Genomic DNA, 144,179 nt, shown 5'->3' on the forward strand with positions numbered 1-144,179 from the left:
TCTAAATGGAAGGGCCATCTCAGGAGAAGCGTGCTAAGACTTGTCAAGGGTTTCAGTGAACAATCTGAGTACAGTAAAAGATGCAATAAAAGATACTGTGATGCTATCACAGTGTAAGATGGTGTAAACTTTTTACGGGGAGAAGGGAGAAGGCAGAAATAATGGAAATGGATATATTTCCATTCCCTAAGGACCTCTGTTAATGCCAGACTGTCTGCCATTTCGGTTCAGAGGCTATATTTACGTTCAGATATGGACAACTGAGAGGACTCAGGTCAACATCGCAAACCTAGTTAGATTCTTAGATTTGTCATTAAGCCTAAAACCAGATAAGTTTTGTGTGGTTTAAATTCACCGGGTTGTGGGATTTTGTTACAAAAGTTTCCTGAAGCTCTAGTTATATGGTGGCATGCACCAATTAAGGTAGCTTCTCCTCTTGCTGACATAATGAAATGAAAGCAGCAGAAGCAGGTGTCCAATCTAATCACTTGCCTCATTGTTATAACTCAGCACCTTAAAACTCTGCAAAGCTAGCTTACATATAAACTTCATAGCATTCTGCATTCTTCTGGTCCTGTAATTTCTGTTTGTTAATGAACAGATAAATGGACTTGCTGCCGACACACTGCAACAGGGAACCATAAATCTGTGGCAGGCAGTGCTTTAAGAGTGGAACTGGCCCAAGTATTTCCTGGCATTGAAAAGCAAAAATATTTTTCTTCTATTCTTTATTTATGATTTATTATTCATTTAAACATACCCTATTTGCTTCACTGTCAGTGCAATGAAATGATGATTAATTCAATGATGGGAAACGCCCAATGTGTTTATCCTGAGACACTAGAAAACATTCTAGTTCAAAACACTTTTAAAAGTCTTTCCTTTCTTCTAATTTATTAATCAAAATGGCTTTGTCATCACTGCATTACAGTAGGGAAACACATTTATTAAACAGTGCCTTATAATGTCTTAATCCCTTGTTTCCCTGTGAATATATCCCTTAAATTTACTCTCAAACCATTGACTTTCCCGGATTGTTCTTTCAGTGTGGTTTCTATTTTTATATGTAATGAACTGGCCAATGCGAATTATACTATTTTCCTCTACCTGTTGGAGTCAGACCCTCTCAGCTGTGATTCATAGGCTACATATTGTTTTGGAGATTCTCCTTTATCTCAAGTGGCAGATGCCTGTGATTTGGGGGTTTGATCCAACTTGGCAAAACTCCCATTGACCTCAGTGGTGCAAGATCAGATTCCTGAAGCAGGGGCATCTGAATCCTTGCCCAGCTATCACGATGAATTTTCAAGTGGTCAAGGTGTCCAGTATAGGCAGAACCATAAAGACCTACGAAGCTACTGACTTCTTTGTATTATTCTGCACCTACAGGATGAAGTACTTACATACTTAGAAACAGGGCTTTCTGAATTAATTAGTTGTAGTTAATTTGTCTGATTTATAATTTTAGCCTTTGTTCTCTTTGTGAATTATATGTGAGCAGGTAGTAATTTTTACAAATGTCTTTATTTGTAGTTTTATCTAATTTTAGCCTGGAGTTTGTCCATTCACTATTTGTTGAATTTTCCCAGCTCTATTTATAAAGTTAAAAGTTAAAAATAAAGACATGGTAAAACATTTTCAGTATTTCTGTTCTGCACTGTTCTTTCTGGTTTATGATTTATTTTTCACTAATGATTTTATGCTGTCAAAGTAGTACAATAGGAATGGAATTGGTTTCAGAAGGTGCCCAACAATTCTAGTCTCAGGTAATACAGAACTTTCAAAATCATTAGAAAAGAATGAGCCTCCTTTATTATTAAGAATTTTAAAATCATAAGACTGATTTTATGGAACCACTGCAGAATATATTAACTGTAGGGGATGAAATGAAACACTCCCGACCATCCAGTGGTCTCTGCTATTACTGTTGTCAGTGCTGCGTGATGTCCTCTGTCTCTGGCTGCTGTAATATTTTTATCAGGCCACAGAGTTTATACAATCCAGCAACCACAGTTAAGTCCTGAAATCTGTTTATCAATAAGGTTTTTTGTTTTTGTTGGTGGTTGTTTTTAATAAATATTGTATTGTTATATTTGAGTATGGAATTTCAATGCAATCTGCAGTTATAGCAATGATTTATAAATCATGGCTAAGTACACTAATGCTATGTACAGAGTTCAGTTTTGTGGGTTTACATCTCAGCCGAAGGCCTGATTCAGAGAAGTGCTTATACCTGTGTCTAACTTTAAGTATGTGAGTAATCCCCATTGAAGTCACACCTAAACTTGTGCTTCCATACCTTGCTGAATGAGGGCCTAACCTAACACATCAATTCTGTTAAATCTTATAACCAATAATGAGCGGCTATAAACATCTACAATCAGTTAAATACTATAAGCACTACATTGTTTTTTTTTTTCCCAATAAAGTTTATATATCCAGACTTCCTCTTTTGATGCAGTGCCCTTTGATCAAAATCAATGGAAAGAATCACATTGATTTCAGTGAGATTTGGAGCAGGACTTTGAGGAATTTGAATCACTTAAAATTATATAACCGTCAAGGTGTCTAGCTAAGATTTGCTGATGTTGATAGTGTCCCATGTATTCTTTAAATGGTACCGTGGGGAGGAGTTTTATTTTCTTCTCCTTCAATACCTGGCTGCTGTAGCAGAAACTTTTGTGAGAGGAAGTACTTCCTTATTAGATTTTCTCAAAACAATGGGTTAGATAGGACCCAGAGAGGACCACCTCAGTTTAAGGGTGACTTTGTGGCAATATAGAGCCAACACAGAGGCTTTTACACTGCCCACTCTCCCTGCTGTTGGCATAGTGAAAAAAAGGGACGAGACCAGGATGCCACTATACCATGCCAATCCTAGGCTGTGTTTCTGACCACAATGATTATTAAAGGCCAGTGTGATTTAGAATAGGCTTTAAGCTGCTGTAACACAGTGCAGGTGATCCACCACACACAGAGTGGTGCCAGAGTTCAGGGATTGAAAGGAGACCTGTAAACCACTTTAGCACATATATTCTTGCCTTTCACAGCATGCATTTTAGTCATATCCAAAGATATAGCCTAATGCATTTGTAATTTATTTAAACTATCTTTCCATTTTTCATGGGTTTCTGAATTAAGTTTTTTCAGAAGTCTTTGTTGCATTCTGAGAATCTTGTAACTGATGAGGTATTATTTGTCAAAAGACAAACATAAATGGCTGCCAGCAGTCATGAAGTCTAGCATAGAGCGATCCTATGATGCTGGTAACAGGATTATATGGATTTATTGTTTACTCTCTTTAATATTATACTCTACATTGATTTGTTTTGAAAGGCTGGACGTTTCAGCAACACTAAGCACTTATAGTGTTGGAAGAGTGTTGAAGTACAATGGTGTTTAGCTTTTAACTTTTATTACTTTGTTTTTAAATTTCCAAGAAATCTGTCAGGCTGCCATTTTGTGAGGAAGAGTTGATGCCGCACATTAACAGAATTACACGGCCTCTTGGATTCCCTCCTAGGCACTTTGCTTTTGTTCTTTCTTGGGGTTGGGGTTGTTTGTTTTATTTTAAAATAAAAGTCATTGAGACTGAAAATGTATATGGCTGCTTTCTTCTGCATGGAAAAAACATAACAAGAGACTTTTCTCTTTTTCTTTCTCTTTTTTACTTTTTCTGAAAGCTGCTCTGAGAATTTTAGAAGTTGTTTTCTTTTTCTGAAGCACTAGTTGTCTTGCCAACACTCCGGAGATGATATTTCTCCTCTACTTTGTTAATCATAGGCTTTTAGGAAAGGAGCTTTTAGTGGCACCCAAGGGGAACTGTTCACTGTCAATTTGAAAGTTTACTATTACTCTACTTGACCAACTTACAATGGATGGTGGATGCATGTGGAGTGAAAATCCTAACCAGGGATAAATACATCTTCAGCACTTATAGGCTTTTGACTGTTTTGAACTAGGTTGGGACTCCATCTAAAATAAATAAGCCTCAGCAGTTCATAAATATTTGATATTGGTCACTCAGATCAAACTTCCCCAGGAAATGGTTCATCTGGAAAATAAAAGCCCTCAGAAACTCTGGTTTGTCCTTGATGTCACTTTCTCCTGATTCTTCTCTCATTGTATCTTTCCCCCATTTTTTAAATAACTTACATTGTGTTTGCCCTTTTTTATTATTAGCATTCAAATATTTTGTGCCTACTTTCCACATCAGGCAATGACGGCCTATATGCAATAATCTATTATTTGTTTACAGTATTTCAGATAACACTTTTAAAGTTAAGAAAATTATTTCCTGATTTTTTTTTCACTTTGTTAGCATTCTTCAAAACTTAATAAAATTTCATTCTTAACACAGAAACAAAAACTTCTTCTCTACCACAATGGTGATAATTTTGGCATGCAGTAGACAGCCCATGAGGAACCACTCTGAAACCACCAATTTACTTCACATAGCCCATGAAAAGATGGGTGAAATCTTCTCCCTACTGAAGTCAGTGGGACCAGGATTTCACCCAACAGCCATTATTAATGACCTGTGAAAGCCTTTCAATCCCAGAGGTTCTGGAACAGTTTTTATAGTGGGGGTGCTGAAAATAGAAACCATGTATTTGGTTGTTATTACTACTTCAAGACAGGAGATGCTGCCACACCCCCAGAGCCCCTAGTTTCAGCACCCCTGTTCTATCCTATTGACAACCTTCTGAGCCACCCTGTCATATATTTTATTTTTTACACAAAACTGACTTGTAATCTTGACTGAACTAATTTATTTAATGGCTTTTGGCGATTCATAGATTCTGAGGTCAGAAGGAACCATTTTGATAATCTAATCTGACCTCCTGTATAACACAGGCCATAGAATTTCCCCAAAATAATTCCTAGATTATATCTTTTAGAAAGGTTTCAGAGTAGCAGCCGTATTAGTCTGTATTTGCAAAAAGAAAAGGAGTACTCGTGGCACCTTAGAGACAAACAAATTTATTTGAACATAAGCTTTCGTGAGCGACAGCTCACTTCATCGAATGTATTCAGTGGAAAATACAGTGGGGAGATTTATATACATAGAGAACATGAAACAATGGGTGGTACCATACACACTATAATGAGAGTGATCACTTAAGGTGAGCTATTACCAGCAGGAGGGGAGGGGGGACCTTTTGTAGTGATACTCAAGGTGGGCCATTTCCAGCAGTTGACAAGAACGTCTGAGGAACAGTGGGAGGTGGGGGGTGGGAATAAACATGGGGAAATAGTTTTACTTTGTGTAATGACCCATCCACTCCTAGTCTTTATTCAAGCCTAAGTTAATTGTATCCAATTTGCAAATTAATTCCAATTCAGCAGTCTCTCGTTGGAGTCTGGATTTGAAGTTTTTTTGTTGAAGAATTGCAACTTTTAGGTCTGTAATCGAGTGACCAAGGAGATTGAAGTGTTCTCAGACTGGTTTTTGAATTTTATAATTATTAACATCTGATTTGTGTCCGTTTATTCTTTTACGTAGAGACTGTCCAGTTTGGCCAATGGCAGAGGGCCCATTGCTGGCACATGATGGCATATATTGCATTGGTAGATGTGCAGGTCAACGAGCCTCTGATAGTGTGGCTGATGTGATTAGGCCCTATGATGATGTCCCCTGAATAGATATGTGGACACAGTTGGCAACAGGCTTTGTTGCAAGTATAGGTTCCTGGGTTAGTGGTTCTGTTGTGTGGTGTGTGGTTGCTGGTGAGTATTTGCTTCAGGTTGGGGGGCTGTCTGTAAGCAAGGACTGGCCTGTCTCCCAGGATCTGTGAGAGTGATGGGTCATCCTTCAGGATAGGCTGTAGATCCTTGATGTGTTGGAGAGGTTTTAGTTGGGGGCTGAAGGTGATGGCTAGTGGTGTTCTGTTTGTTTCTTTGTTGTGCCTGTTCTGTAGTTGGTGACTTCTGGGTACTCTTCTGGCTCTTTCAATCTGTTTCTTCACTTCCGCAGGTGGGTATTGTAGTTGTTAGAATGCTTGATAGAGATCTTGTAGGTGTTTGTCTCTGTCTGAGGGGTTGGAGCAAATGCGGTTGTATCGTAGAGCTTGGCTGTAGACAAGGGAGTGTGTGGTGTGGTCTGGATGAAAGCTGGAGGCATGCAGATAAGTATAGCGGTCAGTAGGTTTCTGGTATAGGGTGGAGTTTATGTGACCATCGCTTATTAGCATCCTAGTGTCCAGAAAGTGGATCTCTTGTGTGGACTGGTCCAGACTGAGATTGATGGTGGGATGGAAATTGTTGAAATCGTGGTGGAATTCCTCAAGGGCTTCTTTTCCATGGGTCCAGATGATGAAGATGTCATCAATGTAGCGCAAGTAGAGTAGGGGCATTAGGGGATGAGAGCTGAGGAAGTGTTGTTCTAAGTCAGCCATAAAAATGTTGGCATACTGTGGGGCCATGCGGGTACCCATAGCAGTGCCGCTGATTTGAAGGTATACATTGTCCCCAAATGTGAAATAGTTATGGGTGAGGACAAAGTCACAAAGTTCAGCCACCAGGTTTGTTGCGACATTATCGGGGATACTGTTTCTGACGGCTTGCAGTCAATCTTTGTGTGGAATTTGGTGTAGAGGGCTTCTACATCCATAGTGGCCAGGATGGTGTTTTCAGGAAGATCACCGATGGATTGTAGTTTCCTCAGGAAGTCAGTGGTGTCTCAAAGATAGCTGGGGGTGCTGGTAGCGTAGGGCCTGAGGAAGGAGTCTACATAGCCAGACAATCCTGCTGTCAGGGTGCCAGTGCCTGAGATGATGGGGCGTCCAGGATTTCCAGGTTTATGGATCTTGGGTAGCAGATAGAATACCCCAGGTCGGAGTTCCAGGGGTGTGTCTGTGCGGATTTGTTCTTGTGCTTTTTCAGGGAGTTTCTTGAGCATTGGTCAAACTGGACAGTCTTTCGTAAAAGAATAAATGGTCACAAATCAGACATCAAGAATTATAACATTCAAAAACCAGTCAGAGAACACTTCAATCTCCTTGGTCACTCAATTACAGACCTAAAAGTTGCAATTCTTCAACAAAAAGCTTCAAAAACAGACTCCAATGAGAGACTGCTGAATTGGAATTAATTTGCAAATTGGATACAATTAACTTAGGCTTGAATAAAGACTGGGAGTGGATGGGTCATTACACAAAGTAAAACTATTTCCCCATGTTTATTCCCCTTCCACCCCACACTGTTCCTCAGACGTTCTTGTCAACTGCTGGAAATGGCCCACCTTGATTTTCACTACAAAAGTTCCCCTTCCCCCCCGCTCTCCTGCTGGTAATAGCTCATCTTAAGTGATCACTCTTGTTATAGTGTGTATGGTAACACCCATTGTTTCATGTTCTCTATGTATATAAATCTCCCCACTGTATTTTCCACTGAATGCATCCGATGAAGTGAGCTGTAGCTCATGAAAGCTTATGTTCAAATAAATTTGTTAGTCTCTAAGGTGCCACAAGTACTCCTTATCTTTTAGAAAAACATCCACTCTTCATTTAAAAGTTGTCAGTGATGAAGAATATACCACAAGCTTTGGTAAATTGTTCCAGTGGTTAATTACTATCATTGTTAAAAACGTCCACCTTATTTCCAGGATGAATTTGTCTAGTTTCAGTTTTCAGCAATTCAATCCTTTTATACCTTTCTCTGCTAGACTGAAGAGCCCATTTGTAAATATTTGTTCCCATGTAGATATTTATACATTGTAATCAAGTCATCCCTTATCCTTTTCTTTTTTAAGCTAAATAGATTGTGCTCCTTCAGTCTATCACTGTAAGGAAGGTGTTCAAATCCTTGAATCATTTTCATGGCTCTTCTCTGAACCCTCTCCAATTTATCAACATCCTTGATTTGTGGGCACCAGAACTGGAGATAGTGTCCCAGCAGTGGTTGTACCAGTACCAAACAGGGAGGTAAAATAGCATCTCTCCTCCTACTCTAGATTCTCCTGTATTTTTAGAAGAATTTTTAGATCTCATTTCTTTTCTTTTCTTTCTTTTAATTTTAAACCACAGGCAGATTTTAATGTTGGACTTCACAGCAGATACGGTCTAGCTGTTTCATCACTGAATATTCAGGGTTTTGATGTTAAAATCTATGCTAAATGTTATTTCCCTCACAAGTGTTGATATGCACAAACATTGCTTTTCTATTTAAAATGAATTTCCTATTGATAACAGCTGGTCATTTTCCTAGTTCCAACATTTTTCATACAAAATGGGAAGTGATCTCTAAAATCCTGCCTAGAAGCACTGGAGCAGAGCAAATTTTGGTCTGAAAGAAAATAAGGCATTAAGGGTGTTCAAAATTTTTCCATTGGATCTGTTTTTGATGGAAAACATGGGGTTTTGACTAAACAATTTTTTTTGGTGAAAGTATTTGATTTCTACACATAATTTCAATTTTTTGTTGAAAAAACAAACACCCCAAAATTGAAAATTTGGTTTGGAAATGCTGCTGCAGTGACTCAAGAAAGTTGTAATTCAGGTTCCTCATATCCGCATTCTTCTCTGTGAATTGGCGTCCCCAGCTGGACTACAACTCCCATGATGCACCACAGTGACTCAGCTGGTGAATCGTAAGAAATGCTAGGGCACCTGGCTGATAGAGGAACTGGGTCCTGGTTACAATGGAGACTTGAGGCGCCTGAACTATGACTTCCATGAGGCACTATGGCTGTATTTCCAAATCAGTATTTTTCTGGTTTAAACCAAAAGTTTTTGGCCAACATATTTAGTTTATAGCCAAAAATGTCTGGCTTTGGATTATGTTGCCAAAAAGTAAAGTAAAATAAAATAAATGCCAGAAGTAAAAAGTTAAAACTACCCAAAGGGTTTTCTTGGTTTGTTTGTTTTTTGCCAAAAAGTAAACTAACTAACTAAATAAAATAAAAGTAACCCAAAACATTTTCCAACCAGATCAGAAAAATAGTTAATATTGATGGTCTGAATATGAAAAAGCACTATTACTTACTCAGTTTTTCACACACCTATTTTTACAAATAACTATAGTATATGGTAAATCAGTAAATTGACAGACTGGATTATGTAATACTATTTATTGTTAACTTTTTATTTGTAAATTCACCTCTGTGATTAACATGAAACGTTTTTGTAGATTCTAAACCCCTTCCATAAAAGATGAAAAATGAAGTCAGTCAGGATACTGAACATGTGCAAGTACATTATCCACTGGAAAAAAATCCCTGGTCTAGCTGAACAGGAGTCCTACTGGGATTTCAATAGCACACTTGTTTTTATATTTAAGCAGTTTAATAGATTTGGCAGCTTAATAAAATCCATTTCACTCTGAATCTTATAAACCTCCCACTTCTTCTGTTGTGTATGATGTAGCTCACACTCTCTTCACATAGAGGGCAGTTTATACCTCTGTATTGCAGTTTCACACGCCATTTACATCAGCCTTTCCCCAGACAGACAAAACGGAGTATAGTCCAAAACATTATAATAACATTTGTCTCTGTTGTTGACGAGGGCCAGCACATATTAATTTGTCATTTGCTGTGTATTTATCAACCAGATTGCTGACTATTGCCATACCGAGGCTGTTAAAAGCCTTTATTAAAACTGCTGCAGCTGAAGTCTAATGGCTTTCACTGTATGGATGATGTTGTTATAAATGTATGTATATAGATATGTGAAATGCTATAACTATATATGTATATATAATAGTGTACATAGACCATAGTAATAGTGTTTCTCAAATCAGTAGCTACCAAAATATGAATTCAGAAATCCAGCACAGTGAACATTTTTGTACCTATTATGGCAAGAGATATTTTCTTTCTTCTGCTGCAGTGCAAGCCCTGAAATATCTTTAATGAAACAGTATTACTGGTGGAACTGGTACAATAGTAGCTGGTAATTACCATGGCAATCATAATTTTTAAGTATTTCATTGCCCATAATCTTTATGGTGCAGCATCAGTTGAAGGAAATTTAGTACAAGTCAGGCAAGCTGACAGTCCTAACAAACATTTGCATACTCTCTTTAACGGACTCCACCTAAAAAAAGAGTGAAAATACGGATTTGGGCAAGAGACAGGGCAGGAGTGGGGCCTACAGGGAAGAGATGGGGCAGAGGTGGGGCCTATGGGGAAGAGGCCAGGCGTGGGGAGGATCCAGCACTCCTGCTGGAGTGTCCGGTATTTAAATATTACAAATTTGGCAACCCTAATATGCAGCCATTGTAACATACAAGGTAGCACCTTCATTTTAAAGGCTAATCCTCTCAGACAGAGACAACAACTAATATCATCATCTTGCCAAATCTCCCTGAATCCTACATAATAGGGCAGGAATATTGCAGTTTTATCTATGAGTTGAATAGAATAGGTTGCTGTACTATCTTATTGCTGGATGGGCCCTGCTCACCTATCAAGAAAGCAGAGGGAGAAACTTGTGTTCCTAAGTGTGGGTAATTATTCTCTTTTAGATGTAACAGAAGGGCTATGTAGCCTGAAAACAGAGCTGTCCCCTGGGGGAAGAGCAGGCAACCCCGGAATTGTTTTAGAAGAATACGGCAAGAGTGAAAATAATAAAAATGGTGAGTGTGAGAGTGATCACTGAACTGTGCCATAGAATAACTCTTGAAGTGGCCAGGCAGAGACAATTAGGCAGAAAGCAGCATGCAGCTCAGAGAACCTATCCCCTAAACCATACCTCCTAAAATGGAATATTTACTATTTATTTAGTTGGGAGATCAAAATCTGGAGGCATGTTCCAGATCAGTAGTAATTATCTTATTCATTACTATTACTTGCTGTTACTCCATAGAGTCCTTTGATAAAAGAAATCAGAAATCACAACTCATCAAAGGTTTTTGTGTGATCCACTATGGGGTGGCATGTCCCCGCTCTGGCTCCTACATTTAGGGCCAGCCAAGGGGCTCCGTGCGCTGCCGCCATAGCTCCCATTGACCACAGTTCCTGGCCAATGGGAGCTGCAGGGACGGTGCCTGCAGATGGGACAGCGTGTAGAGCCACCTGGTTGCACTGCTGCATAGGACCCAGAGTGGGGACATGCCGCTGCTTCCAGGAGCTGCTTGAGGTAAGCGCTGCCCTAAGCCTGCACCCCTGAACCACTCCCGAGCCCTGAGCCCTTGCCCCAGCCCTGATCCCCCTCCTCCCCTCTGAACCCCTCAGTCTTTTCCCAGAGCACGCTCCTACACCCCCAAACCCCTCATCCGCAGCCCCACCCCAGAGTCTGCAACCCCAACTGGAGCCCTCATTTCCCCCTGCATCCCAATCCCCTGCCCCAGCCCAGAGCCCCAGCCCTCACTCCAAACCCCTCAACCCAGAGCCCCCTCCTGCATCCCAAATCCCTCATCCCCAGCTCCACCCCAGAGCCTGCACCCCCAGCTGGAGCCATCACTATCCATGCACTCTAACCCCCTACCCCACCCCGATCCCCCTCTCACTCTACAAACCCCTTGATCCCATCCCAAAGCAACCTCCTGTACCCCAATGCTCATTCCCAGCCCCACCCCAGAGCCTGTAGCCCCAGCCGGAGCCCTCACACACACCCCACACTCCAACCCCCCTGCCCCAGTCTGGAGCCCCCTCCTGTACCCTGATCTCCTCATTTCTGGCCCCACCCCAGAGCCTGAACCCCCAGCCAGAGTCCTCACCCCCTCCTTCATCCCAACCCCAATTTTGTGAGCATTCATGGCCTGCCATATAATTTCCATACCCAGATGTGGCCCTCAGGCCAAAAACTTTACCCACCCCCATATGCCCATAAGCTTTTTTCATCCACAAACTCCTGGTTTGAAATTCACAAAACGTAGGATATCAGCAAGAGTATACAGATCCTGTAACCTCTAAATTACTGCTTTAAACCCAGCCTGTATAGCTAATGTCTGAAAGCCGCCATCATCATCTAATGACCGTTTTGTGGTTTATGGTATCTGAAATGAACTGGTGTTCACAGTCTGGTGGAGATATGATTACAACACAAATACCAAACAAATAAACAATGCCACAGTTGCCATCCTTATTGCTATCCTCACTAAAGGGACCAAGGATTGGAGGGGGGGGGGAAGAGAAAAGAGAGTTACTTTATTTCACTTGAGGTTATCCTTCTAGGTCACAACTGAGGTGCATTGGAGGGTTGTTACGCTGAACTTATTTTCTGAATAGAGAAATTTAGTCTCTAAGACTGTCAACCAAGCATCTTGCAGAAGCATTAAGTTCAACTTTAAGATATATTAGGAAATACAATGCCAGTGAAAAAATAACAATCTAAGAAAGTCTGTGCAGCATCAGGTCAAAGTGAAGGTGATACTGGATATTGTTCTGAATTACATTCAGTTTTTAATTGAAAGCATAGAGCAATGGATGCTTTTAGCTGGCTTTCTAAAGTACCTTGCACACATGGTTCTGTATAAATAATCATTTTTGATTAAGGAAAGACTCCTCCAGCTTCACAGATAGAGAGCCAGCAGATAAGTCCATCTAGATCTTCACTATTAAACACTCCGGCAGACAGGCCAGCTGTCATTACAAATTGAAATGGCAGTGATTCTAATGATTAGAGCTGATCAAAACCTCTTCATTGTTGATAATATTTGTTGTAAATGTTTGCAGGTTTTGTTGTGCAAATCCTTCTGAACTCTTCTTTTTTTTTTTTTTTTTTTTTTTTGCTATTGAACCATCTCTATTGCTGATAAACACTGGTATTAGTTAACTGCACCCGACAATGAAGTAAATGTGTACTTGCCTTCAGCTACTGTACAATGCTTTACAGTTATTTAGACCAGAGAAAAACATTGGCATGAAAGATTATCCTACCTGAATGCTATGCTGTGGGTTGTTTTTTAAAGTCAGCATTTGGCCAACATTTGGAATATCTTTCCAAAGTCTGTTCTGAAAACTCTTTAAGTTCTCTTGGAGATTTGGGCTCCAGTTGAGCAAAGTCCATGAGCATGTGTCTTATGTTACTCCAGGGAAGAGCCTTATTTTAAGTAAGGGAGTAGTCACACTGACTTCAGTAGGATGCCTATGTCTAGTAAAGAACATGCTTAATATCTTTCTTAATAGGACACTTGGTAAGTAACAAACAACAAGAATGACACTACAATCTTCCTCATGATTTTGTATTTCCTTTTTCATCTATGAGAGAAATAATTTATCTTGTTGCAGCAATCATTCTGGAGTAACAATAGTTTGACTACTGGACCACGGTTCGGGAAATTGACAGGTAAGATCACTCTGCTGCCTGCTTGCAGGTGTTTTAGAGATAGCTCTGAGTAATAGGTATATTGACTCTGAGTCATGTGAAATCTGCCAGCAAATATACCCTTTAGCTAGAAATTTCTCATTTTAGACTAACATGTTCTTTTCCTTCCTTTCTGGCCTGTGTATTGCTAATTGAAAGTATCAGCAATGAATCCTACAGACTGCATAGTATTAAGGGCCTGATCCTTAGCCAGTTTGGGAGACATATGCCTCATGCAATAAGTAGTAGAACAGCATTAAAGTTTCTAAAAATATAGCCGATAATTGTCTAAAACACAAAAGGTACTACAGTCAACGTGAGATAACTTTCTTTTGGATCTTATTATGATGGATAAAGATAAATTAATCACTAAATTGGATGTTGATGGGACCATAGGGACCAATTATAATAATCTAATTACATTAATATGAGCAAACAGAGGGCAAACCCAATCAGTAATATATGTATTTGATGCTTCAGAAGGATTAAATAACCCGAACTGAGCAAAATTATGAGCAAAATTGTTTGGGAGGAAAAATTTAGACAGAAAAATGTGAATGATAATTGGGCTCAAGTTTTCTTGAAAGGTTTTCAAACTATTGCCAACCCCCTTTGAATTCTGGATTTATTTTTTCTTAAACAAATCCCACAGTAAGGGAGTTCTGTGTACTTTGGGATTTTGTAATAAAATGCTTCCTAGTTACCGCAAGGTAGAGCTTGCTGTGGGGGACTGTAGGCACACATGCCCTTCTCAGCCAATCGTAGCCTGACTTTATGTTGGGCTATGGCTGATTGCCCTCTGGGGCCTAAGGAGCACCAGTATTAGTCAGCAGTGGCTAGGCAGACTCCCACGACTCTCTTAATGATTGGAAGGGCCCCCCGGCATTTCATGCTCTCTTGTCTATGCGTTGCCCACCCAGCCTTGTGCTGGATCAGAGGAATCACATTTTACATCTGATTATGTAAACTGCTCAAGTGTTCTGTTAATTATTATGTTTGCTGCATTGCATTCCCTGCCCTCTCACCCCTCTGTATCAGGAAGATGATATTGCACTTGATCATATGGATGTTATTCTTGTCATGTATTGAAGTTCATAAGTTTTGGTTGGCAAGGTAGTTCTGGCAGGAGAAATTTGACAATTAAATTGGGAGATGGGGGATTACAGTGCTCTACAACTGCTGTAGTTTTCCTTGGAGCCACATTAGATCCCTAGGGAGGATGTTAGCAGGCTTATGTCTAATTCAGTGGGCTGGCCCTTAATAGGTTGTATGGCATATGGATCTAATAGACGAAGGTCTTCAGTGTTCCCTGATTAAGTAAGTAAGTAAACCAGTTTATTCATGTCTGAATATCAGTGACATCATAGTAGCATTTTTTGTATCCTTCATGATCCATCACTAATTTTGAGCACTTAGCAGCTGGCCTGCCAATGATCTGCCACACACCATCCATCTGTCTCTTTGCTGGTTGTCCTCTGCTATGGTGACCCACCGCCATTCCTTCTGCGATAATTTTCTCAAGGTTATTTCCGTCTTTATGCCTAATGTAATCAAAGTACAGAAATTTGCTTCTGTTGATTTCTGACATCGGGGTCTGCTTCTCTCTAATCATATTTCTAATATAGGCATTTGTTTTTTTTTCCATCCAGGAGAAACATAAGAGTCTTTGCCAGCACCACATTTGTTCTTTGGAACATCCTCCTTGGTTGAATCCACATAATTCAGTTTGTCTGCTGCCTCTGCAGTTTGTCTGTTAATTGTGATGTCAGCTTGCATCCAGTTTTTGTTAGTTTGTCAGTGTACATCTCGTTTCCATTGCATTCACTCCATATTCCTCACTAGCTGTTTTTACAGAGTCCAGTATTTATTTCAATTCATCGGTGGTTGTAGCAAAGAGTGTTGTGTCATCAGCATATCTCAGGTTGGTTAAGAGGTGTCCACCATTGGAAATCCCAGTGTCTTCCGCTTTGTCAAGACCTTCTGAGGCTTATCTCATAATAAATTCTGTGTATATGTTAAAGAGGGTTGGGGACAAAATACACCCTTGTCTCATACCCTACTCTGTGGAAAACCACTCACTGTCACCTTCTGCTGTTCTCACCATAGTCTATTTGTTGTGGTGGGGACCTGTGATGAACCTGTGATTAGAAGCTTTCGAAACCGATGTCTGCCAGTATCCTCCAAAGGCAGTCATGTCAGATGCTATAAAACAGTTTTGAGTAGTCAGTAAAGCACAACGAAGCATTGTCTGCATTTTTCAGTTGTGTGACAGGTATTCACAATTTGGTCACGCATCCCTCGACCTTCTCTGAAATGAAATTATTGCGGTGATAGTTTTGCTTCTATCCTTCATATTATGCGATCCTGGATTATGTGGAGTAGACCTTTTCTTGCACAATAGACTCTATTATATCTCTTTCCTATGGTAAAGGCAGAAAAATTGCCTTCATCCAGTCTTTTGGACAATTTCTAGCCATCCATATATCATTATTAATATTCCACATAAGATCAGTACTCCATTCATCAATCACTTTTAACAATTCTGCAGACATTATTTACCTCTTGTGCTTTCCCAGACTTCGTTTTCATAATAGCGTGCACCACTTCCTCTTGCCCAATATATGGGTACAGCTCGGTACCCTCTTTTCTGTCATTCTGTATTATGAGTGTCTCTGGGGAGGCATGGTAACATCTCCACCTCCATTTAATATCATCACCTTCAGTGACCTGTTATTATGTTTAGTCAATGGGAAAACCTCCTGGTAAGAAGTCTAACCACTGTGAATATATATATTTTGTTTTATTGCTTTCTTTATAATTCTCAGGTTCCATATATATTTGCCCTTATATATTTGTTTTTTTCTTCTCTAGTTTGCCTTTGAATCTGTCTGTTCAGTCCTTATATTGTGTCCTACATTCTTCTGTGTCCAAGCCATTCTCTTTCACTTTGTGTCATTTTTCCATCACCTCAGACACCTTCTCAATTAACCATGGTGCAGTAAAGAATTATTATTACATTAAGAGGCAGTCACAGCTGATCTCCCAATCATAGGTCATTTTTTTCCCAACTGGTAATTAAGGGACTGATATTATGGCAGGATACATGATGCTTTAATCCAAAGTTCATTTACATATAATATGTATGCATTCCCTGATGAGTATATTTTTGAACAGAAATATGAAATAGTAAGAACAAAGAAGAACTTACCATTCCTTTAGCCCACAAACACATTCAGAACTCCAGAAATCAGCTTTGTATGAGTTTCCAGTCAGATTATCTACTGTATAACTGCAAGCAAGACAATATGTTTTTCGTCTAGTTGCAACATGTTGAATGCTTTCATGCTATGACCAGATGCTAAGGCTATCAATCAAATAAATCTGGTCAGGTGTACCAAATGTCAATCAAAATTACATCTGAACTCATATTGATGGATCTGTATTCGTCCTTCTACACAAAAAAATTCATATTCAGTTTTCTTACTTGACTATGATGAAAGGTTTCTTCAAAGAAACCTCTACCTACAAAACAAAATGATTTTATTTCTAGTATAGGATCTAAACTATTTTCCCTATAAAGATATATAAATAAGGGAGGAATTATGAAATATTAATATATCATTTTAAATTGGATTTTGGAAAGCTAGTTCAGTCCTTTTATCTTAAATGAAGCAGAAAAGTGTTTGGGGTATTGTCCTAATCATCTGATTGTCCCACCTTCTGAACGGGAAGAATCTGAACTCATGGGATAGATTATTCTTTGTTCAGTGTACATAGGCTCATCACATTTTTAACTGTATTTTTATTTGACAATGTGCACTAAAGCTGGCCAAAATATTTTGACTAATAGTTTTTCATTAAAAAAACACAATTTTTGAGTTCTGAAAAATTAGAGTCCTTGTTTGTCAAATTTGACAAAATGTTTCAAGGGGGGGGGGAAGGAGAGAGTTTAACTCTTTCAAAACTTTTTTAAACCATTTTGTTTCAAAATATTTTGAAACAGTGGTTTGATCTCGCATTTAGCCAATTTAAAAAAAAAACCACCCAAAAAGGGTGAAAAACACTCCAAACAGCTGATTCAAACCAGAAATTTAAAAAAAAGAGAATAATAATCTTTTGCATTAACTCTGAACATTCTGCCTTGATTCAAGATGAACTTTTTTGAGTTTTTGTTTTGCTAGAAAACTTTCAGGAAAAAAATATTTCAGTTCAGATCAAACCGGATTTTTTCAGATTTTTTATTTTGGCCACCAGTCAGAAAAATCCAATACTCGCTCAACCCATATATGTACATGCTGCATATTAATGCTTTGAACAAGGATTACCATAAAATCTTAGTTACTGTGGCACCAGCAGCTTAAGAAACTATTCTTCAGTGCTTGCAGATACTTCAGTTACAATGCAAAAGGCCCTTTAAAATATCTAGGTTAGACTGAATACAGATGGAAACCCAGGAGATCACTTCCTATTCTGTTATCAATTCAAACTACAGAATAGAGGGCACATTGTCATTATGTTGGGTCCTGAAACTATTTTGAATACATATATGCAACATAAAGTTTGATGAAGGATTATGTTATAATACAATTGTTTTTTAAATAATCAGTGTAACATAATGGAAAATAATATCAACTTACTTGGATTTCTGTAGACTCGATAGCAGTGTATATGTCATCTTTTCTTTGACTTACAGCAGAGATGTCTGAATATTGTTAAGCATTTTCCACAAATATGTGTTAGAATTCATAAATGAAATTGCTTTGATTGTGTTCATGCTCTTGTGTTTGTTTTCTACAAATAGTCTAGCAAATGAGTTTACTGGAGGGAGAAAACACATTTTAAATGACTATTACAAAATATGCATGTAAAGCAATTTTTAAATGTATAATTTCATTTGTACTAGAAAGCTGGTTCTAAGAGTTATTCAGATCCAATCAGGGAACAGAAAAATACTGCGTGAACTGTGTCTCTGTTCAAGACAGTTAGAATTTCAAATATTGAATGCTCATAATGGACAGCATGTGAGCTCCAAATCAAGAATTATTCACTGAAATTATGTAGTGAATAATTCTGAACATTAAATACATTAAAGAAAATTGCACTCTATTCACAGACAATTTGTGACCAGATCAATTATTTGTTTAAAATTATTAGCACAGCTCTAATCTATAGTAAACTAATCTTCAGATTCAACACAATTTAGCAATTCACATTTACAACACAACCTGAAGACTCAAAGCTGTACTTACAAAGTTGTCTTATTTTGACGTTTTCACTCACTTTGAAATTCAGTAGGTATCCTCTGAATTAAAGCCATTTTTACCTGACTTTAATTGATATTTTATTCTATTTGAGTATTCGCACTGAAACCAAGTAGATCTGAGAATTACACTTAATTCAGGCATATGGATCTACTTAACATGGTTTTACACTAAATTTGTACAGTGCTTGATCTTCCTACTATAAAATGGCACTACTTTTTTGTCACCAGCACATTCATGGCTTACAGCTGACTGCTTTTATAGTTTTTAATTAAAGTCTGAAGTGGAAAGTGTCTATTAATCAGTGTGCGAAGCCAGTCATAAGAAAGAGGTTGTACAAAACCTGCATTAGATGGATTGCAGTTACATCACTTTTCCCACCTTTGTCTTCATGATGGAGAGAAACTCATTCAAGTTAATTATATCATAGTGGGAGGTCTGGAAGTCAGAGCCTATTTTGACAAGTGTGCTAGATTACTAAGGACCTACAAATGTATTTGCAAACTGAAAGTTTTATTAGTCTTTCATTGCTTTTCACAAAATTATTCAAGAGTCACTCTTATAGTATGTGGGTGAAATGTTATACATGAAGTTCTTTTCCTGTTAGAACAATAGCTAACCTTCTACGTTATTTTGCAATCTTCCTAAATATGTAATTTTAAAATGGCAGGGATCTGGGTACAAATTCCTAAATTTATAGAATGTGAACGTCTGTCAAAAAATTACTCAACAATATATTCTAATGTTTTTCTACTGACTTCAGAGCAATAAGTGTTGAGTCCTTTTTGAAAAAGTTAACCATGCTGTTCAAAAAAGAACTAGATAAATTAATGGATAGGTCCATCAATGGCTATTAGCCAGGATGGGCAGGGATGATGTCCCTAGCCTCAGTTTGTCAGAACCTAGAAATGGGATGGATCACTTCATGATTACCTGTTCTGTTCATTCCCTCTGGGGCATCTGGCATTGGTCACTGTTGAAGACAGGATACTGGGCTAGATGGACCTTTGGTTCTTATGTTTTTATGCTGTCTAATTTTACTTTTACTTTCTCTCCCCCTGCTTCTCTTCACATACTTTTCTCTTATTTCCCTTTACATCGTTTGATTTGAATGGTGCTCCTCCTTCTACTGCTTCCTTGATCCTTGGTTCCCTTCTCTTTTGGCCATACTTCTCGCTGCCTCACTCCCTTCTCCATTGTTCTTCTAAACATTCCTCTCACAATGGTGGCTGGCAGCTCCAGTCCCTGTTAAATTAGGTCTTTGATGGTAGCTCCTGTTTTTTCTGTCTTTGCATTAGACTGGTTCCTCCTTGCTTCCGGCTGCTTTTACAGGCTATCAGGATTTGTCTTCACAATGAAAGAAGCAGCTGGAAAAATGGAGAAGGTCAGCACCATGTGACTGAGCTCTCTGTAGACCACCAGCCAGTGCCTCATAGACCACAGTTTGCAAATGGCTGTACATGTAAGATGTATTTATTTAGGGAAGTCTTTTGGCCTGTGTTATACAGGAAGTCAGACTCAATAATCACAGTGATCTCTTCTGGCCTGCTGAACAAGACGAGGTGTTATCACCATATCTATTTCCTTACATAACTTCGAGTTTTCACATACTCAGTTTTAAATCTAAGCCAGAGCATGTGTATTCCATGTAAGATTGGTAAGATGGTTTAATTGTGCTGTATATGTAATGATATTTTTGGCCTTAATTTGTCTGGCATGAAAGTAAAAGCTGACTTGACTCTTTCACTTGAAGGTTGTTTTTTTTTTTTTTAAACTATGCACACACATGTATTGTAAAGAAAAACAAGACCTTACATTTTGCTGCTAATAATTCACCATACTTTATTTTTCCACTGCCAAAACACATCAAACCAATTTCCTCTTAAGGATTCTGGGTAGAGTAGGCCAAAAAGCATCTTGTATAGCAGTTAGTACTATAATTAGAACCATCACTAGAGGACCACCAAAACACTATGTGTGCATATGACTATAGTATAACAGATACATGGTATTTCACTTGATGTTGTTCTGCTTGTCATAGAAGATGAATCCTCTACTAATTAATTCTCCAGAGCTTGTAAATATTGGATAATTACACCACAATTATATGCATTCTAATACCTTCATTATGTAAACTGCCTGTAATTTTTGTTAGTATCATTCTGTGACCTGAGATCATTGGTACAAATCCCAATCCCAATTTATCAAACCCAGCCCAGCATCACCTTTTTTTACATTTTTGTTTCAAAAGGCCAGCTTTGGCTTTTGTACTGGGGAAGAAAGAGATTGATTGGGCAGAAAACAAAATAGACGTGTTCTCCCGTCTCCTTTATGTGCTTCAAAATTCTCATTAAATGATCTTACAGTAATGGGAGAATATGTCCCAAATCTTTTGTGTGTGTGTGTGTGTGTGTGTGTGTGTGTGTGTGTGTGTGTGTGTGTTAAAATGACTCTGGTCTTCAAGGCCCACATCTTCAAAGGCCATTAGGTGCCTAATAAATATGTCATTTCATGCTCTGGAATAATTTGGCTTGCAGATCCCTGATACTATCACTTTAGACTGAGGCAACTGGCAGTTAGTCTTCTTTGACCATAAGTACCAGGGAAATTATGTCTTTACTCATATGAGAGACTAGTTTTAAATATATTTATCATAAAATAAAATAAATCAATCAATGTAATAGTGGTAACTTTTGTTCAAGTTCCATCTTACTATAACAATAGGTTGTGTGTGAAAAGTGAGTCAGCAATAACTGTTAGTACTCAGAATTTAGGAACAATATACCTCCACGAAGAATCTGATTTGGAACTTGTGTAACTATCTGGGTGTTCGAAGTTCCAATTACATTTCAAAAGAGAAAACTAAAACTTCATTATATAAAAATGGCTAGGTCCCAAATGACAAAAAAAGGGAGGGAGGCAGGGGGAATTTCAGAAAAAAGTCCTGGTGACACCTGGCTTTCCATGAATGAGAAATATTTGCTCAGGTGCAAAAGGAATATTTTTTTAATTGGATGCCATAAAGGATGAAAGTTTGTTAAATACTATACAGGACTGGTAATAATTTAATTAAACCTAATTCTTGATGAAAGATCTTTAGGAAACTAAAGGCCAGAAACATTCAATTATGCAATTTTCTAACAAATCAATCTGTGCCAAGCCTTTCTATTATACAAAGCCACTAAATCTAGAATTTCATATCTGAAGGTCACAGGGACCTTGAGCATGGGTGGCGGGTATCAAAGGCCGGGCAGCCTAAGCCTCCTCTAGCCCAAGACGTGGTCCCATCCATGTTCCTCCCAACAGGTCCTGCGTCCCTTGCCCTCTCTCCTGAAGCTGGTGGGCGCTCGGCTCCAGTCAGCGGCCTGGGGCTGTGGCTGCCCTGGGCGACTCGGGCCAGCCTGGGGGTTGGGCCAGAAGGTCGGACTGGCACTGGGGTCAGCGGCTTGGCCTGGCACTCAGCGGCAAGCGGCGGATGGGGGGAGGATCGGGCTCCTCCAGTGGGAGTGGGGGGGGGCAGAAGGGGCAGGGCCGGCAGGTTAGCTGCCCCAAAATGAGGGTTCACCCACTGCCCATGACTTTGAGACAGAGAGGACAAGCCCAACCTCAGTTTGGTAGTCAGGAACATGACTCAAAGAAAAGAGTAGGAAGGGGCCTGAGTCTCTTTCTTACTTGCCTTGAGTGGGGATAGTATCAGAGAAATGCTTTTCCTGAGAAAGGACTCATGTAGGTGAGATTATTTTATCTAAAATACTTTAAGATGCATATTTTCATCACTATTCTTGTCAGACACTGAACTTGTTTTAATATGAGGAAAGCCTGAGAGAGAGAATCAAAAAGTAGGTGCCTTCTGTGTTTAAACTTGTTTACTTTCATTGTTTCTGTTGTAAACCTTCTTAACACTAAGGGGCACATTATGATTTGCCCTTTTGGGTCGGGGGGGGGAGGGTGGTTGGACATGCACAAAAAGCCTCTCCGTCCTCGTGTAACCCGTGCAAGGGTAGATTTCAGTGAACAGCATGGAGAAGGAAGGCAGCAGCAGTTATGCAGGGAAAGTACCTTTGGGGATAGCTTGGCGTACAGCTTTGGATATGTTTGTAGTGTCTCAGAGACTGAGAATTTTGCACAGGCTAGGGCTCTTATGAAAGGTTATCATCAAGATAACTCCTGTTTTTTTTCTACCATAGAAAGGCAACTGTACTGGCAGCTCAAGAGGGACTTGTGGGTTGCACCTTTTCAAGTAGTTGTGGTCTGTATCTGCCTGTTATCCATTGTGTACTTCAAGCAGGCATCTAGTGTAGAAGGTGCTATAGTGTCTGACAAGTGAATAATGTGTCTCTTCAGGGAACTCTGAGAGGCTTAAAACAAGCACATGCCGCCATGCAAGCATGCCATGGCCAGTAACAGGGCAAAAGTTTGTGAGGCCAGGGGAAAGTGGATGTTTTCAATGTCCATGCTGCATAGAGCAACCAGGGACAATCTTTCAGCAGAACACAAGCCATTTTTTGTTGTCTACAGACCTTTTTGACATAAAGGGGCCCTTCCACCTTGTTTTTTTTAATTGACTAGTTACAAAAGAAAAACATTTTCTGTTAGAGAAGCCTTATAAACATTTTGTCTTAATATTTTTTTAAATTTACTTTAAAAGTTGCATAAGTGTTTTCTCTCCTTCCCTGTTCACTTCTATAACAACCTTTTCAGCAAAGGAGAATTTGACTACACAGTGGGAAAAGTGAAACCTGCTTCTTTCAGTTAGGATCATTGTAGGTGTAATATGTAACTATACCGTGGTGCTGGAACAATTTTTATAGAGGGGGTGCTGAAGGCGGAAACCATGTATTTGGGTTGTTATTACTACTTAAAGCCCGCACCTCTGACTATACACGCTATAGTTTACAGTATACACACCACACTTTCAGGCAGAAGCAGAGTGTACAGGCTCTCAGTGTCTCTTTAAGTTCTCAAGTTATCAGGAAAGGGTAAGTGAGACTAGCTTCTGTGCAGCAGAGAGCACATTTACTAGCAACAGCTCTCCTTTTCTGTTTTCCACACATGACCTGTTGTGGAAAATCACTTTGTTCTCTGAAACATCTGTGGTACATTACTGGGGAGAATAGTGATGTATTATCGGTTTATATATCGATTTGCTATTAGTTTATACTATGTGAGTTTGGTGCCTAGGGATTAGCCAACAAAACTTTGGAACACACAGTGGGACAAATCCAGCCACTTCTTTTGTATATATGGAATTCCCTTTTCAAGGGGAACAAGGATCTCCCAGCACAAAATCAAAGTATTAATCCCATTACCAAAGCAGCAATCTAACTCTAGCTCATTCATATGAAGGAGTGGCTAAGCTCTGTGATACTAGCACCAGTGCTAGAAATGGTAGTCATATGTGGGATGTCCAGCACTGAGGGTTGTTTTCTTCTATGTTTGTTTTTTTCTTGTTCTGTAATGATTTCCTCCTCTGTAATCTGGTGACTGGCATTTGTGTATTGTACAGATCAGAACCAGTACTTATTTGGTATAAGAGCTGAGTGAATGCTGCAGAAAAAGTAGTCACAATATGTAGTCCAAATATAACCTCTCATCTCCTCTTTAGTGATATTTATGAGCCCTTTTATTAGCTTTCTTTGAGCATCCAAACAAAAAAGATTTTGTTTGTAAAAATGTGTGTGTAAAGAGAAATGGTGGGGAATCATGCAGGAATATATTTTTGCCAAAAGTGTTTATGAAGCCAACGTGAAAGCTCAAGCTCAAGGGAATTGGTTCTGGAAGTAGCATCTTACCTGGGAGCCGGGTGAGGTGCAGATGTTTGGAAAGTATAAAAGTGGTTTCTCCTTCCTTTGCTGCTTCTGTGTCCTAGTTGCTGCAGGATTTTGTTTGTTTTCTGTACTGGTGGGTTATGGTTACTAACTCTCTCAAGCCACCTTGGGCACACACTCACAGCTTGAGAAACATTGAACTAGACCACACTACCCCTCACACTGTTCAATTGTACCTTTTGGCCCTGTCTACATGATGGAAGTTTTCTGATAATTTGGCACCATTGTCATTGTTGGCTCAGCTCCATGAGCCCATCTGAGCATGGTCACTTGAGAAAGATCTCAAAATACAGTTGTTGAGAGAGAATAATTTTTAAAAGACCAAAACTACAATGAGCAGAAGGGGGAAGCGCTAGAAAAAAAATGTTCCATTTGGATGTTGGTGAAGGGTGGAATGGGAACTGAAAAGTGAGATAAAAGTAGAAAGTTGAACTAGAACACTTCACTGCAGTAACCTATTTGATTATCAGAGAAGCAACTGCTGTACTTTTTATAAAAAATCCCACCCCATTTTGCATGCATTCTGTGTTTCTTAGCTTGTTTGGGGAAATTCAATAGATCAAACGTTGCCCTTTGTGTACTTTCTATTATTTCAGCTGGACCAGGTTCAATTGTTTTTTTGCATCCTACATTTTGAATTCTTTTTTTTTGTTTTGTAATTTTTTAAATAGCTAGCACACTTCAAATTCATTCAGCCACTATGCTGGTAGGGAAATTATGTATCTTTACCTTGGCATGACATAGAGGCAACTTCTTCTTCAGATGTCCTTAACAATCATGGACTTTTTGCCAGTCACAGTTGAAGAACAGATTGACAAGTATTGCATTTTTCTTTATTAGTTTTCCTATTATGAAAACTTAAGCTTGTCACCTCTTTCAAAATATATAAGGAGTCCATTTTCCCAGTATGCTGTGCTCCAATTCCCATTGACTTGAGTTATGCATAAGCCATGGGTTGCACATTCTTCAGAGAGTCATCAGTGTTAACTTGATAAGGATGATAATCTAAGCACAACAGGCTATTTGTTTCTGTTTCAGCATTGTTCTCATGTTGTTCCATAAGCCCCATAGTCAACTCAAAATAAATAATTCAAATTGATGCATATTAATGGCATCAGATTGTTATAGTAACATACACACACCATTAGCAGCATCAGATGGTCATATGTCAAAGGTATGATGAATAATTATCACTTTTGTAGTAAGACAGTCCTGTCCTCTGGTGTCCATGCCTTATCATGGCAGGACAGCTTGCATGCTCTAACGATCCCCAGAGTCTGTATCGGTGGGGGCTTTTTGTTCCTGGTAGGTTCAACCAAGCCAGATTGGTCTGGTGGGAAGGGGCCAGACAAAACAGGAACCCTGGTCCTCCAGGTTGGGGGTTAGGCACAGGGCTAACCACCCTGTTCCATAAAAAACAAAATATGTTATGGAAACAGCAATGGAGAAATTGACCATTACTGTGTGTGATGGCCTTCAGGAGTCAATGACCCGTATGACTGTGAGTGGTGAAAGCCTAAAGAAAGCCACTGGCATGGAGACTGAAGTGCTCAACCCCAAGACAAAAACCAAAATTGGTTTTTGGAATGTACAGAGAATGTACGAAGCAGGAAAGCTCGCACAGTGGAGATGAGATGCTACAGCTTACACATTCTGGGTGCCAGTGAGAGCAGATGGATAGGATCAGGAAGATTAACAAGAGCCTCAGGAGAAACTTTGCTGTTTTCTGGATGGGATGATGGACAACACCATGAGGGTGTTGCCATCCTTTTGAAGAAGGGAGTGGACCATTCCCTACTTGAATGGAAATCCATCAGCAGCAGACTTATGAGAGCCAGACTGAAAGGAAAACATAATAATATGACCCTGATTCAGTGTTATGCTCTGACAAATGTCAGTGATGAAGATGTAAAGGACATATTCTACCTTACACTACTGGCAGAGTTAGAGAGAGTACTATGCCAGGACCTACTGCCATGGGAAACCTGAATGCCAAGGTCGGTAAGGACAACATAAACAACGACAGAGCAATGGGAAAACATGGGTGTGGCACTATGAATGAAAACAGAGAAAGGCTTGTTGATTTCTGTAATATAAATGTCCTAGTCATCGGTGGAACCCTATTTAAACATTGTGAAATTCACAAGCTGACATGATGTTCTCCAAGTGGCAGAGATAAGAACCAGATTAACCATATCATGATCAATGGCAAATGGTGATGCTCACTGACAGATGTGAAAGTGAGAAGGGTTGCAGATGTTGGCAGCAACCACCACCTTGTGACAGCATCCATCAAGCTAAAACTGAGAAGTGTGGGTCCACCAAACAAGGGACATAGATGTTATGATACTGACAAGCTAAAGTCCCTTGAAATACAGAAACCCTTCATTCCGCAGTTAAAGAACAGGTTTCAAGCACTTGCAGATCTTGATGAAGAGGAGGGGAATGCAGATGAGGAGATCAACAAGAAGTGTGACAAGTAACAGCAATTTATAAACAGAGCAGTGAAGCCTGTCTAGACTACAGGCATAAGAGAAGGAAGGAGTGGATTACACCCAGCACATGGAATGCCATAGAAACCAGACAAGCTCTGAAGAAAAAAGTTTTAGACACAAAATCCCAGAAGCTAAAGGACAAATACCACAAGCAAGGCACACCAAGAGGTCAAACGCTTTGTGAGAGGGGACAAATGGCATTATATTGATAATCTGGCAACACAAGCAGAGGATGCAGCTGCTCGTGGTGAACAAGGAACCATCTACAAAATGCCGCAGCTTATCAGTGGTAAATGGCAGACACCAACAAACACACCCATCAGGAACAAATAAGGACACCTACTAACAACCAAAAAATAACAAGAAATGCGCTGGACAGAGCATTTCAAAGAATTGCTGAAAGGAGCCACCTAAAGAGGAAGCAAACACCAAGGAGGCAAAAGAAGATCTTGATATCAGCACAGACACCCCAACTAAGAAAGAGATCATTCAAGCCATCAAATCCTTAAAAAATGGGAAAGCTCCTGACAGGGATAACTTGAATGCAGAATTGTTCAAGGTAAATCCTAAATTAGAAGCATCTATCCTGGCCCCTCTATTTACATCAGTCTGGGAAAGAGAAGAAGTGCCAGATGAGTGGACCAATGGGGTTATACTGAAGATACCAAAGAAAGGAACTCTCAGTGATTATAATAACTGGCATGGTATCACACTTTTATCTGTGCCAAGCAAAGTATTGTGTAAGATCATACTCCAGCGTATTTCAGAGGCAGTTGATGGCGTTCTCAGAAAAGAGAAATCTGATTTTCAGAAAGGACGTGGATGCACATACCAGATCTTCACTCTACGAAACATAATAGAACAGTGTTTAGAATGGCAACGGCAACTCTACATAAATTTCATAGACTTTGAGAAGGCTTTTGATAGCATTCACAGGATCAGTCTATGGCTCATTCTGTGAGCATATGGAATTCCTTTTTGTATAGTCATCAAAAGCTTCTATTTCAATTTTACATGAAGTGTTGATCACAGTGAGCTCAGTTTTGAAGTCAAAACAGGAGTACATCAGGATGTGTCATGCCTACAGCATTGCCATCGACTGGATAATGCAGTGCACAACAGAAGTCATGCCAAGAGGCTTTAAATGAACACTCTGCTCATCCCTTGTAGACCTGGACTTCACAGACGATGTCGCTCTCCTATCACATACTTAATACCATATACAAGAAAAAACAACTCAACTCAATGCATTCAGCCAGCAAGTTGGACTGAAAATCAACCGCAGTAAGACAGATATCATGACCTTTAATATTGCCTCACCATCACCAATACAGATAGAGGATTATGTTCTCACCAATGTAGAAACATTCACATACTTGGGCAGCACCTTCAGCCAGGATGGTGGAACAAGCCAGGAAAATCCGGAACAAAATAATAAAGCAAGGAACACCTTTAGGAGCTTAAACACCATCTGGAAACCATCAAAATACAACACCAAACCAAACTCAAGATTTATCAGAGCTGTGTACTTTCAACACTACTTTATAGTGCAGAATGCTGGGGAATGAGAAAGTGTGACATGTCCAAACTGTCTTCATTCCATACAACCTGCCTCAGAAAAGTCCTCTGTATTTTTTGGCCAAGAGCAATCTCAAACCAAGATCTACTGACACAGTGCAGCCAAGAGGATCTGAGCACCATCATTGCCAAGAGGCGTTGGAGATGGATCGGTCATGTGCTTTGGATGGAAACGGATTCAATCACCAAAGTAGCAATAAGATGGACACCTGAAGGCAAGTGAAAATGAGGCCACCCAAAATCAACATGGCGAAGAGCTGTGGAAGCCAACCTGAAAAACCTGGGGCACAGCTGGGGAACCACTGAAAGACTTGCCAGAAACAGATAGGAGTGGAGGAGCTTCATCACTGTCCGAAATGCCAGAGACATAATAGGAATGTGATGATGATGTAAGACAATCAGGCCTCCATTTACCCTTCTCATTCCTCAAGAAGTCTTTGAAATTATAGAGGCTCCGTGAAGTTGTTGAGAGTCATATTTCCTTAAGAGTGAGCCTCATGGACGATGGGTCCCTGAAACCTTTATAATAGTATATAAAGTTAAGTGTATGTATAATTGTTTGCAGGAGCAGAGCCTAACATCAAATGATAAGGATCTAGATTGTCACTTCTTTATTCTTAAATTTACATGTAAATACCATACTGTACATGGTGTATGATTAATCCATATGGAACCCGAAGTAATATTTTTTCTTTCTCCACTGCCACATTAGGACTCTGATAGAAAATAACCTGGACTATGTAATGGCCTCATTCCAGACTCTGTTAGATTAATATTCAATTTAATGTTTTGGGTATTAGCCATTGTAATTAATCATATTGTAACTGAACAGAGATACCTACTACTTAGTCCCTTTGCATTATGTAGATTTTTTTTTATAGTGAAGGGCTGAGCAACTGATTAATTAAGTCAAACACTTTTGGGTCTCTTCTTTCATTGATGTGCAGAGGACTTACATGCATAACTCAGGTTAGCATTTAAGGGAAGATCCTTAAGTTAACCACCTGGGCTTTGATGGGAGAGATAAGGCCTTTCTTCCATGGTTCGATAAATCACTCTTTCTCAGAAGATTGTCACTATTATTATTTATTATTATATTCAATTTTACATAAACAAAATATGATGGGACCTACAGTGTAATTCTAATCAGGAAATCAGTATGAATATTAATTTTCTTGTGTGGAAACATACTGCATTTGTTGAGCAGGTAATTGTAAGTAGCCTAGATTGAGTGTTAAAATCTGAACAACAATAATTACTATGGTAATGTACTTGTTGGATTTTCTTTAGGCAGACACTGCTGTGCATACGCTTAATAAAGGCCCATTATCACAAACTCTAATGCATATGAACAGTCCCATCCACTGCAGTATAAGGAGACTACTCCCATGAGTAGCCACTACTTACATGTCAGACAGCAGTATCTGAACCTAAATAATCTGCAAGGTGAATTGTGAATCTAAATTAACTGGAGCCCAGTTCTAATTTCCTTACTCACCAAAAAAATCCCTTGAAGTCAAAGGCAGTTTTGAGTGCATAATGATCACTGTATTGTATGCTTACAATGGGGTCACTTGTTTCTTCTTTTGGTATTCTTCTGCTGTAGTTCTGTTTCTTTTAGTGTGAAGTTCTCGATCCATTGAAGTCAGTGGGGGCTTTGTCAATGTCTTCAGTGGGGCCAGGATTTCACCCATAATTGTTGTCTAACTCTTCCTGCTTTTAGCTCTTAACTGCAGTCTATTATCTGCTAAATTTGAACCAAGATTCTCCACTTATCCCATTCTCAGTGTTTTCTTCTTAATCTCTGCAGTCTATTTGCCTGCTTATATTTCCTGTGTTTGTGGCCATTTGTTTAAGGATATTTTGTAGTGAAAGCTGTCCATTTATTTCTCTGTGGCTCCATTTTCACCAGGGTTTGGATGGTATACCTTGGGTTTTGTTAGAAAGACAAGGTGGGTGAAGTAATATCTTTTACTGGACCAACTTCTCTTGGCGAGAGAGAGACACTTTCAAGCTACACAGTGCTCTTCATCTGGTCTGAGAAAGGTATTCAGTGTCACTAAATAAAGGGTGGAACTAAACTAAATAAAAGGTGGAACAGATTGTTTAGCATAGGTAGTTAAGACATATTCTAAGAGACCATTCAACGTAATGTGGCCGATTAAGGAGAAGTAGGTTTTGTTGTCCTTTCTCGGCATGGCGGACTATATTTTGACTTGTTCATGGTGGCATTAGTAATTTTCTGTTTTTTTTTTCTTAACCATTTAAGTTTTAACTGACTGGTTCATTGGATAAATAAACTTGAGTTTTGAAATTCATCACAAAACCTATTTTAAAATAATAATACTAAAAATATAAACCGCAGAGAGATATATTTAAGCACCTTGGCATTTATGTAGCCAACTGACAGTACATACCCTTTTTTTAAAGCCTGGCCTTTAATTATGTACACACTATTTTGTAAATGCTATCAACGTCAATCAGTGTTAGTCTATCCTCCCAGTGCTACTTGTATATGATCGCTGGCCACTGGATTCACATTGTTGTGAATATTGAGAAACCTTCTCCAGTCTGCTTTTGGCTGTCCCTCATCCCATAGGAACAGCATAGAGACAGATAGTGTGGAGGATCCCTTGTCTGGCAGGTCTTGCTGTGCCCCACTACTGCAGGACTGAAGTGGTGCAGGATGTCTTCCTTACCTTGGTGAATTTCATCTTTTTATGTGGGTTGAGATCAGGATTCTGCTGGATACAAATGCCTGCCAAATGTGATGACCTGTGTATAGAATGCATGTAAATTAGTGATTTATACATAGCAGCTATTCCCAAGCAATATATAGCCATGGTCATAATCACGAGTTTCTTCTGTACCATTGCTTATGATACAAAAACATAAGAACACAGCTAAAGAATAGCTGCCTAACATTCATGCCCTTAACATTATTCTGTTATATGGCTCGTTACTGAGGATGTACATGTGTGTGATGTTGGAAATATTCTTGCAAATAATACATTCATTACCACAACAGTTTCATTTTCTGATTGTGTGCAATATATTTTGGTGATATTTTAGAGACAAGTGTCTTTCTTTAATGAAAATGCACAAATGAGATATCATAAGCCGTTAAACAAAAGTGATTATTATGCAAAGTGAAACAAATGTCTTGGTATTGAAGGTGTACATTTGTGAATCATGAATTGCTTGGGGGATTCTTGGAATGCAGTAACAAATGGTAAAACATGTAAGAAGGAAAAAGCTTAGCATTTTTTAAAAGATGGATTTCAATAATTATCCTAAGCAATGGCTGACTCTCATAGAATATCAGAGTTGGAAGAGACCTCAGGAGGTCATCTAGTCCAACTCCCAGACTCTAGACTCTATTCCTCTTTTTTTTTCCAACATGCACTCCAGATACTCATTTTGCAAAATGTTGACATTTCTCATGAATCTAGAAGTTCTGATGTGCATTAACACTCTCAAAATGTTTTTTTGTACTTTCCACAGGTCAGAGAATGTCCGCTCACTTCTTTAATATACTAATAACAGCCTACACTCTAGTTGCCAGCTGGTACAGAACTGCGTTTCTCATGGTAATTTCTTTTTATGCTTTGGAGTTTTTTTAACTATTGACTTTCATGACTGTCACTCCTTACCTAAAATAAATGTTTGCATAAAGTAGCTTTAAATGATGAACATTTTTGTCCCTAAATGCTTCAATATATATTTCTGTGTTTTCTCCTGGCATGTTATCTTCCTCTTAGTCACACATTTATGAAAACAGGAACTGAATATAAATTGGTCCTTTTCAATTTGACATATTAAAGAAGAGCAGTAAGAATTCAGCTTCCCTCACACACGCCAAAGAAAGTTTTTGTCACCCTCGTTTTCAGCAAGTAAATGCATTAGCCTGGTAGATTTCCCTTGCCAACCTCATCACAGCTGTGGACAGAAGACAGCAAAAGAAGGAACAAAACCCCTTGATGATGATCTTCAAAATGATAAATTCTCTCCCTGTCTCCGCTTCTCCTCTTGACTAGCATAAGTGGAGCGAAGCTAAAACTAGACATGGTTAGGGAAAGATCAAGCAGGGAAGAGTATTGGGCTCCCCAGTCCCATGAAAATAAGTCTGCCTGAAGTTCAAGGTGTGCAGGATTTGAGAGTCTGCTAAATGTGCCTGAATTGGGTGAGAGTGATGGCTGCTCTTTTCTTCAAACTCAAACAGATTTTCTCACAACAGATAAGAGTGAGTCAATCAGAATTATCTTCCATGTACTTCCTGGTCACACACTGAACCCAACTCCCCCCTCAACTGGGAGCTTTAAGAACAGCTGCTAGCAAGGAAGGCATGGGAGCACAGTAGGGGATCAATCACCTATTTCTTTGCCACCAATTTGTCATATAGACCTGATGAGATCACTCATAAGTGGACTTCAGAAAAAAGCATGCTCTTCCCCCGCCTGTCCTTCCTCCCTTCGTACATGCTCCTTTCATTACCTCCCTCACCTACTTGTGAGCAGAATAACTACACTATTATTGAGAGAGATTAAAATTATCAAACAAATGCCTGTAAAAATGATGCAAAGGAGGGATCTTTTCACAGAGGCCAGGCCATGGGAGAAGTATACCATTGGCTGCTTCACATTGTACTGCCAGCAAAAGCACAATCCTCCTCACACCACTCACATACCATAGGAAGGGAGTATGGGGGAGGAACTGAGGTGGCAGGCAAAGATTTTGGGGGCTATAGGACAATGTAGGGTGGATAGACAGACAGGTACTGAGGAGAGCCAGTGTGTTTGTGTAGAGGAGAGGTAGGAACTGAGTTGGTACTAAAGGAAAGAGATAAGTCCGGGGGCGGGGGAGGGGGTGACTAGGGATCAAGAAAGATGAGAAGAGACATAAGCAGAAGACTAATGAAAAGAGAAAGAACCAGGATACTGGAAAATGAAACATTGGTGGAGCAAAAGGAAATTGGGAGAGACCATACCAGAGAGAGGGGAATGGAGAAATAATAGTACTGATGGTGACAGTAGACAGAGGCAGACAGGCTGGCTCAGAAAGAGCTCTTCTCCCTCAGCCATGAAACTGTTACTTGAATAGATAAGTAGAAGAGCGGCTATGGACAGGTGGCATGGATATCAAGAGAGCTGGGAGGGAAATAAGGAATGGATGGAAGGAGGGGGTGAGGTCAAAGAAAAGTAGAAATGTGAGGTTGGGAGGAGGCAGAGAGTGGAAATGTGGAGAAAGCAGGAAAGGGGGTTCTCTAGGGAAAGGAAAAAGGTTGGAAGACCCAAGAGGGGGAATAGGCAGAAAGGAGACGAAAGGAGGCCAAAAAGGAAAAAACAAAATGGATAGAAATCCCAGGAATGATTTTCAGCATGGGTTCTGGGAAGGTGAAGTTTAGGAGAGAGCTAGGAAGAGGAATAAAAGTTGATGGATATTTCATACGAACAACAAGAAAATATTGTTTGACAAGACAGACGAAGACAAAGAAAGAGAATGAAATGGAGGGGGAAGAGATGTGCGAGCTGGGAAGGATGGATGGAAATAGATGCAGAGAGGCTGAAGAGAAAAAGAAAGTAATTAAGCAGAGGAAACAAGAGGACTGATAGTAGGGATGGAGACAGACTGAAAGTAGGGAAAGAAAGTGGGGAAAATAACAGAAAAGAAAATAAGCGAGGAGAGAAGGGAGAAAGCAATCTGAAGGTGGGGGGGAGTCCTCCCTAACACTACCCTAAGTTTAATATCCTTCAATTTTGCTTCTCCCCCACACCCCACACACACTTTAATTTCAGCCTTTATTATGGGGATTGTCTGCAATCAGCTGGTTAAACACTGTCTAGGTTTCAGCAGGGAGAGAGTTAAAGATCACAGCAACATGCCCTTAGTACTGGTCTTGTTGAGCAGCCTAGCAAAGCCAGGCAAACTGTCATGAATTAATCCATTTCCCCTGCACCTTATAAGAGTGTGCTGCAGAGGGGAATAGGGACTGAATTTTACACCCACTGCCCATATGTTGATAGGAACCAATTCATTATGTGTTTTCACTGAAGCACAGTACCTGTCTCTTCACCCTACATTGTTCTGTGGCCCTCAAACAAACTTGTGAGTACCATAAAAGAATTAATAATAATTATATTTTGAAGAGAACCTAATTCAATTCCAGTGGTGGATATTTACGAGTAGCCTTTCTTAAATCAGTCTCTAAACGTGAATTTTTAAAATTCATTTGGATTGAAAATTAGATGCACCAAATCTCAGAAGTTTGTTGATAATAATTATTGGACTAACTTATAAAAATCAAAGTAGAAGCTTTCAAAAATTGCATTATCTTCATCAGCCCATGGGGATAGTATGAAACTGAATAAATGATATGGTGGTAAGCTATTGATTCAGTTCTTATAAATTAATTAAGGCCAACAAGAAAGGGGTGAATGAACAAGCATCTGTGAGACTTTTGGTTTGTTTCCAGCTCTCAAACACTAGTAGAGCTGGGAATTAGCTGGGAGTTGGAAATAGGATCAGACACTTCATAGACACTTTACCATTGTGTTTTTCCCCAAACTATGGACTAGAGAAGTAGGGTGTTAAAAATGGCCTATAAAGCTGTTTTTGATTTTTTTTGAACCTCTCATATATTAACATTTATGTTTTTAAGTCATCATAATAACTTTAAAAATCAAATCAAAAAGTAAAACAGCTTTTTGCATCTGTGTTTTATTTAGGTTCAAGCCTAATCCCTGCCCCCCTTCTATTTACACACAACTCACACTAACCCAGGAGCTACAGGGTCTGAGCCCGAGCCAAGCCATGATCTTGGGTCCAAACCCTATTGTTTTGCAGTGTATATGTAGACCTCCAACTTGGATCCTGTGAGTCCTCCAAAAAGTATACCACAATCCCATGGGCCAACTTTCCTTTGTCCTCTCTATCCCAAGAATTTCCAGTCGACTGCATGTGTCAAGGTTCCTCCCCCACTCTGAACTCTAGGGTACAGATGTGGGGACCTGCATGAAAGACCCCCTAAACTTATTCTTACCAGCTTATGTTAAAAACTTCCTCAAGGTACAAACTTTGCCTTGTCCTTGAACCCTATGCTACCACCACCAAGCGTGATAAACAAAGAACAGGGAAAGAGCCCACTTGGAGACGTCTTCCCCCAAAATATCCCCCCAAGCCCTACACCCCCTTTCCTGGGAAAGGCTTGGTAACAATCATCACCAATTTGCATCGGTGAACACAGACCCAAACCCTTGCATCTTAAGAACAATGAAAAATCAATCAGGTTCTTAAAAGAAGAATTTTAATTAACGAAAAAGTAAAGGAATCACCTCTGTAAAATCAGGATGGTAAATACCTTACAGGGTAATCAGATTCAAAACATAGAGAATCCCTCAGGCAAAACCTTAAGTTACAAAAAGACAGAAAACCAGGAATATATATTCCCTTCAGCACAACTTATTTTACCAACCATTTAAACAAAAGGAAATCTAACGCATTTCTAGCTAGATTACTTACTAAAAAGTTCTAATACTCCATTCCTGTTCTGTTCCTGGCAAAAGCATCACACAGACAGACAGACCCTTTGTTCTACCCCCTCCCCCTCCAGCTTTGAAAGTATCTTGTCTCCTCATTGGTCATTTTGGTCAGATGCCAGCGAGGTTATCTTAGCTTCTTAACCCTTTACAGGTGAAAGGGTTTTGCCTCTGGCCAGGAGGGATTTTATAGTTCTGTATACAGAAAGGTGGTTACCCTTCCCTTTATTTTTATGACAGCATGGAAAAGGGAAGCAATCCTCCTTGGCATACAGCAGCAGCTCAGTGAGTCAGTATTAACCCTTCCATTGTCTTCTGACTCCTGAGCTGTAAACTCATCATCCGAGAGCCTTCTGTGTTTGCAAAGGAAACTGAACAGAGTAAGCCTTTTGCAAAGTATGCTGCTTCATGGTTATGGGAGTACAGCCTGATTTAGGTAGCTGTCTGGTGCAAGGCCAGCAAAACTAGACTTTAGTAAGAGTACCAGGAATGACCACACATACCAGCAAATCGCAAAGAAGCTGGCAGCTTTACAAATGTACTGGACCGGTGACCAGAGCAGGGTTGGATTAAATCGCTCGAGAGTAAATACTGGAAAACCAGGAACCAGAACTGTACATGGGGCAACTGGCTGACATCAAGTCCATTTTATGAGGTGTTTGACCAAGTGCTGGGCACTATGCCTAGCCTGAAGCCAACCATGGTGCATGATGACCTGGTCAGCTGGGATGGACACAGAATCCAGCAAAGGGACTGATGGGAGCTAGCAGCAGGCACAGAGTGGGGATAATGAATTCCCTCTGTTGCTAATATTAATTCCAGAGCAGGCTTTGGACAGGAGCAGCAGCCAGCACATTCTGGGTCCATACTCAGAGAAGCTGTTTGATTCTCCCCATTTCACCCCCCACCCCAAAGAAACAACCCACTGCAGAGCCTGCAGCAGACACAGATAGGGCAGAAGCCACCCCTGAGTCTGATAATGTTTTTTTTTAATGTTTATTAAGCCGTAATGGGAGGGATTTCTGCTCTATGAACCAATGCAAAAATTATGATAAGCCAGGGCTAGAAGCATGTATCTGCTGATGATGGATTGTATGCCAGCAGCAGTTTGGCATTCCACCTCCCTTTCCCCACCACCACCATGTGGTGTTCAAAATGGCAACGGGGAAATGCAAACAGTAAAGAATTCCTTTAAAGTGAATTTTTACTGGAAAGGCACAGATTTTTGCTAGGTCCATTCCTGTTTCTTACGAAAATAATAGCCTTACATTGCCAGGCCTGTAAATATGCCACTCTGTAACCATTCTACAGTCTATCAAGCTGCCTGGAAACAGTGAACTGAGTGGGGCTGGAGGAGTTGGAAATGTGTTCCATTTATAAATCTAGTCCACTTCAGTTTGAGTAGCCCACGCAGTCCATAGGTGACAAAATAGAACTGGGGTTTGAAATTTTGTCCAGAAATGTGCTGGGGTGGGGTGGAGGAAGGCTGTGGAATACTGTGTGTTTGCATGCAGCCATAAAAGGATAAAATATGTGGAAGGTAACACAACATTCTGTTGATTCCTTCATGAATTCTGGACCAACCCCAGGTGCTGATAGCTGCAAGTTTTTCCTGAAGCAGGAACTCCAGATAGGTACTTACATTTTGGGGAAAGGCATATTGTCCAGGGCCAGCTTGGTAGCTGACCAACCACGCCACTCATATATGTTCCGTTCTATATATGTGAATACTTCTGTGGCATAAACTGAAGGTTTTCCATCAGCAGCTTGGAATAGTATCTCCTTTTGCCAGTCAGGCACCACAAGGACTGATATCTCCTCCAAAATGGCCTTATCACTCCCCTGCCCCACAACTAAAATAGTTCTGCAATTTTTAGAAAACAAAAAGCAGCTTTGCATTTTTAACTTACCATTGTGTCTACATTTTTTTTTTTCTGCTGTGGTTAATGAACCTGTGTCCAGGGAGCTTCTGGGGTCTGAAACATCCTTCTCACAGTATAATGAAGTTCAGTTATTAAAAGTAACATTTCATGTCCTTGAAATTCCACAAGGATTTTTTTCTGTGCTCCTGCAGTGAGCTACTTGAGACAATAACGTTGTGTCTTATCCTGATCCAGGCCCCTCGATGTCTACTGGCTGCAGTACCTCCACAGATCACCCACACCACAGCAGAAACCTGAGCCAATGTCCCTTCATGGACTCTTCCAAGAACAGGCATTTCCAGGAGGAACTTATGGTTGAAGTTCCAGACAGGGCCAACAAGCAGGTCCAGTGCTAAAAACTGAGGGATTTGCAGCGAGCGGAATGTGAATATATGTGTGGTCACTACCCTTGGTCTTTATGTGTTCCTAGAGACTCTAACACTAAAACAAGTAGCAGAAGTGACTTTCACTCCGGTAAGCTTGAAACTGTAGCTGCCAGAGCCAAATCCATGGTGGTGTAATACCACATTACAAAATTCACTTTAAATAAAATAAAAGACTACAGTAGACACCCCAATGGCATTTCAATCTGCCAAACATACATTCAACAACTATTCTGAACCTGCTGAGAGTGGTAATTAAACCATTTTTTTGCAGGACCTCTGAAATCATGGTATGGTTTCAAAAGCCAAGGCAAAAGCAGATATGCGGGGGGTGTGGGGGTCTAACGGTGGGGTCAGTAACGCCATTTATGACTATATCAATGTGGTGGGAATAGTGTCCCAGCCTGTCCAAGAATGTAGACTCCTGATGGGAAAAAATCTTGAACTTTCATGAACTTTCCCAATGCATCATGAACTTTCCCAGTGCAACACACATTGATGTTCATAAATCACCCTCTGTGGTCCACGAGGAGCTGCATAACAATGGAGCAGTACCCTTTGTGTTTTATGTACTCACATGCTATTGAGAATGCCAAACAATGGGTATGAGTCTCATCAATGGCCCCAGCATGGTTTGGAAATCTCATTCTCTCACAGCTAGCAATTATTCTGGACTATTTTTATGCTGATCACTTTGGAGTAAACCAAACACCTGATTGCCTCAGAAACCTCTGCCACCACTGTATCCACAGTCAACTTTCCAACCCTAAATTGGTTGGCAATGGACCTGTAGCATTCTGGGGTAGCCAGCTTCCAGATGGCCATGGCAACCTTCTTATGGACCAGCGAGAGTGGCCTCATGCATGTGTCTTTATGCTGGAGGGTCAGAACAAGCTTCTCTCAAAGCTTCAGATATGTAGCTTTCTTCATGCAAAAGTTCTGGACTCACTGCTGGTCCTCCCAGATCTGCATAATGATGTGATCCCACCTGTCTGTGCTTGTGGCCCTGCTCCAGCTATTCTACATAGGAGGCAGCAGCTATCATGAGCAGCATCAGCCAGTTCAAGTCTGCCATGCCTGGGTCATATCCTCCTCTGCTTTCTCCTGCTGTGTCATAAGCTGTGTCAGGTGTACTTTGGTGGGTCAGAAAACACTGCCAAAATGTCCAGCAGCATCTCACACAAACTCTGCTGTTTCTTGACACGGGCATGAAAGCACAAGCAAGAGAATTCTTCAAAAGTAGCATCCTCCATGGTTCTGGCTCTGGTAGCTGGGAGCACATCCACCAAAATGACGGTTCAGCGGGATGTGTTGGTGGTCCGTTCAAACTTCCTGAAATGTGCAGGTTGGGAAGTCAAGTTTTCCCACAGTGCACCACGTTCAAAAGGCTAGATTGGCCACATTTTAGGAGAGTGTTAGGGAGTCTGGAGTATAGTTGGTTTGACTCAGGTTTGTGTGCTGAAGTGTGAATGCCAGAGCCCCAGGTTCAACCCAGGTTAGAAAATTCTTAACGCGAGTTAACAATCAGTGTAGATTCTCAAACCCTGGATTCTCTAACCCAGGGTCAGCTGGCTCAAGTCCCACTAATGCCAGGCTTACATTGCAGCATAGACATATGCTCTGTTTTCTGTGAAATAGTGATGTCACAAACCCTTTGGACATACTAATCAATTAACTTTAATCTGAACTCTAGCTAGCCAGCGAGATTTTCCCCTCCTACGCTTACTGTGATATCACAGGGCCCTGGCTTTTAGAGCCATGCAATAACTCATACTATGATGTAATTTTTTTTAAAAAATAAGTGATTAGCTGCTTTGGTTGCAGAGGAGAGCTTGAAAGTGTGAAATGAGTGTAACTGATATAGCAATGTTTGTGTCTGCAGAGAGTATGAAATGATACCTTTGAGTTGCATATGACGTGTCCAGCTCATCTCCATGGGAAGTTAACAATCAAGACCCACCTCTCTGGTGAGTCCTGCTAACACCAGTTCAGGAGAGGATTGAATGTGTGGCAGGAGGAGAATGCAGTTGGTCCAGATCACCCAAGAGATGCACTCCCACTGCTGGGATAAGTACTGGGAGGGAAGGATTTGGACCTGCTGCCCAACCTGGTTCTTTGGGGGTTGGGGAGATGCAATCTACTACCTCACTAGCTGCCACTCTTGAGGGGAGAGGAAAGAGGTGTCCACCATTACCACTCCTAATGAGGGGAGAAGGGCCACAAGGCAAGGCCACAAGTGGGCTCCAGGCAGGAATACTGGAGTAATTTGTATAGTGGGAGTGCTGAGAGCCATTGAACCAAACTGTAAACCCTGTATATAATGGAAACCACTTCAAGCCAGGGAGTGTTGCAGCACCCCCAGCATCCCTAGTTCTGGCACCTATGGCTCCAGGTAAGTCTAGGTGGGAGAAAATGTATAAAACATCAAAGGGATATACTGGAACACATCTATATTTCTTATATAATAGCTGCATGGTTCATACTTCGCTGAAGAAATAGTACTGAAAAAATCTTTAGATTCTGGTGGAGATGTGGAGCTTGGGTGTTGTCTGTTTTTAGAGATGGATATAGGAAAGTGACTCTCATGTGCTGTGCACAAATGGAGTAACTAATCTTGAAATATAAATGGCTTATTACCATCTCACTTTAGGACCTGACTGTTTCTTAGTTCTAGGGTACTTTGGTCTTAAAATTTTGGACTCTTGTAACAGTGGCTATGGGTCTGCCATGAGGGTAGTGGCAAAATTCTCCTATTGATTTTAATCCAAAAATTTTCACTTCTTATTTTAAGCACAGCACAAATCCATTGTTCAAAGAAAGATGTGGGTTACTTTCCTTAGTACCTTCTAGGAGTCCAATCAGTCTTAGATTTTTTCCCCTATAGTTCTCACGTTCTTCCAATTTGTCAGCCAGTAGCTTTATTTGCTCTACCATTTGGTATCTTGATTATCTGTCTCTGTTCGTTTAACATCGAGGACACTGATCCATCCTTCCCTCAGACAGCTTCTTGTACTTCTGAAATTGTAGTGTTCATCTTTTCTTATTTGTTGTCTATTTTAGCTTCCAGCTGGGCAAATTTTGACTCCAAAATCATTGTAGGGTTAATGTTAATTTCTATGACAATTTTCCTGGCCATTTGGGAAGTAAGGTTCATTCTCAATTGCCTCTGATTCTTGTGGCACATTTATTTTCTTGATCTTCATTGTAAAATTGTTTGGGGATTTTTGCATGGTATCACTAATGTTTGCCCAAATTCAGACAACGACATGTTCACATCCTAGCCAAAGGGAAAATATAACACTCTAATCCCAAGAAGGAGGGGAATGCAGTAGACAGAATGGTCTTTTCTGCCTCTAATTTTCATGAATCTCTCAGTTGTTTTACAAGAGCATTATTTTTACAAGTGAAACAATGGCTTCTGGCTAGCGCAAACCATTACGACATTGTATTACAAAGTTGTACCCACCTGCTTTGATCCCTAGGAAATCTATTCTTTATACAGACCCACTTTTCACAGAATTTCAGCAAAAGAAACATGGGACTTCTGATGTTAATAATATGGAATTAGGAGTAATTCAGTTAATTGGTTCCAGTCTACTGCAATGTTTAACAAACTCAGATATAAATAGGCTAATCTTTGAAAATTAGCCTATTAATTTCTGGTTAAAAATAAAAAAAATATATATTATATCAGTGGTGCTCAAAGTATGTCCTGGGGCACTAACAGCTCAGCACCTTTTTACTCTCAGCTCACTCAACTGTTTTGTAAACTTGGTTTGAATTGAACAAAAGAAGGCTCTTTACAGACTTCTTAAGAACTATTATGGCAGATGGTTCCCATGAATGGTTTAAAACAATCAGTGTTATAGCAGCTAATAAAGTGGTGCTCTCCTTCAACATGTTTTTTGTGTTTATAGCTATAGATACAGCATGAACAAATACAATTATAAATACAAATGTTAAATATGTGTGTAAAGCATATTATCATTCAATAAGAATTGGTGGTAATGAGCAGCAAACTGATTTGAAACATATAATCAGTTTTAGGTTGATGTATAAGATAATTTAATTTCAGATAGGTGTTTATAAATGTATTGTTACCTGGAGTAATTCACATAGGCTTTTATGTAAACTAGCAGTTTCCACCTTAAAATTCGCTATTGTCACTTCCAGTTATTTCAGTTCCATATTGTATCTATTGTGTCATGTAGACCTACTTGCTCTGAATATGGTAAGCCACAAGATGTAATTGTGGCCCCACTGAAGTTTTGTCATTTATTTCATTAAGACCAAGATTTCATCTACAGTACTTAAAGCATGGACTGCTACCTGGAACTCTGACTGAATTATCATCCCTATTCTTCTTACCAGTGGTGCTAATGAGAGACATTTTAGGAAAATATCCTAGCATAGACACAGCTATATATTGGGGCAGTAGGGAATATATACAGTTTTAACGGAATAGTTGGAACAATAGAACTCTTGGAAGAAAATTCATTAGAAGTAAAGATTTTGGTCCAGATTCTAAGCTGTTGTAAATCAGGATAGCCCCGTTGAAGGGGCCAGAATTTCCCCTGCTCCCTTAGGGATCCATCTGCCCATCCAAAACAGGGAGAAGTGTAGGAGGCATGAGGGGAAAGAGAGGGGCTGATCCAATGAAGCTACACTTTCCTCTCTGATCTCTGTGACAGGATTAAAGAGCAGTGAATAGTGATGCCAGCAGCCTTCTATCTGCAGTGGGATGGAGGGAGAGAAAGGCAAACACCTGTGGAAGTGGCTACCTCTGACCTTTCCCCTTGTCTCTCTATGGCATGGTTCATCTGTGGGCAACTGAAGGGAGAAGAGTGCCCCCACCCCCTACTGATGAACAGTGGAGCTTGAGGTGCTTGTGTTACCAGATGTGCCCGTTACTTTGGAATATGCTCATCTATTAGGGTTACTCTTCTGGGGAGGGCCAGGGTTCTGTAATTCTATTCATGTGTTGCTTGTGTCACTTGCGTGTTCATATGGAGCTCTACTTCTCCTTTCTGCATTACTCAAGGGTTTACTCTTTAGGCTAGACAATAGGAGCTGATCACTCTTGGCTATGGGTGGTGTTTTCTTCCAGGGAGCTCACAATGCAATTAGGCTGCTTCAGTATTTTGGATATCAATCAAGGATTCATTACTGGAATTGGTCTGATAACTGCTGAGCAGGGTGTGTGCAGGCGTAGGTTCATTTACATCTGGAGCAGAGATCCCTCATGATGCAGTGCTTACCTGCTTTTCTGGTCCCAGAGTTCAGTGCAGTTCTCTGTTCTCCATTCTGTATGCTAATGGAGATGTCTCCCTGTCCCATCTTTCATGCAGATGAGGCTAGGGGAGTAGCCTCCGTTCTCCATTCTGTATGCTAATGGAGATGCCTTAATCTTGTCACTCTTGTCAGGAGGGGTCTAGGTGTGTCTCCCAATGCTCTTCACTGCTCTCTGCAAGTCTTTTCTCTAATCAGTTTTGGTTCAAGCAGAGACTGATTGGGTGGGGGTGTCTTTCATGAGTCAGACTGGCTAGATACTGCACCCTGGTTCCCCAAGAACACAGAGCTGACTGGTATCACTTGATCCTGACCATATTCTCTCCAGACAGACTGCTGGTGCCCCTTCTTGTCAGCTCTTAGGCACCAATCCAGCTGAACACTTCAACATGTGCTTAACTGAAAAAATGTGAGCAGCTCCATTGAAATCTATGGTATTACTCATCTGCTTTAAGTTAAGCATGCACACAAGTGCTTTGCTAGATCTAGTTCTTAAAAAGCTGCTCTACTCAGCAGCTTGGCTGCCTCCCATTCTGCTTTCATGAAGGAGCTTCAGGGAGATTCTTCTGGACATAAAAACAACAAGGAGTCTGGTGGCACCTTAAAGACTAACAGATTTATTTGGGCATAAGCTTTTGTGAGTAAAAAACCACTTCTTCAGATGCATGGAGTGAAAATTACAGATGCAGGCATTATATAATGACACATGAAGAGAAGGGAGTTACCTCACAAGTGGAGAACCAGTGTTGACAGGGCCAATTCGATCAGGGTGAATGTAGTCCACTCCCAATAATAGGTGAGGAGGTGTCAATTCCAGGAGAGGCAAAGCTGCTTTTGTAATGAGCCAGCCACTTTCAGTCCCTATTCAAGCCCAAATTAATGGTGTTAAATTTGCAAATGAATTTTAGTTCTGCTGTTTCTCTTTGAAGTCTGATTCTGAAGGCTTTTTTTTTGTTCCAGTACAGCTACTTTTAAATCGATTATAGATTGTCCAGGAAGATTGAAGTGTTCTTCTACTAGCTTTTGTATGTTACCGTTCCTGATGTCTGATTTGTGTCCATTTATCCTTTTACTTAGGAACTGTCCGGTTTGGCCAATGTACATGGCAGAGGGGCATTGCTGGCACATGATGGCATATATCACATTAGTAGACGTGCGGGTGAATGAGCCTCTGATGGTGTGGCGGATGTGGTTGGGTCCTCTGATGGTATTGCTAGAATAGATATGGGGACAGAGTAGGCAACGAGGTAGAGGGATTGGTTCCGGAGTTCGTGTTTCTGTGGTGTGGTGTGTAGTTGCCGGTGAGTATTTGCTTCAGGTTGGGGGGCTGTCTGTAAGCAAGGACTGGCCTCCTCCTAAGGTCTGTGAGAGTGATGGATTGTTTTCCAGGTTCGGTTGTAGATTGTTGATAATGTGCTGGAAAGGTTTTAGCGGGGGGCTGTACGTGATGGCCAGTGGTGGTCTGTTATTTTCCTTGTTGGGCCTGTCCTGTAGTAGGTGATTTCTAGGTACCCATCTCGCTCTGTCAATCTGTTTCCTCACTTTCCCTGGTGGGTATTGTAGTTTTAAGAATGCTTGATAAAGATCTTGTAGGTGTTTGTCTCTGTCTGAGGGATTGGAGCAAATTTGGTTGTATCTTAGGGCTTGGCTGTAGACAATGGATCGTGTGATGTGTCCTGGATGGAAGCTGGAAGCATGTAGGTAAGTATAGCGGTTAGTAGGTTTCCAGTATAGGGTGATGTTTATGTGACCATCACTTATTTGCACTGTCGTGTCCAGGAAGTGAATCTCTTGCATGGACTGGTCCAGGCTGAGGTTGATGGTGGGGTAGAAATTGTTGAAATCCAGGTGGAATTCTTCAAGGGCCTCCTTCCTATGGGTCCATATGATGAAGATGTCATCAGTGTAGTGGAAGTAGAGAAGGGGCGCTAGGGGACGAGAGCTGAGGAAGCATTGTTCTAAAAAGTGTTCAGCCATAAAAGTGTTGGCATACTGTGGGGCCAAGCAGGTATCCATAGCAGTGCCACTGACTTCAAGGTATAAGTTGTCCCAAATCTGAAATGGTTATGGGTGAGGACAAAGTCACAAAGCTCAGTCACCAGGTGTGCTGTGGTCTCATCAGAGATACTGTTCTTGACAGCTTGTAGTCCATCCTCATGTGAAATATTGGCGTAAAGAGCTTCTACATCCATGGTGGCCAGGATGGTGTTTTCAGGAAGATCACCAATGCATTATAGTTTCCTCGGGAAGTCAGTGGTGTCTGAAAGACAGCTCGGAGTGCTGGTAGCATAAGGTCTGAGGAGAGAGTCCAAACAGCCAGATAATCCTGCTGTAAGAGTGCTGATGACTGAGATGATGGGGCATCCAGGGTTTTCAGGTTTATGGATCTTAGGACATGTTGTCAGTTGAGCTGGCTGGAAAATAGAAATCCTTTCCTGAGGAAAATTTCACATTTTGGAGAAACAAAAATCCTCCTGAATTGGGATTGAAAGACAAAAATGGTAAATTTTTCACAGGAAGATATTTTAAAAAAATCCATTAAAAAAACAGAAACCAAATTTTTCAGCTTGCCAGCTAGCTACTACAAGGCTCCAGTCTGTCTCCCTGGCTCTCCCTCCCTGATTCCCTCCTCAGCAGAGTTGCCAGAGAGTGATACTTCCAGAGCGTTCCAGGTCAGCAGTGAGAGAGTTATCATTTTGGTTCTCCTGATAAAAAAATTGAGTTGTTTTTGCACAGGGGCATTTTTCATTGGAAAATCATTCTGATGGGAAGTTGCCAACCAACTCTGCTCATCAGCAAGGGAAGAGTCTTATTTCCAGGAAGAGAGAAGCCTAGGTTCTTTGACCTCCAGAAATAATTAAATACAAATAGATAGACATGTTTTGTACCGCCACCCATCATTACAGTACCTGAGCGCGACCCACAAAAAATTATTAGCAATTAGAACTGGTCAATTTTTTTTTAATGGAAAAAGCTGTTTTGATTAAACTGAGTTTCTTTGCAAAAGAAAAAAAAATCAAAATGATTTTTTTTTAAATTGGTGAATTTTGGAATTATTTGGTTTTGTTCTTATTCAGCACAAAAATGTTTCAAAACTGTCAAAATTTCCCAGAAGATAACAATTCTGAGTTTCAACCAGCTCTGTTAGTATAGTAAAGTCCCTGGTTGATTTCAGGGCATCTCTGGCTCATCATTTGTTTGTAGACTGGGAATTGGTCAGAAGGAGGTGGCAATGTTGTCAGTTTGGGGCTATAATTGATCCTTCCCTTCATTTTTTGCAACCAACAGCTGGAGAATCTAGCAACATTTTGTTTGAATTTACTGACTTTTGATTTAAATTGTGTAGTCTCAACATTGGATTAATACAGTTCTTATTCCATGTCCATTCCATAAAGGGGAATAGAGTGGCAGTCTCTGCTATTATGGGCCCTGTGCTGTGTAAGTAGATGAATATCTGCTCTGGGTGCTTTGCTCCTGTTGGGGTGGGAATGACGTCATTGGATAAAAGACACTGGATGTGGTTTAATTAGACTGCAACTTTATTCCTAAATATCAGGCAGTACCTGACAGATAAGTGTACAGTGCTGGTAATTCCCGGGGGATGGGAGGTTTGCTGTCATCCCTCCCCCTTTGCCCATCCTGGTCTCCAGCCAACCTGCTGCTGAGACCTTGCCACCCCCTCTTTGAATGAGGGTTAAGAGGGGCTATAAAACAGGTGGGAGGATTGGCTCCCTGATGTACCAGTCATAGGAGTTCCAACCCCTCCCCTCTGTTTGTACTTCTTTAAATAATACCTCCTTTAAATCTTTTAGTAATCCATTTGATCTGATCATCATCTCTCTTTCTTACAGGGTACCTGCCCTGGACATCCGCCCCACACTTACATAATGAGTTGTGACATCAAAGCCTAACCCTATTTTCATATTTGCCTCAACTAAGCCCCATCTTGCTGTGGGGAAGGCGAACCCCACCCTTCCACCTCACCTTAGCTAATCTGGTGGACAGGGAAAAATTCTTCCCAGGCCCCCAAGAAAGGAGCAACTAGCACACTACCCACAGCGGATCCTGACAAAACCTGATATTTCTCCACTTCCATGGGTGGGAGATAAAAGAGGGTTTTTCCTGCACCAACCTGGATCTAAACAATCCCCCTCTCTTCTGGTCACCTGGGGGCGGGGATGGGTCAGCTATACTGTGCTGGTCTGAAGCTGCTGCAGCAAGTCACTCTCTGGCTATTTGGCCTTAAAGGGGCCACACACCTTTTCCTACAACCCAGACAGCAGCTCACACTGCTTAATATGAGGTGAGGTCATTTCCAGTTTCTATTCCCCAACTCTCACTTATATTCCCTGAGCAAAGCCTATTGAATTCGACTTTGAATAGGAGCTAGGATTTGTCCATTTCAATTCTCATAATCTTTTATGATTTGACTATGTAGACACTGAAAAGGGAAGTATTCAGCAAATTGACTCAAATTACAGGGTCAGTCAGTAGAGAGTGAGTTACTGTCTTGATAATGTTGTGTACAGTATTTTGTGCATTATCGTGTAACCCTTCTGCCCGTCAGAGTTGGCAGCAACACGGGCCGGGTTCAATATCTAGGGGATCCATTCCAATAACACAATGCAAACTGGCTCGAGCCCCCACCCAGGGACCTGGGTCAAATATATACCACCCCTGCTGGGCGCCTCCAAGAGGCAATACTTCCCCGCTCGCAAGCACATAGTCTGAGTGTAGCAAAAAGCCTTTTAATAACAGAGAGAAACAATGTGACATTATGCTGGGGAAACACCACCAACAGGATTCATTACACAACCCATGAGCAAAAAACCCACCCCAAGCAAATTGGGGCATGTCCTTTCCCTTTTGTTTTTGAGTCCAGAAACCCCAAATCACCCAAAGTCCCAAAAGTCCAATGACCCAAAAGTCTCTGTCCCTGGTCAGGGCAGCCTCAGAGTTCAAAAATTTATCTACAGAGCTTTACCTCCCAACCTGGGTGGAGATGGGGGCTGAGGTAAGAGGCACCTTACATGATCTGAAGCTGACTGCCCCACAGCTCCATAGGCCTTCGCTCCGCTCTGCCAGCCACCCCACAAACTGCTTCGCTCAGCGGCCCACACGCAGCTCCCGCCATCCCATGAACTGCTCTGCGTCCCACCAGCAGCTCCCACTGTCCTATGAACTGCTCCACCAGCCTGTCCACAAGGCACTCCAGCTGTCCTGCAAACTCCTCCACAATATATCTTCAGGCTCCCCCGCTACTTAACACAATGCTCAGTGATTTCAGCTCTTAGTCAGTTCAGCTCTTTGGTGAATTCAGCTTGTAGTAGGGGAGCCTCAGTGCTGGTGCACTATTAGCCCAAAGTGAGCTCAGCAGCCTGTAACTAAACTTCTAATGAAATCAAAATTAGCTCTGATATTCCACAGTGGAGAGAGGAGGAAGTGCAATTAGCATGTAAGGCCCTCACCAAGGGGCTCACACCACCAACTATTAATACTTGTCCCCAGCCTCTCTCCATTCACAGAATTTTGGAACCCATGACCCTTGCCTAGCGAGTGCTACTTAGTTGATGGTGAGTCCCTCCATCATAACAAAAGGCCAAATACAGTTCCAAGCACAGTTCCCATAATCAGGGTAATAACAATTTATTCTTCCTGCCCCAATAACAGAGACACTGTGGATCCCACAGCAGCCAAAGTGACCATTTGGGCAGCTATGGCCTCACTCTGTGCCTATGCAAATGAGATCAGCCCCTGAAGTTCTTTTCCACAACTTGCCACACCTCACCACCAGATGTCAGGGTGGAGCTCATCCTGACACTGCTTACAATTGTAAATATCTGTGTACAGTATAGACAAGAATGGTGCTGTTGCAGCATGACAGTATTGATTATGTGTGTGTAGTTAGAATAGATGGAATTTTCTATTATATATCCACTGTAAAAATCCCCATAAAATATTACTTTGTGTCAATACTAACCAGTTTTCAAACTCAAGTTATCTCTTGGCTATTTTGATTTGGAAATATCCAAAAGGCCTCTCTCCTCCTACTTGGGATTTGTAGACTAAATCTTGTAAAATGTAATTTTTAAAATTGAAACAGTTTTTGAGTTTGAAAGCAAAGAAATAATCCTAAACTCATATTTTTTTTAATCTATTGGCATTTACTTAAAAATAGTTGAATGAAATTTAGCCAAATTGAATTAAAAATAATGTATTCCTGATCAGAAATCCTGGAGGTGAAGTTTCAGCCTGTCATTATCTTGTTGTTGAATTATGCACTTCTAATATTTCGGCTTTAATGGAAATGTTGACAGCCTTAACTGCGGCACAACCGGGGGGGCGGGGGGGGCACGGAGGGGGCTCTAAAATAAATTAAATCAAATAATCATCAAAAGAATGAGAAATGTCTTGTTCTAAATCTTATTTACCAAGTGACATTACAGGCTGTGACTAAAATACAATGTTGTAGAAGTCCTAATAATGAATGTTAATCTCACACACACACACAGTCTCTGGCATTAATTTTATTACACATAGATTCTGAAGAACTGTAAGCCTCTCTAAAGCTATTGATCTGCAGACTTTCTGAAATTAAACTGCCAGGTATCACTGTGTTCTTGATATGTTATTGATTTTCTTCAGAATGCTTTGGAGAAATGTGACAGATCTGCAGTACGACTAGAAAGGGCTCAGTTTTCTTTAGTAGATAACTTAATTATACAACCATAACATTGACCATAATATTTTTGCTTCCCTCCCCCGTTCATAAAAACTTTAAGTAGTAGGTTTATTAGGGCCCCCATAAAATTAACACCTCCTTCCCCTGAATGATCAAATATTCATTGGCCTGATTTTTCAAAGGTACTGAGTCCCTATTGTAACAGAGTTCTCAGCTCTTGCTTCAGGGCAGCTTTAAGTTCCCTTTGTGTCACTGAAGATGTAAAAAGGTAACAGAAAGAGAGACCAAAGATCTGCCCCTTCTCTTCATTCTTAAGTTCCTTCAAAGCGTGTGGACGTCTGGGCCTGGAGACTTGTAACCTTTTAATTGATTATTTATTCTACCACTTTTGGTTTTGACACCACAATTTCTAACCCGGCTTCATCTTCATTATCTGAAAGAATAGGTATAGGATACATATCTCTTCAATGTCTTCTGTGCTGAAGGCTGGAAAATATATATATAGTGTGTGTATGTGTCCGAATATATTTATCTTTATTTCAGTAACGAACAAAGGCCCCAGTTAGGATCAGGGACCTATTGTGCTGAGCGCTATATAGACACATGGGAAAACATGTTCCTTGCCCTGAATAGCTTGCAACTTAATTTGAAACAGTGTGTAGCAAGTTAGTACACTAAACAACAGGGAATGGGAAGAGAGGTCAAGGACACTGATAACAGGATTTTATAGTTTCATAGGTTAGCTATTGTAAAAATGATGGAAATAAATCATTTGAAAGTTTGAGGGAAGGGGTTGTTTGGTTATTTTTGTTGTTGTTTTGTGTTGTTTGTTTGTTTTGTTTATCGAATCCTAATTTAAAATTTATTGATAAAATCAGCTATCTCAACATCCTCTCAATCTAGCCATCATTTGTTAGCGGATTCCTTACAGGCTTCACAGCCAGGGCTTCTCTGCATGTCCTTATCCTCCTTAATTGGCTCTTTTATTCCGTAAATCATCCTGCAGGTACATTGGTTCTCTTGCAGGCTCCCTGCTTCTGAAATAATTAAATAATTTTGTGTTCTTTGTTTTTACATCTTCAATTATTTGCTCTTCAAAATCCCTCTTAGCCTTTCTAACTTCCATCTTACATTTTACTTGTAGTTTGTGTTCCTTTCGGTTAACTTCATTTGAAGTACATTTCAATTTCTTGAAGAATACCTGGTTGGCTGAATAAATAAATAAACTATTTCCCCACTGTTCTTTTCGTGTGTAGAGGTACCTTAAACATATGCCTTCTGTAATTCTATGGTTTGCTTAAATAGCCTCCATGCTGAGCCTATGGTTTTAATTTCCTTTAAACCATCCTCCTTACTTTTTTAAAGTCCCCTTTTCAAAAGTTTAATACAACATTGGTGGCTGCTGGTGCTAGCCCTCCCACAAGGATGTTGAACTTTTATATTTTGAATTTGGTTCATTTGTAATTACATAGTGAAACCACTGCTGTATGTTACTCAGGACAATGAGTGTAGCCTCTCCTCCTGCGTGATCTAGAACTAGCAGCAACAACGAGCATTCAAAAAAGGTGTCAGAAAATTGCATCTCAAATCTTGTCTCAGTGTGACATATGACCTGTTTGTGTATGAGCAGATGAAGACACCTGTCACTGTTCATTGTTAGATGTAGCTGAATCAGTGATCTCTCTTAATGATGTGCACTCAATTTCAGTTTGATCTGGAAGCTGGTAGTACATTGTTACTTTTATAATAACAATGACAATGACAAACCTTAGCCTCCAATGCTACTTGTCAGCTAATGGTATTCTAGGCTCTTCTCAGTCACGGTTCAGGTCAGAACATGGTACAAAGACAGCACGTGTTGATGATCCTTTTTTGCCCATTGAGAAGGGAACTACATCCATCCTCATCCCTGCTATATCTCTCTGGCATTCTGTACCACTGAACACCAAATGCTCCTATTCCACTTCTAAGAAACTGGAGACTGAAAGTAGGGAGTTGTGATTAGTGAGTTGTCCTCTGCTGCAACAATTCTTATCGTCTCAGATGGCTCTGTCCTAGTCTCTATCCAGTTAGATGTCAAGAGTTGAAATGCCCCCAAAATGCACTGGTAATACCCAGCTCTACATCTCTATTATGACAGATGTAATCTCTTCCAATGCCAGCAGAGATCTGCACCTGGAAGAAGAATATCTGGCTAAAGCTGGATCCTGGCAAAGTATGCTTCTAGGAAGAGAGAAATATGTCAAAGAATTCCTTTTCTTCATAATGTCCCTTTGTATCCTGCCTCTTGATTGTAACATTGTTTTGCAGCTTTGGGTTCTCAGTGTTCAGCATATTGAAATAACACAGCTGGAAAAAGGCTACTTCAACCTGTTTTGCCACCTGTGAGTAATATGATTTTCCTAAACTCATGCTGATAAAGTCTTTCTATCACACTGCACCTAAAAGTATACTGCATATATGAATGTTTAGCTATATGTACCATGTTGTGTGTTATATTTTCTGTCAATTTCACTTTGAGTCTCCCTTAATATGTCATTTCCTTTTTTATTTTTGTTTTTTATTTATTTCTAGCTCCATTGATTTGGTTCTGTCTTTGGTAACGATCAAAATGCATAGTAGATTTTATCTAATTCAGTGCAATAGTGTATTTCGTCTCCAGGAAAACTCTTATTTGTGAAATAATTGATGTTACTGGTGTAATTGCAATGAAGAGGAGACAGTAATAATTGATGTTACTGGTGTAATTGCAATGAAGAGGAGACTGGTCTAAGGAAAAATTAGCACAGATTGTAGTTATTTTACAATAATGGGAGAAAACATACATTTTCCACACTAAACATATTCACAGGCAAAGGATTAATTGAAATCCAAAGTGATTAGTGCAGCAAATATATGGAGAGCATTAGCTTTTGAAAGTTGGTGTAACTGCTTCATTTTCTTTCTGCAAGTGTCTCTATTTTATCACACTTCATTGTCATAACTGTTGGTTAGGTCTCAAAATCTGTTGTTTTCAATATCAGCATGTCAGCAAACTTATCACAGTCTGAAGGATACTATACTTATCCTGTGATTAAAAATTCTAACATAGTTGAATAAATTACTGTATTTTGATGGAAAAAATTAAATCCACATGGTTAATACTTATAATCCATCCTTCAAAAGACTATTATTTTGAGACTGAATAACAGCTTTATCTGTTTTATAAGCATTTATTTGGTATCACTGCCTCCAAAAGTGCTTTTATTTTGCAGACCAATTTCAAGCTATGTCAAAAGCGCAATTTCTTTTGGGTTGTTAGGTAAGTTATATGCAGGTATTTGATGATACAGTTACAGAGTGCTGCACTTTCAAATAAGAGAATCATGTACAACAATGAAATACACTTGAGCCTTTATGTTTAAAGCATCTGTATTCCTAAATGTATAATGAAGACTGTGATATTTCAATTTCTGGAGGTGGCATACACTGAACTGTTTTTCAGCATTCACTGTGGTTTAGCACACGTCACAGACACACATATTGTTAGTGCTCATTCAGATAGAAATACCTAAAGGGAAGCCTGCCTAAGTGAACAGAAATTGGCTTAAGTAAATCTGCCTAAACTGATCCCATGATTTTCATAAGAATGCAACATTATTATCCCAAGAGCCCACCCCTACTCCCTGTCTCCCAGATAGGGAAATATAAGATATTTTTATGGATAACAGAGCTGCATTCACGGAAAGTTTTGACACCGTAGAACAAAGATTAAACTGTGCCCCGGAACCAACTCAATATCCACTGCCCACACTTACGAATAAATTTGAAAAACATACTACTATTGAGAAAACTAGAAATTGAAACAGAATTTGTAGTATATGTGGCTGTCAGACTTTGATTCTTTTGTTCTCCATGTACTGCAGATTTCCATTTCAAAGAACTCTGTATGTTTGCAAAGACTGAAGCCATTTTTACTCAGCTTTGCTGCAGCCTGTTATAAAGGCGACCTCCACACTGTGCTTTCTCATAGAGACTTTCATTGTTCTATTTTGTTGATGTTTTAGCTAATCTAAAATAAGACATTTTTGACTGACCATCTGTTTTTCTCTTTGTGGATGGAAGCATAAGAGTAATGAATTGGCAATACTAAGATGGTACTGAGGCAGAACTCATAAACTTTCCACCAGAATAGATTTATACAAAATAAGTCTAGTCAAAACACTTCCCAGCCATGTGGTATGATAACCCTTGAATTTGTTTGCAAATTTCAAGCACTTTACCTCTCTTTTGAAATAATAGGTTTTAAATTGTTGTTAATATTTCCCTGTGTCACATGTGATGGTGATGTCTAGCTGATAACTCAAACATGAGATAAACTGTATTTATTATGTGCCTTTGATCCTCCCTTCACCTGCACTGTATCCATTAATCTCGCCTCTAGTACTATAAACATTCCAAACTTCTATTCTGTTTCAGACTGCTATCATTAAAAAATAAATCCCCCTTTTCCCTAAATGTGGTACTTCCCCCTTTCTCCGAAAGTACTTTGGTCCATTGCCTCCTTCCCTGTACAATATAATATAGACAATTGCTGCATCTGAGTCTGCCACATCTCTTATGTATCTGGACAGGAGTGTGGGTGATCATGCCTAACAGTTAGATCTGGGCACATGGAACTAGAGCTGCAGTCAGGGTCAGGTCCCAAGCCAAAGGACAGAACCAGAGAAAGAGTTAGGAGTCAAGCCAGGGGTCAAAGATGGAGGCAGGGGCACAGCGTAGTAGCAGGGACTGGGAGCAGATGGGATGTTGGGGTAAGGAGGAAGGAATCAGGAGTCAGACAAGTAGGCAGGGATTCACCTACTTGCTGAGACAAATTCTTGCGTGTGTTTCTGGCTTAAGTAGTGCATCTCAGCCAATTGGTGGGGCAGAACGTCTCCCCCAACCAGGAGTTTTGTGGGTGGGGTTCTTTGTGATCTGGAGCTTTACTAGCACCTTCTCTACCAGTTGGGGTGAGCTGCTGGGGAGGGGTTATGGTCTGAGCACTATTTCGGGATCCACAGACCTGGCTTTGAGGTGCATGATACCTCACATCATCCTCTGTCCCAGGGCACCCTCTGGCTTGCAGTGCATTGGGTTTTCCAGGGTATTTTTTGTGGAAGGCTTTTACCTGGTCAGGAGCATGGACATTCTTCACCAGTTCCCAGGAGTGTTCTTGAAGGCCAGACCTTTTCCAACTCATGAGATATCAGAGTCAACCCCAACTGATTCTGATATCAAGGTCTCGTGGGGTATATACACTCACCTTGGTCTTGAACATTTACCAGTGCAGCAGGGTGGTTGGGAGCACTGAGGGAATAGGCCCTGAATGTGAGGTTTCAGGAGTGATATATGACAAACTGGGTGTATTTGGAAAGCACAGGGTAAGTTAAAAGTCACTGGGTTAATTTGCCAATGAACTCAATAGGGGCCAAGGAACTGGTAGTTCAATTTATGAGTTGGTGTGTAGGTGTTTCGTCAACAACCATATCTTCTGCAATACCAAAAGGGCAGGCCTGTTCTGTTGTCAACAGTCTTTTTATTGTTTGTAGCTCTTCTTAATCTTCTTCAGGTAAACTTTTAGGTCATCTTGGGCTTTACATATCTGTTCTATCTAGTCTAGGGCTGCTGTGTTGTGGGTAGCTTTGGGTAGAACTGAAGATGGAACCCATAGCTCTTAAAAAAAGGTGGGGGACTTTACTCTGTGGAAGTGTGTTCTGTTTTATGTATGCAAAGTCTGCCTGAGGACCAGTCAATCTGGTGGAAGTTTATGTAGCACTGAAGATGCTGCTCCAGGATCTGGTTGGTTTTCTCCACTTAACCATTTGTCTGAGGGTGGTAGGTGGAAGAGAGGCAAGAGCAGATGCCCAAAATCCAGAGTTTCTTGCGAGAAGTGAGAGATAAATTGTGCACCATGGTTGGAGATGACAGGTTCAGGGATGCCATGGAGGCAGACAACTTGGTCCACTCAGAGCCAGGAAGTTTCCTGGCGAGAAGGCAGACCAGTGCAGGGAATGAAGTATGCCATCTTTGTGAAGTTGTCTGTTACTGTCAGAATGGTCACAAATTCATTGGATTCAGGTAGTTTTACTACAAAACCTAAAGCAAGGACTGTCCAAGGACCAGATGGAGTCTTGAGGGGTTGCAGGAGTCCAAGCGATTTATTGTGTGGCACCTTGCAATGGGTCATGAGGGGTTGCAGTAGTCCAAGGGATTTATTGTGTGGCACCTTGAAAATGGGTCATGATATACTTGAAGGCTATAAGAAGAGGAGTACTTGTGAGTACCTTAGAGACTAACAAATTTTATTAGAGCATAAGCTTTCGTGGGCTACAGCCCACTTCATCGGTTGCATAGAACGGAACATATAGTAAGAAGAAATATATATACATACAGATAAGTTGGAAGTTGCCATACAAACTGTGAGAGGCTAATTAGTTAAGATGATGGTGTCATACCAACCTGAAGCAAATACTCTCCAGCAACCACACACCACACAACAAAAACAAAAAGAAAAGGAGTCCTTGTGGCACCTTAGAGACTAACCAATTTATTTGAGCATGAGCTTTCGTGAGCTACAGCTCACTTCATCGGATGCATACCGTGGAAACTGCAGCAGACATTATATACACACAGAGATCATGAAACAATACCTCCTCCCACCCCACTGTCCTGCCGGTAATAGCTTATCTAAAGTGATCATCAAGTTGGGCCATTTCCAGCACAAATCCAGGTTTTCTCACCCTCCACCCCCCCACACACAAACTCACTCTCCTGCTGGTAATAGCCCATCCAAAGTGACAACTCTCTTCGCAATGTGCATGATAATCAAGGTGGGCCATTTCCTGCACAAATCCAGGTTCTCTCACCCCCTCACCCTCCTCCAAAAACCACACACACAAACTCACTATCCTACTGGTAATAGCTCATCCAAAGTGACCACTCTCCCTACAATGTGCATGATATCAAGGTGGGCCATTTCCAGCACAAATCCAGGTTTTCTCACCCCTCCACCCCCATACACACACAAACTCACTCTCCTGCTGGTAATAGACAGAGACAAACACCTACAAGATCTCTGTCAAGCATTCTTACAACTACAATACCCACCTGCGGAAGTGAAGAAACAGATTGATAGAGCCAGAAGAGTTCCCAGAAGTCACCTACTACAGGACAGGCCTAACAAAGAAAATAACAGAACGCCACTAGCCGTCACCTTCAGCCCCCAACTAAAACCCCTCCAACGCATTATTAAGGATCTACAACCTATCCTAAAGGATGACCCAACACTCTCACAAATCTTGGGAGACAGGCCAGTCCTTGCCTACAGACAGCCCCGCAACCTGAAGCAAATACTCATCAACAACCACATACCACACAACAGAACCACTAACCCAGGAACTTATCCTTGCAACAAAGCCCGTTGCCAACTGTGCCCACATATCTATTCAGGGGACACCATCACAGGGCCTAATAACATCAGCCACACTATCAGAGGCTCGTTCACCTGCACATCCACCAATGTGATATATGCCATCATGTGCCAGCAATGCCCCTCTGCCATGTACTTTGGTAAAACTGGACAGTCTCTACGTAAAAGAATAAATGGACACAAATCAGATGTCAAGAATTATAACATTCATAAACCAGTCGGAGAACACTTCAATCTCTCTGGTCACGCAATCACAGACATGAAGGTCGCTATCTTAAAACAAAAAAAACTTCAAATCCAGACTCCAGCGAGAAACTGCTGAATTGGAATTCATTTGCAAATTGGATACTATTAATTTAGGCTTAAATAGAGACTGGGAGTGGCTAGTCATTATGCAAGGTAGCCTATTTCCCCTTGTTTTTTTCCTACCCCCCCAGACGTTCTGGTTAAACTTGGATTTAAACTTGGAGAGTGGTCAGTTTGGATGAGCTATTGCCAGCAGGAGAGTGAGTTTGTGTGTGTGTGTGTGTGTCCCCGGGAAAACGGGGGGGGGGGGGCAGAAAGCCTGGATTTGTGCTGGACATGGCCCACCTTGATTACCATGTACATTGTAGGGAGAGTGGTCACTTTGGATGAGCTATTACCAGCAGGAGAGTGAGTTTGTGTGTGTATGGGGGTGGAGGGGTGAGAAAACCTGGATTTGTGCTGGAAATGGCCCACCTTGATTATCATGCACATTGTAGGGAGAGTGGTCACTTTGGATGAGCTATTACCAGCAGGATAGTGAGTTTGTGTGTGTGGTTTTTGGAGGAGGGTGAGGGGGTGAGAGAACCTGGATTTGTGCAGGAAATGGCCCACCTTGATTATCATGCACATTGTGAAGAGAGTTGTCACTTTGGATGGGCTATTACCAGCAGGAGAGTGAGTTTGTGTGTGTGTGTGGGGGGGTGGAGGGTGAGAAAACCTGGATTTGTGCTGGAAATGGCCCAACTTGATGATCACTTTAGATAAGCTATTACCGGCAGGACAGTGGGGTGGGAGGAGGTATTGTTTCATGATCTCTGTGTGTATATAATGTCTGCTGCAGTTTCCACGGTATGCATCCGATGAAGTGAGCTGTAGCTCACGAAAGCTCATGCTCAAATAAATTGGTTAGTCTCTAAGGTGCCACAAGTACTCCTTTTCTTTTTGCGAATATAGACTAACACGGCTGTTATTCTGAAACAACAAAAACACTAACCCAGAAACCTATCCTTGCAATGAAGCCTGATGCCAACTCGGTCCACATATTTATTCAAGTGACACCATCCTAGGACCTAATCACATTAGCCATGCCATCAGGGGCTCGTTCACCTGCACATCTACCAATGTGATATATGCCATCATGTGCCAGCAATGCCACTCTGCCATGTACATTGGCCAAACCAGACAGTCTCGACGCAAAAGAATAAATGGACACAAATCTGACATCAGGAATCATAACATTCAAAAACCAGTAGGAGAACACTTCAACCTCTCTGGCCATTCAGTAAAAGATTTAAGGGTGGCAATTTTGCAACAGAAAAGCTTCAAAAACAGACTCCAGTAAGAAACTGCTGAGCTTGAATTAATATACAACCTAGATACCATTAACTTGGGTTTGAATGAAGACTGGGAGTGGCTGGGTCATTACACATATTGAATCTATTTCCCTAAAGTTAAGTATCCTCACACCTTCTTGTCAGCTGTCTAAAGGACCATCTTGATTATCACTACAAAAGTTTTTTTCTCCTGCTGATAATAGCTCATCTTAACTAATTAGCCTCTGACAGTTTATTTGGCAACTTCCAACCTATCTGTATGTATATATATTTCTTCTTACTATATGTTCCATTCTATGCATCCGATGAAGTGAGCTGTAGCCCATGAAAGCTTATTCTCTAATAAATTTGCTAGTCTCTAAGGTGCCACAAGTACTCCTGTTCTTTTTGCGGATAAAGACTAACACAGCTGCTACTCTGAAACTTGAAGGGTATAGTCCTTGGAGGTCCAGAGGTTACATATACAAACCCTTTTACATAGGTCACCATATCTCAAACATAGTGGGGTTCCTTATTTTTTATCTTCCTATTCACCAGGCGGGATCCCATCAGTCGAGGCTGATGGTATGAGGGTGAGAAGATCTTGGTGGGGAGCCAGACCCAGAAAATTATGAGACTTGAGGATGCAGGAGGTTTTAGGGTTCGATTCCTTTAGGTCAGTGTAATATTTGCCCTTCTGGGATAAAGTGTCGGTCTTCCTATTTTTGGTTCCTAGACAATAGGAGATTATGAAAACAAAGTGTGAGAAGCATAAGGCCGAACAAAGGTGTCACTGGTTGAGGGCCTTGGCCTTATGCAGATATTCAAGGTTCTTATGTTCGTTATACAACGGAATGGGGTACTAGGCCCCTTCTAGGTAGTGGCACCACTCTTCAAAGCTGGTCTTAATTGCAAGGAGTTCTTTGTCCCAAATTCTATGATTTTGCTCTGTGGATGTGAGTGCCCTGGAATAAAAGATGCAGGGATGTAGTAATTGTTGCAGACCATGCTTCTGGGATAGCACTGTTCAGATCACGAAGTTGGAAGCATCAGCTTTAATGGTGAAAGCTTGCATGGTGTTGAGGTGGACTAATATTGGAGCAGTGGTAAACACAAGTTTTAATTGCTTGAAGGTCTGCTGGGCCTCGGGTGACCAGAGGGACAAGTGTTTTTTGCAGAACAGGGTAGTGAGAAGGGTTATCCACTCCGAGAACTTTGGGATGAACGGCCAATAGAAGTCCCTGAATCCCAGGTGGTGTTATAATTCATAAACATTCTATGGAACTTCTCACCTGAGGACTTCCTTTAACTTGCATGGGTCCATTTTGATAACAGAAGGAGATAGGATGGACCCTAGGAATTCTATGGAGGACTGATCAAAGGCACATTTTTCTACCTTAGCACAGAGCCATGTGGGTATAGCCTCTTCAGGATGGAATGGATGTGCCTGGTGTTTTGTTCAGCAGTGTATGAAAAAAAAATAAGTATGCTATCCGGGTATGCTGCCACATATCTGTCCAAAGTGGCCTTTAGTATATCATTAATAAAATATTGGAAAGTCACAGGTGCATTTATCAAAGCAAAAGGAATCACAAGATACTTAAAGTGACTGTAATGCATTCAAAAGGCAGCCTTCAATTCATCCCCATCTCTAGCACATACTAGGTTGTATGCCCCCAGAATGGAATGTTTGCTCCTGGTTGTAGCTCATTTGGGCAATCATAGATCCTGTGCAGGGACAAGGTTTGTGCGTTCTGAAGACATCTTTGTAGTCACTGTATTTGGATGAAAGTCAAAGACCAGAATCAGTGGGTGGCTCTGCTGGGCGAGCTATCCTAGTATGCGTTCACTGGGGAACTACTGTGTGTTGCCCATTTCCTGAAGCAAAGCAATGCTGCTGGCAGAATTCTGAGAAATTCAACTTTTAGTCCATGCTAAGGGATAAAGGTGTTGTGTAGGTCAGCCAAAAGATATCCATGATCCGAGGAAAGTATGGGGACCAGATGGCACTGAATGATGGGGTTTCTCAATAGTAACCTTGAGATGAACAGTTTGCATGGCCACTGGCCCAGAGGATAAGAGGGATCCATCGATCGTCTATACTAGGTCTGGAACAGGCTTGGCTACAGGGGAATCTGTAGTGCTTGGTCTGCTTCTTCATGGATAAAGTTGTCCTGTGCCTCCAAGTCAAAAAGGGCCTGCTGTGAAGGGATTTGTTGAGGATTCCTTGGGATTCATAACACAACTGATACTTTCAGGTGTGGTGCCAGTTGACAGGAACCAGTGCATGTTCCAGTCAGGACCTCAGTTTGAATTTCAGGGGGAATTCTTTGTTAGGATGCCCAGGCTAGCCCCTTTCACTGAGTTTGGGCTAGCTCGTTTCCCGGATTCCTTTGGACTGGGTTCCTCTTGGGACAATTAGAGACAATATGACCTGGCTCATCTGGTGGGGTGGGATCTGATAGCAGGGGGTGTGGTTGTGATACCCCTCTTCTTTCTTCCCATCACTCGTGTGGACAATTGTCAATATGGATAACAAGATCTATAAAGGCATCCAGAGCCATTGAGGCCTCGACTTGGGCCTGTTCATCCTTGACCTCATCCCACAAGCCCCATTGAAACTGAAATAAATGGATCTCCTCATTCCATTTAGTGTCCAATATGAAACAGCAGACGTGAGCTGTGTAGGAAGCAGCTATGCCTGCTGTTCCATAGGTTGGCCTTAGCAGAGCAGGCACAATTGGGGTCATCAAAGGTGGTTGATATCGCCCACTGGAAGGCATTTCAGCTGGACAGAACTAGACTGCTGGTTTCCAACAGGGGGAAGGCCCAGTCCCACGCCTCCCCTGTCAGCAGGCTGACTACCAGGCCTACCTTGACATGACGAGAAATATATGTCTGTGGTTGAAGGAAGAACAAGAGGCGGCACTGATTCATGAAGCCTCAGAATTTGGAGCTACTCCAATCAAAGCACTTGGGCAGAGGGATAGCAGGTCCCAGTTCAGGTGACACCACAGCTGGACAGGCCCAGAGTATAGTATTGTCTGAATGGAGTTAGTGGATTTTCTACTGCAATTCCTGATTCTTAGTGGCCAGCTCGCATCCTGAGCCTGCGATGCTTGGCTGTCTGACAGAAGGTGGGTCACCAGCTTGCGCAAGTGCCAATGCCCCTTGGGGTACAAGGAACTCTGCTGGTTCCATTGTTGGCTGTGCCCACTTGGCAGAGCTGGTAGTGGTCCAAGCTAGCTGTAGGGTCTGGGGTGTGGGTGGTCAGAATTAATGGTTAGAGTCAGGAGCCTGGAACTGGAGCCAGGGTCAGAGCCAGGAGTCAAGCCAGAGTCATCATCGGGGTGGGGCACAGGGGATCTGAAGTGAAGCAGGAATCAGGAGCATATGGGAGCCTGAGATGAGGATGGGAGAAATTAGGAACAGGCTGGTGGGCTGGAACAAGAAGTCAGGCAAGTAGGGAGAGTCTTAGCTAGCAGCCAGCCTGGGATTTATCTACTTGCTTTCAGATATACAACATAGTGTACCCTACATCAGCCATTCAGTGTATCTTCCAAGCTCAGCCTCTAGAATTCAACAGCCACCACATAATTAATCTTTATCACACATTTTAAAACGTTAGTTTTCTGGTTATTTGATAAGGGAAAAAACCACTTCAATTTGTTAAATGAAAATTATTTTAGCATTAGCACCAAACCCTCTTTTGCTTTGGAATTTCAGATAAATGTAACTATTTTCTAAATGTTTCAGAGTAGCAGCCGCGTTAGTCTGTATTCACAAAAAGAAAAGGAGTACTTTTGGCACCTTAGAGACTAACAAATTTATTTGAGCATAAGCTTTCGTAAGCTACAGCTCACTTCATCGGATGCATGAGTGGATCAAAGACATTCCATTCTGTGAGAACTCAAGAATCTAAGAGGAAAATACTAGTCAAGAAAAATTCCTCTAAACTCAGTTGAGCTGTTAACCATACTGGAAGATAGAGGTGTAATATGGTGGCAGACTCTAAGTCCCTGATGTGCAAACACTTAAGCACCCCAATAACTTTATCACTGTCCCAGTGAAGAAAAGTGTTTGCAGGATTAGAGCCTCAAATGTTTTTAGGGGTGAAGGTCTTCTCTTTTTAGTTATATGATATCTTGTTTACACCAAAAGGACATTAGAGGCTGTGGGTCTGAAAAAAGACTTTCTCTGAGAGGCTATGGGTCCGAGGGATTGGCAGACCCTGGTCTTTGGAGAAGATTACATTTACATGTATGTTTCGTTGTTGCTATCTGAGTTACAGATAAAGCAAAACCCCAGGAAGTAGTTAAGCTTCGACTACATGCAGTTTGTGTGTGCATTCTGATCAGAGCAAGGTGAGAACTCCACCTGCTTACAAGAGGTGATTATCACTAGATTTTTTGAGATATTGAAATTTGGGGTTGAAATACTAAGCCCTAAAGGAGCAGAAGACAAAAAAAGGCTCTTAAGATGATTGTCAGAAAAGAGCAACTTTAACTTTTAAAAGGCTTACATTAGTCCGTATGCTGTGCCTCTTCTAGGAGACAGATTGTGATGTCTCTGACATAGATGGAAGAGTTAACTGTTTCAGATACAAAAAGAGGAATAGACTACAGGGCTGTTATGATGACTAGGTTACAGAGCAGTGGTTCTCAACATATTACAACATATGTGGCTCACAATATGTAACCTGGGCTGCAGGGGCTGGGTGGCAGCCTGGACCCTGACTCTGGACCCCTGCTGCGTGGGCCACCAACCTGAACTCTGGGGGCTGGCCAGCTGCCCCAATTCCGGGATCCTCATCATGCGGCTGCCCAGGCCCCCAGACCTTGCGTGTCCAGCTGGCTGCCCCAGACCCCGGGACCCCTACCATGTGGGGTGGGCTGGACCTCAGAACCCATGGGGCATCCCCATCCCCCCATCCCCCCCATCCCCCGTCGCTCAGCTTCCCCAGCCCCCGGAGCTTGTGGGGCTGGATAGCTGCCCCAGACCCCGGGACCCCTGCTACGGGGGGGAGGCCACCTGCCTGGCCCGGTCCCACACCGTGTGGCTGCCTTCGCCTCTGGAGCTTGTGTGGCTGCTCCAGACCCCAAAGCTTGTGACCACCCGGTGCTGGTGGGGAACCCCAAGCCCACGACCACCTGACCCCACAGGGCTGGCTGGGAGCCTGACCCCCACATTAGGTGACAGGGCAGCCCAGACCCCTCTCCCCAGGCAGCTGGGACCCTGGGACCCTGGGCATACCCGCGGCCTTTAGCACACAGCTGAGCTGGACCACAGGGGCTGGGTGGCTGGCCACAGGTTGAGAACTGCTGTTACAGAGTATAAATTACAGGTCAATATACATTTAGAATATATATAGCAGTATGCTGCCATGTATAAAAGCTTCTTGCACATTCTGTGATGCCACTTTTCTCTGCTGCCCTTGAAGCATATTTGGATTTGTTCAGATCAATATTAAGATTTACCGTATCGACACAACCAGTCAATAGTGACCACAGCTAAGGAGAATCAGATAATAAAATTGAGACTGGTTAGATGCTTTGTACATTTGTGGTCTCACTTCTCTAGTTTTTATAGCTCTCTGATACAACTGCCCAGTCAGAGCTAACTCTCTGATTTACTCTGTAAAATATAAAGTACCGGGAAAACTGGTTGAAACTATAGCAAAGAACAAAATTGTCCAACACATAGATGAACATAAACTGTTGGGGAAGAATCAACATAGTTTTTGTAAAGGGAAATCAAGCCTTACCAATCTACTAGACTTCTTTGAGGGGGTCAACAAGCATGTGGACAAGGGAGATACAGTGGAGATAGTGTACTTAGATTTTCAGAAAGCCTTTGACAAGGTCCCTCACCAAAGGCTCTTAAGCAAAGTCATCGGATAAGAGGGAAGGTCCTCTCATGGATTGGTAACTGGTTAAAAGACAGGAAACAAAGGGTAGGAATAAATGGTCAGTTTTCAGAATGGAGAGAGAGGTAAATAGTGGTGTCCCTGGGGGGTCTCTACTAGGACCAGTCCTATGCAACATATTCATAAATGATCTGGAAAAAGGGGTAAACAGTGAGGTGGCAAAATTTGCAGATGATACAGAACTACTCAAGATAGTTAAGTCCCAAGCAGACTGCGAAGAGCTACAAAAGGATCTCACAAAACTGGGTGATTGGGCAACAAAATGGCAGATGAAATTCAATGTTGATAAATGCAAAGTATCGCACATTGGAAAACATAATCCCAACTATACATATAAAATGATGGGGTCTAAATTAGCTATTACCACTCAAGAAAGAGATCTTGGGGTCATTATGGATAGTTCTCTGATAACATCCAATCAATGTGCAGCAGCAGTGAAAAAAGCAAACAGAATGTTGTGAATCATTAAGAAAGGGATAGATAATAAGACATAAAATATCATATTGCTTCAATCCATGGTATGACCACATCTTGAATATTGAGTGAAGATGTCGTCTCCCCATATCAAAAAAGATATATTGGAATTGGAAAAGATTCAGAATAGGGCAACAAAACTGATAAGACGTATGGAACGGCTGCCACATGAGGAGAGATTAAAAAGACTGGGACTTTTCAGCTTGGAAAAGAGACAACTAAGGGGGGATAAGAGAGAGGCCTATACAATCATGACTGGTGTGGAGAAAGTAAATAAGAAAGTGTTATTTACTCCTTCTCATAACACAAGAACTAGGAGGTCACCAAATGAAATTAATAGGTAGCAGGTTTAAAACAAACAGAAGGAAGTATTTTTCATACAACACACAGTCAACCTGTGGAACTCCTTGCCAGAGAATGTTGTGAAGGCCAAGACTATAACAGGGTTCAAAAAAGACCAGATAAATTCATGGAGGATAGGTCCATCAATGGCTATTAGCCAGGATTGGCAGGGATGGTGCCCCAAGCCTCTGTTTGCCAGAAGCTGGGAGTGGGCGACAGGGGATGGATCACTTGATGATTCCCTGTTCTGCTCATTCCCTCTGGGGCACCTGGCACTGGCCACTGTCAGAAAACAGGATACTGGGCTAGACTGACCTTTGGTCTGACCCACTATGGCCATTTTTATATTCTTATGTAAAGCTATTTTCTGCATCTTTAATATATTTGAAAGACAGTATTGTAAACAACAGACTTCAAAGATAATCCACACTAGAAGTAAGAATCTGGGTTTTGGTTTTAATTGGCTGTGAATCTATTCCCCATCACACCTACTTGAAGTGGGGGGAGGGAGGGACTTCCATTGTTGAAGGTTAGCAGAAATAAGATGACCTAAATATAATTAATGAGCATTGTTATGATAGAGGCAATAAAGATGTAACTTGCTGATGACAGAATACTTTTGTTGCACATTAATACTCTTACAGCTATTGGGTTATTGATACTGTTCCTGAGATGTAAGCATTGTATCTTACAGGTAAATTAATACTTTGTTTTCTCTCTTTAGCAGTTGTACTTCATAACATAACAAAAGTAGAGGCTGATATGCTGGCTCAGTAATTTAGTTTCAGCTCCCTTCCTATGAACCACAGCCAAGTAATTAATCTTTACCTAGGAGACCGTACTAGTGATATTACTAAAACACGGGAACAATAATACATGTTATATAAAAAAAAGACAGAAAAGACCTGTTTTAGGGTGTTATTAATGCTTTGGCAGGAATGTACAGAAATGGAAGCTTGATATCAGTGTATCTAATGTCTCATTACTGGATAAGACTAGTGAACAGCAGATGAAGAGAGGCAGAAATTTAACTCCGAAGAAAATATACTTTTTTTTTAAGTCTTGCAACAATGAGATTTCAGGAAAGTTCACTACTTTGTATGCTCCATGTACCACATTCAGTCTAATTGGTTTTTCATGGATTTGGAAACGCATTCTTTAGATAGCAGTGCATCTGTTTTCCCCAAGACACACATTATTCTGATTAAATATTTGAAATTAAGATGAAGCGATTTTGTGTGTTAGTTTTGATTATGCTGGCTGGTTTAGTGAAAAAAGAAATCGGCAAGCTCTTGTAAGTGTTTCAGAAATATGAAGTGGCATGACTTAGTGATTAAAATTGTTTAATTAGCATTTCCTGAAATGCTAGGAATGAACCACAGAACAGAATTTCTTCAAGTGTTGTTTGTCAGTTTCAAGATAAAAAGAAGTGAATTTTATATACATGAGTAATATATGTGATTGTGTTAGCAGGAAGACAAAGTTGAAGACTGAGTTAGCTCCATTATTATAGGCTGGGCTGCAGAACCACCTGTTGTTCAGGTTGCCTGAAACTTCCCAGCATAAGATCCTGAATGACCTGGCATTCAGTTGCTTATACATTTGGCAAATGCTAACCATCTGAGCCGAAATTTTCCATGCTGGGTGTCGGCAGCAGGATGATTTTTTTGAAATTTCATCCTAAACAGTTCAGCTATTTCCAAGAATGAGGCTAGAGACAAATACATTGTTTTGTCCATGCTACAAAATTCTGGTGACTTTTTCTTTAAGAAGCTCTTCTGTTCCCACAGGAAGCAGGGACTTCAAATTTTGGTCTTTATGTTAGGAAAGTCCCTTTACCATCCCTGTGAAAATCCATCCAAATTTAGCCAAGCTATAATCGGTTGAAAAATGAAGTTCATACATGTGAATAGATACTTGCTAGATCTTCACAGCTAAAATCTTCAAAGATTCCATCTGCACTGTGCATGCTCTAGCCCAGTGCTTCTCAAAGCCGGTCTGCCGCTTGTTCAGGGAAAGCCCCTGGCATGCCAAACTAGTTTGTTTACCTCCTACGTCTGCAGGTTCGGCCGATCGCAGCTCACACTGGCCACGGTTCGCCGCTCCAGGCCAACAGGGGCTGCGGGAAGTGGTGCGGGCCGAGGGATGTGCTGGCCACTCTTCCCGCAGCCCCCATAGGCCCGGAGCGGTGAACTGCAGCTACAGTGGGAGCCGCGATCGGCCGAATCTGCGGATGCGGCAGGTAAACAAACCGGTCCGGCGCACCAGGGGCTTTCCCTGAACAAGCAGCAGACCAGCTTTGGGAACCACTGCTCTAGCCCATGGTTGCAATATACTTATTCATAGATTCCAAGGCCAGAAGGGACCACTGTGATCATCTAGTCTGACCTCCTGTATAACACAAGCCAAAAACATCCCTGAAATAATTCCTAGGGCATATCATCTAGAAAAACATGCACTCTTGATTTAAAAAATTTCTAGTGATAGGGAATCCACACAACCCCTGGTGAATTGTTCTGGTGTTCAATTACACTCACTGTAAAAGTTTATGAATTGCTGAGCAGGACTTTCCCTGCAATTGCCATTCCTGACTGTTCCAGGTTATGCCAGGTCTGGGTTTTGGGCATGGGAATTAGGAGAAGATAGCCTGTCTCTCCAGTGCTGTCAATTAACGGCCTTCTGGACACAAGCAGGAGGAGGAAGACGACTAATTTTAACGTGGAGGGGACAAGAGACATGGGCAGCAGGTATAATAGGCCAGGGGAGGCTAAGCCTCCCCAAACAGGAGGAGGCACACCTCCCTTTGGAGGCGTGCCTGCCTGCTGTCTTTGGAGCACCGCGGCTGAAAGGGCCCTGTTTGTGCTGCTCCTCTCGCCCCATTCCTCCCCTTCCTCTGAGCCCCCCACCCCCACTCACCAGCTGTTTGGGGAGGGAGGAGCTCAGGGGACAGGTGAAGAGGAACGAGTGGCGGGTATGGAGGGGACAAAGACTAGAGCCCGGCGTAGATACAGAACGTGCATCTGCAGATATAATTTGGATATCTGTAGGGCTGCAGAGCTCTACCGGGAACTTCAGGAGCACATCAGGTCGCTGCTCCCAAGAGACAGTGCCCTGCGCTGGCAACTCCTCTGGCATGGCTCTACCGCCTCCCGCCTCAGCCACTGGGGTGATTGCCAAGCTCACCAGCAGCTGTCCCTGGTCACGCTAATGTGTGCAAGTGGCTCGCACCCCCCTGGACAGGAGACTTCTCACGTCTGCAAAGACAAGACTGCTGTCGGAGGCCATGTAAGCCGCTTGCACATACTAGCACGACCAGGGACAGCTACTGGTGAGCTTGCTGCCTGCCCCAGTGGTACAGCCATGTCAGAGGAGCTGCCCGGGCTGGGCACTGGCTCTTGTGACATGCTTTTGTCACTGCGGTTCCACGTAGAGCACTGCAGCTCCACAGATATCCAATTCCTGGGGTGGTGGAGGGCAGAGCATGAGTGAGGTCTGGGGTGGAGTGGGGGGCTGGAGCCTGGGCAGGATCTCAGGGGGGAAGAAGGTCAAGTGGGGGTGGGCCTTGGAGCAGAGCAGGGGGCATGACCCCACTTCTAAAGAGCTTCTGGCATTGCACCCAGCCGCCCAAAATGCAAAAGTCATGTGCCAGCCATGATAAGAGATCATGTAGGTGGGCAGAGTCAGGGGAAATAGACTGGGACAAAAAGCCTGTGGGGAGAGGGGACTGAGACTGGAGATTGGTAGGGAAGAGAAAGACTGGAACTGGGAGCCAAGGAAGAGGAGACTGGGACTGTATGTTTGGGCAAGTATGTTTGGCCTGGGAATCATGGAAAACAGGGCCTTGGAGCCAGTAAGTGGGGTGGGAGACTGATATTGGATGAGGAATCTAGGACTGGGTAGACATGGAGACTGGGACTGGGTTCCAGTCGGGTGGGATGAAGGTGGTGTGGGAAAAGGGATACAGATCTTCTGAGAAGCTAGGGTGCAGGCAGAGAACTGAAAGAGAAGGGGGCGGAACAGGAAGGGGGGAAACTGAGCCTAGGGATGGAGATTAGGTCTGGGAGCCAGTGGTGAAGGGAAATATTGGAGGAGTAAGGAGGGTGATTAGAGGCCAGTGGGGAAGAGAGAGAGAGTTTGGACAGTTCACCAGTAGAAGGTTGCAGAGAATTCCGTCCCTTTAGATACTGACACCAAAGTCTTATATCTAGAAGGAGACACATTTCTGTACATACTTGCCAGTATTTTTTAAAGGTGTAGCAAGTTTTGCAGTTCACTGCACCTTCCCAGTGCCCAGGAGGAATTTTGTTTTATGAAAGCATAGTGTCACTTCGGTATTGCCCTCTCCCCAGGAAGCTCTGCTTCATAAAACTCCTAAAATGTGTCTGTTTTTAAAATCATACATAAAGCAAAAAAAAAAAAAGTTGTATAATTTATTATTATAAAGATGTTACTAAAAATAAAAAGGAGATTAAAAAAACACTTTACATTCCTGTCTCACACCTAAAAATAAAGGATGGCAAAACATTTCAGGAAAAAAAAAACATTTGTTGAAATCTCAAACCAATCCTTTTTGCAAGCTCAGAAATTTGATAATTTCTTCACTTCCTGGTTCTGGCTAGGACTAGAAGGTCTTAAAAATACACTGTTAGAAATCTAGTTTGCTATTTCCACACTCAGAAACAGTATGTTTCTGATAATCTTACAAGAAATCCTGATGTGATTAGTTGGCTCATATTTTACTGCATTGCATTAGTTCAGAACCTCTCCAAAATGGAGTAGGTGGAGCTACAAATCTACGAATGCAAATTAGAACTTAATAAAAGATGTTTGTCTATAAACTTCCATTTCAACTGGGCAAATTTAGATGGCTAAAATATTTTATTGCCTGAATAAATGGTAACTGAAATGTCTGTAATTATCTGTAATAGCTGCTAAGAGGCTTTGAGGGGTATGGATTTGTAGAAGAACTTTCAATATACTCAGAAGGTAAGAGCTAATGATTTGATGCAGGAACGTATTTTCTGGTCCATTTTGGAGTCTGTCAAAGATGTATTTCAGATGAACATAGTGACTGTAATTGAAATGGGCAAAATAACCTCATTTATAATTTTTCTCAATAAGAGGCTAATTGAACACTTTCAATTTAGTTGTACTATTCCAAGGAGAAGTAGTCTCTATACTTGTTTTCCTTTTGATAAATAGCTGTAGTAGGAAACTATGCATAATACTTATTTATTTGATGTGATTGACTTTCATTGTTCCTAATGCCTTGGCATCCATGGGATTTGAAATATTAAAATGAATTACATATGATAAAATGCTGCCTGAAATTGGTAGCAGAGAGAGTCTCCAGTGCTGTAAATGGCAACTGACCAATCAAAATTGCCAGGAATAATGTAGACACAGAAAAGAAAACTCAACTAAATGATATTTTGGTGGTGGAACAGTCACAGTGTTCTGAACTCCACCAAGTCCTCGGGCTGGAAGGCTATAAAGATAAGGGTGTCCCAAATGTGAGGATTCTCTACTTTGAGTCCTCTACCACAGGCCCATGATCTGCAGTTGAATTTTCTAGAAACAAGAACATATCAGTCTTAACTGGTGTGGTGAGATATATGGTAAGAGATATAGGTCTTAGGTAGCTGTGTTTAAATCATTCAGAGCTTTCTAGACTGTCTCCAACACCTCAACTTGAAACAAGAAGCAATCCTGAATCTAGTGCATTCAGCTCAGGTGTTATGTGCTCCAGTAACTGAAGCTTATTGGTAGTCTGCAAGGGTGGTACTAATTAGAGTATACTTCCATAGTCTAGCCAAACTTGCTTTAAAACTCTTCTTTGCACTTCCCTGAGCCTGGTGCTGTTCTGTTGCCCCTACTCAGTATTAGGACAACTTGAGAACTGCTCTAATTTACACTGACTTGCAATGATTACAGAGGGCTGACAATGCAACCAAAGATTGGCATAGCACAGGGGCATCCTGGCGACACCCCCTGTTCTCTAGCCACCAAACTTTTTCCTTGCTGTCATAGAAACAAGAAAGGTAGATGCTGGAATAGTTCTATGCCACTGGAAGTCCACCCCTGCACTAACAAGATCTCCTTTGGCCAGTTAATGCAGGCAGTGCAGTGTAAATCAGCTCTACTGCACTGGAGAATTAGTTACACAATTTTAGAAAATTCTTTGCAAATAAAATTAACTAGTGAACAAAAATAAGCTTCTAATAAGCTTATTCGGAATTTTAATATCTTCCTTCTACCCTCTCTCCACTAATAGCCATAGAAACTGTAATTCTGTCCCATTGTTAGATACACATTAAGCTGACATAATAGTTTTGTCAGGACGTCATAGAGAAATCACGTGATAGCGGTAAGTCAGACAGAGATCACATAAGAATGGCCATACTGGGTCAGACCAATGGTCTGTCCAGCTCAGTATTCTGTCTTCCAACAAGGATCAGTGCCAGATGCTTCAGAGGGAATGAATAGAATAGGACAATTATCAAGTGATCCACCCCTGTCATTCAGTCCCAGCTTCTGGCAGTCAAAGGAGATTTGGCCTCAAGTCAAAGGACATAATTTATTTAAGATGAACTCGTCTATTGCAAGATTTGACAGTAGTCCAAATTATCTAAGCTGCAATTAAAATTAGTGTATGGGTCGTGTTGATGGGAAAGTAACTGCCCTACCTATAAGTAGGCAGGCACTCCATGTTCTCAGTTAATGAAAATCTTGCAAACTACTTTACATGAACCTTGGGTAATCTTCCATATTTCATCAATACACAGGGCATTAATGTACAGGAATTATAAGAGTAAATTGGGTCTTTTGCATTTTTTAGCCTTCCATATTGATGTTCCTTTTGGTAAAATGTTTCATGAGCAATGATGCATACTCTGAATTTGGAGATTATCTTCATGTCAGTCTCAGGGACACACAATTGAACCCAGATGCAGCTCACTGTCTTCAGCTGACTCAACTAATGAACCTGCCCCCCTGATTGGCTGAAGACTTCAGCAGGCACATTCTTAAATCCTGCAGCCAGGGTGGGACTCTGGCTGCTCAATAATGTTTCATGTCTGCAGTTGTGTTTCTGGTCCAGCTTCCTGTTTTCATCTCCTTTCTTGTTCTGGGTCCTCCTTCCTGACCTTTGTTCCTGATCCTGGTTCTTGCTTTCTGCTTCTAGCTCCTGCCTTGCTCCAGCTAGTGCTCTGGCTCTGACTCCTGGCTCTCCACTCCAGCTCACTTTTTGGACTTAATAACTTGGCTCCTGATTTGGGCTCTGATCACTAAGCCTGGTCACCTTGGCTCCAGCCATTAGGCCAGCCTCCTGCCCTGACTATAATCTACTAATTAGAGCTGATGTGGAAAAGTCAACTGAATGAGATAACAATGTAGTGCTTGAAAAAGTGGAAGGCAAGTCAGTGCAGTTGGGAAGGAAGATGAAAGAAGCTTTCACTCTCCAAGGAATTTTTGAAACAAGTAATTGTTAGCTAGCCGTAGCTACAACAAGGTGAATGCTAAGCTCAGGAAGAGTGGGAATGCCATAAAGTTAAATACGTTGAAATTGGAACACACAAAAATGAAGCCATTAAAAGCTCTGCCCTCTCACTTGTCATAGGGAATATTTAACTTTATGGCAATACAGTAGCTTATTAGTAAAATATATTGGACCATTGGCTATATGTTTTAAACTAAAAACATTCTATTCCACACCTACTAGTTCTGTGTGTGTTTTTTTGATGTTCTGTGAAAAAATAAGGACCATGGAACACATTTGGGATAATTCAAACTTTAATGTAGTCACTAACTCTGTGAAAAGAAGCATACTAACAGGAGTGCGCATGGGAGTGGAGATCTGTGGTGGAACAGTATGCCACATAATAGATTCTATTGTTGATCAATTTTCCAGTGTCCCATGTCACAAATTAATGGTGGTATTGCATATCTTAAGCAGTTTTTGAGCAAAAAAGCAATAGTTTCACCTATAATTCCAGAAGCGTTATATAGGGAGGGAAACTGGTTCTGTTTAGGTCTGATAGTTCTGAGATTCAGGATATTTGGACTTTGTTGTAGGTAGTGCTGGGCAAATACTGGATTTTTTTTTTTTTGTTTGCTGGGAATTTTGAAAAACTGAGAATGTTCTGTTTAAGTCAAACTGAAAATGGCAGGCAAAAATTTTTCAGCTAATCAAAAAACTGTAAAAATGAGTCAAAATGAAACACTTCTGTAATATTGAAACAAAACGTTTGGTGTTGACCTCAAATTTGTTTCAGCTGAGAGGCATTGTGACAAAAGCAAAGGAGGAGCAAATTCACAAAATGACTGGAGGAGAAGATGTTATCACAGCTACCTCCCTTATTAGGTTTAGCCCAGTGGTTAGGGGATTCCTCCAGTTTAAATTCCCCCCTCTACCTGATGAAAAGGGATTTGAATTAGGGTGTCCCACATTGCAGGAGAGTGCCCTTGCCCCTGGGCTATATTAGTATGTGGCTTTCTCAATCTTGCCTCTTGAAGCTGTTCCGCTTTTTATAACTCTTCATTTGAGAAGGAACTTAAACTTGGGTCACATATCTCCCAGGTGAGGGCCCTAACTACCAGGTTGTAGAGTCATTCTCACTGTTGCCCTGTGGATGCCTTAGCATGGATATGGCCAATGGCTGCCCCTGTGAGTCAGCAAACCATGAAAGGGCATGTGACATGCTCATATGACCCTGGACTCCATCTTGTGCCAGTACTTTTCCACAATGTGCACATGCCAAAATGTCATGAGGAAGGCTATTAACTTAAAATGAGCCCATCTGGAAGCAGGACATTGTCTAGAAATCTCAACACAATTAACTTTCTTGAGATATTTCCACAACTTCCCCAGATTCCAGGGTTACTCAGATACATTGAATAAGATTCAGAAAACATTTTAACTTTTGAGTACTTATAACAAAAGAGAGTCACAGGTCCAAATATTTTTGGGTTCAAATCTCACTACATAATTCATTGATCAGTATGTATATGGACCACTCTACTTTACACAATTGAATGTCTAAACTCCTAAAGCGTGTGTCATATATCAAACTCATAGAAGCCAAGGGTCAATTGGTTTCAACCTCTCTTTCCAAAATAAGGGTAATTTTCATGCTGAGGTTATAGTGTTTCTGCAACAGAGTAGTCAGATCAGGAATAGTCATATCAGTAATTATATAATGAAATACATTCCTAATAATACCAGTTAATTTTCTTTGCAGTTCTTTAATTCCACATGAAAAAGATTGTGGAAAACAAAACTATTTGTGGGTGGTGATTAGTCATTTGAATGGTATATTTTTTCAATTTCTTTTGTATCAATACCTAACAATATGATTTCCTTCTAGAGCAGGCTCACAGGCCCCCATGGCTAACAATAAGGTGAACTGATAATTTTCAGAGCTCAAAGTTTAAGTGCAATAGATCAATCGTTACAAAGTTCAAACAGAAATATGAAGCAAACTGCATATTGCAGGTCTTGAGGTGATCTAGGATTAATTGTCAGAAAAACAGTGCAAAATGAAATCATTTTAATCTTTTTGTTCATCGCGAGACATGTGTCATGTTTCCAAATATGCAATGTGCTATCATAGCTGTGGGAAGAAAATTGTGTTTAGCAAACAAAAAGGAGAAAAGTGACCATGCTAAGTTTTTGTTTTTATTTATAAAATGAAAATATAAATTCTTAATGGTACAATGTCTTTCTGCCTGGGTGGTCTTAATGTTCACAGCACAATGATTATTGAGCACTTTTGAAAAATTTTCACTAACTTGGTTGTCTTAATGGCAGTTGTTCTCGTTTGAAAAATCTTTCCTCCACTGTAGATGCTGAATACTTGAACATCTGATCCATGTATTGTCAAGTTATAGTATGAAGTGGTTCATTACAAGAATACACATGCCTATGGGAAAAAAACAATAGAGAAAAGGGGAAGTAGACTTCAAAATATGTATAATTTATTTCCTTTTTAATAGCAAAAGGTTTTTTAATTATTTTGAGTACTTTTAAATCACTAATTTAAATCCTTAATATATTTTTTAAAAGTGAGATACCAGGAACAATTTCTTTCTCCCTTATTTTCTTTAAATTTAGGCATACATTTTTCAGATTATATTCGTAAATAAAACATCTACTCTAGTTGACTAGTCTTTTTAAGCTATATTAGGCAGAATGCATTTGTAACTAAGTTAAAATTTCTGTTTTCTTCAACAATTAGGTTCACAATAGAAAACTTGACAGAAAATTCTAAACCAATGATGGTGAAAGTATTTTAAATAGTGTTTTACATTTTATCTGTTTGAAACTGGTTGCTTGCATTACAGCCTGTGTCTGTGGTGTGGAAGCCTGAAAGAAGTACAAGTCCCAAAGTCTAACCTAGTCTTGTTTTGACAATTATCCTAATAATTACGGCAGTGTGAAGTTTCAATAGGGAGCACAGACCATTTTAGAGGGTGTTTTAAATGCAGTAATTAAGCTGTGGGAGTGATATTCTAAAAAATAACTAAATAAAAGGAAAAAATCCTACTGTACCTATGTGACCAACTGCCTTCTTGTGTTACCTCCCATTTTCAAAGCCTTGACATTAGCTGTGCATATTTTAACATAAAATAGCACATCTGAAGCTCTGACATGCTGTATATTTATTATTGTGCAAAGTAAAAGTCTCTCTTCTTTTTTACATAGTACAGATGATTATCTCTTTTCCAAATGAAGTGTTCCTTTTTAAGTGTAAGGTTTATTTTCACACTTCTGATTGCCAGAGGAGCAGGAAACAGAAAGCTGCACATCAGACATTCAAATCCAGACATTATGCAATCATGATAATAAGGATTAATAAAGATTAATTTAGCTTCCACTTAAATGCCTTGGTGTTTCAGCAGTACAACTGTCGAGCTTGTAAAAAGAGAATAATTATAATTTTGTTTTGAAATGTGCCTCTTTGTTGTAGAGCGGAGAGTTGTGCATGAGTTGAAGCTTATTTGTGCCAAACAGTTCTCTAGCTACTTATTTTCTAAGATATTTCCATTGTAATACATGACGGCAGAAGGGGGGGAATCTTTCTTCAAGTTCCTGCACTAGATTTTCGCCATTTTTTCAAGTACCTGGAACAACTTTTTGTAATTGTAATGCAATGAGATTTGACCACTTTTGTGCCACAAATGGTACAGAAACCCAACCTCTCCCCCAAAGAGCATAATTTTAGCAGCTCCAGCATTTAGAGAAGACTGGGTAATAAAATATGCAATAATTGTGTTCCATGATTACTCCTGTAAACAGGATTAAATACCCTTTCTGTCTCTGAGACTGACAGAGGCAGACAGATCAGAGGGATGTCATGACAGGAATGTGTGCTTGCAAACAAATAAACTGCTACATCTAATTTTAGGCCTCCCACATTTAAAAATATGTCCTCGGTGTCTCCATTTGATCAAAAGATCAGACACATTTTTCCTTTTAAAAATACCACTATATTTCCTTTCCATTGGATCCTCTGTTTACTTGCTCTCTGAGGCAGGTCTGTCTCCCTCATTGCTGATGACACCACTGGTGGATCCTCTTGCAATGGCAGAAATGGGAAGGCAACACAAATTGTGGTCCAGAGCTGCCTGCTATGGGAGATAACTGTGGAAAACTCACCAAAGTTGGAGCTTGAAGCTGCACAAGGCTTCCTCTGCTGTATTTCAGAAAACCCCTACGGTTTAGATCCAGTGATAATCGTATATGGCAGCCATTACCGGAAAACAGAGCATTACTGTTGTTCCCATCTCCTGGATTCCTGCAAGTTCACTTAGTTCACAAAATTATTCTATTGCTCCAGCCACAAAGACTCATTCCATGATTGCATGTATTGTTGGAGGGGTGGCCAGCAAGTTTTAGCTCATATGATCCCCCATCTATTGTGTGTCTTAGGCATGTTTGCTCCTGACAGGAATGATGTGCACTGGCATGGAGGCAGAGACCATTTCAGACAGAGATAGGGACTGGTGAAAATGCTGTTTTTGCATTTAAATGTGTATTTGTCTTCAGGGGAATTGATTCAGGGCCTAAGATAGGGAGGATTTCATTGATGTAGGTGTAGGCATGATGTTAGAGGTCATGGACATGATTAAGTCAGTCAGGGATAACAGGAGTTTTATGCATTGACATCCTCCCTCGGGGATGTCCTACAGTAGTCATGAATTATGATTTTCTATTTTCTAGATTGTTTGCAGTCTTTTTCATACACATGGATACTCACTTATGATAGCTACGTTTTAAATATTTTCGCTTGTTACAACGAAAAATAAATGATATGTTATGTGTTGAACATACCTATTAAAGCATCAGCCACAAATGCAATTAAACAAAAACAAGTATAGGTATAAATCTGATCTGTTGAGAATAGTCTTGGTATTTTTCAGTTCTCTCTGCAAGCAGAAATGTTTAATCTGTGTAGCCTGAAAATATAATTGTTGTATTTCACTTTTCCGTTTAACTTTTCAATGTAGCTGGATGTGTTTGAATTTTGTAAATTTTTGACTTTTACTAATGATTTTACACAACCAAATTCTGTTTAACTGTATAATTTCTTCACTTATCTGGGAAGATTATTATTTTTTCCTCTGTCACCTGCATCTTTCTCCTTTTAGCCATTTACAATAAATGTGCTCCATCATGCCCTTTGTAATGGAGGATGGATATGACATTTTTTTTAACTTGTGTCTACAAGCTTTTCTGCAGAACACCCAATATGCAGGCACTATGAGACAAGAGGTGAAATCTTGGCCCTATTGAAGTCCATGGCAAAAATCCCATTGACTTCAACAGGGACAGGATTTCAGTGAAGGTGTTGAATTCTGCCCTTGTTTACATCTCATAACTTCATATCTCAGGGTTCCATGAGATGGTGAGCATTGTTGGACTGGGGACTGCACCACACTTTTCCCTTAATAGAATCATACACATTTCAATTATAATAGAAAATTAGGTCATCTAATTCATTTGCCTCCAATCATAGAAGATTAGGGTTGGAAGAGACCTCAGGAGGTCACCTAGTCACATCCCCTGCTAAAAGCAAGACCACCACCGACTAAATCATCCCAGCCAGGGTTTTGTCAAGCCGAGCCTTAAAAACTCTAAGGATGGAGATTCCACCACCTTCCTAGGTAACTCATTCCAGTGCTTTACCACCCTCCTAGTTAAATGCAGAAATTGTTCCTTACAGTATATACTCCAGTCCTTTTTCCAGTTTAGATTTTATTAAATACCTCAAGCCATAGGAATTGCACTACTTTCCTGGAGAGAATAACTTACCACAATCTAATCAATATAATCATAAAAAGATTCATGATATACAGCCTACATTTTCCTTTGTCTGCTTTCATTCCATTAATCCCATCACGCTTTGCAACCTGCCCTGTGTTTCAAGTTGTTGTTCTACATATGAATGCAGTTTTGTTTTGTTTGTTTTTTGGCGAGGGGGGGGAGGGGGAAGGGGAATGGGATAGCCAATATTTCCAGTCAGACTCTTCTGTAACAAAGGGAAATAATTCTGGATAAAGACACTTTCAAATAAGAAAATTTTAAAATGTTTCTTAGACTTGCACTTGACATCTATCATATCTCTCAGAACATTAGAGTATAAAGCATCATAATTAGGGTATTAATTAGCTAGAATGTTGGGTTTTATTAAAACCTGGCTGTGTTTTTTAATATAGTCAGTGTCTTAACTGCAGCAGGGATGAACATGTTGCTTATTTAACCCCAAAGATTTGGATGTACTTCTGATTATGAAAGTAGTTCCTGGGTTGGTAGGTTAGGGTTTTGAGAGAGATTGTTCCAATAATAACCACCTTCTGAAATAATGCTTATATTATTCATATTTTATACAGCCCCATAAAGCTGCTTTTCAGATAACCATGAAGACAAGGCCAGTGCCCTGAAGGTCTTACATATAAATAGATAATATGTACATGAAGATAAGGGGAAAGGATGAAATAAAAAAATCAAGTGATCAAGTGGTGATGGTAAGACAGATAGATATACATGTACATAATTTACACATTTTATCTACACATCATCCCAAAATACCTATTAATATCTGAGCTCCCTTGTGTTTGGTGCTATTTCCTCTATTTCAAGTGCTGCACTTTACAACTTTAAACATTCTTTTTAATGCAGTTTCCTGGAGCATTTAAAAAGAATTTTTCTTTTTAAAGAAAGTTCCATCCTGTGCAACTAGATATGCCATTTCCTTATCTCTGGCCAGGAAGAGAGTTCTAGCTTTTTGCAAAGTATTATTTTGTCACTCAACATATTCTAATGCTGCCATAACATTTCCAGAGCTGTTACGTTGGATATATAATGAAAACATAATCAGTCCTCATCTGTATTCCCTACTCAGTGAGAACAATTATTCTTTATCCTGTATATTAAGGACATAGGCTTAGCACTGACGTTTTAGTGTCAGAGGGCACACTGAATTATTTTTCTACAGTAAACTCTACTTATATTAGTAACTAAAGCTGGGTCCAAGCCAAAATCCCAGATCCAATGCTCCTGAACTCTGGTGTATGAAAAATCTGGGTCTGTATCTGAATTTGCAGGTTGAGCCCATCTCTGTAAACACCAGAAACAATCTGCAGCCTTTCCCAGGTTTTGCAAGGCATTTTTTTCCCTGTAGCCCATTTCACTCTTTTGATCTGTGATGTATTTGCTCAGGTGTTTCCCATTTTCATGGCACCATCAATTAACTCTCTTAACTTTGCCCCTGTTGCTCTCAGAATGTCTTGATGTTCCCTTTGAAGCCTTCCTGCCCATTATCTACCATTTTAAATGTCCGGGGCTGACCTTAGCATGAGTAAAGCTTTCAGTAAATAAACCCTGCCCCCTTAGTAGATGTGTGTTCAGAGGAAACAATTGGAATTACCAAATGAGCTTCAATAGTGGGTACTGTCACACTGTTGATCTTGACAGACAAGACAGAAATAGAGCTATGGTGTTATAGCATCTACCCATACAGAGCTATAACACCATAGCTCTATTTCCCATAGTTCAGTGGGTGCTTGGTACTCATTCAGACTCAACTCTAATTTATTTTAAATGCTGCCATGAACTAATATTTAAATACATTTAAATTAATTAGTTCATACCATATTTTGAAAAAAGGAAATAGTCTTGTCTAAATCTTTGAACATGTTGTAATAGTGAATTAGAATTTTAAAACAAAATTCCCAAATATTTAAGCCACAGAAAACCTGTATATGATAAATATAAACAGCCACCTTAGAAAAGTGAGCAGTGAGCGCATTATCCAAGACAAGGCACAATTAGGGGTAACTTGAGGTTTAAATTCACACTTGGGAGCTCAAAGGTAGGGAGCTGAAATATAGTTGACTGTTAAGGGCTTGTCTATATGAGGGGTTTAGTTTTCACTGAGTTGACATGCACTAGTTGGTGCACAATAAGTAAACCACACTAATAGAGTGCACACAGAATGACTGTGCCCTCTTTCAGTTTGCATCATTGTTTATGGGGGGGGAGCTTGGAGCACACAAAGTGTGTGGCATTCTGGGAGGTCCTCTGCTTTGCTGCTGAGCTATGTGTATTCTTGCTGGTCATCATGGGATGCACAGTGGAAATCAGTTGAATTCTGGGTCTTGGGATCAGACTCAAACAATCCTGTCATTCTGCTTTCTCCATCCCATGGTTCCTCACTGTCTGGTGGGACTAGCACCGCTTTCAAATTGCTGGCTGCCAGGATAGACCCAACAGTGTTCTGTGCCACTATGCTGGCAACTGCGAATCTGCAAAGGTTGTCTGGGCTTTATTTAAGCTCTTGGAACTGCATGGCTTTGGTTTTGGACTTCAGCTGCTGCATCACCGACCAGGTGATGTGGCTGCAGCAGTGGCTTCTCCAGCAGCCAAGGCAGGAGGATGAGAAGGAAGAGGACAACACCGAGCAACTGACTCAACTGCTGTTCCTGCAGCAGCTGCACACAGTGCAATGACATCTGTGGGCACAGGAAACCAACATTCACTAGTGGAAAAGGCTTGTTCTGCAGCCCTGGGACAACCAACAGTGGTGACAGAATTTCAAGATGGCGAAGGCAACCTTTTTGAGACCTGTGCTCATCTAGCCCTGAATTGCAGTGGCAGCTTCCTATATGCGGTGTCCCATATCCATTGAGAAACAGATTGACATTACCATCAGGAAGCTGGCTACCCTAAAATGTTACCATCTGTAGCCAACCAATTCAGCATAGAGATATCAGCCATTGGGGCCACTGTCATGTCAGAAGTGGGATGCCATGCATAAGGTACCGTTGCTCTGGGTTATAAAGTGTGATAATGCTCAGGAGATTATTGATGGCTTTGCATGCATGGGGTTCCCAAAACTGTACTGGAGCAACTGATGGGACCCAAGTGCATATTGTTTGCACCCCACACCATGGTTCAGAGTTACCAAACAGAAAGGGGTATTTTTCTGTGGCGCCCCCAGGCCTGATTGACCACTGTTGCAGGTTCCCAAAGATAAATGGTCTAGAAAGGCTCACAATGAAAGGATCTCTCAGAACTCAGCTCTATTTACCTTAATAAATAAAGGAGACTTTGCCTGCAGGAGCACTATGCACAGTAATACTGTCCACATTGTCCTGTTATCCTGGGAGACCCAGCTTACCCTCTGCTTCCATGGTTAATGAAGCCATTCACAGGCCACCTGGACAGAAGAAGGAACCTTTTAACTCTGATGTCAGTAGCTGCAGAATGACAGTGGAATGTGCAGTTGAACACCCGAAAGGAAAGTGGTGCTGTTTGTGGGCTTGTCATAAATATAAAGGGAAGGGAAAACACCTTTAAATCCCTCCTGGCCAGAGGAAAAACCCTTTCACCTGTAAAGGCTTAAGAAGCTAGGATAACCTCGGTGGCACCTGACCAAAATGACCAATGAGGAGACAAGATACTTTCAAAGCTGGGAGGGGGAGAAACAAAGGTTCTCTCTGTCTGTGTGATGCTTTTGCCGGGACCAGAGCAGGAATGCAGGTCAGAGCTCCTGTAAAAAGTCAGTAAGCAATCTAGTTAGATATGCGTTAGATTCTGTTTTGTTTAAATGGCTGATAACATAAGTTGTGCTGAATGGAATGTATATTCCTGTTTTTTGTCTTTTTGTAACTTAAGGTTTTGCCTAGAGGGATTCTCTATGTTTTGAATCGGATTACCCTGTAAGGTATTTACCATCCTGATTTTACAGAGGTGATTCTTTTACTTTTTCTTCAATTAAAATTGTTCTTTTAAGAACCTGATTGCTTTTTCATTGTTCATAAGATCCAAGGGTTTGGGTCTGTGTTCACCTATGCAAATTGGTGAGGATTTTTATCAAGCCTTCCCTAGGAAAGGGAGTGTAGGGTTTGGGAGGATTTTGGGGGGAAAGATGTTTCCAAGCGGGCTCTTTCCCAGTTATATAATTATGAGACGCTTGGTGGTGGCAGCAATAAAGTCCAAGGGCAAAAGGTAAAATAGTTTGTACCTTGGAAGTTTTAACCTAAGCTGGTAAAAATAAGCTTAGGGGGTTTTCATGCAGGTCCCCACATCTGTACCCTAGAATTCAGAGTGGGGAAGGACCCTTGACAGGGCTGTTTGTTGGAAGCTTCAGAAAAATCTTAACTAGGATTATAGCTGCATGTTGTGTTTCATGCAATAGTGGTGGGAGTAAGGGAGACAGCCTGAATGATGGGTGGGAGGCAAAGGTGCAGAGACTTGTTCAGAGGTTTGAACAGTCACCAAGGTGACCTATAGAAAATTAAACCTCCAGGGCAATACTGTCAGGGATGCCTACTGCTCTTACTTTGAGTCTGAGGCTTGAAAATGTACAGCTGTAGATCTAGTTGTTCCGAGGAGTGCAGGAAAGGGGATGGATTATGAGTACTGCAGGTTCTTTTATGGGTGGTAAAAGTAGCACCTTGTGGAACTCCTTATTGTGTCTTGTGTCTGAGCTTTTATAGTTTTGTAAAAATCTGACTCCTGTGAAAGTACAGTTTGTGTGCGCCATGAATTGCAGATTGCAGAAAGAATTTCTATTTTTTATTATTAAACCACAATTTATTATAAAACAAGAAATAAACCTTTGGTTAAAACAACAATGAAACACAACTTTGAAGTGGAACAGTGCAGTAGAGGTTCACATACAACAATGGCAGAGGAGGGGGTAATTCACAGGCAAGTATATGCCTTACTTCTGCCTCTGCTTGTTCTTCTGTCTCTGCTGCTGAGTGTCTGAGTTCAATGTTATCGGGAGCATTTGGTGGCTGGAAATAGCTGGGTTCCCAGCTGCAACTCTTCTTGTTGCCCTGAGCTGGGGCTGGAGCACAACTGTAGGGGTACAGCAGGGAAAGTACGCTGGTGTTCCCAGTACTCTGTATTGTCCAGGGGCTGCAGAACATGGCTGGGTCCTGGTTGAAATCACTAGATTGTCTGTGTGCCCATTAGCAGCATGGGCTGCAGCAGTGCATTCTGCTTCTGTGTTGCCTCTGCATGTCCCTATCTTTCTCTATAGTAGATTTGGCCAGGGCAGCTTTGTCTCTGGTCACTTCAGTGCTAACATCCCCTCCCTCTCTGAGCTCAAAAACAACCTCCAGCTCTCTATTGTTTTCCTTTAGGAGGGGGCATGGAGTCTGCAATGAGGTCTGCAAATATCTCATCCCAAATTCCCCCTTGGGTTAGCCAGCCTTTCAGCCATTGATAAAGGTCCTGTCCTTGAGAGTCTGGCCATTGCAGGTCCCCTGGCTAGGGGACTGTGTGCGGGGGTGGGAAGGAAAGGGCAGTTGTTCATGTTCCAGAGAGGCAATGATATTTTTAACATGTATTTCTGATTTTATAGATAGATAGATATGATATCTTGATATCATGATATTTCTGGTCTTTTTCTAGGTAAGCCTGTGAAAAGCCAGTAAGAGCTGTATGGCTATGTTATCCCTAATGTAAACTTCCCTCATGAATCCCTGTTACAAAGCATATATATAACAGAAGGGAACTGTAGTCTTAATACCTTTATGGGCATGTAATGCTCAGGATTACCTCAGGTAAACTGAGAATACCAACCAAACTTTTTTTCTTGTAATCATTCTCTGTAAACTGAATTTTTCTCGACTGAATGTTTTCATTATTTGAATATACTTCAGGAGAGGACGTACAAGTTGCAGCTTGTGCCATGTTACCAGTTGCCATTATGTGCTGATGAACAGCCTTTGGGAGAAGTGTTCACCAGGCAGGACAGATGCGGGGAGGGAAAAAGAACATCCGTGCCTTCCATGGCATGGATTTGGAAATAGTCTTATAAACAAGGATTTAGCATAAGGCAGAAACCAATTGCCTGGCCGGATCATCCACGATTTTGAAAACATGAATTGGGTGGTGCAAATGAATCAAGAGGGACAGCATGTGCTGAAGGAGGGAAAGAAGTGAGGACTGAAGACTTGGAAAAGCTCCTAGCTCACATCCATCCAAAATGGCTGTCGTCACACAGCAATCAGAACAGAAATTAGCACAGCAGAATAGTATAAATAAATTGTTGAAATATGCCAAGGTACCCTTGATAGGATCTTCCTCCTGAGACCTGGGCTGAGTTTCTCACTGAAAATTCAGCTGGCTTCCTACGTGGCCACCCTCAGGTTCCTGAGTCTCAAAGAGATCCTGGCTTTCTAGGGAGATCACTTCTCTGCCCTTCTCTTGTTCCTCCTCCAATGGTTCTTGCTGTTCATACTCAGAGCGGTATGCAGGGAAAGGCTGCATGGTCCACAACCTCCCTGGGTTCAGTAGTGAAGTAATTGCATAAAATCTCGTCTAGCGCCTCAAAAAATGGACAGGTTGTATTGCCAGAATCAGACTTCTTCCTGGCAGCGCCGGGTTTAATGTAAGTTTTCCTTGAGCTGTTTGCTCTTTATCTTGGTGGCGTGTGGAGAAAGGACGTGGCATGTCCCGCTAGCATGGGTATAAATAGCTGTGTTGATGGGGAGGCATGGCTTAGGCAGGTAGAGTAGAGTGCCTTAAGCTCCTAAACCTGCAGATATAGGTCAGCGTACCAGCTGTGACCCCTCGCAGACATCTTACTAGCAATGTCCACAAACATGTATTTATCATGGTGGCCGTCCTCAAGAGCTTGTTGCACCAACACATCTGCCCAGATGTCGATGAGCTCTAGGCCCTCAAGCAGCTTCTCAAGGTTTGTTGTAAAGGCTGCTGGAGGAATATCATTGTAATAGAACTGGAATTTGCAAACAAATGGGTCAGTCCTGGCACTGGGACACCTTTAAAAGCTTTAAATGGGGGAGAGGACAGCTGGTGAACTTGACCGTGGGGTAGTGGAGGGCATATAGGTAAATGGACAGGTCAGTCACAGACATCCACCAAGCAGTGTAGGATACTATTGGAGGACTGCCAAAATAGTGGCACAAGTAATAGACCCAAACGCTAACTCAGTTTGCAGTAAACGTAGCACACTTAGAAAAAACACTCCAGAATTTGCTGTAATTGTGGAGTTAGTGCTCTCAGCGGAATTGTGTCCTGTGTGTAGTCATTTCCAGACCAGACTAACCTGAGTTAGTGCGGCCTATATAACTGTGCTTAGTCTGATTTGACCCTTTAGATGATATCATGTCTGCTCAGGTTTTTCTAACCTGGCCTTTTTCCCATATGAAATGTAACTATAAGCCAATATGAAAACTGTTTTTTTGTGTGTGTGACTGGCTATTGGATGTGATTGCTCAAGTACCCGAACCAAGACATTTTAAATCATGCCTTCATTTCATTTGTAAGGAAAATATCTTCCCAGGCATACTTATCATTTTGGAATTGAAGCAGATATCAACAGTGTATGGACTCACTCTATATCTCCTAAAACATAAAGAATATTATCTTTAATTAAAATTATGTATGGCTTACATCCGTACAGTAAAAGGAGAACAAATGTACAATCTAGGTCTCCTTAGATTTTTTTTTTTATTAGTAGGAGGAATGATAGTCTTGTTATGATGAAAAAGAAGTGAAAATCAGGACAGAGGTCCTTGGTTTCTTTTCCAGCTGTGCAACAAAATTGCTGTCTGACATTTGGCAAGTCATTTAAGCTATGTCTACATTTACGGCAGTGTGTAGAGTACAGGCAACACATGCCTCAGTGAAAGGCAGACTGAGTCCACACTTGTCACTGTGATGTGCAGCTATACACCACAGTGAAAGGCTCTGGGAGGTGGGAGGCAGCGGGATGTTACATGGCTAAAAACAGCAGTGTAGACGTGGGAGTCATTGCTTGGGCATGTAGAGAGCAGTTTAGGGTATATCCCATGGGTTTAGGAGCTTAGGGCACTCTACTCTACCTGCCTAAGCCATGTCTCCCCATCGACACAGCTATTTATACCCATGCTAGCTGGGCATGCAGTGTCTTTTCTCTACATGCCACCAAGTGTAGATGAGGGATGTGCTGGCTGCCGCTTCCCTCAGCCCCCATTGGCCTGGGACGGCAAACCACGGCCAGTGGAAGCTACGATCAGCCAAACCTGCTGACGCAGCAGGTAAACAAATCATCCCGGCTGGCCAGCGGCTTTCCCTGACAGGCCACGGGCCAAAGGTTGCTGATCCCTGGGATAGAAGAGTAAATGAAATATATTTTTCAAGATTTCATTTGATTCATAGCCTCACCCACTTGTATGAGTTCAGCTGAGCATTTTGAAATCTCAACACCCATCCACTGAAATACAGACAAATCCAAGTCACGTTTGTTAAACTTTTCAGGTTTAATTAGAAAAGAAAGCATTGGGCCAAATCGCTGGAAATCTTGAAATCTGTCAGAAAATTCTGATTCCGATTCTTGCCCATGCATTCTAATCTCAACATCAAACGCAGTGCGCTGTTCCACGTGGTGTAATAGTGATGTAAGCAGCAAATCAGGACTTAAAAATATCTCAGTACAGTGGCTCTGGAACAATTTTTAAGGTGGGGGTGCTAAGCTGTGCCCCATCTGCACCCCTCACTGCCCCAGGCTGGGGCCAGTGGGTCATGGCTGGGGGCGGCTGCAGAGCCCTGGGCTGGCGGCCGGGACCCCAGCTGGCAGGGGGCAGGAGGCCAGTACCCCAGGCCAGCAGTGGAGCCCCCAGGACCTGGTGGCCGGGACCCGGGCAGTGTGAGTGCCACTGAAAATCCACTTGTGTGCCGCCTTTGGCACACATGCTATAAGTTGCCTACCCCTGATCTGTATAGTATATTGATAACGGATATTTATGTATTCATGATTAATATAATTTTCTTATAAGATCTAAACATAATAGGAACCAAATTCTTTCTAATCAATCTAATCTAAGGTGTGTATGTACAGAATCACTCACTGTAGTATCTGACCATTCCTACTTTAAGTCAATGGGGACTACAGTCTGAGAGCAGTATTTGGCATCATAGAAATAGCAGTATCATTGTAATTTATCTTCCACAGAGACCACCAAAATGGCTAACCTATTTGCTTACCTCTTTGACACATCTATGTATAGTAGCTCACTAAAACGTGTGGGATGACTATCCTGCAGTGTCTAGACTCCAATTTCATCCTGTTGTGGATAACATGCCTTAGGAACAAAATATACATGCTCTTTTATTTATTATAGGGAAAACTTTGGTGATTGCTTTGGTACTTGATATTTTCTGCTCTTCTTTTCCCCTCATTAATTTTCTGTACATTTTCTTCCTTTTTGTACACTTGAAACACTTCCTTATAGATTAACATTTTTGTTATCCCTGTCTAGAGGAGAGGTGAGAATATTTATCTGAGCAAGTGGACAAATTTACCCACATGAGGAACAAGCATTGCAGGAGACTAACAGCAATCTCAGATTAAAATATGAAATTAGATAAATATTGGAGTAAGACGGGGGCTCAGTTGGACAATATGACTTAGGTAATGAGCAACTGAAGTGAGCATGTTGGTTACAATTTTACTAATATAAATAGCAACACGTATTTGTTCAGAAAGCAGCCCTTGAATGACAGATGTCGTTTACTATTGTGTCTTCCTATATTGAATGAAAGCATCCATCCTGTAACAACACCATGTGTAATCATCTCCAGTATACATTATTGCACATCTCCTTTCTTATTCTGCCTTTCAGCTTTCAATTATCTTATGAACTGTTGAGCTTTACAGAACATTAATGGCAAGAAAAGTGCACATTCAATTAATTTTCCAACAGGTAGAAAATGAAAGTCTCCAGCTATAATTCTGTGTCTGTGTCCTTCAGTGGTTCTGTTCCTAACATATATCTTTATAGAAGACATCTACTGGATGCCAAATAGAGAAACAGTATTCTCAGAAGATGAGGCAACTGAAAAGCAATCAGAGAATAATAAGTGCCTGAAACTGCAACACTCATTACTCCGGGAAGTGTTCTTTTTTTTTAAGAAGCCGCATTTACTGTTAGATTGCAAAACTTTGGGAGGAGCTGATTATCTTTACGTGTCTGCAAACACCATAATTTCATTCTTTGCAGGAATCCACCATTTTTAAGTACTTTGTACATTACACTGTAAATATCCTCAAATTTACCCTTTCTTACAGTTTAGGTTTTCAAAATAACGTCTAGTAATGAATTTGTATCTATACTGGATGAAGTCTTCATCTCAGAGCTACACAGGTTTAGAGGTATCAGGTAACTTCAGATCATCAAATGGATGGGTAAGTCATTGACATGAGAAACAAACATTGCTGTAAACTACATTTTTCTTCCTCACTCTTGGAAGTCCCTAGGATGCCCCATTTACCCCTATTTAACTGTTCACTTCTTCAAAGACTTCCTACCACCTTCCTTCTAGCTGAAAAGGTCTTTGTGTATGACTAATTGTGGAGCCTATTATAGCTGTTCCATGCATCAATTAGAAGATTGCTAAATAGCTCTGGGACGCACTCCCCAACCTCACTTTATCTAAGGGCTTGTGATTGATCTCTGAACTCAAACAAAGAACCTTTGCAGAATAATGCAGTGTTTTGCTATTAGACCACTGGGTTGTCCATTAGACTTCTCTGGAAGTAATGCCAGTTTGACATAAAAATGCCACACTTAAATTTTGATGCTGAACTATACCTCTCAGAAAGGACAGCCTGAGGTGAGAGAAAGTGACATCAGGCTAGAAGATAGGGGTTCTATATGATCTACATTGTAAATTTCTACAGCTGCCTATTGACTTATTCCACTGGTCTAGAATAGCTGGGGCACAGAGCACTCAGGCACACCCCTCCCTACTGTGACATACTGTACCCCATCCTGTTCTCAGCCAGCCAGCAGCAAACCCCTCCATCAGGGACTGTGAGGGACAGCGGAGAACGGATGTTATGCTGGGTATCCACCACCAGGCTAACCTCCTGTACTGGATATTAACAGATGGGGGAATCTGGCTTCGAATACACAAAATGTCAGGAACATAGTCCAGTATCAGGGTGTTAGGTGGTTTTTTGTTTTGTTTTGGGTTTTTTTCATTTCTTTTTTTAAAAATAAGTAAACTGAACTTTTTCAAATGTTGAGGTATGGACATGCAATGGGCATGAATATTCCATCTCAGGGCCTGCAATAAGACATCTAGGTTAAGACTTACTAATTAAGTTAAATTAAATAAAAGCATCTGATGTAAATTAATGGCATTGCAGAGATGATCTCTGTGTACCATTTTGGAGGTTTGAGTAGTTCTAGAGGTCATTCAAATTCTGGGCAACAGATGTGTTCCATCCCCAAGAATGGATGAGTCGTACACTCCAGCTATAGTGAGTACTACCAGATAGACAGGAATGACATTAAGTTCTGCAGGAAGTTATCTTCCTGTCCACCCAAACAAAGAATGTTGCTGTGATGTGAAAGTTTTTTGAGTAGCGGTAAGATAAGTAACTTACTTCTGGGGAGCAAGTTATGCACCATGTGTCAGGCAGAAGTGATTTCCTGAGAGTTAGAGAAGAAGCAAAAGTTATGGGTAATCCATATATAAATGGTGTAGCAAAATCCTCTTTGCTACTGCTGGCCAAGATTCCCAGTGTTTGTATTACCGGAGAATCAACCTTCTCTTGCCTCAATCTTTGGCCACAGAAAACTAAGGAATAGATAAAAGAAGCCATCAAGAAGTGCATTGGTTTTAGTAAAAGTGTTTCTTTTTGTTATTTAGTGTTTAAATAAATAGGGTTGAATTTAACCATAAGCTATGGGCAAGGGAAGGACATACAAGAAGTAAAACTATAAAGAGAGATGAAAGGAGAGAATTTCCCCTCTGCCCCTCCCAGAAAAAGATAATTTTTGAGTTGCTATGATGTGATTCAGAGGTGTTAGATGGTGTATGGTAACATGGGAAAAGTTTAGATCAGGGCTACATATTTTATTAATTATGCTATAATACTATACGTTCTCACTTTCAGGGTCTGTAGATAACTTCATAGGATTGATATCTACTTCCAGTAAAAGAAATATTTTGTTTTGGTTTTTTGGGGGAGGAAAACAGAAGATAATATCTGTAAAGAGCTATTACAGTGTGAAAATATTCAGTAGGCACTGTTTAAGACCAGTTGCTGCAAAAATGTTCTTTATTCAAAACATTTTTCAATTTTACCTTGGTGTAAGTAATCTTATGTTATCATCAGTTTTTCTTATATTAGTCCTATAACTTTATTTTGTAGTATTTCTTCAGTCTTCTGAGGTAAATACTTGACATTTAATGAAGATATGTTATTCCACCCTGGTAACAGTGAAAGAATTATAGGGAATGTATTTCATTTTGATGTACAGCTCAAAAGCACATCTCTTGCTGACAGGGATAAGGTCGCCTGTCATGAAATTGTATTTTCTGTCCAAAAATTGATACGTAACAGTGAAAATTGTGAAACACTTTAAAACGTAAGAAGTGTGATAGAGCTGTTGACCTTTTCTTCAGCAGAGGTAATACAGATAGCATCACCAATATGTTCTCAATATATATGCAGCATTTTTGCAGAGCAAAGGTAACAACCTTTGGTTAGATGATTATAGATGTATTTGTTTATTTTTGGCTTTTTATTCTTTTTACATTTGGAAAATGTATATCCTGTAATGGAGCTGTGTCATTTATCTCCCAGTGGATTCAACTGGAATGGATAGTACTTAGCTCCTCACAAGAGAGGCTCGGCACCTCAGGCTCAAGCATGATCCTGAAGAGAGATTGAAAAGATCGTGACCGTTTAGTTTAGGGAGAGATGAATAAGAGGAGACCTAGAGGTATACAAAATTATTGAATGAATTGGCTAGAGAAGGTAAATCAGATACTTCTGTTTACCCTTTCTCGTTGTACAAAAACAAAGATAAAATTGAAAGGTAGCAAGTTCAAGGCTGATAAGTCGAGATACTTCTCTACTTAATGTCTGATTAATTTGTGGTACTCATTGCCATGAGGTATCACAGAAGCTAAGAGCATAGTGTTATTTTTAAAAAAAAAATTTCCATTTATATGGATAATGAGACCATCCACAGTCCACATTAGACAAGAAAAAGATAGAATGGATATGAACCTGTAGGCTTCGGGGCCAATGCAACTTTAACTGATATGAACTAGCAAGAAACTTTGCCTCTGGGCTGCATATTCCATTATGCATCCACACTGCTCATTATGGTGGTTCTGTCTTCCTCTGAAGCATGTAGTACTGGACACCATTAGACGCAGGAGATCGGAGTATATAGTCCTCAGGTCTGATCCAATATAGTGATGTCTATGTTCCTCTGTTGCACGGATCCATTTCTGTACTATTAAAATCAATAAGCATTTTATCACTGACCTCAGTGGGAGTAGGATAGTGTTTCAAATGAGCAAGAGAAGTGGAAGAGGCAGGTCACTTAGATCATAAGCTTTTGTAGACAGGTACTGTCTTTGTTCTGTGTCTGTACAGTGCCTAGCACAATGGAGCCCTGATGTATAATTGGGGACCATAAGTGCTACCATAATACAAATACATAATAATAAACTGTACAATAAAAATAACACAGTAGCATAAGTCATTTTGAACTACCTTTGTTCAAGAATGCCACAAACCTAAGCTAATGAAAAACACTTTCAGTTTTTAAAGAAATTGAATGTGGAAATTAAATTTAATATTTGATCTTATATCCTTTCCATGGTTACCCATTTCTTCTGTTTTTTGTTATAGACCTAACCTTTGTGATAACACTGAGGATATTCCTAAAATCTCTTGCTGAATGAGGAAGCCAGCAAATAGCCCCACAGACACAAAGCAGCAGCTGATGTCCGAGGAAGTTTGCAGAGCTAGAAAGAGGCAGATTTACGGGGCAGAGCGCTGTATTTATAAGGCATGCATTGGTATCATACACATTTTAAAATGCACACATGGGGCACTCAGAATATTAAAGCAACATCCTTTAACCCTGCTGCATGTCTTAGGAAGCATGCATGTCTCAGGCTGCTCCCCTGTACAACAAATGACTTGTAGTAGCTTGGAAGCATGCAGACATGCACACTTCCTAAGACATGCAACAGGGTTAAAGGATGTTGCTTTAATATTCTGAGTGGCGCTCCCTGGGGTCTGCTGGTTTCCCTCAGCCCAGCTACTTACACTGCCAAGTTGCTGAACAAGAAGGTGAACCCTCGGACCTGCTCAAATCAGTGGCTGGTGTGGAACCCAAATCCTTTCTTTCCCTGATCAGGTCTCAAGTTTGCTTGCCCTCAGGAGCATTCTCCATGCTAGGCCCATATTTATCTTCTGGAAGCTGTCAATGTTGGATACCTCTGCAGCCTTGGCTTTAGAAAAGGTAGGGTGTGTGTTTCTTCTAAGATGGAGAAGGGGCAGTAGCATTGGGTGAGGGGCTCTGGTATCACTTTTTGTGCACCCTGACACTACTGCAATCATCTCCACCGCTACTCCCCCATTCTCTGGCACAAGGTAGGAAAATAAAATAGGGTAAATGTAGGTGGGTTGAACATCATGATTGATAAAATCTGTAATTGGAAACATCTGATCAGCATGAAATAGAAAGTCAGGCAGTCAGTAAAAGAAAATGTCTCAATAAAATGCCAGTGGATCTGTGGGCATTTATAGGTATCTGATATTATTTTGAATAAAGCTGTACAATTGCATTAAACTCCAGCAGTGCATGAATTTCCAATTATTTTATGTCACAGTAACAGTATTCATCTGAGGACTAATTAAAGTATTCTAAAACAAAATTGGATGGGTGGGCTGAGTGATTTTTGTTTTGTTCATTGGTTGTTTTTGTGTGTAGGTTTTTTCTTTAACATTTTCATTGTCCATGTTATGGTATCCAGTCCATTTGTTTGCAATGAAATGGTGGAAAGTATCAGGATTGGCTACAATTAACAAATAGCTGTATGCGTGCACAATTTGTGGTGATGAACAATGAGAATTTATTCTCTAATTTTCTTAGTACTGTTTAATTAGTTATGCTGAAGATTATAGCACCATAGGTAAGACGAAGGGTAAAAAGACAGTTTTGACTGTTGGGTCTTTGAAGATATGAATACTTTGAGTTCACTTCATCAATAATGACCAATTTTAAATGAAATGTGAAAGACACCCTGATTCTCACTAAGGAAGATATCACCAAAGCCAGACATCTTTATTTCTCTATGGAGACGGATTCTTTGCTGCCAGATGCCTTCTGCGTAACAGCCAAAATTGTCTTTGACAATGATGGTTTTCACTTCTTCAGTGGCTTACGTTGGGTTCACTAAAATTAGTACAGGATGTAATATGAAACTTTGTTGCATAATCCCATAAGGTTTAAACGGGTGGTTTTAGTTAGATACTGACTCAATAAAGCCGCCAAAACTTCAGCTATGACTCTTATTACAATAACTACAAAATTAATGATGTTGGCCTATTACTTGAGCAAACCATGTACTTTGTCCTTTTCTTTTATTAATTCAGGGGCTACCAGAATGTACGTGAACATTAGAGATTTTCTGTGTTTAGAGAATAACTTGAAATATTTATTAAAGCAACTCAGTTATTCATTTAAAAATATCAGGTAAATAGTTTTAAAAGATATCATTGACATGAGCATTCCCAGTGCTTATCCAGGGCCTAATCTAACTTCCATTGAAAATCGTTGACTACAAAGGAAACTGGATCAGGCCCCTAATAACAAAACTTTGCATTTTATGCAGATAGATGGGGAAAAAATAATCAAGAACAAAGCTATAATCAAAGGCAAAGGAGTAGAGAGGGTATTACAGATGCTCTTTTTTAAAAAAAAAAATGTGTGAATCTCAACAGTGTAATTCTTTATCTGGTACACCATCATGTAGTGTCTTTAACCAATAGGGTCCCAATCTTCTTCCTACTAAAGTCAATGTCAAAACACCTGCTGAATTAAATGACATTAGGACTGGGCCTAAGAATTTTATTAAATCATAGAGAGGCATGACAGAGTTCATAGATTTACCATAGAAACTGTACACAGATTTCACAGTTTGCCAAAGACTAGTCTAAAAAGATACAGAATCACAAAGTCAATTTTGCTATTAAAATGATTTTGAAATGTTGACAATTCCTTTTAATGAATACAAATTGTGGCAAATGAATGTTGGTTTACATACTGCATCTGAAATGTTTGTTATAATGAGTAGATTGACATCCAAAAGTGATGTACGCTGCTAACTCTAAGGATTTTTGTGAAAAATGGAATAAACATGGATTGCTTTTGCTGACAAATTTAAAAAAAATATTTTTTGCAGGATCGAGTTTTAAGATGTTTTATGGCTGCTAGTGCTAACCTTGGAGTATACATTATATCACACACACGTAAATCTGTCATGTCCTATTAACTCAGTTTAGCTGGAGTTTGCCAGACTTTCTTCTGACTGCCTAATCACATAGACACTTCTAAGGCTGCATATGAACTGAAAATGACTTTATATAGATGTCTCCAATATGATAGTTTTTAATTATTTTAATTACTGCACACTGTTTTTTTTCAAGGCAGGCTTTTTTTTAAAAAAAAAATCTTGTGTTTCTGCTAGCGGTAGCTATTTTTTGTGCGTATTTCAAAGCATTCCTTACTATATCAATAGAGGAGGATGGATTTCCTGTTAACCAATATAGAAATCCTGAATCTGTTTTAATATTTTCTGAAAGCTCCATATCTTCCCATATGCCATATGTTTTAAACATAAGTAAGTAATTATAGCTAAAGTCTTATGTTAGCACACATCAACAAACACATATTTTGAATTTTTTACTGCGGCTCCTAACATTAGTAGACAGTACAGTATGGCAGGATTTGTGGCCATTTGAAAAATCACACTTCCTATTTCCTATTTAGCACCATGCCTCCCCCCATACTTCAGTAAGGATGAAATTTATCCAATGCAGAGGACTAACAAAAGGCCTACAGCAACACATAAGCCCCACCTAAAATGCACAATAATGTGGAAGGAGAACCTGGCTGACCCATTTCTTCCCCTGCTGACATATTGCTCTTCTACAGGCCAAGTATAGATACCTAAATCCACAGAGAACCATGTGAAAGAAGGGGAAAGTAGGGGCTTGATGATACAGGGATAGCTTGCTTTCTTTGTGAATTGAAAGATGGTCCCTTCCAGGTAGGGTTCAGAAGGGTCCAATGTGGCTGTCAAGCCTGTGAATATTAAGGCTGGCTGGGTTTTGGACCAAAAAACTATCTGGTTTCCATGGAATATTTAAACTTTTTGTTGAAAATCTGAAGCCCTGCCTTCCCCACACTTTTTGGTTTCCAAGGTTTTTGTTTTCTGATGAAAATGTGGTTTCCCTCCTGTTTTTGTCAAAATGCTTTGCAACAAGGGGGTGGGGGAGATGGATTCCAATCACCTCCAATAATTATACAACTGAAGATAAAACACTAAAACCTCAAACATCTGGGAAATTCACACATAAGCCCTTCATTAAATGGTAGTTAAAGTGGAAAGAATGTTAACACTGTGCTACCCACCAACTATTTTTAACCTGCATATTTTTTTCTCTCTCTCTCTTTCTAAATGTGATTCTAAATGGACATTTGCTGCTGAGGTATCCAATCCACTATTAACTTTAAAACCTATTATATGCGTTTTACCAACAGCATACATATTTACAACTGTGCATCTAAAACCATAGATTGATCAATTACCCAAATAAAGGGGTACAATTAACCATGAGTGAGTGGTAGAAACTGGGGTAATAGTGCATGGTCAGTTGTATAATGAGAAATTTACTAAGGGTATGTGTCTACATTGCAGTGTAAGCCTAGAGCTTGAGCATATACCTTCATTTGTAACCACCCACTAGGAACTGTTGAACCCTGTGTCCGAATCTGAGAATCCAGTGTCTACACTGTGTTATGAGGGCCTGAATCCAACTAACCATGTCTCAGACTTCCTAGCATCCTCCCAAAATGTGAAAAGAAAAGGAGTATTTGTGGCACCTTAGAGACTAACCAATTTATTTGAGCATGAGCTTTCGTGAGCTACAGCTCACTTCATCGGATGCATACCGTGGAAACTGCAGTAGACATTATATACACACAGAGACCATGAAACAATATCCCCTCCCACCCCACTGTCCTGCTGGTAATAGCTTATCTAAAGTGATCATCAAGTTGGGCCTTTCCAGCACAAATCCAGGTTTTCTCACCCTCCAGCACAAATCCAGGTTTTCTCACCCTCCGCCCGGGTGTATCAAAAAACAAAGAAAACAAAAAACTCTAACTTAAAATTAAGATTGCTATAATAATACAGAAAGACCCTCTAAGATCTAGTATCTAAAGGCCAAAACAGCTTCTGCAATATAGTTCAGGATATATACTGTAAAGAAGTAGTAGATCAGTATTTCCATATAATTACAGGTAGCTACAATACTTGGTTGGTTGTCCTATAATATAATGAATAAAGAGTTCCCAAAGCAAACTGAAACATTCAGCACAGTTATTTGACAGATATAGACTATACAAACAATGTTTTGCTATAATTTCCCAAGCCTTCATTTGCGTTTACTTAAGAGTGGAAATTAGCATGTTAAAAGTTACCTTATTTTTCCATAAACACCGTTTCTCCCCCAGGATTGTTCTGAGATTATTACCTTACAGAAATGCATAAACCAATTAAATGTAGCAACTTAAATACTTCTGCAACTTTTTATGAATTGTCTTGACTTGCTGTTGTCATTGTACATGCTAATGGCTTAGTAGTTTGTAGTATTTAACAGATTGTGAAGTTCTGACGATCCTCTTTCTTACAGTAATATGTGAATGATTTTCTTTATAAAGAAATAAGTTCTGCTCTAATCCTCAATTTTCCATGTTTCTGATCTCTTTCCTACCACACTTGTGAGACATTTTGCTTCTTTCTGCTCTAACATTTCAAGAAATGAAAATTTAACAAGTTTCTCTTGTTAGTGTTTGTGCTTTGACTCAGCCCATGGTGTGATCTGGCAAAAGCAATCAAAGGACATGGAGTCTGAGCAAAATTTGCATGAATTTTAAATCTGACCACTTTTTTTAACTCCAGATTTATTTTATTTTATCTTAATTTGACCCCTAATTAATTTAATTTGTTTAAAGTGTGGGTTTTATTTCATATTCTACAGTGAAAATGGGGGGTGAAGAGTTTTCAAACATTCCAAAAAGGGGAAATGTGACACACATATTTATTTTGCTTATTATTTGTATTACAGTTGGATATAGAGTTTCCAACTGAGATGGGGATCCTAATGTGACAGGCATGCCCAGACACATTAAAATACAGAGCCTGAAGGACTACACACAAAGTTGCATCAGTTTAACTAAAGTTATGGTGTTGCAGCAATTTAAATAAGTGTTACAACTTAAAGTGTGGACAATTTTACATGGGTTTTGTTTCCAACTCCCATTAACTTCAGATACAAACAGTGTAGCTCCACTGTATTCTCCACACAGGTGGCCACCTCTTGACTGCTGCTTATAGAGAGGATCCAAAGCATAGAGGAGCAGCATGGAAATAAGACAGCCTGAGAATAGCTCTGTTGAAATGATAAGGCCCACCGTTCTCCATCCCCATATTCATATCCCTAAATAGAGACTTGGATAATTTATGGGCAAGTCCTTATAAAATTGCCAAGATCATTACAAGAATTTAAGTGTCAAGATGAAAATTTATACTATATTATTACTCTGAGTCTGTATATGCTGAAGGAGCACAGGACCAGTGGAGGCAAGAACTCAATAAGGGAAATGTTGATTTAGTGATACTTGGTCAAGGGGGGGGAGAAATGGCTAGGTGTGTGATGGATCTGGAACTCCAATAATTTACGAATACTGTATCTTATTCTTGACTGGGTTATGGCGGTCTACTATATGCATATATTGAGTTAATTCAATGGCCTGGTTGTCAGGAAATCCACACAGAAAGGATGGAGGTAGATCCAGATTTATACCTCTGAGCAAACACTTAAAGAGTGTAAGAGCCATTCCCTGTGACGCCTCAGTTCATCTTCCTGCTGGGCCTGCCAGACAGGTTTTCCCAGGAAAGACTTGGTTCCTGTGCAATGGGGATGGGAATATAAATAATAAATAAGACCCTGAGGAAGGTTTAAAAAGAGACACGTGCCATCAAGCAGAATCAGGTTTTTGAGTTAAGGAGACACTAGATCCTGCTGTGTGGATCTAGGGAAAAGCTACAGGGGTCCCACAAGAGGATTGTTAGGCTTTTGGTAAGATAGATATGCATGCAAATATGTTGTTGTTTTAAAATATTTTCTTTCTCGTACTCTGCTTTGTTCCTTTGGTTAAACAAACAATACCTTTGTTTTAAGAAGGGTTTCGTGTCATTTAAGTTATTGGTCACAAGCTCCCAAAGGAAAGAACTGGAAATTCCTGACCTCAGTTGGACCTGCAACATAAGAACAGTTGGGTACTAAAGCCCACACTGAATGGGAGAATCACTGGGTTCCAACCTGAGAGATGTGAAGGTAAGAGACCTGAGGAGAATGCACTCAGACCAGGAGGGATCAGAGGTTCAGCTAGCCCTGTCACTTTGACAAGGTGCTAGCTAGACTAGATCATCCTGAAATTCACTCCCTTAGAAAAGAAGTAAAAGTGACTCATCACAGGTTAAAGCTTCATATGCATATTGGAACCAAATCGAACTTCAGAGTGTAATCGTTCTCTCCTCCTTTTATAATGCAAGAAAATTGGCTATGGATAATTAGTGAATGTTTGTACAGCAATCTACTGAGGGGAAGCACAATAACACTTTGTACTTCTACTGTGTAGCACTTTCTATTTGAGAATCTCACAGCACTTGAATAAGTGTCACACCGTCCCTGTGATTTAGGTTAATATTACCTCCATTTTGCAGATAGGGAATCTGAGGCACAAAGGCCCAAATCCACAAAGGTACTTAGGTACTTACCTCCCATTTTTGGCTGCTGTCTAATCCTGTAGGTGCCTAAACTCACCTGATGCTGAAATATTTGCACTACAAGTTCCCTAGGCACCTGATTTTCTGTCTCTGTACATGTGGACTGCTGCCTCACTCTAGTGAGAACAGAGGAACTACAGGCCAGTCAGCCTCACCTCAGTCCCTGGAAAAATCATGGAGCAGGTCCTCAAGGAATCAGTTCTGAAGCACTTAGAGGAGAGGAAAGTGATCAGGAACAGTCAGCATGGATTCACCAAGGCCAAGTCATGCCTGACTAATCTAGTTGCCCTCTATGATGAGATAAGTGGCTCTGTGGATGAGGGGAAAGCAGTGGACGTGTTGTTCCTTGACTTTAGCAAAGCTTTTGACACGGTCTCCCACAGTATTCTTGCCAGCAAGTTAAAGAAGTATGGGCTGGATGAATGGACTAGAAGGTGGATAGAAAGCTGGCTAGATTGTCGGGCTCAACGGGTAGTGATCAATGGCTCCATGTCTAGTTGGCAGCCGGTATCAAGTGGAGCGCCCCAAGGGTCGGTCCTCTGGCCAGTTTTGTTCAATATCTTCATTAATGATCTGGAGGATGGCGTGGATTGCACCCTCAGCAAGTCTGCAGATAACACTAAACTGGGAGGAGAGGTAGATACACTGGAGGGTAGGGATAGGATACAGAGGACCCTAGACAAATTAGAGAATTGGGCCAAAACAAATCTGATGAGGTTCAACAAGGACAAGTGCAGAGTCCTGCACTTAGGACAGAAGAATCCCATGCACAGCTACAGACTAGGGACCGAATGGCTAGGCAGCAGTTCTGCAGAAAAGGACCTCGGGGTTACAGTGGACGAGAAGCTGGATATGAGTCAACAGTGTGCCCTTGTTGCCAAGAAGGCTAACGGCATTTGGGGCTGTATAGGTAGGGGCATTGCCAGCAGATTGAGGGACATGATCGCTCCCCTCTATTCGACATTGGTGAGGCCTCATCTGGAGTACTGTGTCCAGTTTTGGGCCCCACACTACAAGAAGGATGTGGAAAAATTGGAAAATGTCCAGCAGAGGGCAACAAAACTGATTAAGGGACTGGAACACATGACTTATGAGGAGAGGCTGAGGGAACTGGGATTGTTTAGTCTGCGGAAGAGAAGAATGAGGGGGGATTTGATAGCTGCTTTCAACTACCTGAAAGGGGGTTCCAAAGAGGATGGATCTAGACTGTTCTCAGTGGTAGCAGATGACAGAATGAGAAGTAATGGTCTCAAGTTGCAGTGGGGGAGGTTTAGGTTGGATATTAGGGAAAAAAGTTTTCACTAGGAGGGTGGTGAAGCTCTGGAATGCGTTATCTAGGGAGGTGGTGGAATCTCCTTCCTTAGAAGTTTTTAAGGTCAGGCTTGACAAAGCCCTGTCTGGGATGATTTAGTTGGGGATTGGTCCTGCTTTGAGCAGGGGGTTGGACGAGATGACCTCCTGAGGTCCCTTCCAACCCTGATATTCTGTGATTCACCTGAGCCCCTTTCTCCTGCCTAAGCTCCAGAGTGATTCACAAACCAGAGGAAGAAAGCCATTCTTTTTCTTATCTTGCCTCCAGGTCCTGATCCAGTAGACATACTCAGAGGCCACCTACCAGATTGGGTCCCATTTAAAAATCTGACCAGAAGAAGGGGATTGGTACCTGCTACACCTGCTAACCTTTAGCCCAGTGGGTTAGAGCACTCACCTGGGATATGGGAGACCCAGGTTCAATTCCTCTCTGCCAGAAGGGCAGGGAGACCCCTGTTCAAATCTTTTTTCTCCCACTGTGGAGAAATACTTAGACTCATTGGTCCAGAGAAACAAAAAGAGTCAAAATGACTCCGTAACCTGGTGTTTAAAGCACGCACCTGAAAAGTGGGAGACCCTGCAGGTTCAGTCCCATTGTTCCAGGGAATCTTTAATTAGTTACCCACAGGGGAACAGCTCAACAGGGAAAAATTGAGGGCACCTGTCAAGGTTCCTCCCCCCCTCTGAACTCTAGGGTACAGATGTGGGGACCTTCATGAAAAACCTCCTAAGCTTATCTTTACCAGCTTAGGTCAAAACTTCCCCAAGGTACAAAATATTCCACCCGTCGTCCTTGGATTGGCCGCTACCACCACCAAACTAATACTGGTTACTGGGGAAGAGCTGTTTGGACGCGTCTTTCCCCCAAAAATACTTCCCAAAACCTTGCACCCCACTTCCTGGACAAGGTTTGGTAAAAAGCCTCACCAATTTGCATAGGTGACAACAGACCCAAACCCTTGGATCTGAGAACAATGAAAAAGCATTCAGTTTTCTTACAAGAAGACTTTTAATAAAAATAGAAGTAAATAGAAATAAAGAAATCCCCCCTGTAAAATCAGGATGGTAGATATCTTACAGGGTAATTAGATTCAAAAACAAAGAGAACCCCTCTAGGCAAAACCTTAAGTTACAAAAAAGATACACAGACAGAAATAGTTATTCTATTCAGCACAATTCTGTTCTCAGCCATTTAAAGAAATCATAATCTAACACATACCTAGCTAGATTACTTACTAGAAGTTCTAAGACTCCATTCCTGGTCTATCCCCGACAAAGACAGACTATAGACAGACACACAGACCCTTTGTTTCTCTCCCTCCTCCCAGCTTTTGAAAGTATCTTGTCTCCTCATTGGTCATTTTGGTCAGGTGCCAGCGAGGTTACCTTTAGCTTCTTAACCCTTTACAGGTGAGAGGAGCTTTCCCCTGGCCAGGAGGGATTTCAAAGGGGTTTACCCTTCCCTTTATATTTATGACAGCACCCCACATCAGGATATCCTATTGCTCAGTGGTTAGATGACTCTTCTGTGTGCTGTGGGAGAGCCTTCTTTAAATCCTTTCTTCCATTCAGGCGGAGGGGTGAATTGAACTGGTGTCTCCCATACCCCAGATGAGTGCTCTAACCACTGGGCTAAAAGTTGTTTTGTGGGCAATGGCTCCTCCTACTTCTCCTCTGGCCATTTTGTGTGGAGTGAGATAGGCGCCTAACTCATGCTCACAAGAAACTTGGACACCTAAGCCACAAGACTCCAGGAGAAGGGTTCCTGGCTGTGGATTACAAGCACAAATAGGTGGTGCCCTGAATCCTGGATTTAGGCACCAATCTCCATGGGAGGGTTTAGAACCCACCTCTGTCATCAGCATCTCCCATGTCTAGTTTAGTTAGCTCCCTGCATAGCGAGGTGGCTTTGTGGATGGCATGCTTAGGCATCTATCTCTCCCCATTCATTGTATAGAGAGTCTAGGTGCCTAACTCAGACTTTATGGATCCCATTCTTGTTCCAGTGGTTTTTCTAGGCACCAGAAAGTTAGGCATTGTGACACTGAGTATTGCAATGCCTAAGTCCCTTTGTGCACATAGGCCAAAGTTATTAAATATCTTCTCCAATGTCATTACACAAGCTTGTGGGGGAGTTGAGAACTCAGATCATTCCCAGTCCTGTGGGACTAACATTAGGATGAAAAATAAATGTTAGTGGTTTTGCCTCACATTCTTGCATTATCAAGAAATTCGAGTTCAGAGAGTAGAACCTTTATAGCTCAGTGGTTTGAGCATTGATCTGCTAAACCCAGGGTTGTGATTTTAATCCCAGGGTTGTGAGGGGGCCGTTTAGGGATTTGGGGGAAAAATTGGGGATTGGTCCTGCTTTGAGCAGGGGGTTGGACTAGATGATCTCCTGAGGTCCCTTCCAACCCTGATATTCTATGATAGGCAAAGCTAGCAAGCGTGTGTATACCTAAGCTGGAAATTATGCCACTAGCAGTAGCATCCATGTTGCCTTACAAAATGTTTCAACCATATCAATTGCCCCAGTAAGAAAGGGTCCTAATCGGTGTAACTTTTATGTCAGTATGGAGACAAAACTTCTGCTGATTTTTGCCTGTATGGGAGTGCAGGATAAAGCACTACACCATGTATAATTATGCATATACTAGAGATCAAAGAAGGTTGTATTAAATACATTTTTAGAAGCCAGTCTTTCAAATAATCTAGGAAATTACTAAATCATGAGGAAACAGGATAAATCCTTATGAGAAAATAAGATGACGATAGCATACGGGGAAACTGAAACTGACGTCTTTGAATGAGACTTTTGATTTATATTTCACTTCTGTAGCTGCTAAAATTGCAAAATATTTGTACAAAAGATTTTTAGAAAAACTTTAAAGTTACTAACATGATATATCACCTCTCTTAGGATTTTGGAATATTTAAAAGATTAAGTAAAACAAAAGATGCTTGTGCCTTCTGAGATTATAAATACAGCCATTATCTAGATTGGTTTTATATGTGTTTATTTTAATTATGAAGCAAAGCAATTTACTTTGTGCTCATTAAATTATATTTTTATTTAGGTCTCAGTTCATGAAAGAATCCAATTCAGGACAGCATTTAAGCATGTGCTTAATTTTAAACATGCTGAAGTCAGTTCTTAAATTCTGTCCTGAAGTGGCATGGACTTAAACCCATGCTTATGTTCTTTCCTCAAGAGGGGACCCATTTGTTTGAAATAAAAAACTGTTCCATTTAGAAAGTACTTAAAATCGGATTTGAGTTTTAAGGTGTGTCCATCAACCCAGTCTGTTTGTTAGAATTCAATTTGTGCCCACAAATAGGCCACATGTGCTTTTATATTGATCTATTTTTCTATGATTCACATGATTTTTTATCAGGATATTATCCGTATTGTATTTTTAATTAAAACTTGGCTTATAGGGACCTATCCACATGAACACATGGGTGAAGTTATAGGGGATTTCTACTATGCTCCTGACTGGCTGGGCCTTCTTCAGTATGACCTGGACGCTCATCTCATCTCATGAGCAGTCATTTCAGTTTCATTATCAAATGTAGAGGACTGTATTTCAGTTGAGCTCACTGATCTAACTGGAAAAATCCAGGGAAATAGAATTTAGTCCATGTATCTGTCTGATTGGCAAACAATGGCTTACTGCATTTTATTACCTTCTTTCCTGGACTCATAGACTTTAAGGTCAGAAGGGACCATCATGATCATCTAGTGGTCTGACCTTGCGCACATTGTAGGCCCCAGAACCTCATCCATGCATTCCTATAATAGTCTCATAACCTCTGGCTGAAGTCCTCAAATCATGATTTAAAGACTTCAAGTTACAGAGAATCCACCATTTACACTAGTTTAAACCTGCAAGTGACCCATGCCCCACGCTGCAGAGGAAGGTGAAAACCCCCCAGGGTCTCAGCCAATGGTGAAATCCTGTCCCTTTTTTGGAATTATTATTATTTATGCAAGATAGTACCACAACATGAATTTAACCATGAATTCCTTTAGTAAATCTAAATACCAAATGGTGTTTATACAATTGCTCTAAACATGACTAAAAAGCCTAAATAATAAGCATAGTACTACATCCAAACAGTAACAAAACATTTATAAGCATTTTGTCAATATACTTACAAGCAGGCTAAACCCAGGGGTGCTCCGACTCATATTCGCCAGCTCCAAAGTGCTCAAGCAGGTATTAGCAATTAACCTTTTAAGAGTTTCCTTTTTTATATTCTTTAACAAACAAGTGGTGTCATTGCTAATTACTGACTAGAGCTAAAAAACAATTTGAGACAGTTTATCCTTATTTCCAGTCTTAGTCCATAGATTCATAGATACTAAGGTGAGAAGGGACCATTATGATCATCTACTCTGACCTCCTGCACAACGCAGGCCACAGAATTTCACCCACCCACTCCTGCGAAAAACCTCTCACCTATGTCTGAGCTACTGAAGTCCTCAAATTGTGGTTTAAAGACTTCAAGGAGCAGAGAATCCGCCAGCAAGTGACCCGTGCCCCATGCTACAGAGGAAGGCGAAAAACCTCCATTTCCTCCAATCTGCCCTGGAGGAAAATTCCTTCCCGACCCCAGATATGGTGATCAGCTAAACCCTGAGCATATGGGCAAGATTCACCAGTCCAGATAAGATATACAACCTCCCTTTTCTCCAAGGCCTTTCCTCCCTATTTCTTCCGCTCCTTCTTGCTGACCAACAATTTTAATTTTTGCACCTGGCTTTATGTAGACCTTAATTTTTGAGATAACACTGGTATGTGGGGGTAAAAAGGGCCATGTTGGCAAGTTTTAAGACAGATTCTCTTTGTTTTATTTAAAACCAACTTCAGTCAGTCAGAGCCTATCGGCCAGAGGTCTTTTTTTAAATTTTATATATTATTAAGAAACTTCCCCTTATTTCTCAAGGCAAATGCTTGTCTTTCTCAGCAGGCAATGGAGCATATATGTTGTCCCTGAGAAAGAACAAGTAGAATCCACCCTGTGACTCAAATCCTAGTTCCTTTCTCTATGTCAACATCCTGATGGATCCAACGTAAGGGCATCCTCAATGGCATGAAGCTAAAATGCTGGTGCTTGTGTATTGCACGTGTGAGAGTGGCCATGACGTCTGCATCGGCAGTAGCAGCAGCAGCGTGCTGCACTATTCCAGGTAGGTTTTATAAATGACACAATGTCTGGTTTGATCAACTCCTCAGGATGTTCGTCATAAGTATCAATATGATGTATGCCTTGTATGATTGAGAATGTCACTATGTACACAAAGCTGGCTTTGGCATTTTGTAGTGCAATTTTTTTTCTGTCCACTCTATCCCCTAAACTTAACATATTCCTTTCCACTAGGACGACACTATTATGCAGAGGGCCAACCTTCTGATTTTACAATGGGTCAATGAGATGATTGTTTGGGACTGTCAAACTTATCTCACATATCTTATATAAAAATGTGTATCTTCAGAACTCCCTCAGCCTCCTTGGCTGCCTGGGAAATGAAACCTTCTGCTATCTTGGAATCTGGACAAAGTTGTCAACATATTATCATGTTGTTATTATTTTGATGCCTACAAAACACTTGTGAATGGCTGGGCAGCTGGTGTGCTGTGACTGGTGCTTTTTACACGAATCATAATCATCTAACTATTAACTTGTGCTCCCCACATCTGTTTCTTGTAGCCACCTGTTGTATCCCATCTTATATTTAGACTGTAAGCTCTTTGAAGCAGAGACTATCTCTTTGTTATATCCAACACAAGGGAGCCCTGATTCTTAGCTGAGGCCTCTGAATATCACAATACAAATAATAATCATAATTAATTAAAAAAAGAAAATAATTCAAGGGACAATTTAAGGAGGGGTGTCTGTTTTCTGGTGAATTCTAGGTTATTTTCTTTGCTATTTGGCCAATTATTTAACTATAGAATAGAAACAAAAATATTAATATTATAAGCATTCAACATAACCATTTCCATTAGTTTTGTGCAGAATGTACAAAGATCTAGGGGCAGGCAAACTACAGCCTTCAGGCCACATCAGGCCCAACAGCTGTTTTAAACCAGCCCTCGAGGTCCCACTGGGGGTCGGGGTCTGGACATGCCCTGCTTCGGCACTCCAGCCAGGGTGCAGGTCCAGGGGCCACTCCACATGTCTCCCAGAAGATGCGGCATAGCCCCTCTCCAGCTCCTACGTGCTCCAATGGTCCCGCTCCAATGGCGCCCTCTAGAGCTCCAATGGGAGCTGTAGGGGCGGTGCCTGAGGACGGGGCAGCGTGCAGAACTGCCTGGCCATGCCTCCGTGTAGGAGCTGGAGAAGGGACATACTGCAGCTTCGGGGGGCCATTTGAGGTAAGCGCCGCCCCGAGCCTGCACCCCTGAGCCTCTCCCCATGCCCCAATCCCTTGCCCCAGCTCTGATCCCCCTCCTACCCTTTGAACCCCTGCACTTCTTCCCACACCCCAAACCCCTGTCCCAGACCTGATCCCCCTCCCACCCTCCGAACCTCTCAGTCCCAGTGCAGAGCACCCTCCTATACCCCAAACTCCTCATCCCCAGCCCCACCCCAGAGCCTGCACCCCCCAGCCATAGCCCTCAGCCCCCCTATCCTCCACCCCAGCCCAGAGCCCCCTCCTGCATCCTGCATTCCTAATTTCTGGCCCCACCCCAGAGCAAGCACCCCCAACCAGAGCCCGCACCCCCTCCTGCACCCTAACCCCAATTTTGTGAGCATTCATGGCCCGCCATACAATTTCTAGTCCCAGATGTGGCCCTCAGGCTAAACAATTTGCCCACCAATCATCTAGAATATAAGGAATTACACTAAAATGAGACTGTAAATAAATACAATTAAATACAATAACCAAAGTTATTTTGTCATCTTATTTCTGTATCCCCTTTTTTCTCTATTACTCACTCACCCTTTCCTTTTTAACAACACTTTCTTTTCTCATTCTGGTGTTCTGTTCTCTTTTCATTCTCACTTTTCTCTGTGTGAACCAGGACATGGTCACTATTTGGAATTCAGTCTGTGCACTCCAGAATGAAAGTCTGAACAGCAGATGGTTTTTCAAAATAGAGGAGAAGGTGGCTGTATGACACACCCCAGAAGAACCTGCTTCAGTAAAGGAAAAAAACATTGACCACATACCCCTAGATGTCACTAATGACCCCACATGGGAAATCATCAAACAATTACAACCCATACTTGACAGGGACCACAACCTGAAAGAAAACTTTCCTGAACCCCTTCTTCTGACCTTCATCATTAGAAGCAAGCTCCCCACAGATCAGGACACACCAATTCAAAGCAGCACCAGATCTTGCCATAACAACAGATACATTTGCAGGCTTTGCATCTACACTGCTGCAATGTTCAATATTCCCCATAACACACCTTTCAAGATGCATGGGTCCTAGACATGCCTGTCACAGCATGTGGTGTACCTCATCCAGTGCATCAAATGTCCCAACAACAACAACTGTGGATGAAATGAAACAATCAGTATGCGCCAAATGAACTCACACCAAATAATTATAAAAGATAACTACACCAGATCACCTATAGGCAAACACTTCTCACAAAGCCATCACTCTATAACTTACCTCTCGGCTTTGGCCTAACAGGAAACCTGCATAACACCTTTAAAGACGAGCCTGGGAATTTAAATTCATAACTCTGCTGGACACTAAAAATTATGGTCTGGACAAAGACACTGAGTCTCTGTCTCATTACAGCAATTTGTAACCTACTAACATTTTTTTGTCCTATGACTTCAGAGATGTTAATTGCCTAATTTGTTTAAATTGGTTTCTTGCAAAATATGTTAACCCCTTATGCTTAACAATCTGTCCCACCTTGTATTTAGCTTGGATGCTCTGATTACCTTCTCCAGACCTGAGGAAGAGTTCTGTGAAGCTTGGAAACTTGTCTCTCCTTCCCACCAACTGAAGCTAGTCCAATAAAGATATTACCTCACCCGCCTAGCCTCACACAAGATCCAGACAGACTGAGCAGCATGGGGACAGGCTCAGAGGGACCTATTGAAGAAGGAAACAAAGGGGATATAAAGGGAAGCAGAATTGGTGGACCATGGAACACAACAAAGAGTCATGAGGCTTTCCTATATGGCAAATCCTGACCTTACGTTAACCGGAACATAGTGTGGGATCAGGGACACCTTGCAGACATTCGCAGTGAATGGGAGTCTTTCCATTGATTGCAATGAGATTTGGATAAGGCCCTTAGAGAAAGGTCCTCAGAGCTAGTTTAGCATGTTATGTCAAAGCAGCAAAAAGTGTTGGTCAGGAATACTGGCTACACAAGCTCAGTCCATGCCCTGAGGTAAGCAGCCAATTTTTCTGCTGGAAAAATTGAAAGTTATTTAAGAATAAACAAAAAATCCTCCATGCACACTTAGTGAAGAAAAACACACTAACACTGTGTTAGTGACACCCATACATAGACCTACTAGAAGTAATCAGTGACTAGATGAGAATGGTGCTATTTTGTACAATGTGTATGTCTGTTGTCTACCATGTAGTCTGCTTCTTAGATCTCTATTCAGCTACTTGCTAATGAATTGAACAAAGCCTACCAGAGATCTCAGCTCTGAATCACTGAGGCAATATGACAGATAAGTCTCCAGGATACTTATCAGAAAAATTCAGTTTAAAATCTTAAACCACTCTGATCCTTTATTTATTTTCCTTTATCTGTTTTTCCTTATTTATGTTTAGTTTTAAATTTCTTTCTTCAATATAGCTGAAAATGTATACAGCTGTGGCCATCTAAACAAAACCTACTGCCTTGATGAGGAAATTGTCTCGAATTCCTGTAACACACCCTCCCCCTTGCAATCCATTTATGTTACCGTTTCTATGTCCACTGCAGACATTCTAAATATAATTTTACTGATTGTTTATATTATTTTAATATCCTAAAAAAAGCATAATTTTTAAAGTAAATAAAAAAACATAATGCAAGTCTAAAGTCATAAAAATAATGCTTGTAAGCAAGAAGTAAATGAGAAAATATAGATTGCGTTATTTATATCATTAGAGCCCTAGTGACCTCAACTGAGAAGAGGGCCCTTCTGTGCTAGGTTCTGTACATATTCGTAGTAGAAGACAGTCTGTGCCCTGAAGAACTGACAGTCTATCAGGGCCTGTGATGTGGGTGGCCTGACCAAAAGATCAGAGCCCAGAGTAATGTTCATGGTCAGGAGTCAAGCCAAGGGTCACAGCTGGGGTTGGCATCAGAAGCCATGCCAAGGGTCAAACCAAAGTCAGAGCCAGAAGACACACTAAGGGTCAAAGCCAGAGTCATTAATTAGAGCGAGGGCAAGGAAGCAGGAACCAGAAACACGTAATGGTAACAAGAACAAGGAGCAGTAAGCAGGCAAGGAGGCAGGAATTTGATCCCAGGGGTGCTGTCAGCAGTAAACCTAGCAACTAGTCACTCACACAAGAGGTGGGATCCACCCAAGCCAGTTCATCTTTCAGTTCTTCACAAAGACATCACCAAAATTGAGGGAGGAGTGCAGTATCATTCTAGGTCTCTATGGCCAAACATCTGGACTGGGTGACATAAGAAATTTGCCAAAGCTCTTGTAAGCCTGTCTTTGACTTCCAGGCTTTGTGCAAATAATAGTAAATGCTTGAAAGAATGAGTCTCAGTTGGTCAACACTGGATGGTCCTGCTCTAGAAAAGGGGAGGCCCATGCCACAGCAGGGCCTGATAAGCAGGCTCAGTGCTATCTCCACCTTAACATGATATGTGATGTACTCCAAGAGGGTCTAAGCAAGCTGTTAGGGCCTGTACTGTGGGTGGTCTGATTTAGTGATCAGAGTTCAGAGTAGAGTCATGGTTATTGTCAAGAGTCACTCCAAGGGTCAAAGATTGAGTCTGTAACTGGAGTTAGGACAAGGAAGCAGGAACCAGGGACAAGGTGTGGTAACAGGAACAAAGAGTGGGAATCAGACCCCTCTAAATCAGAAGGTGTGACCTCTGATGGTGGGGTATTAGCTGCAGTTCCCTTATATGACCTTGCTGGTCCTGGTCTTGATGGGCCTGGGTTTGAGAATGCTGGTGCCTGACGAAGTCTAAATCCAGCATTGCACAAAAATGTTGTACCAGTATAACTATCTTGGTTGGGGATGTAATTTTTTTTATTCAGTTATTCAGATACAATCCCTAGTGTGAATGCAGTTACTCTGGTATAGCTTATTCCTCTTCTCATAAAGGAATACACAATACTCATACAAGCACTTTTATACTGTTATAACTGCATCCACACATGGGGAGTTGTACTGCACTTGTTAACAATACCAATATAGTTAAAGTGGTACAACTTTTGTGTGTAGCAAGGATTAAGTAAACAAGAGAGACAGTGTGGGATCAGTGAAGTGGTGTTATTCCCAATTTTCATAGAATCAGAGGACTGGAAGGGACCTCAAGAGGTCATCTAATCCCGTCCCCTGCACTCATGGCTGGACCATCCCTGATAGGTTTTTGTCCAACCTGCTCTTAAAAATCTCCAATGATGGAGATTCCAAAACCTCTGTAGGCAATTTATTCCAGTGCTTAACCACCCTGACAGTTAGGAAGTTTTTTCCTAGTGTCCATCCTAAACTTCCCTTGCTGCAATTTAAGCCTATTGCTTCTTGTCCTATCCTCAGAGGTTAAGAAGACCCATTTTTCTCCCTCTTCCTTGTAGCAACCTTTTATGTACTTGAAAACTGTTCTCATATCCCCTCTCAGTCTTCTCTTTTCCAGACTAAACAAACACAACTTTTTTCAACCTTCCCTCATAGGTCATGTTTTCTAGACCTTTAATCATTTGTGCTGCTCTTCTCTAGACTTTCTCTAATTTGTCCGCATCTTTTCTGAAATGTGGCACCCAGAACTGGATGCCAGTTGAGGCTTAATCAGCATGGAGTAAAGTGGAAGAACTACTTCACGTGTCTTGCTTACAACACTCCTGCTAATACATCCTAGAATGATGTTCGCTTTTTTTTGCAACAGTGTTACACTGTTGACTCATATTTAGCTTGTGGTCCACTATGGCCTTCAGATCATTTCTTCGGTTTGTCCAGATCATTTTGAATTTTATTCCTATCCTCCAAAGCACGTGCAACCCCTCCCAGCTTGGTATCATCCACAAACTTTAGAAGTGTACTCTGTATGCCGTTATCTAAATCATTGCTGAAGATATTGAACACAACCGGACCCAAAAATGATCCCTGTGGGACTCCACTCATTATGGCCTTCCAGCATGACTGAGAACTACTCTGTGAGAATGGTTTTCCAGCCAGTTATGCACCCACCTTATAGTAGCTCCATCTAGGTTGCATTTCCCTAGTTTGTTTATTACCTTATTATCTTCTAGATGTTTACAAATTGATAGCTTAATTATTTGATCCATTATCTTTCGTAGTACAGAAGTTAAGCTGACTGGTCTGTAATTCCCCGGGTTGTCCTTATTTCTCTTTTTATAGTTTGGCACTATATTTGTCCTTTTCCAGTCTTCTGGAATCTCTCCTGCTTTCCATGAATTTTCAAAGATAATTGCTAACTAATTGCTAAGATATCTCCTCAGACAGTTTCTTGAGTATTCTAGGATGCATTTCATCAGGCTTTGGTGACTTGAAGACAGCTAACTTGTCTATGTAATTTTTAACTTGTTCTTTCCCTATTTTAGCCTCTGATCCTATCTCATTTTCACTGGCATTCACTATGTTAGACATCCAATCCCCACCAACCTTCTTGGTGAAAACTAAAACAAAGCAGTCATTAAGCACGTCTGCCATTTCCACATTTTCTGTTATTGTTATTCACATGGAAAATCAAGGCACAGAGAGATTAAGTGTTGTACTCAAAGTCGCACAGGAAGTTTGTGGTAGAGCAAAGTTCAGTGTCTGAGCTCCATTACCATACTTTCCACCATCATCTCCCCTGTAATAGTCTGCTGCAGTCTGTCTTACTATGTATGCTAAATTTCAAAATGCTGAAAACCTCACTGCTACTACTGCACTGAGGTTATTGGATGGTAATTTACAATAGTCTTCTCTTTGAACATATCTGTCATTCCTGCTTGACTTTATCTAGAATAATAACAAAAGTACTATAAATATGGGCAAAACAATGAGTTAATTTTACTTGGGGATTCTGTTTGCAATAACCAGCAGTTCTGGGTGCATTCAGTATTTGGTATCTGGGTCCTTCTTTCTTGTTTGTTTGGTCATTGGCTTTTTGTTTCTGGGATTTTTTGTTTGTTTGTTTTTGGTTTTTTTTGGTTTTTTGGTGGGCAGTTGCATAGTTTCAAACTTGAGTCAAGTTTTAAGTATCAACTTTTAATTTCTAAGATTTATTTTTTGTAAAGTGATTTGTCCATTTTGGCTATGTGGGACAGAGTTCACTCAAGGGCTGTGTTTATAGCTTATGGAATAAAGCATAATTTGAATTTGCAGTGAATGTCACTTGTTATCTGTTGGATCTCTTGAATTTGGATAATTTCAATAGGACAAGAGAGAGGTTTTTAAATTATTTTTGATGTGTTCATTTTATGGACCTTAATTTCAATTATAAAGTTTGTTCCATGGCGCTAAGGGATCCTGCCTGGGGGGTGAATGGATATAGTAGTGAGCTTGAGGTTACGGTCTCCTAATGTTTCCTGGCTATTCACAGCTAAAGACCTTAGCTCCATGCAAATCTTGTTTTTGCTTATTCAGTCAAAGGGAAGGTGATGACAGGTGATGTTGTTTTTTAAACACACTACTCAAATCTACTGATTTGCTTAAGTGTCTGAGAGGTTTGACAGGGCCTGGGGAGATTGCTACACCACTTGCCTTCCCAGCAAATGGACAGCAATTATCAATATTATCAAATATTTGCTTAAAAAAATCATGGATAGATTGAAGCTGAAATGTTTATTCTTCAGTGAGTAGATTGAGCTGTATCTCCATGTCTATGATACATTTTGCAAGGTCATTTATTTAAGTTCATTAGATATGTCATAATTATCACATCTGTAGAAAAGAGATTAATGATAAAGTACAGAAAGATCCATATACACTTATATTATTAAATTACAATACTCTACACAGATCATATGATACTGGACTTAAGCTCAAAGTGCACACAGATTTTCACTAAAAGAACTCATTAATTATTAAGGGAAAAAACCGTATAGTTGATATTCGAGTCTCATTGTTACAGTACTATGGATGGGCTGTGCTGGTGAGGAGCCAGACAGAATGACCACACAGGGCATCTCCAAATCTTTGGGGAGCAGGCATAGCCGATCCAGTGTCCTTAAACCTAGATGTGCTGATTGCTGTTCCAGCCCAGAGAGAATAAAAAATGGTAAAAAAGAGAACATTCTTATTACAAAGGAAATGAATCAAATTACAAAGCGGTGAACAAGGGCATTTAGTGGGCATGGAACAATGGCTAAAGTAACAAAGAGTAACACTGAAGTATTCAATGGAAGTGAACTTAGAGAGAATGTAACATATTATTAACAAATTCACTCTATAACTCACAGGCTTTCCCCCACTACTCCTCCACAAATGCACATAAAGTCTGAGGCTTTTTTTTTTAAACAAAATGAAAACTGCGGAGGAAGTGCTTGGAGCACAAAGTATAAATCACCAGCCCTGTTCCAAGGTGTCCCTTTCACTATCAGACATACAATAAGTGAGGAACAAAGACATGTCAGTAATGGATGAAATACTCAGCTGTGCAAAGTTCAAGCCAAATGGCTGGGGATATTCAGAAGCTGGTTGAACATTAGATGGTGTCTTATCTTGGGCTTGGGCCCTGCTTCTGACAAACTGATCTGGGGGGAGACTCCTGTGCCCATGAGGGTGTCAGTGGAGATCCACACAATCACAAGGGTACACCTAACTGTATGAAGCTGCAGAATTGGGACTTTGGGACCCAACTTTACACACACTAAGCAATATAACCCTAAATACACTAAGCCCTGGTCTACACTAGGAGTTGAGGTCGAATTTAGCAGCGTTAAATCGATTTAACCCTGCACCTGTCCACACGACGAAGCCCTTTTTTTTGACTTAAAGGGCTCTTATAAGCGATTTCCTTACTCCACCCCCGACAAGGGGATTAGCGCTGAAATCGGCCTTGCTGGGTCAAATTTGGGGTAGTGTGGACGCAATTTGACGGTATTGTCCTCCGGGAGCTATCCCAGAGTGCTCCATTGTGACCGCTCTGGACAGCACTCTCAACTCAGATGCACTGGCCAGGTAGACAGGAAAAGGCCCACAAACTTTTGAATTTCAATTTCCTGTTTGGCCAGTGTGGCAAGCTGCAGGTGAGTGCAGAGCTCATCAGCAGAGGTGACCATGATGGAGTCCCAGAATCGCAAAAGAGCTCCAGCATGGACCAAATGGGAGGTATGGGATCTGATCGCTGTATGGGGAGAGGAATCCATGCTATCAGAACTCCGTTCCAGTTTTCAAAATGCCAAAACATTTGTCAAAATCTCCCAGGGCATGAAGGACAGAGGCCATAACAGGGACCCGAAGCAGTGCAGAAACTTAAGGAGCTGAGGCAAGCCTACCAGAAAACCAGAGAGGCAAACGGCTGCTCCGGGTCAGAGCCCCAAACATGCCACTTCTATGATGAGCTGCATACCATTTTAGGGGGTTCAGCCACCACTACCCCAGCCATGTTGTTTGACTCCTTCAATGGAGATGGAGGCAACACAGAAGCAGGTTTTGGGGTCGAGGAAGATAGCTGACAGCAAGCAAGCAGAGAAACTGGTTTTCCCGACAGCCAGGAACGGTTTCTCACCCTGGACCTGGAGCCAGTACCCCCCGAACCCACCCAAGGCTGCCTCCCGGACCCACCAGGTGAAGAAGGGACCTCTAGTGAGTGTACCTTTTAAAATACTATACATGGTTTAAAAGCAAGCATATTTAATGATTCATTTGCCCTGGCATTCGCAGCTCTCCTGGATGTACTCCCAAAGCCTTTGCAAAAAGTTTCTGGGGAGGGCAGCCTTATTCTGTACACCATGGTAGGACACTTTACCACTCCAGGCCAGTAGCGCTTACTCAGGAATCATTGTAGAACAAAGCATTGCAATGTATGTTTGCTGGCGTTCAAACAACATCTGTTCTTTATCTCTCTGTGTTATCCTCAGGAGAGTGATATCATTCATGGTCACCTGGTTGAAATAGGGTGCTTTTCTTAAGGGGACATTCAGAGGTGCCTGTTCCTGTTGGGCTGTTTGCCTGTGGCTGAACAGAAATGTTCCCCGCTGTTTGCCACGGGGAGGCAGAAGGGGGGAGGGGCTAGCAACGCAGTGCAGGGAGGCAAAATGCGACCTTGGAATGAAAGCACATGTGCTATGTATGTAATGTTAACAGCAAGGTTTACTGTGAAAGCCTGTATCCATTGTTCTATAAAATGTGTCTTTTTAAATACCACTGTCCCTTTTTTTTTTTCTCCACCAGCTGCATGTGTTTCAAGGATTACAGGATCTTCTCCTTCCCAGAGGCTAGTGAAGATTAGAAGGCGAAAAAAACGCACTCGCAATGAAATGTTCTCTGAGCTCATGCTGTCCTCCCACACTGACAGAGCACAGATGAATGCATGGAGGCAGACAATGTCAGAATGCAGGAAAGCACAACATGAATACAAGGGGAGGTGGCGGGCTGAAGAGAGGGCTGAAGCTGAAAGGTGGCAGCAGCATGATGAGAGGAGGCAGGGTTCAATGCTGGGGCTGCTGGAGGATCAAACTAATATGCTCCAGCGTATGGTTGAGCTGCAGGAAAGGCAGCAGGAGCACAGACTGCCGCTACAGCCCCTGTGTAACCAATCGCCCTCCTCCCCAACTTCCATAGCCTCCTCACCCAGATGCCTAAGAACGTGGTGGGGGGGCCTCCAGCCACCTAGCCACTCCACCCCAGGGGATTGCCCAAGCAACATAAGGCTGGCATTCAATAAGTTTTAAAGTTTTAAACTTTTAAAGCACTGTGTGGTCTTGTCCTTCCCTCCTCCACTACCCCTCCCAGTGCTTCTCTCCTCCACCATCCCTCCCAGGCTACCTTGGCAGTTATCCCCCTATATGTGTGATGAATTAATAAAGAATGCACGAATGTGAAGCAACAATGACTTTATTGCCTCTGCAAGCGGTGATCGAAGGCAGGAGGGGATGGTGGTTAGCTTACAGGGAAGTAGAGTGAACCAAAGGGCGTGGGTTTCATCAAGGAGAAACAAACAGAACTTTCACACCGTAGCCTGGCCAGTCATGAAACTGGTTTTCAAAGCTTCTCTGATGCTCACCGCGCCCTTCTGTGCTCTTCTAACCGCCCTGGTGTCTGGCTGCGAATAACCAGCAGCCAGACGATTTGCCTCAACCTCCCACCCCACCATAAACGTCTCCCCCTTACTCTCACAGATATTGTGGAGCACACAGCAAGCAGTAATAACAGTGGGAATATTGGTTTCGCTGAGGTCTAAGCGAGTCAGTAAACTGCGCCAGCGCGCCTTTAAACGTCCAAATGCACATTCCACCACCATTCTGCACTTGCTCAGCCTGTAGTTGAACAGCTCCTGACTACTGTCCAGGCTGCCTGTGTATGGCTTCATGAGCCATGGCATTAAGGGGTAGGCTGGGTCCCCAAGGATAACTATAGGCATTTCAACATCCCCAACAGTTATTTTCTGGTCTGGGAATAAAGTCCCTTCCTGCAGCTTTTGAAACAGAACAGCTTTCCTGAAGATGCGAGCGTCATGTACCTTTCCCGGCCATCCCACGTTGATGTTGGTGAAACATCCCTTGTAATCCACCAGTGCTTGCAGCACTATTAAAAAGTACCCCTTGCCGTTTATGTACTCGCCAGCTTGGTGCTCCAGTGCCAAGATAGGGATATGGGATCCGTCTATGGCCCCACCACAGTTAGGGAATCCCATTGCAGGAAAGCCATCTACTATGACATGCACATTTCCCACGGTCACTACCCTTGATATCAGCAGATCTTTGATTGCGTTGGCTACTTGCATCACAGCAGCCCCCACAGTAGATTTGCCCACTCCAAATTGATTCCCGACTGACCGGTAGCGGTCTGGTGTTGTAAGCTTCCACAGGGCTATTGCCACTCACTTCTCAACTGTGAGGGCTGCTCTCCTCTTTGTATTCATGCGCTTCAAGGCAGGGGAAAGCAAGTCACAAAGTTCCATGAAAGTACACTTATGCATGGAAAAGTTTTGCAGCCACTGGGAATCATCCCAGACCTGTACCACTATGTGGTCCCACCAGTCTGTGCTTGTTTCCCAGGCCCAGAATCTGCGTTCCACTGCATGAACCTGCCCCATTAGCACCATGATGCCCACATTGCCAGGGTCCATGTCTTCATCACTCTTGTCACCGTGCTGATGTCACCTACTCGCCCGGTTTCGCTTTGGCAGGTTCCCGTGCTGCATATACTGCTGGATAATGCATGTGGTGTTTAATGTGCTCCTAATTGCCAAAGTGATCTGAGCGGGCTCCATGCTTGCCGTGGTATGGTGTCTGCACAAAAAAAAGGCACGGAACTATTGTCTGCCATTGCTCTGACGGAGGGAGGGGCGACTGACGACATGGTTTACAGGGTTGGCTTACAGGGAATTAAAATCAACAAAGGGGGTGGCTTTACATCAAGGAGAAACAAAAACAGCTGTCACACAGAATGACCCCCTCAAGGATTGAACTCAAAACCCTGGATTTAGCAGGCTAAATTTAGCTTAATCCACTAAGCTATCCCTCCCTCTGGTATTTTAGGCAGGACTGAATCTCCATTAAAGTTTTCAAGGTGCCCCTGACAGACCTCACCAAAACGATTGTTCGCCGTTGATTTCACAGAGGGAGGGATGGAGGGGGGAGAAAATGAATACAAAACAAATCTGGTCTATTTCTTATTTTGATCCACTCCATCTATCTTTTACATCTTTGGCTGGCAGCAGATGGTGCAGTCGGACTGCAAGCCATCCACATCTCCTGGCTGCTCGGCAGAAGATGGTACAATAGGACAGCCTGCAGGACTAAAGAGAATGACCTGGTTGAGTCACTCCTAATTTAGTCCCTTTGCCCGGGTCTGCCCAGGCGCTTCTGACCGACCTTACCAAGGCAGCCAGGAGCATCTTGGACACGATCAGGATGGTTTTCAGACCTATTGCACTGTCTGCTGCCACAAGGCAAAGGGTTGCTGCTGCTGTGTAGCAATGCAGTAGCATATCTGCCAGCACCCAGGAGACATAGGGTGACAGTGAGCTGAGCGGGCTCCGTGCTTGCTGTGGTATGGCGTCTGAACAGGTAACTCAGGAAAAAAGGCTCAAAACGATTGTCTGCCATTGCTTTCACAGAGGGAAGGAGGGAGGGAGGGCCTGACAACATGTACCCAGAACCACCAGCGACAATGTTTTTTGCCCCATTAGGCATTGAGATCTCAACCCAGAATTCCAATGGGCGGCAGAGACTGCGGGAACTGTGGGATAGCTACCCACAGTGCAACACTCTGGAAGTCGACGCTAGCCTCAGTACTGTGGAAGCACTCCACCGAGTTAATGCACTTAATGCACTTAGAGCCTTTTGTGTGGGGACACACACAATTGACTATATAAAAATTCTCCTTCCCTTTATCCCTCACTGTCTTTTTTCCAGGTGCCCTCCCACAAGGAATCCCCAGTGCCCATGACTCCTTATAAGAAGGAGTCTGAGCACGTAGCTTAGTTTCCTACCAGACTTGACTGCAGTGAGATTCAGAAAAGGAGGCAGTTGTGGGAGTGAGATGAGAGAGGCAAGGAGAAACAGCAAGATGCCAACTTCCTTCTCACCCAATGTGGGGCAAAAAGGAGAGTTTGTAGTCACAGGTGATGGCCACTGAAGATGTTGATGAAATGCAGCCAGGAGGTGGAAGGAATTAGAGAGAGAGAATATTGTATATCCCTCTCTCCCCAGACTGAAAACTGCCAATGTTCCCTTCATGAAATGATAACTATGATGCCTATTCTGGGTAGTAAACACTGTGCTTGATTATACATGTTTGCAAGATCTAACCCTTATTTTGCAATCCTGTATCATTCAAATGAGCAATGAAGATAGCATAGTCAAACCCACCAGCTGCGTCAATCAGCCCTGGTTCAGTTATAGTGGCTTTTTTGGTACTGACATATAATTAGGATGGAAGACCCATAAATTACGTAGTATGTTTACCAAGCTATATTGCTACATAGGGCTGGTGAAAGGGCTGGCTAGATGGTAGCAGGCTGTGGAAGCTGGAAGAGGAGATCTGAAGGTACTCATCTGAAAGCATGAGAGGAGGCAAATCCCCAAACATGGGATTTGGTTTTATCTGAGAAAGGACTGTCTGGTGAGTCCTGCAGAGCAGTGAAGATGGAAGACCTGTGAAGAAGACAAGTGAAGGAAAAACTCTGGGGTAATAAGTAACACTGGGGGCTTTAGAACCATTGTAGGGATGTGTACTTGTTTGGGGGCCCCAAGCTGGAGCTTCCAGAGAAAGAGAAGGAAGCCCAATCTTCATGCTCTTTAACAAAGAGGAAGACCAGAGCTGACCCTGTAGAAAGGGATTCATTGCCTTGCTTACACAGGGAGGACAAAGATCTGTTAACCCTGCACTAAGGGATGAAGAGCATGATTGTTTAGACTCTTTTTGTTTGCCCGTTTAACCTGGTTGTTTATTACCCTAGAAGGAACCTTACTTTGGGTTGATGGTCAAACTTCTGAGCTACCCTGACAGCAAGGGAAACTGTCGCTAAGTTGGAGGAAAATTGAGGCACATCTGCACCTGATGCTCCACTGGGGAGTAATGTTATTACATGTGTGTAAACAATTAGAATCTCTCCCCATTGAGAGGCTGGTGGAGGCATAGGGAGAAGACAGACAAGTAAACCCTTCCTCCACCCCCCCCCAAAAAAAATCATGATGAGGAAGATAGGAGATTAAAGAAGGGGGAGCAGGAAGTGCTGCAGCTTTTTTCACTGCCACTAGAAATCATCTGACTGTGTTCTCATACTCTCCCCACTGACAGTAGGGAGGGCTTCCCCAGTATTTCTCTTATCTGCTGGGGCAGCTCTTTAAAACACCATGGGGGAAGCGGGGGAAGGGGAAAATGTGGGAGCTGTGTCAGCTTAACTCCAATCCTACCTTTTTCCTCAAGACCAAGACCACTAGCTCTTCTTAGGGTCCCTGAGACATCTAGAAAGGGAGGTCTCCCCCACCCATCCCCAGAATCTGTCACCTGTCTGTATTGCATGTTTGATTCTGTTTGGGGAGGGCTTAGGTGTCTGCTCATCTGCTATATATGGAAGTGTTGTTGCACTTTTGTAGCTATAGCAATGGTTGGATATAAGACAACACTCCCACTCTCTGCAGCAGAAGAGGAGTGCTGTTGGAACAGCAAGGGCTGTTCAAAGACTAAAATAATGATACAATTCTTTAATATATGTAGTGCCTGTCAAACAGACAAATTCTTAAGTGATTTATAAACTTTTACTAACTGACGGGGACATGTTGTCAGTATCAGTCAAATTATTTAGTATGTATCATCACTGGCAATATAAAGTAAGTGATAGTGAATAGTCATGTTGTATGTATCTGGGATACTGAGAACCTTATCAGGGTCAGTTTTGGGCAGACTTGGTCCCAAATAAATCCAAATCCTATGGGGAAAAGTGCAATATAATAAAGGTACAGCTATGAAGCTCAATCTCTCCTTTCCCTAAATTCACTATTCGCTGATGATTTTCTCTATATTCAGTGACGTTTTTCTTATTGAGAACCCTGAATTTACATTATGCAGGACCTAAAATAAAATCACATTGTTAAAATGTCTGGGATGATTTTTGGAAAATTGGAAAGGGTTCAGAAAGGGAATATCAGGTAGGAAGGAGGTGATATTACCTCTGCGTATGACATTAGTGGGACCATAACATGTTAAGTCTTGGTATCTACACTTGGAAAACAATGTTCAAAATGTAGAAAGGATTTGGAAAAAATACTAGAAGAAGGTTTCTAGGTTGCAAAAACTTGCTTAATATTGAAATACTAAAGAAACTCAATCTATTTAGTGTATCCAATAGAAGGTTGAGGAGATTTTGTAACAATCTAGAAGAGCCTATATTTCTTTAACTTGCTGGCAAGAATACTGTGGGATACCATGCCAAAAGCTTTGCTAAAGGCAAGGAACAACACATCCACTGCTTTCCCCTCATCCACAGAGCCAGTTATCTCGTCATAGAAGGCAGTTAGATTAGTCAGGCATGACTTGCCCTTGGTGAATCCATGCTGACTTTCCTCTCCTCTAAGTGCTTCAGAACTGATTCCTTGAGGACCTGCTCCATGATTTTTCCAGGGACTGAGGTGAGGCTGACTTGCCTGTAGTTCCCAGGATCCTCGTTCTTCCCTTTTTTTAAAGATGGGCACTATATTAGCCTTTTTCCAGTCGTCCGTGACTTCTCTGGATCGCCATGAGTTTTCAAAGCTAATGGCCAATGGCACTGCAATCACATCCACCAACTCCTTTAGCACTCTTAGATGCAGCGCATCTGGCCCCATGGACTTCTGCTTGTCCAGCTTTTCTAAATAGTCCTGAACCACTTCTTTCTCCATAGAGGGCTGGTCACCTCCTCCCCATGCTGTGCTGCCCAGTCTGGGAGCTGACTTTGTGAAGACAGAGGCAAAAACAGCATTGACTACATTAGCTTTTTCCACATCCTCCATCACTAGGTTGCCTCCCTCATTCAGTAAGGGGCCCACACTTTCCTTGACTTTCTTCTTGTTGCTGAAGAAACCCTTCTTGTTACTCTTAACATCTCTTGCTAGCTGCAACTCCAGGTGTGATTTGGCCTTCCTGATTTCACTCCTGCATGCCTGAGCAATATTTTTATACTCTTTCCTGGTCATTTGTCCAATCTTCCACTTCTTGTAAGCTTCTTTTTTGTGTTTAAGTTCAGCAAAGATTTCACTGTTAAGCCAAGCTGGTCGCCTGATATATTTACTATTCTTTCTACATTTTGGGATAGTTTGTCCCTGTAACCTCAATTAGGATTCTTTAAAATACAACCAGCTCTCCTGGACTCCTTTCCCCCTCATGTTATTATCCCAGGGGATCCTGCCCATCAGTTCCCTGAGGGAGTCAAAGTCTGCTTTTCTGAAGTCCAGGGTCCATATTCTGCTGCTCTCCTTTCTTCCCTGTGTCAGGATCCTGAACTCGATCATCTCACGGTCACTTCCTCCCAGGTTCCCATCCACTTTAGCTTCCCCTGCTAATTCTTCCCAGTTTGTGAGCAGCAGATCAAGAAGAGCTTTGCCCCTAGTTGGTTCCTCCAGCACTTGCACCCGGAAATTGTCCCCTACACTTTCCAAAAACTTCCTGGATTGTCTGTGCAGCGCTGTATTGCTCTCCCAGCAGATATCAGGGTGATTTAAGTCTCCCATGAGAACCAGGGCCTGTGATCTAGTAACTTCTGTGAGTTGCCCGAAGAAAGCCTCGTCCACCTCATCCCCCTGGTCCGGTGGTCTATAGCAGGCTCCCACCATGACATCACCCTTGTTGCTCACACTTCTAAACTTAATCTAGAGACTCTCAGGTTTTTCTGCAGTTTCATACTTGAGCTCTGAGCAGTCATACTGCTCCCTTACATACAGTGCAACTCCCCCACCTTTTCTGCCCTGCCTGTCCTTCCTAAACAGTTTATACCCATCCATGACAGTACTCCAGTCATGTGAGTTATCCCATCAATTCTCTGTTATTCCAATCACATCATAATTGCTTGACTGTGCCAGGACTTCCAGTTTTCCCTGCTTGTTTCCCAGGCTTCTTGCATTTGTGTATAGGCACTTAAGATAACTCGCTGATCGTCCCTCTTTCTCAGTATGAGGCAGGAGCCCTGCCCTCTCGCACGCTCCTGCTCGTGCTTCCTCCCGGTATCCCACTTCCCCACTTACCTCAGGGCTTTGGTCTCCTTCCCTGGTGAACCTAGTTTAAAGCCCTCCTCACTAGATTAGCCAGCCTGCTTGCGAAGATGCTCTTCCCTCTCTTCGTTAGGTGGAGCCCGTCTCTGCCTAGCACTCCTCCTTCTTGGAACACCATCCCATGGTCAAAGAATCCAAAGCCTTCTCTCTGACACCACCTGTATAGCCATTCATTGACTTCTATGATTCAACGGTCTCTACCCAGGCCTTTTCCTTCCACGGGGAGGATGGACGAGAAGACCACTTGCAACTCAAACTCCTTTATCCTTCTTCCAAGAGCCACGTAGTCTGCAGTGATCTGCTCAAGGTCATTCTTGGCAGTATCATTGGTGCCCACGTGGAGAAGCAGGAAGGGGTAGCGATCCGAGGGCTTGATGAGTCTCGGCAGTCTCTCCGTCACATTGTGAATCCTAGCTCCTGGCAAGCAGCAGACTTCTTGGTTTTCCCGGTCGGGGTGGCAGATTGATGACTCAGTCCCCCTGAGGAGAGAGTCTCCGACCACCACCACCCTCCTCCTTCTCTTGGGAGCGGTGGTCGTGGAACCCCCAACCCTAGGACAATGAATCTCATGCCTTCCAATTGGCGGAGTCTCCTTCTGTTCCTTTCCCTCAGATGTATCATCTAGTCCACTCTCTGCATTAGTACCTGTGGAGAGAACATGAAAACGGTTACTTACCTGTATCTGCATTGCTGCTACATGGATGCTCCCCTTTCTCCTTCTGGAGGTCACATGCTGCCAAATTTCTTCACCGTCCTCCTGTCCCCGCAGTGCAGCCTGCTCTGAATCTTCAGAACATTGTGTCTGTAGAAGCATATCCTGACATCTGTTCAGGAAATCTTCAGTTTCTCTTATGCATTAAAAGGATGACTTAAGGTAAAGAACTATAAATAGGAAAACAAAACAAATACGCAACCGCTTTGACCTTATAAATGGTATGAGTATTTACTGTATTATACAGTAAGTGAAATCATATTGCATGAGATGAATATTAGAAAATTTGGAAAACTGAATTTCTTAGATTATGATTAATGTACTGCCCATGCCCCTTCTGAATGGTCTTTAGCATCACATTTCCTTTTATTTTTTTAAAGATCAGCCCCGGGAGCTTGAAATAACTTGAAATATACTGAGTACCTCTGAATATTCATCGCATTAATTTTGCATGACTGTGCTCACCTAGATATTTTGGCAGTTTTCATTTTCAAGTAGTGTATTTATAGTTGGTATCTGAATTATAAATATGCAAGTAGCAAAAGGGGTAATGTGTAGCAGATTTTTACCAGATTATTTTGTATACTCCTTTGAAGTAGAGATATATATTTAGAGTTTAGTTTCCTATCAAGCATGAAGAGAGATAAATAAAGACAGTTATTACTATGAAGTCTCTACATCTTGACTTGTCTCGTTCAGAGACTCATATAGAACCTGCCAAATATGATGCTGCTTCCCAGCTGAGTTTTCACTTGAATAACATTGACGGGGTACAAGAAAGGAGCTGAGTATTTTTGGTTTCCACGGACTTGCTGATTCCTGTGGATGAATGAGGATTTCAAATATGTAATAAGATACATGGCACAGAATATTTAACCTTAAACAATACTCAAAATATCAGAATTAAGAAGAAATATAGATAACTTCTGTCAATGCACAGATGTTCTCACAGTGTTCTCCAGACTTAATAAAAAAGTGAGTTTCATCTACTAATGAAAATTGAAAACTTAATAAAACCAGGCTATATAAAGAAGAAAATCTGAAGTGTAATATATTCTCTACTCTATGTGACACTCAGGATGTTTTTGCTTTGACTTGAAGGTAGGCTGAAAATTAAGCTTCTGCCTTCTTTATTGAAAAGTCCTGAGGAAAATTAGTTCTTTTTTACTTCACGGTTCTTTTCTGCTTCACACTTCTTAGACATGTGTGACTGTTCACTTGGTTGGCTTATTAGTACGTGGCAGAATGAATGTATATCTTTGGCATAAGCCACTGACAAAGTTCAGAGTTCCTATGTGAGACTTTCTGCTAGTCATTCATTATGCTTTCCATGTCACTATTCCAAATTTTTTATTTTAGCTGTGTGGATAATTTCTTTACCTTAAGCTTTGCCTTTAGTCCAGTTCTGAAGTCTTTACTCAAGCAAAATTCCTACAAAACCTGCAGAGTTGATTTATGCCAGTAGTGTATTGGGCCCAATGAGTTTCACCTGAATAAGAATATCACAATTTGAACACAATGGTTGTTATGTTGTTGATTGACTATTCTATTTTAGTTTACGGTAAAATTGAACAAACTTTTTAAAAACATGTTGTTGAATTTGTATTTTGCCTATTTGAGGCTTAACATCTATAATCACTTATTGATACAGAACTTCTTAGCAATAGATAAACCCTCCTGTATATGTTGCAAGCTGACCATTGAGATGGCTGTAGCTGCCTGCCTATGCTATCTCTATATATGCCTATATTTAAAATTAATATGTTTATGTCTCTCTGAAATAATAAGTTTGTTGTAGTAAAAATCCAAACAATAGGGTGTGCCAATCTAAATCTATAGGTGCCCAGTTAAAAGAATAAAAAAGACTAAATTTATTATATACCTGTCTTTATTATTTCAAAAATATGTGATAACGTTACTTATGTAGTCAAATATATAATCTATTATTTTCTAAGATTAAAAGCTGCTATTGTAAGAAACACATCCTATAATAAGAATAGATTATGGAAATAAAAACTAACATCATATACTTTGTGGGGGAAAAGTTATAAATTACAATGTCTTGATTCGTTAAGTCAGAACCAAATATGAGCATAGGTAGAGTGTTGGGAATGTAATAAAGTGCTCTGGAATGGGCAATCCCTGCAGTCATAGGAAATCTATATATCAAACAGAGCTCTACCATGCTGCTGTGGATTTACAGAAAGTTTGTTGGCAGCTGGAACTGGTCAAAAATTCCAAACCCTTTGATCAAAATATTTATTAAAATACATTTTTTCCCAATGAAAAACAAAACAAAATGAGAATATTTTGACCAGCTCTCGTTAGCCAATGTGCTGGTCAGGTAATGCTAGGAAAGAAACATTTTATGTAGGTCTGTTCCAGGTACTTGTGAATGACCAGTCCACTGGGACAGTGCTCTGTATGGAATGGAAAGTTCCTGTGTGATGGCTTGTATCTAGTGACTGGAAGGTGCAAACACATGCATGTTGAGTTACATAGGCTTGAATTTTCATCCTGCCTATAATTGCAACTTTTGACAGCTGCAAAATTGCAGGAACAGTTATTTGTGGGCTCAGTTTAGATGACGTGTACATTTTATGTACATGATAGTGCAAGCAAATAAGATATTAGGACAATCAAATGACAGTAACAGCAAATACAAATAATTACACCCATTCTTTGGAGTTTAAAAATAAATAAATAAAAGCCTGCCTCTGAAAAACCCATAGAATACTTCCTGTTTCTTGAAGCAATGGACACAAATGTATGCTAACAATAAGGCTCAAACATCCCCAAGTGCCTCACATGCTCTGTCAGTTACCATTGGTAGAATCACGTACTCCACAAATGGATATGATAAACTATTGTTGGTAAAAAGTGGGGAAAGCTTCCATAGGTAAGAATTTGGCTCAGATATTGCTAACCTAGGTATATGTAGTAGTCTGAGGTTAGATCATCTATCTTAAATATGTAGCTTGCTTATTGTGTCTATTTTGCTGCAGTCTGATGTTGTCATTCCTGGACTCATGAATCCTGAAATTATTACATACACACAAAAATAATTTCTATAACTTCTTTTTCCTTAGGGTCTCAAGGAGCTTTAAAAACATTACTTGTAGGTAAGTAATGGAACTCTCCCTGACAACTGTAAAAAGAAGAAGTTAAGGAAAGAATTGGTTTTGAAGCTAATCCTGAAGCACCTCCATGCATGGAACTCCCACTGAATGTAATGCAAGATCTATACTTTATATTGGGTATGTCTACAGCCCTGGTCAACAGTCAACAGTCTCGGCTCTAAAAATAGCCGTATAGACAGCTCTTTGAAATTGTGGCTTGGGCTCTGAAGTCTGGGGGTAAGGGATGGCTATACAGCCATTTGTAGAGAGCTGGTATGAGCCCTGCTACCCCAAGTCTGTTGACCTGGGCTTTGAGGCTCACTCCAAAGTGCTGTGTAGACAAACCCATTATGGCCCCAATTCTGTAGCATGTGCTTAACTTCAAGGATGTGCTGAAGTCCCATTGATGACAATGCCTTTAGAAACTCTTTTATCTTACCTACCTTCAGGGCCAACCCACCACATTTTGGCACCTGAGGCAGGGAGCTCAAATGATGCCCTCATGCCCCCTTGTTTGGGCCAAAACTTTGAAAGGTCTCAGTTCTGCCTTCCTCCTCTTCTACTCCTCTCATGGTACTGCTCTGCTACCTATCCCAATAAAGGAGAACTAACAACTTAAAATGCCTTGTTCAAAAATTTTAAGTAACACTTAACTTTCAAATGCCTGAACAGCAAATGTAACTTTTCTTGTCTGCATAGTAAACACTGGCATTTTTATCTGTTTGAATAATCAAAGTGGTGCTTTCCGTGCCTTCTTGGTTGCAAAGATTTGAACTGCTTCCTGCTGAAGGTCCACAGTCTGGGCTAGCTCATGCTCTATTGAGATGGTTGCAAGGCCGACCAGCCTCTCCTGTGTCATTGTGGAGCGTAGATGTGTTTTTATTAACTTCAGCTTGGAGAAGCTGCATTCTCCACTGGCAACTGTTACAGGAAGTGTTAGAAGTATGCGCAGAACAACAAAAGCATTGGGAGAGAGGGTGGTCATCTTATTTGTGCACATATATTCCAGAACAGCCTTTGGAGTTGATCCTGCTGAAATGTATCTTGAAAGGGCTTTCGGTTCATCACCTAAATCACTCGCATCAATATCACGCATGTCATCATGTGTCAACACTGTCTCTAGTGCCCCGCATTGCTGGTGTAGGTCTTCTTCAGGTATAGTGAGGAATTTTGGAATATCATACAACATCCCAAATATACTGCTGTGTTCCTCAACTGAATGTATTGCACAATCTAGTACCTGGTTAAATAATTCAACTTTTAATTGTTGTTTGGGGTCTCTTATGGGATTATCCCATGCCTCGTAATCAAAATATCTTCTTCTTTGGTGACTCTTGTATTGAAGAATTGTATTGTATATTGAATGGGTGGGAAAATAGCTTCAGTGTGAAGTTCCTCTGCCAACATCTGTGCACTCTTCAGAATGTTTTGAAATCCCTCATCTGACCGGTAAGACTGTAGGTATGACTTTGCTTTGTCCAGTTGCTCAATTGCTCCAGATATATCAAGGTCAACCCTTGGAGTCTCTTGCTTACAGCATTTATTTCAAACAGTATGTCATGACACAACACTAAGCCACACAGAAATGTGAAGTTATGCATGTTTCTGGTGATTCCATTTCCCTCTGCCACTGTTCTCCCATGAATAGTTCCTGTCATAGCATTACCCTCCATAATGGCAACATCTGTCTTCCCAATTTGTTGTTTGATAGACTTTATCGCCTCCACTAAACTTTTCCATCGTGTGGCACTCAGTGGTTTCAGTGTCAGAGAGGATGTTCCCAGATGTTGCTTCAAAATTTGCCATTGATGAGTTGATGCAGAGAAAAAATACATAGATGCTTTCAATTACATTAAAAAATTCAGCAGCCTCACTAGAAGCTGATGCTGCATCACTGACCACCAAGTTCAATGAATGAGAACTGCATGGGACAAAAAAAGCTCAAGGATTTAACTCTCGGGTCCATGTCTGCACTCCTCTGTTCTTTCCTCTCGTGTTGGCACCATTATCATAGCCCTGACCTTTCATGTCAGCTATTGCAATTCCCGTATCGTCCAGCTTTTTAAGAAGCACATTTGTCATACCAGCTCCTGTAGTATCAGCAATGTCAATAAATTCTAGAAAATGCTCTCTCACAGTCACCATTGCAGGGACATTTTCACTAGGTTCTGTTGTTGTTACAAAACGCATCATTAAAGTCATTTGTTCCGTATGGCTGATGTCAGGTGTGCAGTCCAGAATAACAGAGTAATATCTTGCTGACTTCAGATCTGCCACAATCTTCTGTTTGACTTTTGTTGCCAGTAACTGTATGATCTCATTTTGAATTGTTTTTCCAAGGTAGTGATGTGTGTACATTTCTTGGGTGGTGACTCTTCTTAGATGTTCCTGGACTACAGCATCAAACTCAGCCATCAGCTCCACAATTTTAAGGAAGTTTCCATACAGCTGATCTGAAGTCCCACTCAGTGCTACGTTTTGGGTAGCAAGCATTCTCACAATGGCAATGAGCCTTTTTAGAACATTTTGCCAGTAAAAAGACTCTGATGCAATCTTCTCTTGATGCTGATCATCTATGATGGCCTTTAACCTTAGTCTCATCTCAAGCTCTTTTCACCTATGGCATCCTCTCTGGTGATTTGCTGCCTTCTCATGGCATGCCAGATTTCTAGTCAGATTTTTCCAGTCCTTTGTTCCTGTAGAACCCAATGGAGCTGGAACATTAGACTGGAAGAGTTTGCAACAAAAACACTATGCAGCATTCTGGGGTTTTGAGTACATAAGCCATGGCCTCTCCACTTTGTCACCATTGGGGATTTCACACCAGTAATGTGTTGGATGGAAATTTCTATTTTCACTTTCTTTGGGGAACATGAATTTTTTCACTTGCTGTGGGCCATGCAGGACAAGGAAGTCCCTCAGGCTACTGCTCAAGTGGGTCCACAGTCCTGGGTCATCTAGACTTAAGGAACTAAACTCAGCAGCAGCTGTTTCTTGCGCCTCCACCATACTCTTCTCTGGTCTACACTTTTCTTCAGGAATGTGCATGGTTACATCCATTGGAGATTGAGATATGGATGCTGCAGTAGCTGCCAGGTTACCTGCACTCTGGCTAACTGGAAGATCAGGCATCTCCTCACCACTCACATAGTCACTGGGGCCGGAAGGCTCACTGTGAACATTTGTGTCTATGTATCTCAGGAGAGCTCCTTCCTGGTTAGATAGAAAGGCTTCCTTTGCTTTCTTTCTTTTTCTGAATGCTGCCCCAGAGGGGCGTTTTCTTCTTTCACTCATGACTGCTGTTCTTGTGCCAGGTATAGTGGCGCTCAACACTCAATTGAAGGGAACAAATAAGCAGGCTGGTAGCAAGGGCTGAGTGAGGAAAGACATCAGTGTCTTAAGGGCCTAACTGGCTCCTATACTTCAGTTGACTGCCTGTTCTCCTCAAGGGGGTTCAGGAAAGCAGCAGGAAACAGGAAGCTCCCTGAGAAGCTGGTGTTAATCAGTCCAGGCTCCTGGGGGTGCTAGAGAGGTATATAAGAGGTTCCACCGCCTCTCTCTTCCTGAAGCTCCTGCTGCTTTCTGTTATTCCCTCTCACCTTTTCTGCCTGCCTGTTATGTCTCTTGTGCCCTCCTTCCTCCAGCACAGCACTTCACCATCTCTGTGCATCTAGAGCAGAGAGAATACATATGCACCAGCAGCAGACACAATTTTCTACACTCTGGGTCCTAGTGGTGCCCCCCCACACACACAGTCTGGCACCTGAGGCGGCCGCCTCAGTTCTCCTCATGGTAAGGCCAGCCCTGCCTACCTTAGTTCCTCCTATGCTACTGACACATAGGAGGTCCAGTTCTTCCACTGATGATAGCTTGATAGTTGCAGTACTCTTTCCCAGCTTGTTCAAATACATTCAATATCCTGTCACTGTCTTCTGCCATTTCTTCCACAGCCTTCCTCACTTTCTCTTTCCTCCCTCAGGTACTCAATTTTACATCTGCTTAGAATGTCTCCCATCGTCCATATGGTGTACATGTTCCAACCACCTGAGCCTCTGTCTTTGATATTTTCTAACATGTCCTGTCAGCTCCCTTACTCTCACATTTTTTGTTTTATCTTTCCACTAAATGTGTAATAGCTTCCTCAGCCATCTCTGATGGACAGCCTCCAACCCCTTTTTGTTAGTCACTGTCATCACTGAGTCTCTGCTCCATACTGTAGTGTGCTCAGTACAATTGTGTGGTATAATTTGACCTACAGTTTGGTGTGAAGATCTGTTTTTCCAGATGTTAGTCATCTACAAGATCTCTATCAAGCATTCTTACAACTACAATACCCACCTGCGGAAGTGAAGAAACAGATTGATAGAGCCAGAAGAGTTCCCAGAAGTCATCTACTACAGGACAGGCCTAACAAAGAAAATAACAGAACGCCACTAGCTGTCACCTTCAGCCCCAACTAAAACCCCTCCAACACATTATTAAGGATGAAGGATGACCCAACACTCTCACAAATCTTGGGAGACAGGCCAGTCCTTGCCTACAGACAGCCCCCCAACCTGAAGCAAATACTCACCAACAACCACATACCACACAACAGAACCACTAACCCAGGAACCTATCCTTGCAACAAAGCCCGTTGCCAACTGAGCCCACATATCTATTCAGGGGACACCATCACAGGGCCTAATAACATCAGCCACACTATCAGAAGCTCGTTCACCTGCACATCCACCAATGTGATATATGCCATCATGTGCCAGCAATGCCCCTCTGCCATGTACATTGGTCAAACTGGACAGTCTCTACGTAAAAGAATAAATGGACACAAATCAGATGTCAAGAATTATAACATTCATAAACCAGTCGGAGAACACTTCAGTCTCTCTGGTCATGCAATTACAGACATGAAGGTCGCTATCTTAAAACAAAAAAACTTCAAATCCAGACTCCAGCGAGAAACTGCTGAATTGGAATTCATTTGCAAATTGGATACTATTAATTTAGGCTTAAATAGAGACTGGGAGTGGCTAAGTCATTATGCAAGGTAGCCTATTTCCCCTTGTTTTTTCCTACCCCCCCCCCAGACGTTCTGGTTAAATTTGGATTTATGCTGGAAATGGCCCACCTTGATTATCATACACATTGTAAGGAGAGGTTTCAGAGGAACAGTCGTGTTAGTCTGTATTCGCAAAAAGAAAAGGAGTACTTGTGGCACCTTAGAGACTAACCAATTTATTTGAGCATGAGCTTTCGTGAGCTCACGAAAGCTCATGCTCAAATAAATTGGTTAGTCTCTAAGGTGCCACAAGTACTCCTTTTCTTATTGTAAGGAGAGTGGTCAGTTTGGATGAACTATTACCAGCAGGAGAGTGAGTTTGTGTGTGCGGGGGTGGAGGCTGAGAAAACCTGGATTTGTGCTGGCAATGGCCCAACTTTATGATCACTTTAGATAAGCTATTACCATCAGGACAGTGGGGTGTGAGGAGGTATTGTTTCATGGTCTCTGTGTGTATATAATGTCTTCTGCAGTTTCCATGGTATGAATCCGATGAAGTGAGCTGTAGCTCACGAAAGCTCATGCTCAAATAAATTGGTTAGTCTCTAAGGTGCCACAAGGACTCCTTTTCTTTTTGCGAATACAGACTAAAACGGCTGTTACTCTGAAACCTCTCTTTATAGTGTGTATGGCAACACCCATTGTTTCATGTTCTCTGTATGTATATATATCTTCTTACTATATGTTCCATTCTATGCATCCAATGAAGTGGGCGGTAGCCCACAAAAGCTTAATACATTTGTTAGTCTCTAAGGTGCCACAAGTACTCCTGTTCTTTCTATACCTTTGTCTAACTCCAGTCACAGTGTTGCATCCCTCATATAAATTCCTTATTATGTTAGTCAGCTTTTCAGTTATCATTTATCCCATAGCTTCTAGCAATATTTCATAGGGTCTAACTGTGGACACTGTCTAACCTTTCTTTAAATCAATGAAGTTGATTAAGACAGGCTTTTGCTACGCAGTAGCTTTTTGATGAACGGTTGAAGAGTAAATGTCTAATCACAACATGATCTACTGGAACGGAACCCAGCCTGTACTTCTAGTAATATTTCATCCATTACCTTCTTCATTCTATTCAGCATACTGGTAGGAATACTTTACCCGGTATTGATAGCAGCATAATACCTCTCCAGTTTGTGCATTGAATAAGATCACCTTTTTTCGGGGCAATGCCACAATGATACCATCTTTCCAGTCTTGTGGCACTTCTTCTTTCATCCATATTTCATTAGATATTTATTAGCTACTTAACCAGAGTTTTGCCTTCCACCTTTAGTACCTCTTCTTGAACTTTGTCAACTACAGGTACTTTCCCCTATTTGAGGCCTTTGATGGTTGCTCTAACTTCATCCAGTGTGATTGGTCCCTCTTCTATTTCTAACTTTATGTTGGCATTTCTCTTGAACCAGTGCATGATCATTGACTCTGGACAGATAAATGTTCTTTTCATTGTTTGGCTTATTCTTAAAGTGTTTTTCATCATCTGTCCAGTAGAGTCCCTGATGGGAACTGCCTGTGATGGTCTGGTTCTTCTTGGGAGGTGTCTCACTCTTTTTTATAGAACTGCTTGATGTCTCCCCTTTGTGCTGCGTCTTTTACCTCTGCAGCCTTCCTCTGAACTTAGCCTTCCACTCTCTTGCTACATTTCTTTGCCCTTTTTTATGTATCTTGCATCCATCTCTTGCACTGTTCCTTTTTGCCTTCAGAGCTTTCCACTCATCAGTAGCTGCCCATGTTTCAGATGTAATCCATGCACCTTTCTTCTGCCATGTTTGATGGCCTGGTACTTCCTCTCCTGTCTCATCTACCATCCTCTTGCACTTTGTCCATCTGTTTTCCAGACTTGCATCAGCCTAGCCTTGCATATCACTGGAATGGTTGCTAAGTACAATCTGGAATCTGATCTTTGTTTCTATGTACTTGAAATTCTCTATTGCTAGAACACTCTCTTTTCGGTTTTGTTTGTTTGTTTGTTTGTCTGTCTGTTTGTTTAAAATGTAACACGGCCAGTAAAAGGTAATAAATGAACCAATGTCTGCTCCTCTGCTGACTGACATCCCTCAGAGAAGATACCCATCTCTTAGATATACTAGCTTTACTAAGTCTGATATAGAATGGAATGAGCCATAAGGTGTACAGTTGCATTGTCTGGTGATCTCCATATGAGCCTGTGAATCCTCTTGTGCTGGAAGAGACTGCCTCCTATCCATAGGGTATTTGTGCCACAAAGATTCAAAAGCCATACACTGTTATGGCAGAATTAATAACAATGCTGACCCGAAGGCCAGATAAAGAGAAGGATTTGTGACTCACTCAAGTAAAATCTTACTGCAACAGAAACAGTTTAGTTAAACCAAAACTTGACGATGATAGGTGCAGAAGGAGCTCAAAACCCAATTATGACAGATCTCAGTGAAAGTCAAAAGGAAATTCAGGTCTTCAGCCATCATAGCCTGACAAACAAATCTGTAACAGGAATAGGCACATGAAATGTACATACTTGGTGTAGTACAGGGGGGAAAAAACTTGCTAGCCCTACACTAGAGTTTTGAGAACTTTTTCTAGGGAAATAAAGTGACTTTGTTCAGTACATAGGATTGGTTTTGCCCAAGCTCATTCATCTTAATGCATAGAAGTTAATTTATAATATTTGGCAAAAATATATTGCAGATACACTGACAACTACAACTCTGGTTGTGGTTGAATTCTATCTTAGTATACCCTTAAGAGGATCATAAAATTTGGATTAAAATGTACACCATTTAATTATTCAATAATGACTAAACTGCTTTCACTTACCTACAATACTTCGAACTTATGTGCAGATCAATCTTACTCATAAACCCATGATGCCGCTTCACGTATCTCTGAAGAGAAACACAGTGAAAAGTAAGCAAAGTAACAGCCCTTATTTTACTATGCATTCATTATTCTGACCACCATCAAAACTGCAAGTCAAATCCAATAAACTTTGCTATATAAAATATTTGGTTTGGGGATTAACTTTTTTGGGATTAACTTTCAAATAAAAATATTTGGGATTAATTTTCAAAATGGAAACGTATTTTGCAGAATAGTGTAAGGGCTTTGGCCACTTGAATCAGATGTAGGGCTCAATCCTGCAGTTCTGTAATTTGAAGTCAGTAGGGGTCTTTAAGTAAAGACTAGAGGATTGGTCCATAGTCTGTGAAGTGAGGAAACATCATAAAACTTCATCTACCAGTTTTATCTCTGTCTATAGTAAGACTTTGATTTAAGAGCAAAATAGTATCTTGTGGCATTATTATTGGCATCTGACTCAATAGTTTGTTGCTGGGTGTACGTGTGTACATATAAATTTTATATTTCCTCCACAAGAATGTGTCGATCTGGATATCTAAAAGTGTTCAACATAAGTACAGGCAAATTCAATAGTTTCTCAAAAATGGAAATGTTCATCCTAAAGTAGACTTAACTTTTTCGTTCCAGGAGATGCTAAGAGTAAAGTTTGCTTGAAAAACACCCGAAGTGACTTAGGCCTGGTCTACACTTGGGGGAGGGGTAAAATCGATCTAAGTTACTCAACTTCAGCTGCGTAAATAAAGTAGCTGAAATCGACGTACTTAGATCTACTTACTATGGTGTCTTCACTGTGGTAAGTCAATGCTCTCCCATCAACTCCGCCTGCACCTCTCGCCCTGGTGGAGTAGTGGAGTTGACAGGAGAGTGCTCGGTGGTCGATTTATCGCGTCTAGACTAGACGCGATAAATCGACCCCCGCTGGATTGATCACTGCCTGTCGATCCAGCGGGTAATGTAGACAAGCCCTTAGGTGCCTATGTGTTATTGACAGTCATCTGACTTACTTATCTTTCCACCTTCATCCTGCTGCCTCTACTAGTGAAGCATGCAGAAGCTGCTGTATTGATTCATGAATAAATCCGTATTTCATGAATACTTCTGCCTAATTAACCTGCTTAATCATCATAGCCATGTACTTTCCACTCACTACATCATGTGGGCTATGGCTATGCTAGAGAGTTTACAGCAGCATAGCTGCACCACTGTACTCTCTCTAGTGTAGCCACTCTAAACTGACAGGAGAGAGATCTCCCATTGGCTTCATTAATCCAGCCCACACAAGCAGCAGTAGCTATGTTGGAGGGAGAAGCTCTCCCAATGACATAGCGCTGTCCACATCAGCTCTTATGTCGGCATATGTTATGTTGTGCAGAGGGGTGGCTAATTCCCATCCCTGACCAACATAACTATGTCCACTTAAGCTGTAGTGTAACCATAGCCTTGGATATGAATGAGAGGAGAACTAGCCATTTGATTCAAGGGTTGGAAGAGACCTCAGGAGGTCATCTAGTCCAACCCCCTGCTCAAAGCACGACCAACCCCAACTAATCCCAGACAGGGCTTTGTCAAGCTGGGCCTTAAAAACCTCTGAGGATGGAGATTCCACCACCTCCTGAGGTAACACAATCCAGTGCTTCACCACCCTCCCAGTGAAATAGTGTTCCTAATATCCAACCTAGACCTCCCGCACTGCAACTTGAGACCATTGCTCCTTGTTCTGTCATCTGTCACCACTGAGAATAGCCGAGCTCCATCCTCTTTGGAACCCCCCTTCAGGTAGTTGAAGGCTGCTATCAAATCCCCCCTCACTTTTCTCTTCTGCAGACTAACTAAACCCAGTTCCCTCAGCCTCTCCTCATAATTCATGTTACCCAACCCCCTAATCATTTTCATTGCCCTCCGCTGGACTCTCTCCAAATTTGTCCACATCCTTTTTATAGCATGGGGATCAAAACTGGATGCAGTACTCCAGACGTGACCTCACCAGTGCTGAATAAGGGGAATAATCACTTCCCTCGACCTGCTGGCAATGCTCCTACTAATGCAGCCCAATATGCCATTAGCTTTCTTGGCAACAAGGGCACACTGCTGACTCATATCCAGCTTCTTGTCCACTGTAATCCACAGGTCCTTTTCTGCAGAACTGCCACTTAGCCAATCTAGGTTCATTTCCTGGATCTGCCACAAGACTTTCCTGTGGGACCTTTGAGGACCTGATTTTTAAACAACGGGTGGTAGGCACCGCATTACCTTTAAAAATCTAGCCCTTAACCTCTTTATTTGTCAGTGTAGTGTATAACTCCAATTTCTGTGAATGCCAGTGGTGCCTAAAATGACTCCACAGCTGCTGCCTAAACCTGTAGGCCCTGAAAGTCCCTAGACATTAAGTTTCCACTATTAAAGTCCAAGATACACAAGTCTTAGGCAACCGTGAGCATGCCAAACTGCTCAAATGTAAGTCATGACACCACCTAGCAGCTCAACATCTAACTTGTACCTAAGACCTAATGTGATCCACAAATTAGACATTTCTCCATCTGTCTTGTATTTGAGGCCTGATTCAGTCGACATGCTCTGAGCAAGACTAAATCTGACCAAAAGGTGCACAGAGGTGTTGGTGGTCACCTTATAACCTGTTGACCAATGGTTAGAGCACTCACCTCTGAGGGTGAGCTGGGCTAGGGGATATTCTGGGGAAGGTGAATCTCAGTCTATTCTGTTGAAGCTTTTCCACTGTTACTCCTGAGGGCATTGTGTGCCAAAGTTTAAAAATTAGGCACCAAAAAATTAAGAATTATGCACACAATATTTTAAAATTTGCAAAATTCTGCACATTTTATTTGTTAAATAAATGTGGGGACTCCAGCATGGCATTGTGGAGCAGACACCACTGGCTGCACAGAGATGGGAGATCACTGTTCAACTTCCTCCCATGACATGGACTCAGCGATGAGGCTGAACCCAACCCTGACACAGCACAAGGACAAGGAGAGAGCCTGCCCCAGAACCACCCCAGCACCATGCCCATCTGTGCCAGGTACACCAGGTGTGGGCAGGCAGGCTCAGCAAGAGTTCTATGTGGGGAAATCTGGGTGCGGGTAGTTCAGTGGGGGATGCGGGTGTAGGGGGGTTCTGGGTGCACAGGGGCTTGTTGTGGGCGGTGGTTCTGGGTGCAATGGTAACGAGACTCTTTTAACAGGGGGTACATGTGAAGGTGGTTGGGGCTCAGTGGAGGGGAAGGTGTGGAGGGGATAGAGCTCAGCATGCGGGTCTTGGTGTGGGGGGTCCAGATGCTGGCGGAGTGAACTCAGTGGAGTGGGGATCCATGTGCAGCTGGCTGGTGCTCTGTAGGGTGTGGATGCAGGTGCAGTTGGCTCATCAGGGTGGTCCAGGTGCAGGGGGAATGGGTATTTTCACAGGGGTTCTGGGTGCGGGGAGTGAGGCTCGGTGGGAGGGTCAGAGTATGAGGGGGTCTGGATGTACATGGTTGGGCGGATGGGGAGAGCAGCTTGCTGTACATTGATCCCTCCCCCTGCAGCTAAGGAGCAGTGGGTGCAGGAAGCGCAGGTCAGGGAGAGAGTTTGCAGAACTTCCTACAGCCAAAGGAGAAATCTGGGGGTGGGTCTGACCCATCCCAGGATGCTGTGTAGGGGAAGAGGAAGTCCTGTCTTTCCCAGCCCAGCTGGGATGAGCAGCTGAGACTGTTGCAGGGTAGGAGCCTCCAACCAGGTCTTCCCCAGTCCCACCCTGACAGTGATTTACCTCTCTGCCAGCTGCCCTGGGCCCCTGAAATGTACAGCTGGGGAGGATATCATTACCGTTCTTGTGGCTTCCCTTTGCTTCCCTGTCAGAAAGTCATTTTTCTGTGGGGAAGCAAAGAAATCTGTAGACGACATAAATTCTGTGCATGCCCAGTGGGGCAGATTTCCCCCAGAAGTACACTGTGTATAACTTAAATGTTCATTGGACTTGACAGCAAATGAGTGACTCTGCAGGGCAGTGATTAGGACACTCACCTTGGAGAGGGGAGACTGAGCACTACCACGCTTGTGAATCTTTCGCCCTTAGTGCCCCAGTTCCCTATCTGTAAAATGGAGATAATTCTCCTTCCCTTTGTCTATCTTATCCCTAACATTTTACAGTCGAAATGGAAAAGGATCTTTTCTTGCTATGTTTGTACAGTGCCTCACAGAATTGGTTCTCAGTTAGGACTAGTAATCTAGAAATTGGTGTTTTTCTCGTTATTAAAACTATTTTAAAGCTCTTATTAGACATGATTATGTGTGGGGAAGTCATCAAAAGTGATGAAATCAGATTTCACATAAAGAACTTTCTTTCTTGTGTTTGTTCTCTTAAAACTGCCTCTTCATAATCACAGCTGTTCATATATCACATACAATTTAGTTTAGCGTCAAACATCAAATCAGACATGCATAGTCTATGGAGGACAATTGTGCCAGCCAGAGTGACCATGGTGGATGGCATCCCACTGGGCATCATGTAGTGATGCTTCCAGATCTGGCTCAATCCTGTGAATACAAAATCTCTGGGGTGGCCCCACAGGTGTCACCAGGTGGGATCAAGATGTGCAACCCTTTCGTGCGTCGATGGAGAATTTGAGAGCATGGTGCGCTGGAGTGTTTTTACCCATTCTGTCAATGTGTCGGAAGAGCATGCAACACTGCTTTTGAATATAATGAGTGAGTTAAAGAAGGCCAGAGCTCTCCAAAATTATAACATTTCACAAAAATCAAATCACTTTATGCTTAGGATTTGGCACTGAGAGTGCGTGTGGAATGTTTCTAGCCAGTCTAAAGCTGCTTGTAAGAGGGTCCAGGTTTCTGACCTGAATAGCAATACATGTATTACACAGCTTTTACTAGAGCCTGAGCTTTGTCTCAGCACAAAGATCTTTGCATTCATAAACAAAACATGGACAGTGCAGTAGTGCAGTGAGACCTTTGCATCAAAGAACATCTGGTTGGCTGCAACTATTTGAATTTGGCTTGCAGCAGTTGAAGTAGATGAACTTGTCAAGAGTTCCATGGTACTCCACCCCACCTGCACCAGGCATTCTGGTGGCCCAGCTCTGAGGTTCTGGACTTTGATCTTCTGCCACGAGAGGTTCAACTGCTGTGGGCAACTTTTTGGAGACATTGGAAGGTGGCTCTGAAATTCTCTACAAGCAAGGCAGCATTGTTGGCATAATCTTGGCTGGTGAATACTTCTTGACCCACCGAGATTCTGACATATGGAGCAGAAAGTCCTAATATTCACTCAACATCTCGACAGAATCATGCTGGGGTAAGAATGCATTCCTACTGCACACCTGAGGTTCTGTAAAAGTGCAGTAAAAATCATGAATCAATGAGTGCTCTTGCACAGGTACCAGTGTGATGATCTTGCACTAGACTTAGCAGACTATCTGAAATTCTAACTCCTTTCAGGTGAGCCAAAGCACTGACCTGTCCATCATACAAAAAGCTATTTTGATGTTGATATAGGGCATATGGAGTGGGCAGTTAAATTCTCACAGAAGCTCAGCCAGAAGCCATAATGTAAGGATAGTGTCCATTGTTGGCTGCCAGACAATGAAACCACTCAAGAAAGATCTTGAAGGCATAATGCATAGTTCCCTAAAAACATCTGCTCAGTATGCAGTGGCATTCAAAGAAGCTAACAAAATTTTAGGAACCATTGGGAAAGGGATACATAATAAAACAGAACATATCATAATGCCACTATATAAATCCATTGTATTCTCTCTCCTTGAATACTGTCTGCAGTTCTGTTTGCTTCATCTCAAAAAAGATATATTAGAATTGGACAAGATACAGACAAGATCAACAAAAGTTAATAGGAGTATGGAACAGCTCCCATATGAGGAGAGATTACAAAACTTGGGACTCTTCAGTTTAGAAGAGGGGGGATATCACAGAGCTCTATAAAATTATGAATGGCGTGAAGAAAGTAAATAAGGAAGTGTTATTTACCCCTTCACATAACACAAGAGCTAGGGGTCACCCAATGAAAATAACAGGAAGCAGATTTAAGAGACAAAAGGAAGTACCTCTTCACACAGTACACAGTCAACCTGTGGAACTCATTGTCACGGGATGTTGTGAAGTCAAAAAGTAACTGGTTAAAAAAATAACTAGGTAGGTTCATGGAAGATAGGTCCATCAAGGTTATTGGACAAGATAGTCAGGGATGCAACCCCATGCTCTCGGTGTTCCTAGCCCTCCAACTGCAATAAACTGGGGCTGGACAAAAGGGGATGGATCACTTGAAATTTCCCTGTTCTATTCATTCCCTCCATACCATCTGGCACTAGCCACTGCCAGAGACAGGGTGTTGAGCTAGATGGAATATTGGTCTGAATTAGTATGGCCATTCTTAGTGTCTTATGATACTATATTTCCATTCTGCTGGTACTTTGCCTGAGGCCCACGCTTCTAAGAATTGTTAATGCAGGCTGATGCTCACTGGTTCCAAGACTGCTTTGAGCAGCTCAAGTGGAATGCCACCAGGATCAGCAACACATCCATTCCATAACTTTTGGATAGTCCTTTGTACGTCCTCAAGGATGGAGGATCAGGGATGGAGGAACACTGATGGATGATCAGTGTTCATCCCTGGGTCTGCAGTCCTGCAGTTTGACATGTTATGTAGCTTCAGACAGTCATCAGAAGGTGTGTGGTTCATTATGCTCTAGAAATGTGTTTCCATTTGCCCCTGACCTTATCTGTTGATGAGTAGGGAGAGCCATCTGATTTTGCAATGAGGATATTCAAAGGCTCTTCATGGCTATCAGCGAGGCACATTATGGCTTTGTAAGCAGAATGGAGAATGTTGTGCTTTAGACTGTCCTCTACTTCATCAGCTGGGAGTTGACATAGGTCTCATGATCACATTTTGCCATGACCCAGAAAATGCCTTTCTGCCTCTTACATTCTTGGATATCTCCCTGCTAATGTGCTTCTGCCTTTTTTGCCAATATATCAAGTGATATAGCATTATGTATACCACTCCACGTGATCTCCATGTTATCTGAGAGGTTACATATGTGATACTCAGTGTCCTGTGTTGGCTTCAATAGGATCCTGAGATGCTGGACATCAAACTGTTGGTGGATGTCCAACTTGCGAGGAGATGGAAGATGCAGTAAGAACTGAGTGACAACTTATCTGTGATCTGAGTTTGCTTGTGTTTCTGCACTGCCAAAGACCCAATGAGCTTTCACTATGGAGTGGTTTCTTATAGAGGATGTGGTCAGCTTCTTTCATGGTGTATTCATTGTTTGAAATCCAGGCCCAGCAATGGTGGTTATGGCACCTACAGGAGCCCATAACAGACAAACTTTCAGGAGCACTTAATATTAAAAGCCATGTAGTAGTGTCATTTGTGGAACCCATACCAAAAGACCTATCAAGCTTTCATATCCCATTTGATCATAGTCCATCATGGCATTGAAGTCTCTAAGCACTAACAGTGTGTCCTGTAATGGAGTTGACTGGATTTTTGCTGCTAGCTGATGGTACAATGTGTCCTTTTCCACAGGTGATGCATCTTCTGTTTGCACAAAGGCCACAACAACACATTCTGACATGTTCTGAGTGTCCATGACAGTATATAGAGCAGAACATAGAGACAGCATGGAGAGGATGGGGTTCCATGTCTTTAAATTTTGTACAAGAGATTGTCTTAT

This window comes from Caretta caretta, chromosome 1 (assembly GCF_965140235.1).
Source record: "Caretta caretta isolate rCarCar2 chromosome 1, rCarCar1.hap1, whole genome shotgun sequence".
NCBI lineage: Eukaryota > Metazoa > Chordata > Testudines > Cheloniidae > Caretta > Caretta caretta.